The sequence below is a fragment of the Psittacula echo genome (genome assembly GCF_963264785.1).
Source record: "Psittacula echo genome assembly, chromosome: 4".
Lineage (NCBI taxonomy): Eukaryota > Metazoa > Chordata > Aves > Psittaciformes > Psittacidae > Psittacula > Psittacula echo.
This window is the reverse complement of record NC_137738.1, coordinates 112464681-112608859: the sequence shown is the minus strand read 5'-3', so window position 1 is coordinate 112608859 and position 144179 is coordinate 112464681. Positions and strand designations below refer to the sequence as shown.

At 43.7% G+C, this 144179-nt stretch overlaps 1 protein-coding gene across 7 annotated transcripts; it reads right to left on the bottom strand.

Moving 5' to 3' along the window:
* Positions 1-31542: 31542 nt before the first annotated feature.
* MEIS1 (Meis homeobox 1) lies at positions 31543-140686 on the bottom strand. Of its 7 annotated transcripts, XM_080616831.1 has the most exons (13): positions 139534-140686; positions 137630-137856; positions 135844-135985; positions 135287-135337; positions 134401-134451; positions 132834-132980; positions 112947-113058; positions 84984-85129; positions 56426-56502; positions 37210-37268; positions 35895-35984; positions 35529-35624; positions 32887-33023 (listed from the first exon to the last, which is right to left on the bottom strand). In XM_080616831.1, the coding sequence occupies exons 1-12, from the start codon at positions 139543-139545 to the stop codon at positions 35566-35568; spliced, it is 1173 nt and encodes a 390-aa protein (XP_080472957.1). In that variant the 5' UTR covers positions 139546-140686; the 3' UTR covers positions 32887-33023; positions 35529-35565. The 7 variants fall into 7 exon arrangements, 6 of the variants coding, with proteins under 6 accessions (XP_080472955.1, XP_080472959.1, XP_080472958.1 ...); XM_080616829.1 differs by lacking the exon at positions 35529-35624 and having other exon boundaries at positions 31543-33023; XM_080616833.1 differs by lacking the exons at positions 35529-35624; positions 139534-140686 and adding an exon at positions 139222-139493 and having other exon boundaries at positions 31543-33023.
* Positions 140687-144179: the final 3493 nt, after the last annotated feature.

The window sequence follows — 144179 nt, the reverse complement described above, 5'->3', positions numbered from 1 at the left end:
AGAGGCCAGCCCAAACCTCAGGGGCCAGTCCCTCAGCTGGTGTGAATTAGTCAAGCTCCTTCAATACAATTAGAGCCATTTACTCCCACTGAAAATCTACTTTAGAAAAATGGAAGACTAAAAAGAGAGTATCAGGGTCCAGATTACAAATTCTCTCCCTAGCCAGACTTCCAGATGGTATCAATATGCCTGGACAACCCAGAAAGCCTAACCAGATCTCAAGTCCCTCACTACAACGCTTTGGATGGTGGTGCAGCACAAGGGAGAGCCTGACCTCTCTTGTTTTAATCAGGTGGAGAAGAAAAAGACCAAGGCATTTTGCTATTGCTATGGCTTCAAGACAGTGACCAAAATTAAAACAGCATCTAATTTTAATTAATGGGCTCCTGTCAACAGCCCTTTCCTCTCTCCTCCTGTATGATAGTGGCATCAGAAGAAAATTGCCGAATCTAGTGCAAAGGCTGACAACCTTCACAAAAAGGTCTTTGTATGCAAAGCTTTAAGAGGAAGCACAACTCAAGACTCACCAAAAAAAAAAAATCAACTACCAAGAAAAAGACATCAGCATGTTTTTCCAAGTGTTTTGCTTGGTCTGAATGGGTTTATTTTTCCTGCAGTGCTGTGAGTGCAGCACTGACTGTCTCGCAGCAAGAGCCCAGCTAAGGCAACTGCCAGCATGTCATAAAGAAATCAGGTAACAGGAGGAACGGGTCCACAAAGCAGGAGAGCTCATCCATCTTCAGCTGAAAATTCCCTTCAAGACCAGCCCTTTCTGTGACTCCTAGCTACTTAACTTATTCAAGTACCTTTTCTTCCCAACAGACAAGACCACACAGGATCTAACCTGTGGATTGTGCTATCTCAACAAATGCCATAATGAGATGTTTTGGAAGATGATGCAGACAAACAAACAGGAAAAGCCCTATTATGGGCAGATAGGGGATAATCTAATCTCTCCCAAACAATTCTTCACCTTAACCCCAAAACTCACCTCCCAGCTTCAGCTGGTTTATTTCAGTTCAGTGATTACTTTCTAAGAAAAATGACCATGTAGACATCATGCAAAACATAGAAGTAGCACCTAGTAACTACCTGGGATAGACAGCACCTGAAGAGGTTTGATGCTTAACTTCCACTGACACGTGGACATTATTCCAAAGTCACTTGGACCGGTTTAAAATATGTGGTTTATTTCTACCAGCAAGGGAACTAATTTAATCAGCTGGGAGCTTTCTTTAGTCTCCTCCTTTAATAAGCCTGCAATTCCTCCTGAGTACCTCCTGTGTTTCCTGCCCTAAGTACCCATCAGAAAACTCAGGACAGTAGCTATCACATCCACTATTTAAGTTCCTGAAGTCAGGAGGACCAAAGCTACACCACACAGCTACCAGTCCCACTATTAAGTTATGCATAGTGCTACTCACTCCATCCCTTCCACAGAGGAGTCTTTCTTTAGATAAACCACACACAGATGCTTCATCATAGAGCACAAACCTATTTACATATTTTAAAGCACATTGGGAGGTCGTTTCCTGACAAAACAAAGACATTTTAAGGCATATTTGCTGTCTGTGTTTCCGCATGTTAAGAAAATTTTGATTACAAGCAGTAATTAATTGATCACATACAGCGCGCGTGCTTTGGAATTGCTGTGAATGAAATTGCATTGAAAACATCCTAACAAGGACATCCCCAAATATTTGAAAACAGACAGAGCTGCAAAATGAATGCTGAATGTCATTCAAAGCTGATAATAACCATCATTCAATGCCAGTAAACAAATAAACAAAACCTTTTGGGCTAACAATTATTGAAAGAGTTTTAAATTGCTGATTACTATCGTAATATGTGTAATGGAGAACAGCTGAATTTTTGAATGCTATGAAGAGCTTGCTCAAGTCGCAAGGAACATTTTGTATATGGGTGATTTACATTCCTTTGTGTACACTGGTACATATATCTGAGGAAAAAATCAGAATTATATGCCCATCCGTAATGGGAAACATAAAAGCAAAGGTCTATTAATGTTGTGAACTCTTTCTCTTTTCCAATAGACAAAGGATAAGCCCATATTTCTCCTTTTTCTGAAATTCTGATATTCCAGTTAACATTAACTTCATGGAAAATTCCCAAAGGTAAATGGAAACTCACTTTCTCCAAAACAAACAAAAACCCAAATACACCAAAACAAAGAAACCACCAGAGGTAACCACTGGAACAATGAGGGATGCTGTTGGGAAGCGTGCAACCAAAGCAACTACTTTAAACATCCGAAACTCACCCCCAAGAGCTGGAAGAAGGTTTATGCTCACATCATAGAGGAGAACCTGGTTCTCAGGCTTTCTGTGCCTCAGAGAGGCTTTTCTACCCTTGTGAAAGGGAGAGTAATTGGGAGAGCAGTCATGGGACATGTGAGGCATAGGCCATGTAGAGGTTTGTTTGGGACAACTGAGATGGCAGCAAAACCCCAGAGGTGGTGGAAATAGCTCTTAGATATTGGTCTTCCCCAGCAGCATAAAGCACCAAGACCCCATGTTCATTCTCCTGATAAACAGGAAGAGAAAGGCCATAAAAATAGTTTATTAGATTTGAAAAGAAGCAACAAGCCACAGGGAACAGAAGCTCCACTGTCCCTTACTGTTTAGGGGCAGCACTGCACTTAGGGTTGCATTTGCAAGCGCAGCTCCTGCAGGACTGCAAGATACGATACATATGGTAAGGATCAGGGTCAGAGCTGCAGGCAAAGGGATCATTTATTGCTGGAAACTGGGATCAGTCATTTCTTTTGGTTCCAGTGCCCAGCTATTCAGAGAGGAGGACTTAAACCTGCCCTACCACAGGCAACAAGTTGCATTTCATCTACACTGCTATCCAACATAACATTAAGATATTTAAGATTACAGTCTCTGGCAGAGAGTGATGGAGATTAAAGGATGCATAAAGTCACATCTTTACCTTCTTACGTGGAGCAATCCTGTCCAGCAGGATTTCTGCAGAGCCAGAAAAATAGTACCACACAAGAAGGAAAATAACTGATTAATCCTGTTTCCTCAAGTTTGTTTTGCTCTCACCCCTGCTTTGCATCAGTCCTTGTTGAGTTCAACCATAACTCAGTACCCCTTACAAATAATTCCAGAAACAAAGAGATGAACTCCTTAGCCTGAAGTCACAGTAGAACAAGCTCACAGAGAGATTAACTAGATGCTTCCAGCCCAGCTAGCCTTGATGAACATCACCTGATGGTAAGTAAGGAACTAGCCATGATCATCTCTCAAAGGTTAATCTGACACCTTATGGAGGAAAGCAGAAGGTCCTTGAGTGGTTTGTTTCTGCATGTATTTTTAATTTTTTTATTTTAATTATTTTTTTAAGAGCTGGGGTTCTCTAGACCAGTAATTTAACCTGCTAGGAAAAAAAAAAAGTCTGGAACAAGTAAATAATCTGAAAACAACCTAGAAGATAATGAGAAAATGTGGACTGGCCCGCACTGACTTTTTCCAAGAACAGATATTATCAGACTAATAGAATTTCCTCCTATGATAACATTACAGTCTGTACAGAAAGAACAGTAAGTATGGCATACCACAGCTTCAGTAAGCTATTTCTTATGACATTCTCATAAGCAAATTAGGAAAACATGGTCTTGATAGAACTATTTGAGATAAGTGTAAAACAATTTAATTTCTTAAAGCCATTCCCAGAAAGGTGTTCTCTACAATTCCCGGCTGCAATGGCAAAAGTCTTCTTCTGGGTCAGCCCCAGTCCTGGCCACTATTTCCATGAGTGCTGCAGCTAATAGGATAGAATACATTTATTAAGATTGCAGAGGGGATCAGGTTAGGAGGATCTGTAAGGATCGGAATAGAACTCAAAACTGGAGAAGCAACTTGAAGAAGATACCATGAAATTAAAGGCTCTGCACTTTGGCAGGATAACTAACTGGACTAAGAACAGGATAGAAAGACCCCAGGATCCCCTTCTTTCTGGAGACTCTCTGATTTTAGCCCTGCTGTCTCACAAGAAATCCCTTAAGCCCCTATGGATTAGGGCATCTTGAACAAGAGGCTCACCCTCCCACAGCAATAGTTTAGGGGCTACCTAGTAAGAAAAAAATACCCCTAAACAAAACCCTACTTTTCAGTCTCAGAGATGTGGAAGAAAGATGGGAAATGCTAGTGTACTTAGAGAAAAAAATAAGCTCCTAGTCTCTTCCCAGTGTTTTTGACCATCTGTTGTACACAAATACTCACTGAGCTGACTGGCCTCATGGACCTGCCATGGTCTCCCTGTGTCACAAAGGCTCCAAAAACTGCCTGGCAGCAATGTTTGGTGGGGTTGTCCTCCCTACCTCCCTGATGAGGGCTGGAGGAGCCTTGGTGCTCTCCAATAACTACATCTTATCACTGTTCCCTGGGATTTAAGCATGTTTATTATGTGTGTACGAAAGCTAAGCTCTGCTCGGTCGGGGCCCACAGGCTCAGTGCTTCCTGATAGATGGAGACATACCCCAGTCCCTTTGGGTAGGTTTCCTTTGTAGAGCACACAAGAGGTAGACTTGTGGCAAACAACATTACCCGTAAGTAATTTTCCCTTACTTTATATAAGCAAATGCCTTTGATATACAACAATCCCCGACATGTTCAGGTTACATGCTTATTTTAAGATCTTTTGTTTACTTTATGATCTTCATAGGTCATTGACATCCCATTTAGCTCTGGTGACCCTGTTTATACAATCGCAATATACATTAAAAAGCGTTCCTTTGGATAACATTAACATTCTTGATCTTAATCCATCACATGGGCTAACAATAGCTCTAGCTCAGATGTGTACGTAACTGTTAAAAGCTTTAATGTAGAATCCAATACACATATCGAGTGGGAGAGGCCTGATCAAACAGATTGGCTTTCTTTTTTCCATTCTAAGTGGTAGAGGATCCAGAACTATGTAAACTCTCACAAAATGCACTGCAGGACCTCTCCAGCCACCACTCAGTGCAATTAGATTCCCTGGAAAGCTCACTTTTTCCTCTCCCCCCATCCCAGCTCCAGTGCATGACGCTGTTGCTGAAGCACTCAACCACAACCACCTCCAGGAGCTCCAGTTCCTGCTGTTCTCCCACTTGCTGAAAACACAAATCAGTGCCAACCTGGCATTTAGCAACCTCTCCTGGCAGAGGAGCAAAACTTGCCTGTTATCACCCTAACGGCTGCAATTTCCTGCTCCTGATGGGCCAGGAGCACCTACCAGCACGTTCATCAAGAAGATATGTAGCTTGCTATGTATTTACTAACTCATCTGACATTTCTTCACTACTGATTGCTATACTGCAAATATATGCACTGGGGACATGGGGAAGGCCACTGTGGGATCTGAGATTTGAGCAAACTCTGGGCTTCCCCTAAGGCTGTTACGTCCAAAAGACCAAAACATCCCCAAAATGTACCCCCTTGCCCTCTGCAAAACTCTGGTCACCTCCAATGAATCAGTGCTTAGTGATGGGAGGTCGTTGGTATGTGCTGAGTAGCTCCTGCAGAAACGAGCAAGTCCATAGGAAAATCAGCCAAGATGGCTTGAAACCATCAAGAAAACAAACATAGTCTTCTTGAATGGTGAAGCAGTGGTAGGCCTTTGGTGGTGTCATGGCAGCAGTGTTCAGCTGTGAAACCGAAAAAGACCGTGACAAAGGAGAGTTAGACTTTTTTTGATGTTACTGGGCCTGGTGATGATAATACCATATGTTAATACACAGTGGGAAGACATAAAAAATTCTTTGGTTTTTTTCTGTGTTTGGGTCTGACTCAGTTTAGAGGGATGGAATCCAAACAGGACCATACAAACCAGCCTTCAGCCCTCTGTTTTTTTGGTCTAGTCCAGGAATGGCTATTTCTGTGTACATGAAAAATGGGACCTGATGACCTCTCAAGCTCTCCTCCAGCACCACTTACCATGACCCCTGCAACATAGCTTCTGCAGTAGCTCCTGTCATTTGAGAAATATCCGCCTTATAAACATGATAGAATTCACAAAATGTGACCGTACCTAGAGCGAGAAGACCATTCTTTTTATCTTTCTTCTTTTTTTTCCTTCCCTTTTCCATAGGTTCCAAAAATGACATTTTGGCAAACACATTAACATCTTTGGGGCTCAGCCCATATTTCCCAGGAGACTGGGTTCAGTTGCAGGGTAAAAGAAAAAAAGTGCTAATAAAACATCAGACATAGTTGCCATGACACACCAAAGGCAGGATGAATACGCTGAAGAAGACATGCCACATGAGGAGAAAGGAGAGCTGGAGGCCATGAGAGAGGTGGAGAGAGCCAAGCGGCATGTCCTTGGGTCAGATGGTCCCTGCAACAGCTCCAGCACCTTTGAGCTTTGCCAGCTGTCTCACTGCCAGACCCTCTGTCATGTCACTGATTCCTGGGGAAATAGGACCAAGATCTGGGAAATTCAGGGTTAGGGCTGACTGCAGGAGCTGGGCTGCAGAGGGAGACTGCCAGCACCCTGGCACCTTTGCAACTCCTATGTAGCAACGAGCAGCATCCTTAAAAACGAGATCCTGGGACAGGAAGGCAAAACGGTGCATGATATCACTGCTGACCAGTAGTGATATCATCTAGTTTGCTTAAATATAGGTAGTTTTGATTCCTGGTTATGGGTGACTGGCACATCAGCACTTGAGTCAGACAGAGCCACACAAACTCCAGCACTGTGACGCACTTTGAGCACAAAGGTTTCCCTCCTTATAAGTGACCAGTTGTTTTCTTTCTATCTTATTTGTTGATTTTATAGGTCTGCTGTTCTTCTGGATGCAAACTAAAGTTTGTTCAAGTTGCACAACAGTGAAGTCTTAATTAAAATAAGACACTTAATTTAAAAAAGACAAAAAAATACCCATAAAAATTCTACATGAACAAAATGTGAGTAAAGCAAATTCTTCCACCCCTGAATTTAAAAATTAAACTTGCATCTAGTCAAAACCATAGACTTCAAACCATAACTGAACAAACAACTGCAAAAGGGTAAATTTATAAAATTAGGCAAGATGCAGCTTTGCTCAGTGATGCAGTGCTGAGGGACAAGGACCCAGGATGTCTGTGTACACGATACCCAAGGGTCAGCTCCGCATGTGCTACAAGTGCAGAGATAGCAGTGCTGGTCCCTGGGATGTGCTTCAGCAATGCCACCTTATTCCCAGATGCCAATGCCCCAATACTTACCAAGCCATTTAGAACCAGAAGTAATTAGTTAATTGTTCATTTCTTATAATGGACACTTATAGGATGCATGTCATCTGTCCCAGAGCAAGCTGAGATCCAAATTTGCAAAGGGCAAACTGCCCTGAATTGAGGCACAGGATTTTTTGCAGCTGATGGTGCATCAAGTAGCAACAGAGCTAAAACCCTAGCTCCTCCCTGGCAGGACCAGGTTGCCAATAGGGTTAAGCATGGCATAGGCATCCCTTTCTAGCACAAGTGCAGAGGCAGTTTTCAGGGCACATTTCAAGAGCTACACTGGTATGCTCATGGAAGTCAGGAATGGGGGTGAAGTTAAAGGACAACTGTCCAGTCCCCCACTTTCCTTCCAGAAATGACAAGGCTTCATTGATGTCCACAGAGAAGTTCAGGTTTTGGGCAAACCCAGAACTCAAAGGCAATGTCTGTGGGGTAGGAAATGAACCTGCCAGTTTGGCTTTGCCAAAACCACAATTTAAAATGCTATAAACTGATTTCACACAGCTCTCTTCAACACCTTCGAGCTGACTGAACCACAATATTATTTAAGATCCCCTCTGCCCTTTGTGGGCAAGTGCCACCAAACAAAATAAACAACCCAATGTTGAAAGGTTTCCCCTGCTTCACAGGAGAAAAGAGCAGCAAATCACAACAGCGTCTGGCTCATACTCTCTGGTAAGCTCTGGGGCAGTTTTATTGACAGCATTTTTCCCAAGGAAGGTGTGAGCAGTGGTGGAAGAGCTCTTTATAAATGTGGAGAGCTGTTCCCCCCCAGGTCCTACCCCTCAGTGAGCAGAGCTCTCCAAAATACCAGTTTCTATTTCCAGATACGTAGCTCAGCAACTATGGAGGAACTAAGCTGCACCTTGAGAAAGGAGGACAGTTTTGAAACAAATGAATGCTCTTCAGGATGTTTTCAGCTGATGAAACAAAGCTACAAGAAAAGCCAGAGAGCAGCACAGCAGGTTTTGGCTATCGTTTCAAATATTTATACTGGAATACAATCATTATCACTTCTACCATCCTCCCTCTGCTTGCTCCTACAGGGAATAGCATTAGGATGGCACTGCACTCTACTGCCATAATAAACAAGATGTCACTAATTTACCATTTAGACTTGACTGCCTATAAAACAGGAGGAGGAAATGGGCTGAGATCATGATAAGGAGCAAACCTTGGTTTGAACACAAATATGTTTGAAGCTGGGAAAGGCAATATTAAAGACAACGAGCTGAGAGCAGCTTTCCAGCCATCGGACATTGTGGTGAACATGTGGGATTGTCCCAGGACCACCAGCTGCAGGTGGTCATACATAGTATGACACATAGTGTCATACACTGTCTGTGATATTTCAGTGCTTAGCAAGCAGTTCCTAGCAGTACTCAGCCACTGTGTTTCTTCACAGATCTGTTGCCCAGGGAAGTTGTGAATGCTCCATCTCTGGCGGTGTTCAAGGCCAGGCTGGACAGAGCTTTGGGTGGCATGGTTTAGTGTGAGGTGTCCCTGCCCATGGCAGGGGAGTTGGAACTGGATGATCTTAAGGTCCTTTCCAACCCAAACTATTCTATGATTCTATGATTCTATGATCTGTCCATTTTTGCTACTAAGGGACTCTAATGCTTCTGGAGTCCCATTTAAGTAAATTATTGTAGGAAGTATTTAAACCTTAGGATGTGCTTAAAGCCCTGTTTGAGCAGAAAATTCATCCTAAAATTAGATTTTTCGAGGGATGCTGATACCCCTGTTAAGGGAAAGAGAGAGATGCATGAGAAATAGGATTCACACCAGTTCAGCCCTATCTCCTGATGAGAGAAAGGGAGGAAGGAAGGAAGAGAGAAAGGGAGGGAGGAAGGAAAAGAGAAAGGGAGGGAGGGAGGAAAAGAGAAAAGGAGGGAGAGAGAACCTAACCCTCAAGTCTCACTCAGGTCAAGCCTCATGGTCAAATCTAGGAGATGTCAAAGAATTGTTTTGGGGTCTCTGTTGCAAATGATACTAAACTGCCTGGCCTGTACAAGAAGAAACAATTGCACCAGTAAAGACCAAGAGCCACATCTCTGAATATTCAGCAGCCTCCGAGTTAGGATATTCACCTGGAAAGTAGGAGACGTGAATTGAAACTGTTGCTCTCAATGAAAAAGGAGGTCTGAGAAGAACTCTGACTGTGAGATTGATGAAGCTGAGCCAAAGACCCCAACATCCACCCACCTTGGATTCCACAAGTAAAGCTAGACATGACTTTTGAGAGCTGGCCAGCACCCCAGGGTGCTCAGAGTAGGAGGCACTACCCTCTACCTCAGCTTGGAGGTGTGCCCCAAGAATAAAACACCTTCACAAAAACCTCCTGAGTATTTCCTTGAACTTGCCAAGTTTCCTCAAGATTTTCCGGGGATCCTGAATTCACCCAGGCTGTTTGAGCCTAGGAGTGTGAAATCTTATTTTCCAGTTCTTTGCTCAAATTTAATGAACCATCCCCTGTGTAACCTCCCTTGGAGAACATTTTGAAGCCCCATGTACTTCCCTCCCCCTCCACAGCCAACACAGCCAGCATCTGGCAAGAACCCCAGTGCTTATCTTTCCAAACTGGGTTGCAAGTACTTCGTAAAACTACCCAAACACAAGTTACACTGAACCCTTCTTCTAGAGGAAAAGCCACCAAGAAATGACAAAAGTACAGCAAGGGCATCTATCCTGCTGTTTCTTCAGCAAGAAATTGCTAGAAAGCAATTTGAGCTCAATCTGAGCTACTACTCAGACTGAAGAGCCTCCGGGAAACCTTGACGAATCTGCCCCTAAAATAATGCTCCATTTTCCACCTAACTACTACTGACTGATTAAATGAACCTCAGCATACAGCAGATCTTTGCTGCTGTTGTTATTTTCTGCATTACTGTTTTTTTGGATAAGATATACTTAGGGAAAACACTAGAGATCTCAATTAAGCAGCTGGGTGACTTATAAATATATATTTATGTTTGAAGCCTAAGTGGCCATTGGCTTCCCTACTGTTTTACTTAGCTAACAAAACAACTCTATCAAAGTAAGTATTATTCCAAAACCCAACTTCCTGTGCAGAATGCTCCCATGTGCTCCATCAGTCTGCTTCTCTGATGAACTACATCGTTTCTTATAAACTGTCCATGGCCCATAAATTTCCAAGCATAAAGGCTATTACTGTGCTGTGCAAATCTGCTGAGAATTTTATCCTTATAACTTCATTTCATTTGGGTACAAATGAGTTTGGTAAGAAAGTTAATCTGCAAACTTTTTTTTCCTCTCCCCTGTCTTCTGCTTTTGGGCTTATTTTGATAGGTAGCACTTACTTGATTTAGTCTTGAGGTGGCCTTTGTTTTGAATGATTTCATTTGGACTGCCTCTGCCTTACATTGGCTTTCCTTAACTCAGAAAAAAACTCCTCAAATGTTCTTTTCCCCAAAAGCGTGAAAACAAAATTTGCAATAAATGATTGATGAAAATAGAGCCAATTGAGGTTTTGGCCACCAACTAAATAACTATTGCAAATGCACTCTGTTCTGTGATCCAAACAGAAGACCCCTGCCTATATTCAGGTATGGGAAGCGATAACTACTTTACAAAAATCTTTTTGCTTTCTGGCCCAAGCCACGGGGTGGTGGGAAACTGAGGATTTTGTGTGTGTGTGTATGCAAATGAAAACCTCTTATGAATGTTTTGCTCATTTTTAGCTCTCACAATTGCCTGTTTATGTTAGGACTCCTGTTGTCACATGGAGCGGACAGATCTTCAAACAAAGTGTAGTCTCCCTGTCCACCAAGTAGAAAAATGACTGGATTTTGCCATCGGGTGCAGTATGAGACTTGTGCTTCCCCTGGCTTAATTCCAATTTCCATAACAATACAAATTAGACTTGCTCAAGGCCATCAGAGAAGTGGGAGGGAATGGGGGGGGAGGGGGGAAGATGAAATAAGCCATAACTCTTATGGCTTTCTTCCTCCAAGCCCCAAAAGCAGTCAATCAAAAGCAATATGGAAAAAAATAATGGGAATAGGGACGTTTTGATATCTTGATTCTGGAGACTTCTTGACTACCTTGTGCTAATTTCATTATGCTCAATTTAAGGGGCTTTTTATTGGTAGATACCCCAGGAAATATGACTTAGAAACAGCGTGCTACCTTGGGATATCTCCAACCATTTGACATTGGGGAACTAAAACAAAAACAGATGTTTTAGGAAATAAGCAGCTTGAATATATCACTCATAAACCAATTAAAACTTTCTGTAGAAGTTGACATTTCCCATGAAGCAAGCAATGGGAGTAAACGCAAATCAGTTGGCTGCGAGCTACGGAGCAATTCCCAGACACAGATTCTCTTTTATTATTTTATTTCTTTTTTTACTGCTTTGGAAATGATGCTTGGGTTTAAAAAAAGAAAGGTGTGATAAAGAAGTAGTCTCACCTTGTCACTCTTGAACCCAGAATCTGTCTTTTCACCTTCACACTTCCATTCATTGCTCATTAAGCAAACAGCAAGATATTCCCACTATTGTTTGTCTTTTTGGCAGAGGAGTCTCCGCAATTTCAGGAGCAAGAATGCTCCAAAATAAGGCATGGGAATAATTACTCTTTGTTTCAGGTATTTAGTTAAAAATAGTTTGTGAGTTCCTGAGAGTACAGAGGAAAATGAACAGTTTGAGGGTACTTTGCTTATTTTAAGCTTTTAAAAATTTCATCTCTTCCTGCTTTCTTTTCCCAGAATACTTTTTTCTTTAATTTTATTTTGCAAAGCCAAGCAAAAACATCTAAGCACATGCTTAACTTTAAGCATTAAAAAGTCAATGGGATTTAAGCATGTGTTTAAAGGCAAACATATGCTTTAGAGCTCTGCTGAATAGGAATGGTTTATTGAATCAAGGCTATAGACAGGTTAATAAAGTGGGTTAATATATGCAATCTGGAAACAAAAATTAAACAACATGTTTCTGGAATATTAGCGTTATAAGCATTGCCTCGTTCTAGCCCAATTCCCTAAATTACTATTGGATTTGTAATGTCCTTGACACTGTCTCTCTCTCATTTCTTGAAGAAATGCAGATTATTGTACTAGATTATAATCAGCTAGCTAATGTACAGCTCAAAGCTTATGATTTTATCCAGAGCAATTCGGAACAATATGATCTTACTTCAAAAGGAGTTTATTCACCAAAATTCATTTTCAAAGAAAATCTGCCAAATCTTTTCCAGTGTCACATATCCATAATTCCCTCCGTATAAATATTCATGTGCTCTGAATAAGATGTAGAAAGTATTGTGTTATTTTTCAATATTTACTCTAGAATTAGTTCCACAATGGTGCTTATTGTATGACAAAAGGTAAGAGTTTACACTCCCATCAAAGGTTTCTTTTAAACAGATCATAAAATTCATTGTGAATATTTAAGCCAAGAGTAATAACATGGTGTCATATACTTGCACAGTATAATGCAGTAACACTCTGCATTTTGACATCTGCCCAGACAGATGTTTAGAACGAAGTTCCTCAAATTCTTTCTTCTTTTTTTCTTTTTTTTTTTTTTTTTTTTTTTTTTTTTAAGTTGCATGGGAAAAAATCTGGGAATCATCTTTTATATCGAAGCTACTTAGTACAATTTAACTGTCAACAGTTTAATTAGTTTGAATGTAGGCTTACTGTGGAAGCCAACGACTCACATAAGCCTTCCACCAAAAAACAGAAGAAAAAAAAGAAAAGCCTCACAAAATGTAGCCAGCAACATCCTGCCCTCAGGAAGCCTATACATTTACAGGATGCACACACAGAGCAAATATCTAAAATGCCACAAATTACTTGTATAACTTTCTGCTGTTAACTCATCATCTTTAAAACAGACAACCCCAGCACTAACAGTCAATAGATGCTTTCCCACTGTATTCCTTCAGAAGAACTATGCTAATTAGTAGTTACTAATTATTTTGCCCGTAGCAACACTGCTGATAAATATCAACACATATATCTACTTAAAGTAATTGCAGAGGGACCTTTTATTATAACTCCATGTCTTGTGATTTCTGGGGTTTAGATCCATGTTGAAACATGCACATGACCACATGCTGACTGCCAAATTCATTGTAATGTGGAGCATGTTTCAGTGATAGTCTTTTAAACATAGCTGGATTTTTTTTAAGGGCTTGCTGGTTAGTTTATTTATTATGAAGATTTGTCAGGCAGCACAGTTAAGTTAATCAGTAAGCAATAAAAGATTTAAGTTCAGAGATATAAACTGGTTGATTTATTGCTCACAAAGGTTTTGGCTTCTCAACGGGAACTCATGAAAACATGTTGCTATGGTTACTTTGGAAACCGATACCTTTTTATACCCTACTAATATATAGGAATTTGAGAGAGGAACCTATAGTTCCCAGGTACCTACACAGTATTTTCTTTTTTATTATTATTTTTAATTTTTTAATTTTTAAATTCAATTTTAATTTTTCAATTTTATTTTTTTTTATTTTTCATATTTTTCTGGGTTTTTTTTCTATGCAAATATGTAGACACCCAAAACTTGCTTTATTTTGAAATCCCTGCTCCAACTCCAAGTTTAGGGTTGCTGCTGCCACCAGGAGAGTAAGATCACTTTGCACGTGTCCTGCCTTGTTTAGGACTTCTGCAATCTTCAACAGAAATCAATCTGACCATATTGTTTTAAAAGCAAAGATGCCAGCCAAAGAGGTACTCACAGCAGCAATGTTGTTGCATTACAATCTTCTCCAGTATGCAAATCCAAAAGAAGAAAATTACAATGTCAAATATAGTTAAAATTGAATATAAACTGTTCTGCTCTCTTTCTTTTTTCTATCCTACTGAGCATATTACCCAGCCTCACTGGTAAATGTTCTGCAAGTTTTTTTTCCTCTAACTGTGGTAGTGATCACCTATCTGCTGAGCATGCAGTTTAATGTCAGCACAGGCTGGCTGGAATATGTATTGCATATGATTTTCCAAAAGGCCAATGGGATGGGGGTTCCCAGGGTCCAACAGAGGCACAGTCAGGTTTTCAAAAGCTACTATGGGCTCCATAGTCTTACTGCTGTATATTTAGGGGACATTTTTTAAAGGATGTGAAATTGCACTTATATTTTAAGACCTTGCTGGTTTTTAGGACCAGGACCAAAACCTGGTAAGAAGATAAGAGGCAAGAACCTCTGTCCATCTTGCATGCACCACTCATGCCATCAATATCTCAGTACCATCAAAAGTAACTCTACTTTCTGTCTGAAAAACATCTTCCAAGCCATTTAGACACATGTGAAGTTACATATCTTCCCAAACCATTAATTAAATTCACATTCAGGTTTGTACCAAAAATTCAGCCCCAGTCCTTGTGGAGGCAAAGGCAGCACTGGACCACAAGATCCGCTCTGAATTCATCCTACAAAAAGGGCAGAGGTGTCACCTGGCATATAGATTATCAAATAAATAATGGTCAAGTGTGAATTGTAAGGTCAAAGATACTCTCTATCAAGGTGTTCTGATGACATCATCATAAACCCAGAGGGCGAAGCTCAGCTGGTTTATGATGTCAGCAGAAGGCTTCTCTGGGTTGCTGCCATAGTTCATGGTCATTATTTTCTGTAATAGGTGGTGCACACACGCTTACATCCCCGCAGAGCTCTGATCCATATTAGCCTTCTTTTCATGTGTACATAGATATTTTATCTTGGATATATGTAGTATATGTATGTATAAACATCTATATGTATAGATATTTTATCTTACATATATATGTAGTGTACATATTTTGCACATCTATACATTAAATTTGCATCTATATTTCATATATACACATATAATTTTTGTGTGTGTATATAAAACCTATTCTCAGGTAGCAAAGTGAGCCTGGGAAGTGGGGCTGTTACCGCAGGCTGGAAAAAGCACAACAGGAGGGAAGAAGTTGTGGCCACCTCCCTGGGGAGCTGGAGCCCATACAGACTGGATACTTGCTCTTTTTATTTTTTTTTTATTATTTTTATTATTATTATTATTATGCAGAGGAGGCACAGCTACAAAGGATTTCTTAACCACTACAATCACTAAAGCTGGCAGCAGCCACGAGTCATTGATCTCTGAGGGATGCTGGATTTCCTCTACAAAGCAGCCGTGCGAAGGCTGGTGCCTACCTGACATGGGGCAAACAACTATGGGGTAGGAAATACAGCCAGAGCACAAAGCAGGCAGTAAAAAAGCTGGAAAATAAAACTTCTGCTCTGCTCTGTGGATCTAAAGATGGGGATCCCCAGCACCCAGCCCCTTCCTGGGGAATGCGGCTCACATTTATTTTAGAGGCAGGCAGGCAGGAAAGCTGCATCATCTGGTGGCTTTGGCAGAGCCAAAGCAGTACACCACAGCTGGATAGCTGATCTGTGTCTTTCGCCTCACTGAGAGGCCTACCACATGCTATGAAATGCTTTAATGTCCCCTTAACATGCTGTATAAATAATTTCCGTATCCATTCAGTGGTGCTCACATGTGGTCCTTTGAAAAAGTTAAGTAAAAATTACAGTACCAATATATCTTTGAGATGAAACAATGACGTTTATAGGTCACTGTAATCCACACATTAATTAATTTTATTCCCAGCCTTCCATATGATCCATATGATGCCTCCTTATTGCTAAATTTGGCCTATGGAGCTGTGTTTTAAGATAAGTTTTAAAACTGGGCTTGGAGGAAGTCTCTTAGTCACTAAATATTTGAGCTAGCTCAGGAAGGGCAGGTAAATAAACTCACACTCACATAGCAAGCTACAGAGTTCCTTTCTGAGGCAAACAAAGACTGAAAGCACACCTCGATGTCCAGCCACTACCACAAAACCCATCCATGCACCATGAGGGGTGGGAAATGCTCCTCCCATTTCTGCAGCTGGGGCTGGGATGCACCTGTACCTCCTCACTTGTGAATGGGGCTACCACGTGCTGTGCAGGAAGGCTTGGGATGAGGAGAGGGAGAGCAGAGCCATGTGCAACACTTCCCCTTGCTCCCTAGGAAGCGGAAAGTACCGAGCTGCTACTCCAGAAAAAAGGCAGCCTCTGCCCCAGAGCTGGTGGGATGCAGAGCCAGAACACGCTTTCTCACAAGGGGAATTATGTGGAAAAGGTAAAGGATGGATTCCACCACACTTACTTTTTTCCAGCTTCCTCCCTCCAATGTGTTGATAACATCCATGTCCAGCCACAACCCCTATTCCCATCGTACCTCAGTGTCAGTACTTGAGCCTGTTTACAGAGCTCCATAATGCAAGCACAAAGAGAAGGAGGCCTTCCAACTGCCTACAACTACATGCTTTGTGATTGAGGAGTTTGTTCTATTAGTGATGTGTGAGCCCTGATGTGATAATCTCCAATTAACAGCAACGCATGCATAAATCCCACTATGCAACAAAAGCAGTAAATTCATATGCTGCTTTTTTCCTTCATTAAAAAGTACATTACAAGCCCTATGCAGAGGGTGTAGGTTCTAAGAAGACATCTGATCAGCTAGCTCTATCACTTTAAAAAACATTTACCACTTCTTTACATGCTCTAAGTAGAGTCTCATAAGCCAAAGGTCATTACTCTTATAAAACTGATAGGAAAGCTGCGAACCCCCTTACATGCTAAGGTGCCAGCAAGCCAAATGACATCCTAAAGAAGAGGCTTCAGTGCAGCCCTTCCCTTTCAAACTGTGCAGTTCCTTGTTTCTGCATCTTGTAGAAAATCCATTTGTTTATCAGCTTGAAGCGCAAAGCCTGGATTACAGGCTAGAGCGTAGCCTGTGAGTAAAGCAACGTAAGGGTATTTCTTTGCCCTCATGTGAAAGCCGCTCTTGGGTAATCTGTTAATAATAATCCTCATGGAATTCCTTAAATTCTTGTGTCCAGATACAGAAAGAAATGTAGGTAGAGCTTCCTGAAGCAGCACATCAAGAAATGTGATAAATAGGGCTGCATCACTCAAATGTAGGATGAAGGAGAATTGCTGTTAAGTAGTCTAAATCCATCAAAACCCAATCATGGTATAAATTTCATGGTTTTCTGTTGAACCATGTGAACAGCACTGGTGGTTTTAATGAGCACCTTAGTGGGACTTTCGATCGATGGGAAACAGACACAGGTTGTACACTGCCGCCCAAGTAAATGCTCCATTAATAGTAAGAGAACAGCTCAGTTGGAACACAGTCCCAATATTTTCCATATGTTTAAAGATTTTTCTTGTCATTTTACACCACCCATTCAACCCAGCGTATTTCATGATCAGTTTAGTGTGTGTGCACTGCACACAGGTACGCAGGGAAAAAACTATGAAGTTTACCTATCTATAGACATATACAACTGAATGCTACAAGTAAGAGAATGAAAAGTTGGGTGATTTGGAGGCTATTTAATTTGCCATGCAAAAAGTATGAAGGGCCATATCTTCAGTTAATATAAACTGGCTCTGAAGCAAATAAAACTGCCCTGATTTAGACCAGTTGAAATATCTGTCCCGGAGATTTGGAATAGTGCAGCATGTAATGAGATTGCTGGGAAAGATTGTTGAGCACTGACAGGAGATCAGGATACCTCAATTTCATTGAAAATTGACTGGAAAGTGGGTATCCAAGAATGCACCACAAGTAGAAAGAAATCTCTCATTCTGCTCTCCAACCTGAATGACCATCTGTGCCATGGATGTCTTGCTTCATCAGGAGGGAAGTAAAGCGGTGGTGTCGCTTAAATAACTCAAAGAACAAAATAATATTTGAATCATAATTTCAAAAGCAGAAATTTGACAAAACCATGCTCTGAAGTGGCTACCTCTGGGAGAGGCAATGTCATATTAGGTAAGAAGATAACAAGTATCTGCAAAATACGGGGTTAGTCTGTGCTCCTTCTTGGTTTCAGAATTATTGCTTTATATTTCTACTTTCTTAACAAATTATTCCATTGACACTACAAAGCAAAGGACTGAGAGTGAAGGATAATACACAAGAGAGCCCCTAGGCTGTTACTTTGGATTATAAGTATCTAATTTCAGTCATTTAAAGTAAATTCAGTTTTGTCAAAGGCTCCAGTCCAACCTATAAAACTCAGGTCCAGTGACATGCCTTGGAGGAACAGGGCTCCAAAAGGGAAAACAAACAGCTCCATTCAACTCCTTCAAAGGCCTTTTTTTATCTAACCATAAAGTTAAAACCAACCTTCTTTGATTATGTGTACTATAAGAGAATGAGTAGTTTCAGTTGCAAGGTGTTTTTTACACATGTCCTCTTTTTGTGTGGGTTTTTACACCCCCAGTAGAGAAACTTTCATAACTGAGCCCAAAAGGCAGCCAATGATGAGAAAAAAGAGGGATGACAAGTTTTAAGAAAGCAATGTTTGTAAATGATGATTAATATCTTATTGCAACTACATGCCATTTATACTTGCACTTACCTATCACACAGCCACCATGCCTATGTGAAAATAGAAAGAACAAATCATGTCCAGCTCCCCTCTGCACTGGGGTAATTTGGGGTTACCCCTATATTTCAGGGGACAACTTGAAATTTTCTGCTGAATTTTCCTCTGAACAGCAATAAACAACCATCCATAGGCCCTTGATAGCAACCAACATACAAATTCCCTGATATTCAGCTGCAGAAAGTGCAGCCTTGATTGAGCCCCCTTTTATTAAGGATTGGCCTTGGAGAGCTTTAATAAATCCGAGATTTCTGTACTCTGAATTGCACAGTTGACCCTCCCATACACTTGTAAGGTCAATTCTATTTTAGAAAGCAAATTTTTCACTAAGTTCCTCTTTGCTCTGGTCTGGGAGGAATTCCCCACGCCAAAATTTGAAGTGTGATATTTCAACCTGGATACATACATTGAAAACACTTAGGCTACATATTAATTGCTTCTAGGACCTGAGCTAACTGAAGGGTTTCTCCACTTGGAGGATATAAGAGCAAGGTCAGAGCCCTTCCATGGTAAGCTCTGCTTACATCCTCTGTATTCCAGCATTTCCAGTTTTGCAAGGGAGAATATATTGCTTATTGACACTGGATAAGCTTACTACCTGCATAGAATTTAGTTCATAAAGATAGTTTCAAGAAATAAAAAGCAAGGAATTGTAATGTCATTATTATTATTATTATTGTGTAAGGGCTTTTCTAATTATAACAACTAAATGGTATTTAATCCTAAAGGCTGGCTAAGAATGACCAGCTGCTCAAGCAACAACTCCTGTGTGCTAAAAGCTTACACTTCTCTTGATCAGATGGTAGCACAGTTCAGCAACATCAATATGAAGTCCAAATTGGAGCAGACATTTAAATAAGTAATGGAAATTTCCATGGTTATATGGACTAAAACATAGCTAAATATATATAATATATATAAATATATATCCCTGTACATCAGTGAGTGGTTAAGGTTTTATAAAGCATAAGCCATGGTGGTTTTAATCAAGAAATACACTAAAAATAATTGATTATTAGCCTCACAATTTGCCTACCTATGGGCTAATGTTGCTTAAAGGAGGGAGGCAAGTGGGGCAGGCTGCAGTGAGGTAAGGCCATAAAAAGTCCATTTGAAGCAGACTGGGGTCACATCCATTGCAAGGCTGCAGCCCATGCCGCCAAGGAGGTGGTTTTATGGCACGTTCCTCTGTCTCGCCTGCCTGGCCAGGGCTTTTCTGAGGCAGACATTCATTAGTGATGATGGGGTTGTGTCTAGTCCTCTTTGGTCAGAGGTGAGCAGATACATCGCTTGGCTGGTGACGAGGGCCAAGCACCTTGCTCTGCTCTAATACAGAAGGTCCTTTGGCTGACTACCTGTCTCCTTGCTTGGATGCTGAGAATGGCCTGCTAAAAATAAAAAGCCTGAGCCATTTCTCACTCTCTCCATCTTCAGTTTCTTCATTACAAGAGTTTCCTATTCCTCATGCTGGGGAAAAAACAGGGTGCCTCTCCCAAAAGAAGGCAAAAGCCCCCAGCTTCAGAGTGCTGCCGAGCTGCCCAGGCACAGATAGACTTCCTGGTTATATAGTCAAGTGTCCAAGAGCTGCAACTCTGCTTAACCTGTTTTATTCTGTGTCAATTTTCTCCCATGGAGCACACCCCACCCTCCCAAAAAAAACAGGCCAGCCTGAGCTGTAACTGTCATAACTGCTCTGCCTCTCACAGAGGAGGTATGCCCCCAGCGTGAGAACATTTTGCCTCCAGCACTCACATTATATAAACAAGATAAGATGTCCTTCCAACCCAGCCCCCAGGCCTTGTGGCTGGGCAGGGGGAAGGAAGCTGGGAGGGAAACCACAGCACAGCAGCCCCTGCCAGGCTTGGGAACAGGGAGGTTAAAAGGGTTCCTTCTTCCTTCCCAGAACAAAGATCTCCACCTTGGCTGTTCCCACCATGTCCAGCAACTTGCTTGGACAATGGCTCTCTGCAAAAAGCATGCTGCAGAACCTCAAGCTACCATCTCTATAGGTCTGGAGGGACTTTCCTCTGCTCCAAAATGAGCTATTCTTATCTGCTATTTCCTGGTGTAAACAATATGTTTCTTACTGAGCACCTGGTGTTTCCTGTACCAATAGATGCATACACCAGCCACGTGGCTCTGCATGGCATAAAGATTTGGTAAAGCACTATAGGTCTGTCCATGGGTGGACATCAAGTAAGAGATTACATGGCAATGATAGAAAAATCAGGTTCTCTTATCATAAGGAGAACTGAACTGCAGATTTTAGTCACTCTTGTCCACAATCCCGAAGCTGAGCTGAAGACTGACACCTGCTTGAGCTAGTGGTGTGGTAATGGCCAGCTGAGGAGAGGAAATCCCTTACATCCTCCAGCTGCCATGGGGTAGTGTCCTCCACCAGATGAGCATGGTGGCACCAAAAGGAGAGATCATCACCTCTCAAGCCACAGCTGCCAGGTTCAACAGAGATGCAAGAGCAGATGCTAAATGGAGCAGACATCTTACCTTTCAATTTTGGCTTGTACCCTTTCCTAGTATGGATGGGAACACTGATTCAGAAGAAGAGCTGGTCACATCTTAGCAGAAAATCCCACAACAGGCACTCACTGCCTTTCAGGATTGTCCTATTCAAATGCAAGTCCTGGCTCTGATTCAGTGGCCAAGCAACTCCTCAAACTCAACATAAAGTTAGATCTGGGTCCAAACCAGGGCTCTGCCTCCTCAGCATCTCCCTAATTACTGCCAAAGAGCATCAGTGCAAGTAACAAACTGCTAACAAGTTCCAATAAAGAAAACATTTTGTAAGAGAAGGAGGTTAGAGGGAGGACTAATTTGCCAGGCAGGAGGTTTTAATGCCATCAGGGAAGATGTTACTGATCCCTTCATTAAGAAGGCCTGTTGTTAATTCTGCTCTGGGCAAAGGGACTTAAGGCAAAAAAAGAAAGCGCAATCCCGCCAGAAAAGAGATTTTAGGTGACGATTTCCATTTCTGCTGAGGTCTGGGTTGGTATCATGGCAAAGAAATTCCAAGTTTCACTCCTATGCTGGGTGTGCCAGCCTCATTCCTATGCATCACAAAAAGAAATATACCCATGGAAATATAGGTATATATAGGCCATCCCATGGGACTTGGAAAGGAGGTGGAAATCCCGCTCACAGGAACTGTGCGAGCAGCATTTTAGAAGAAACTAGGCCAGCTTTTTCATCACCAACTTGATGGTCCCAGCAGCCAGTGGTGGCAACTCAAACCCTGGGCAGCAACTCACCTCAACAGCTCAGGGGACAGGAAAGAAAGCCACCAAGCATCTTCCATCTGTGGGAAACTGAGGCACCCCAAGGCCGTTTGCCCTTGCACGGGTCAGTCAATTCTATCCGATTGCCCACCCCGGCTCTGCATCTCCCCAAGGTGCCATTGGAAGCCAAAATCCCATTGACTTTTGGTTAGACTTGTGTCTGGATGCATTAGGTACACTGCAAGAGTAAGGTGGCTGCATCCGTCCGAGTGATTATTAGCACATCAAAAGGCATTGAAAAGGGAAGTACGCTGTTAATTTACTCTGGTAAAAGACAGTGACAAACTGCAGGGGGTTTTGTCCTTTATATCAATCTAGGACACCAGTGGGGGATGGGGGAAAAAGGGGTTATTTGAGCACAGGAGTCTTTGCAGGGAGCTTCCTAGCTTGGGAAAAAGCCTCTGGCTGAAGTTTATGTTTCTAGTGTGTGAGATATCAGGAACTAAGTAAGAGCCGGCTAAATCCACCAGTGCTAGATGCTGGTCAATGCCAGGCAGGGATCACTGCACCTGTCTGTACATGCTGCCCTTGTGCCATCATCATGGAATCATATAATCACAGAATCATAGAATAGTTAGGGTTGGAAAGGACCCCAAGATCATCCAGTTCCAACCCCCCTGCCATGGGCAGGGACACCTCACACTAAACCATGTCACCCAAGGCCTCATCCAACCTGGCCTTGAACACTGCCAGGGGTGGAGCATTCACAGCTTCCCTGGGCAAACAGCTGAGCACTTCAATAGCAAACTGATTTTACAGCTCTAAAAGACGCTATAGCTTCTATGAGTACATGGCTCAAATTGGGCCTTACAGTCGCTTTCATCCCCCAAAAGTAAGCTTCTGAGATTGCAATCTCCATCTGAGCCTTGTTCTCCTCCACCCCCTTCCCATATGTACGTTTGCCCAAGAACTCGCTTTGATCTCTGAGCAACATGGATGTGGTTCAGGAAAAGTTATTGGGTGAGTCACTGGGTTGGGATCTGCTGTCAGCTCATCCTCCTCCAGGTAGGCTGAGGAGCGAGCAACACAAAAGCTGCTCCAGAGGTTAAACAGATTAGCCCCTGAAAAGCGAACCCCTTTATTGCTTGAGGGTCTTCAGCATCTTCAGCTGGGTTTGCCAGAAATGCCAAGCTGAAACTCAGCTGCTTGGTCTCTGCAATAAAGAGCAGGGCTAGGAATTACTTTGAAGGGTTAATCTGTATATAAACCTCTGCAGTATGGTGGATTTCAAAAAGCACTCCTGTTGCTTACAAATTTGCTTCTCCAAGCTAGACGCAGTAATTGGAGAGTGGGAGTGACAACCTAAACCTTGTCTTGAACTGCCAGCTGGTGAATTCCCCATAAGAGGTATCTATCGTTCCCTCTTGGAGAAGAAAAACATCCCCCACGAACCTGAACAGCCAAGACTGCAGCAGAACCAGACCTGAAGTTAAGGACTGAGAGAAGCAGATTTATTTCTACCCTCTCAAGTGGATGCAAGAGTTAACAAAGCAGTTTAAGCCTCTACTTCTGCTAACTTTTCTTTTCCTTTCTATGCAAATGCATTTATTTTCTCTAGACACTATCCCTGCAAACTACCTTTCAAGCGACAGGTCCGTTGACACATAAGATTTAACAACTCTACCTTCACACCTTAGGAATTACTGTTACAGAAAAGGCACAGTCTCTGACAGAAGCTACAGCTCACACATCTCAACATCTATTAGTGTTGCTAAAGCTAGATCCACTCCTACCTTTGCAACTGTTGAACACACTGGGTTTACTTCCGTGAACTCAATCTGAGACAAGTAGGAAAAATACAGTTAAATATATAGTGGCTAGCATTGACTGTCACGTACAGATAAGTGGGACTTACATCTTCACAGTCTGGTACTACCCTCGCAAACATGTTGCTGGGGGAAAAAGATTGGCTCCAGTGATTATGCATTACCTAGAAATTGAAATAGATTGAGTAGACTACAATAAATACATGCCAGAAAAAATATAAGGAATGTGTGGGATTGCCTATACTTTATCTTCACATTTCTTGGTAAAATAACTTCCTTATGGTGTAATCAAAAATGGAAAGCCAGCACCTAACTAAATTAAGTGCCGCAAACATTAATAACGGTTAAAATTACCATTCAATTTATTTTTATACTGGATGATCTTCAAAGTTGTAGATTGAGAATTGTTGAAACCTTTTAGGGGTTTGTTTCTCAAATCAGAATTCTTCAGAGAAGCAAACGTTAGCTTGAACTTTTACATCTAAAAATCCTTAGTGAAAGGAAATTGACGTATTTAAAAAGAAAAAAAGAAAAAGAAGAAGAAAAACTTTAAAAGTTCCCCTGATAGTTACAGATGGTTTAATCTTTGGAACCTATTACATGTTCATTTTCCCTTCAGCATTAATTATACATAATTACCACCACTTTACCCATACCCTTTCAAAAACGAAATCTGTTTACATTTTTCGCCTACGTTATATCAATGAATGATTTTTAATGCAGTTTGTCGAGAAATGAGGCTCCTCTTCACCCTCCGAAGGAGAAGGGGAGCCCGTGCGCGGCAAACCAGTTTTATTTAAGTTCCTTTAATATAGCTTAATTACTTTTAAACTCTGGAAGCAATTAGGTTATCACCCTTTGAAGTGTGGCAGACAAGTGGCTGTGCCGGGAGGAGAAGGCACGGCTCTGCCCCGGTGCTTGCGCTGCGCGCAGGGGCAGGCGCAGCCGCGGAGCGGGCCCTGGGGGAGACACTGAAGGGCCGGGGCTGCCTTAGCCGGGAGCTCCCTGAGAGATGTCGGTCCTACGGGAAGAGCGGCTGGGGAAATCGTAACTCACGTTCGGCTGGGAAGAGGGATTCTGGTTAAGGCTGAGAGCTGCGCTGATGCTGGGAAAGATTGAGGAGGATTGTTCGCACTTTTCAACCTTATAATTTCACCCTGCGCACAAGCCACGAAATTGTATGGCTCTATTCGCCCTCTCTTTTATTTTTTTGCCCTTCTTTCTCTTTGTATTTCCCCTCTTTCCCGCGTCGTAGCTCGCTGTCAGGTGTTTTTATTCCCGGCCGTGCAGGGATCAAAGCTCTTGTGAGGCTGACACACGATCGCCCTGGGTAGGGGCGGTGGGCGGCGGGCGGCAGCGAGTGCGGGGCTGCTCCTCCGCGTCCCCTTTCACAAGGGGCATTTCCACAAGGGTTTGGGGGGGGGGGAGGCTTTATTATTTATTATCGCAAGGGGCTCTTCCCCCTGTTGTTTCATCTCGGTGCTCCCCTTTGAGGGTGCTATAGTCAGGGAGACAGCAAAAGGAGGGGGCACACACACATCCCGACCCCAAATCCTGCGTGCCCGGCAGCAGCTCCTCTTTTTGCATGTCATGTTTATAACCTGATGGAAACCAAGACTGATATTTGTGGTCGGGAGAAGATGACTTTCACCTCTCCAGATCACTCTCTTAAATAAAAAAGAATTGACCAGCTATGGGCGTAAGCATTTATCTTGAGTTTGTGGTCATTATCTTTATTATATAGCCTCGGCAATAAATAAATCTAGTAGTTACTACCCCACAATAAAACTGTAGTATATGGGACACCTTACTATTACTTTCTTAACAATCTGCCATCTCTTCACCTCTAAATCTTCCCTGTCTGCCCACCGGCCCGCACGGGTGGCTCCCCCTCCGCAGGTGCGGAGCCTCAGCGCCGTTGTCTCCACCCCGCCGGCCCTGCCCGCTCCTGTCCCTTTTTCGCACTGATTCCTTCCAAATGGCTGCCCCTTGGCCCCGCAGGTGCCAGCACTGCCCGCGGGCTGCCTTCAGCCCAGAACCCTGGGTCGGCACCCCCGAGGTGGGTGTCCCTCTGTGGTCATCCCCCGATGGCTATACCCTTATGAGCAATCCCCAGTTAAGTGTCCCCCTGTGGGTATTCCCCGGGTGGTTCTTCCCCGTAGGCAGCCCCCAGGTGAGTGATCCCCCATGGGCGCCCCCGCCTGAGCACCCATAGCCCAGTGGGGCGCGCGCCCCAGGTGGGACTCAACCCTTTTTGGGGATTACACACACCAGCTAATATACCTCCTCCCGGCTTTCTACCCCTCATTCCGGCCCGTGGGGTGCGAGGGAAGGGGGAACCTCTCTTCTCGGGGGCTGCGTCCTGAACACCCCCCCCCCCCTTTTTTTTTTTGGAGGAGGAGAAACTACCCCAAAGCTGAGGCTCAGCAGCGAAGGAAGCGCTGCCGCTGCGCCGGGGAGCCCTCACCTCGGCTGCTTGCTTCTCTGGGCTTTTATTTTTCCCTATTCCATAGGTAAATGTCCACGCAATAATATTTATTTACAGTCAGGATGCTGCGCGTATGTTTCTTTTAATTGTATTTTACCAGGGTGATTCCTTCTTGCCTTTAAAACAAGCGGCTTGGAAAAATATTCCCATTTGGGGCGAGGGGTAAAGGAGGGGGAAGGAGGGGGGCCATTTTTATTTATACCTTTGACATTTAAAAGAGCATAATTAATTTGTCCTGCTTGCATTAACATTGTTGAGGAAGGTTTCAGAAAGCTAACCAGCAAAGGGAAGGGGGGAGGAAAAATAGAAGCTCGCCTAGAAAGCTTAGTATTTTTTTTTTCTCTTTCAGATGTGTAATCAATCATTCGAGTAGGAGGCAGCAAAATTGTAAAGATTCGATAGATTAAAATGCAAATGAAAGGTAGAAAAAGAAACATTAACATGGCAATCAAAGATTTAATAATCGTAAATCACGGTGGGGTTTTTTTGTTGCAGCTGCAGTTTGTGTGTTTTTTATGTTTTAATCATGTTCGTTCTATAAATAAATAATTTCTGAAACGAGACTAATTTTTCACTATTTTAACCGTGGGCTATGGCACTAAATATATTTTTTTTTTTAAGTATGGAACTCCAGATTGCAAACTATCAGACCAGAAAAGGGGAAAAAACAGCTAAGTTGGATTAGTTCACATTTGAAATTTCAAGTGCAGTGTCTTCGCCCCATTGCTTCGCAGTGCCGACTGCTTTACTTTCCAATTGAAATCCTTATGAAGTTTATTTGGAAACGTGGATGTTTATGTAAAAGCAGACGAGCGGCGTTTCTTTACAAGGCTAACGGTAGCGCCAACCCTCATTCCTGGAGGAAATATAGAAAGATAAAATATATAGGTATACACACATATATATAGGGAAAAGAGCAATATCACTTAGGCTTCCAAACTAAAGTGTTACTAAATTTCCAAGGGAAGGATGAGGGGGGAAACCTGGGGAGAGAGCTGATAAATGAGGGAAGGACGAGCTGGAGAGGATTTGCTCTCTGCCCTCGGTTTAGAGCTGCGCGTTAAAATGAGGGAAGCATTGGGGCTGCCTGGGATGGCTGTGCCAACCTCAGCATACCCTTGCCCTGGCTCACATAGGCTCGCCTTTGATTCCCCCAAGCCCCGGGTTTAGGGGTGCACCAGCTTATCCTCTGGGAAAGTGGCTGGGAAATAATTCTATTAACTTTTGGACGCAGCAGATGGAGTTCATTTTGTGAGGCGAGGAGCGGGGAAAGGAGTTAATCTTTACTTCGTTGGTAATCTTTATAGATCTGCGGAGAGAGAAGGGAGAGGGGGAAAGAGCCCCGCTGGCTGCTCAGGTTCGGGGGGTTTCAGCAGCGCTGCCCTCGCTATAGAGCTCTCGGCGTCTCTTCGCTGCGGTGAAAATACGCTGGTGAAAAACAACTAAATGAGGGGAACGAGCAGCGTTTCTGCGCCCTCCTCCTCCTCCATGTCCCCCCATCACCCCCTTCAGGGGCTCCCACCACGTTCCCCCGCAGCTCTCCCGCCGCCGGGCCCTACGCGGGGCGGCCGCCGCGGGACCCCGCGCATCCTCCGCGGCCGAGTTCCGCGGGGATCAGACTGGGAAAGGGCCCTGCGGGGGCCCTGAGGAGCCCCAGATCAGCCTTCCCCGCTGCTCCTCCGGGCAGGTACCCGGCCAAACGCTTCGGGATGGGGGGGGGATAGGAGCATTGATGTACCAAGTGTTTTTTCCCACCCAAATAATATTAAACCCATTTGAATTTTTAATTCTCTTTTTCATCCCCTCCCCAGATGGGGTGTCCCACAAGGACGGCCCCGCCCGGGGGTGCCCTTGCCCCGCACGCCGGCTGCCGGGGCCGCGCTCCGGGCGCTGCCCGGGACTTGTTGTCTGCCAGGCGGGGAGCGGGGCCCTGGGGGGGGGTTGGTCCGGGGGGGCCGCCGCCTCCCGCAGCCCCTGACCCCGGCATGCACGGCGCGGCTCCATTGATCATCCTGGCCCGCCACCCCCTCCCTTTATGAGATAATGCAATTACAAACATCAATAAGGAGCTGCGAGGGGAATCATTATGCGGTGACAGTGATAAATGACGGTGCAGAAATAGCATGCTTTTTTTTTTTTCCTTTTTTTTTTTTTTTCTAACAATCCAGGGGCTTTGGGGGCTGAGCACAGTCACCAAGGTAACAGATGACATCCAAAATGGCACCAAAGGAAAAAAAATGAACAGTCTTTCTTTTGCCTTTCACTCTTTTCCCCCTGCTCTTCCAAAAGAGTTACTTGGGGCTTTAGAAGCAGCTGCCACACAGGCATGCGGTTATTTCCACACGCATTAAAGAGACGACGAAGGTTTGCTGGCTGTCACACACAAAGCGGCAGCCCGGCCCGGAGCTGAGCAGCCACCTCCAGGCGGCACCTCGGCGGCAGAGGTGGGGGGGTCCCCGCACCACGCACGATCGCTACGCGCCTCGCAAAGCACCGCACCGACTGGACCGGCCCGCGCCCAGGGTCCGCCGTCTGAACCCGCCACTCGGGGAGCGCCGCTTTGCTGTTATGTATATATAATATATATATACGTATTATCATCCTGGGCGGCACAACAAGGTCAGGGGAGAGGGTAAACAGAGTTTTCCAAGCGGGCTCAGGACGCGAGGAGAGCTGGGACTTTCCGCGCAACAGCGCAGAGGGTAGGAATATGCACCGCGTGTCCGAAAAGTGCCGCTTCTGAGCCCAAAAGTACCTGTGTCCGCGGCAGGCACCCCTCTCCCCAGCCTCTCTGCCCGCCCGCTTGATGCTCCCCCTAAAAACCCCAACCCTTGTGAGGTGCCGCGGTCTACTCCAGAGCAGGGCAGGCCCCGCGCAGCCATGCGCGCAAATACCGCGCTAACGCGTCTGCCTCCCCGTCCCTCCGTCCCCGCCCCTGTGAGGAGGGAGGAAAGCTTTGAGCCCGCCTTGCGCGGCACTGCGCGCACGCGGCTCCGCGGGAAGCTTTGCTGGGCGGGGGGGGTGGGGGGGACGACACAAAAAGAAAAGTGAGAGGGGAAAAATTAAGATTGTTCAAATAAAGAAAAAAAAAGGGGGGGGGGGAGCGGGGAGGAAACTGAACCCCCTCCGGGGGTCGCACAAACTTTGGGCTTGCGGCGCGCAATGTCCGCGGCGCTGCGCGGGCGACCGAGGAGCCCCCAACCCCCCCCCACCCCCCGCGGCACTCTCCCGAGCCCCCAAGAGATGGCAGTCGAAGCCGGCTTTCCTCCTCCTCCTCCTCTTCCTCCTCCGCCTGCTCCTCCTCGGCGGGCAGCGGCAGGACAGCGAGGCGACGAGCCCCCCCCGACACACATCCGCGCCCTCTCCCGAACTCCGCCGCTCTTCGCGCAGCGCCGCGCAGCGCGCACTCCCGCGGGGCGCGCAGTCCCAAGCGCCGGGGCGTTGAGGCGCAGCCGGGCGGCCTCCCCCGACCCCCACCCCCAGCCCTCCCCGGCGGCCTCCCCCGGTGCGGTGAAAGGAGGTAGCTAGGAAACAGCGAGCGGCCCGAAAAGGCGGAATTTCCAACGTGTAAAATGTTCTTAACGGAGCCATTGAGAGAGTGCAATAAGGCGTGAGGGGGAACTAATCTCCCCATTTAAATGTTTGTGGCAATTTTATCTAAATGAATTTTAATGCTAAACGAGGGATAATTCCCTATTTGTAACCCGTTTACTTCTCTTTCCTGTGCCTCTGAAGCTGTCTAACATCATGCGATGAACAATAACAATAAAAATACTGTCAAGGCATATTCTTCATTTTGAATGTGTTATAATTACAGCTGATTAAATGTCTTGGGATATAATAGTGGGCTCAATTTGAAATGTGGGTGTTTTGTCTTCCCCCCATAAAAAAAGTCCCATGGAGGAAGGTCTGTGCCCCACTTCTCTGTGGCTGAGAGGAGGAAAGGACGCGTGTGCCCTCACATGCAAGAGGGCGGTTTGTTTTTGTCTTTCAAGAAACATAAAAAACCCAAAACCCTAAAACTAAACACAACAACAGCAACCAGGAAAAAAAAAAAAAAAAGGAAAAGAGGAGAAAAAAGAAAAAAAAAAAAAAAGGCAAAAAGCAAGCCCCGTTCATTCACGTTTTGGCAGAAAAGTGTCATTATTCCGGGCTCACAAAGCGGGAGCAGGGATGTGCAGCCTTTTAGGAGGTAGAGTGGCCCTTTAAAAAATGGGAAAAAGGGAAAAAAAAGAAAACTCAGGAAAAAAGGAAAAAAAAAAAAAAGGAAGGGGAGGAGACCCAAGCTGCATGGGGAGAGGTGCCCACTTTGGTGGCTTGCTTCATTCAAGATCTGTGCTGCCTGCTGCCAGCCCTGCCTGTACTCCTGACTTACCCCCATCCAGCTTCAACCCTCCACCTCAGGAGGACAAGCAGGGTGGGCAAGAGGGTGCCCCCGGAGCACCCCCTGACAAAGGCCAGGAGGGGGGCGGCAGGTTTGGAAGGGGTGCAGGGGAGCTGTTGTTGATTTTGCTTGAAGAGATTTGCATAATTCTCCTATCCCCAGGAAACTCTGATTTTATTTATTAATTTATTTACATTTATTTATTTATTATTTATTTATTAGCAGCTGGGATTTTATTTAAGAAAACTCAAAGGTCTTGCAGCCGACCCAGGCTCTTTGGTGCTATTTAACTCGCTGGCTGCGATGCAGAAAGTACAGCTGTGTGAGGAAATTGGTTAATGAGGAGAGGACGGCCAGCACCAGCCTGCACTCACAAGAGGTCCAGCAGCCCCTCGCACCACCACATCATTTCACTTACAAATATGCATTGCCCAGGCAATGGTTTCCAAGTTTTATTTTCCTCCTTCCTTAATATGTTCAGGTCCAGAAAGAAACATAGTATGTGAGTGGCTCCAAGAATTTAGACTGTGCATCAGAACTTCATTTGGGGTGGGGGGCAATACTATTTACAAATTTCTGTCCACTAATTCCCTATAATACTACATTTATTAAAAGGCAACAGTTCCCATCCTGACTATTTACAGTGCAAGTTCCAAGCAGGTTTCCTTGTGCAGCACAGCATTACTTTTACATTCTTTAAACATGAAGCCAATATTTAAATAGCAAATGCGAGGTATGCCTCTGGAGCTAGCTGAATTTTGTAGCTGCTTGGATCCCAGTTTGGGATGGAATGGCTACAAATACTGAAGGGGGGCAGGAAACAAATTTTGCAAGCAGTGGAGTCACCATGACAAAAAATAATTTGTTTTTATTTTAGATTCAGATTTCATTACTGCACTCAAACTACTACAACTGGGCTTTGAGTTATTATACAATCCAAACTGTTTCAATCAGAAACTCTAAGACTCAGTGTGCAATGATTATTATTAATAATAATTAGCTCCTTGGTTTCTTGATAGAAAAAGGCTATCAACAAGCATTTGTTTAACCACAACAAAAGTATAATTAGCTTATCCCACTTAGTAAATCTGTATGCATGCCAACTCATACCAAACTGCTACTTTTACAAAAAATTGCAATAATACAGATCATTTTTCCAGTCCTTTTTGCACAAAATTTATTTACAATGTATACATAAATGCTCCATGATGGGACTATGGGGAAAAAAAAATGCACACATGACCGATGTCTTGCCCAGAAAGAAAGTCAACATATTAAAAATAAATCTTCAGTCCATGTTTCGAGCTGCATAAAACAGGAAGTGATGTACAAGGTGGTGGTTGCTGCATGGGGACAAGGATGCTCTGATGTGACAATTAGGCTTCAAATACACTGCCTTTCCGTTTCCATGCTTCCTCCTACCAGTCTCCTTAAGACACTGCCTGCAACAGCTGATTAATCATTGTTGATGACTGCAGTTTTTCCCATCCTTCCCGATTTACATCTGTTCAGGCCAATTCAAATATGGTGAGTAAATGAATTAGACATGCAAATTCACGCCCCAGGCTAGAAAGAGAGAGAGGGAGAGAGACAGGGAGAAAGGGAGAGAAAGGGAAGAAAGAGAGGAGACAGGGGGGAGAGAGAGAGTGTGCATGGCTGAAATCCTAGGATAGAAGAAAGATTCTTCTGCCTGACATAGTTATTTTAATGCTCTAAAAATCCTGCAAATAAGCCCTTTCTGTCATTTGCAGGATAAGTGTAAGGCTTCTTTTTCAATGTAAGGAGGCTTCTGGAGGAAGTGAAGAGCTATGGAAACAACACACATAGTGTGGAAAAATTTCACATTTTTTTTAAAAAATCTATAAGAAACAACGTAATATGGATAACAGTATAATAGCATTTTACAATATTTCACTCTTTGTTCTCTTAATGTCTCATATAGGTATTTAGCATGTCCCCAGAAGTTGACTTCAGTTGGTGTTTTCCTGCTTTTCAGGGTCCCTGTGAAGAATCGGAACGTCCCTTGGTCCAAAGTTGAAGCCAAGAACTCCATAGTCATTGCAGAAAGACAATGTTTGAAATCTACCGTTGCTGCAGACAACGCGTATTTCCCTTAAGCTACTGAGCATGAATGTCCATCACTTGTCCGCTCACTGCCGGCTCGCCGGTATGAAGCATTGTGGGGCTTGATGCTGACATGGGCATTCCAGGGTGGGGTGGTCCTCCATGCATCATCATCGCTGGGTGGTGAGGGTGTCCAGGAATGTAGGTATGCATGGGGGGGCCATGACGCAGCTGAGCGGGATGAGGGGGCATCTGGGGTGGGGTATAGCTTGGCTGTCCCATATTCATACCCATTGGACTACCCCGAGACACATAATCCCCTGGCATACTTTGCAGCCCTGTGGAGAGAAAGAAGTGGTGGTGAGTGCTGGGGATCAGCTATGGACATTGGGCCACAAAGCTCCTCGGTTTGGGCACGGGAAGGCTGGACTTGAGCCCAAGGTGGGATGCGGAGTCATGGATGTGTGAGTGCAGCTGCCTTTGTGGGATTGGAGTCTGTGTATGGACTCACAACAACGGCAACAGGAATGATTCTCAGGTCATAAAAACCCCCCAAGAACATCCTCCCCCCTCCAAATACAGAGTTCTGGGAGATAAAACCGCTTTCTGCTTTTATGGTTAGGAACGTACGCGATGGAGATATTTCCGATTTGGAAGCATGCCCAAGGCAGGGCCAGCCTGATGATGACTAACGTCACACAGGGTGGTGGCACCAAGCCGGGGAAGCCCTTATGAGGGCTCTTAGGTGGGCTTCATCCCCCATGGCCTTGTTCCAGCTACCCGCCTTCGTCTCCCCACTTGTAAAAGTGTGCTGGGAATACAAGGCAGGGAATCAGTAGTAGTTAATGAGGGGCTTGGGAGGAAAGATGAGTTAAATCAGTGTCAAGGTTTATCAACAGTTATTTATTTAGCTCTTGAGCCCCATCACTTGGAATCTGTCCCAAGTATTTGTGCCATTCAAACAGACGCTATACAGCAAGCACATACATCACTGAACAAAGGCTTCATATGAAGCCGAAATTGATAGGATTACTAAGGACGATTGTTAAATCAAACCTGTATTTTTAAATGCATTAAAAATATATCTATAATCAATAACAGTTATCAATTAATTCTTTCCCCTTGCTCACTTCTGTCTGAAAAAAATTCAGACACGTAACTCAGTCAACCTTGTAGTGGGTTTGGGAGAACAATAAGAAAAAAATTGGACCTAAAACAATAAAACCTCCTGCTTTCTGTGGGCCTCTGCCTTCTGCTTGGATTGCTGTAGCTGATGGGAACTGACAGGTGTATTGTTTCGGAGAGCTATAAGCTCCATAATCATCAAGGGTGAAAGGCATACGCTATTGCTAAGTAGGTTCAATTGGCTTTAGTTCTAAGTAAAAGCGCACTGTGAATGCGCCGAACACCTTGGAATCAGGTCTCAAGACTCTAGCAATGAATAGCTGCTTAATCTAGCCTAAAGGAACAGTTTTGAACTAATGAAAATTGCTTATAAAATATACTGTACTCACAGCTCTTTAATCAAAAAAGATGATAATATTTTTTGTAATAACCTATTAATTTAATTGGTCACGAAGCATAAAATACATCATTTAAATTTAATTGACCCAGAAACTAAGAAACAATATTTAAATTAACTAAGCTAGAAATTTCCATGATGAGGTAATAAGGCTGTTGCATTCCCAAGCTCAGAGGAATGTTTTCACAGCTAATTGTTAAAACTTAGTTTTGACTTGCACCCAGAGAAGGCAACTATGAAATACACTTGGCCTGGGTAACTTCAAACCCTGCGTTAATATTGGCTGGGGGTACAGCAAAGATGCCAAAATAACTGCTTGTAACTCTAGAAAGAGAGCGAAAGAGACAGAATCAGGCACCATTTAAACACGGTACTGGTGCCTCAGTGTTTCAAACTGCTTTGCTCTTTAAATAAAAATAAAAAAAAAAAAAAGAAAGAAAAAAAAAGGTGTATAATGTATTTTCCCTTATAAAAAGACAAAAGGGTGGGGGGAAACTGGGGCAGTTTTTCTAGGCTTTCTTTGCAAGGCCTGCCACTGAAGATTGCATTAATGATCTCTATTTTTGTATACTGAATAAGTCAAATCCATTTGTCACACTGCAAGTGATGGCATACTTAATTTGGATATAGTCAATTAGCCTGGGCTAAGCTCCATAGCCTGCTGCGCACACCTCTATTTTGTATTCTCTCTTTTTCCTTTGCCACACGTAATCCCATTATGATGGACAGACAAAGAGAAATAAACTTGGGGGGAAAAAAATTAAGAAAAAAAATCAAAGTTTGGTCCACTGCCTTCTAAAACGCAACTAAGTGAAGCCACAGCTTGTTTTTTTTTTCACCTATGAGAACTCTCTGTTTGGCTTTTTTGGTGTCTTGCAGGTTAGCAGGAGAAATGTAACTCATGCATCAACTGCGGTTAGACAGATTTATGACACTTTGGGGACATGCTCTTTCCTCTCCCTGCGCTGCTGCAGACCGCTTACATTTTGCAAATCAGTCTGTTGCCAAGACGACGGGCTCCCCCACCTCCCTGGCTGCTTCTTGTTTTGTCATGTGCTCAGGGATGGATAATAGCATCAATGTATGGCGGCGTCAATGTACGGCGGCGTCAGTGTACGGCGCGCGCGCGCACGGGGGGTTTGGGAGCTTGGAAAGCTTGAGCTGAACCAGAGGGACAGAAACCCAAAGGAGCCCAGGCGTAGGATGGATGGATGGAAAGGAAGGAACAAGCATGAGGCTATGGGCAGGGAGAACATAGGGAAATGTAAGGAGACAAATATCCCTCGGACAAAGTGAGAACAAAGACCCCGTTTGTACTTACTTCCCCCTGGCTTTGCCATTGGTTACCTAGGTGAAGGTTACATGTAGTGCCACTGCCCCTCCATGCCCATATTCATGCCCATTCCACTCATAGGTCCTAGAAGGAGATAAAAATCCAAGAAGATGCCAGAGAATGAGCAAAGTCAACAGATAGTGCCAAAAGCCCCTTTCCAAAACACAGCATGGAAGAGAGTCCAGGACCCCTCGAGCGAGAAGATGCCTGGTTTCCCTCAGTGGTTGAAAGCAGGCAGAAGACAGGCAAGGCAAGGCAGACAGTTGAGACGACGGTGAAGGGTGGAAGTGTGGTTACCTGTGGTGGCATGACTGAGATCACCCATCGGTGGGCAATGCTACCCCAAGGGCTTACCTGGCGCTCGGATGCCCATGTGCTGCTGGCCGTCCATCACAAAACCTCCCATCGGCTGCCCGTCGGGGTTATAGGGTGTGCCTTGACTTACTGGAAAAGTGTAGAACATTGCTTTTTAGCAACAGCCAAAAGGGTCATCTCTTGGTGTCAAGACACAACCTGCCTATCCATGGACTCTGTGAGACAGCTATAAATGCTGGCTCTAAACAGAATGAAAACCATCTACTGTTCAAATTGAGAGGCTGGGCTAACACACTTGCTTGGTTTTGGCTTAATTTCCTACTGCGAGTTTGGAAATGAAGTTAGCGATCCAAAATCGCGAGACACAAGGAGCCCCAGCTCCAGCTGCTGCCACTGCTGACGTCAATGCAAAGACCTGTATAGGAGCTGGATTTTATGGCTGGAATAGTCACACTGAAATTGCAGTGTGTTAAATTACGCCCGTGTGCCTTTCTAAGAGCAGGACCTGAACACATTCATGCCAGATATTTACCCCTAATGACAAAATAATCGAATGTACTCAAAGAGGAATTGTGGCCCAAAGGCATCTAGAACAACGATGGATTTGGATAGTCTGGCAGTGAGACTTGGGAAAGCAAAACCAACTGGGAGTAACTGGCTATTCCTCGATGGTAAATACCCACACAGAGATGCGAGCCAAGACCTCAGATAGAACCAGCATGTGAAAACTTAAGATTTTTTACAAAAATAAAAAGAAATTCCCCCAAAGTAAACACCAAATACTCATCAATCCCCAAAGACAGCTACTAAGAAGAGACAAGGGACAAAAGGATCCTATACAAGTACCACTACCTGAACTTGAGGTTTTAACTGTACATTAAAAGCCGGCTTCAGATGTAAGCTGCCTTGGGTTATTAAAGCACATAAAGCTCTACCTCACTGAATGTCTTTGAACTTTACTGAGTCCCACAAGCGATTCTGACCCCTTTGCCCTTTTGACAGGTAATAAAGTTTACAGCAATTCCACACCAAGCCATGCACCAGGGAGTGGTCATAGGAGCAGAAAGAGCCGTGAAGGAAAACTCAAAACAACTACTTGCATGTGTATGGGAAGTCCAGTCATGGAGTGGATCATTTTAGTTTCTTTTTCTGAATTTTCAATTTTTTTTCCCAAATGTTTTAATCATGGCAAAATTATTAGGGTAGTAATGAAAGAAAGCTGGTTGTATTTCAATTGTCAATCACTCCCAGCATTCATTTCTCATCTATTTACCAGGTAATGCACCTCCCGGTGAATGGCTTAAGCATGTTTTTTGCCTGCGTGTCTTGAATACAGCTACTATTGGGGACTTACCTGCTCGATTGGACTGGTCTATCATGGGCTGAACTATTCTTCTTCTAGCATTAATAAACCTGCAAGAAAAGAAAGCAAACGGTTAGGAAAGGGATGACTTCTACCCATCCCCAAGCCCTCTCGCCTCACTCTGTCGGGCTGCGACGGGATGCAAATACTGCAAAACCTCTAACCCTGATGACCTTTGAGAACACGAGCTTGGGGTTTCCAAGCTGATTTATGTTTGCCTGCTTTCTACCACAGTCAGACACTTCCATTTCATCTTTTCATGGGGGAATTAGCTGAGTTTTCAGGAAACAATACCAGCAACGCTCTTCTCAATTCAGCATGGGGCACAAAAAAAAGCCAAACAGGTGAAGCCGGCGAGATGCTTGTGAGGGCATCTGCTTCCTCCCCCTCATTAGTGCCATTTCTGCCTTATGTCCTCTGACTTCTTTTTCCATTCTTTTTTTTTTTTTATCAAAACCTGCCCCTACCTCTCGCAAACCTAATTCCCTTTTAATGCCCACTATTAAGATAATGAACTGTGATGGCAGAAGCCCATCAAATGAGGGAACGTCTGGAGTTTTATCACTGCTAACTCACACTGCTGGGGACTTCAGAGCCCTGCATTCCTCCTAGCCATTTCTTGGTGGGCTTTTCCCCCCCCTCTCTTTATGCAAAGTCTGAGGGGTCAAGGCGAGGTCATAGCTTTACAGTAATTGAATTTATAATCCTGTTTTCTCCAGCTAGGCCTGACCATTTACAGCAAACATCTTGTTAAACTGTAATTACTGGACTACTGAAAATTCCCCCCGAACAATGAAAAGCAGATCTTTGGAAATGAAAAAAAAAAAAAAGAAGGTAGAATAATTTTTTAAAAATAGTCATCTGCAACTGTACTCCTCGTCCTTCTGTAGCTCTCCGCCTCAGTGAGTCTTGCAATGCTTATTTGGGAAACGAATATTCAAAATACTTTGGAGCAAAACAGAAGAAGGAGGAGGATCACAACTGCCTCGGTCTCCTCTGTGGGTAGTCCTCATGGCGCTGAAATCAGGAGGCTCAAAACCATGGCTGGGAACCTGCCTGAAGAGCTTTAGAAGAACTTCCCTTGTGGTCTCACTCATCAGAAAGCTCAGTTAAAACCCATTTGGAAAAAATCTTCGCTGAGATTTAATCACAGCAAAGCCTCATAACCAGACTTTACATTCTTTGCAAGACAGAGAACAGGAATAATAAAAAAAGTGTATGCCACAATATCTACTAGTAAAAGAAGAAGCATGAGCCTGGGTAAAATGACACAACACTTGCAGAATGCAATAAGAACGTCCACAAAGGACTGCTTGCTGCTTGTTTTTGTTGCCTTTGCTTGGAGTGGCTTAGCAGGAGTTCTCCTACTGCAGAGATAAAGCCAATAGGACCTTCCTGCGGGAATCAGCTCTGTACACCCGTTCCCCAAAACCAGAGGGGAGAAGAATCACAAACCACCACCCCATGCTGTTTGTTTTGCCCTCATCAAAGACCATCACAGTGATTTTGGTCTCTTCCTATCTATCTCCTGTTCCCTACTGATGCCTGTTAACCAAACTCCAGCAAAAAATTAATCAAGATGTTGAATCCTGATCAAGTCTGTCTCAAGAAAATGGGCTCAAAGGCACAAATTCCGGGTGCCGATGTGGAAACCTTATACCTTAACTAGGTCATGGTTTGCCAGCAAGAGCATTGGATCAATTTTTCTACACATTTCCAATAAAGAAAAAAGAAAACTCAACTCCAGCAAACAGTGTTGCAAATCAGTTTATCATTATCTTGTACAAACCATGGAAATTAGAATCATGTGAGCAGAAGGTTAGACTAATTCTCCTTTCTCATTATAAGCACAGGTGTAGCACAAACACCATGTGAAATGAGCAATTAAAAAAAATCTGCCTTTTTTCCCCCATTAGCTGTCTTACCTCCATGACCAATTAGAAAATTGTTTAATATCTGTAATCTGCATTTGCAGAAAGCAATTTTCACAGTAACTCTCCTAAGTAAAACAACACCACACAACCCCAGTGCCTCAGCCATTTCTTTCTGCATGCCTGGCAGGCTCTTGCTGTGTTCACTCCATCCTTCTACTGCCCAATTGCCAGGACCTCTTACTGCGGCAGGAGGGGAAGGTTTTTGGTAGCTATGAGACTGGCTGGTCACTGAAACCTTCATTTGCCGAAAGCTTTTACCCCAAAGAAACCCTGAGCAACATTAAGCACACATACCCCCAATTTCACAACCTTTTCTTCCTTCTCCTCCAAACTATAAGTGCTTTTAATAAGAAGGGGGGCTCAAAATCATAAACTATTACAGCTAGACTTTACCAGTAAGTATCCAGAAAATGTGCCTACGGTAAAACATATTCTCACCTGTTTGCACTGTGCTACAGCTTGGGATATCTCTTTCAAGAACATTTTACGCACAGGTACTTAATAGTTATCTTCTTCCTATGCATTAATGGAAGTATTTTCTATAAGTAGCAGTTCTGCCAAACAGCCCAGTGTTTGGATGTCTTCAGGGGGAATTCAGACGCAAGAACATTTTCCTTCTGGGCAAAGTAATAAAATGACATTCTCGCTCCTCCCACTAGAAGTCAAACGGAGGTCAGCTCCCCATCCTTGTATCTGTTTAAATAAACTGGTCCAGCTGTTTGTTTCCAGGGTGCCCTTTAACCTTCTGTCCCATCCTCCCTGCCTTTGTAACAGGACGCTTTACTTTGCATTATAGAAGACTCCAAACCACTATGCATTAAAAAAAAAAAAAAAAGAAGAAGAAAGTATTCACTTTCAAGTTTCTTCCTGCATCCCAAACCTGGAATTCCTAAGAACCCATCAGATTAAAACTACTAATGTGGCTTGCCTTGCGAAAGCACAACGCAGCGCTCTTACATTTACAAATCACAGTTGAGAACTCCGCAAGCCAAACTGCAAATTAGCTGTTGCTTCAGAAATATGGGGGCATGAAGATAATTTCTTCGTAATGCTTTTTTTTGTTTGAGAGAAGGGCCAAGATCTTTTGATCACAGTCTTTGCATTTCCAAAGCATCAGGCTGACATAGCACCAGCAAAATGATGGAACAGAAAAGCTAGCAGGAAAAATCTCACTGCTCCTTTTCCTGCATGTTCACGCTCACCTAAGAGAAAGAAAACCTAAGTCACTCTAACTTTTAAAAGTTAAAAAAAATAGGACCTAAAAAACCTATTCCTGTATTAAGGATTACTCAAATGGAGTACTGTCAAAATACAACTCAGCATAAAACTTAAGTTAATCATTAAGACCGCTGCATAACCTTACTCATGTGAGTAAAGACCCACAGAGGCTCAAAGACTTGCGTATTTTTTCTCATACCAGTGCTCTAAGCACTGGCACTTTTGCTCTGATGTGGCAGGCTTTTTTTGTTTTTGGGTTTTTTCCCCCCCAAGGAACAGAATCAGCAGTGGAACAAACAACATGAGATCCCTTAGTGTACAAGTTGTACCCATTTAAAAGCCCAAGGAGGGCTGAGAACTCTGCAAAGTGATGACTTGGGTTACTTTTGCTTGCTTGCTTTTTTTCCTCCTTTTTTATTTTTCTTTTTTTTTTTTTTCCCAAAGGGAAGAATCTGGCATGGAGGGAACGTTTGAACAGTTGGGCAAACACAGAAGTTTAAAGTATTTATTACTTTTTTCAAGTTAACTTTTCTTTGCCCTTTTGGATACATGAGATTGCGCTTTCTGCTGTGTCCCCAAAAGCAAGAAAACCTCAGCTATTCCACCTGCATAGCCCTGAGAGGAGGAGGAAACCCTCTTTTCTCCAATTTGCACTTTACTAGGATGTTTTCTCTTATGCTTCTAGCCCAGGGTCTGTCTCCAGAGGTCACTGGCAGTCTCCCTGTTTGGTGCATCGTTGGTCCCACGGGTGAGATCCAGACCCAGCCCCGGGGATGCTGCAATCTGGCTCTGCACTCTGACCTTCAGCTTGGCCACCCTCACTGCCACGCACAAGTTTTGTTTCTTCTCAGCGAGAGGCAGCATGGCTGGTGACGACAAAAGACTTATTTTAGTTGGAAATTGGCTACAATAATAGCAGCTAGAGAGCAAGGATTTTCCGAGGGTCACCAAACCCTCCAAAAGGCACAGTTTGTGAAGGCTCAGGTTACAGCCCAAGTGACATTTTCCTCACAGATCTGTTCTTTCTCCCTTCCCCTTATATTTCACTTCTGCTGAGTGAATAAAACAAGACCTTCCTCCGCTGTCACCAATTTCCAAAGCCACCTTTGCTCAAGAATCGACAGAGTGATTTGGGGACTTCCAATTTGCAGTCTTTGAATGAAATTCTCCAGGACCAGCTGTCTGAAAGGAGATGCTGAGACTTAGCAGTATATTGAATTTTCCTCTCCCCCCAGCCCTTCCAAATGAGGAGAGTTTCACACAATTACTGACTTTTGATACTTGGAGTTCCCAATATTGTCCTAAAGCACTGCACGCCAGAAGGCTGTGTATCACTAGCAGTGCCAAGAAATGCCCGAAAATCTCTCTGCCTCATTTTCTCCTTCAGCTCTTTCTAGTAAACCAAGCATAAGGACGATGAGAAAGCCCACAGTAGCTACAAACCCCAGTGCTAAAAATCTCTATTGCCCCTCTGAAAAAAATAGTATCCCTCTTGACAACAAGCAAACCATCATGTTTCTAACAGATGCCAAAGTAACCAGAGCCCTGCAAATTGGCAAGGAATTCACTTGTAAAACCAGCCATACTCTTTTCTGCATACTGGGATCCTTCACTTATACAGCAGCGAAAAATCCTTCTTTATTCAGCACTTAATTCCTCAACACTTAACAGGTTTATCTCTAATAAAAACAATTTAAATGGAAAGTGTGCTATAAAGCAGGATTATTACACTTCAGTAACTGCTTTATTCCTTATTTTAACATATTTTCATTTTTTTTTCCTGCGTATTTGTTTTCTGGAGCTTTTTTAAAGTAGTCAGTTAAAGAAAAATAAAAAAAAAAACCAAAGAAATTATTTCACCAAATACTTCCAAGTGTTTTAAAAACAGCCTTAAAAAAGCTCCCTCTGTAATTGTGAACAGAAAAAAATAACTGCAGACTTTGAATGGTAATCACATCTCCCCATCCCTAAAATGAGAAATAAATGTTAAAAGAGTGCTTACTGCCGTTATTAGAAAGTTCTGATCCTGAAGTCAGTGAGCTTAATGACCCGTAACTACCAGTCATTAGCAATCCATGCTCTCTGTACTCCCTTTATTTGTAAAGAGAAAAAAAGAGAAAAATCCAAGATACTCAAGAAACTTTGTTCAATTTAAAGTCAAACCTTATGAAGTCATGTTTGGCAACTTTTCTTGGTTTCTCCTCCACCTCCTCCGAACCGAAGACAGTTCAGGACTGCAATACATCATTTACAACACTAAATGGAGGTAGGGAGGGAAGAGAGTACATGGGCTGCTAACCGCCCACTCCAGACACGTAATATTGGAATATACTCCAAACACAGCAAGTCCATCCATCAGAAGGATCAGGAAGGTTTCCTGAAAGCTCTCCTCTCCCTCCCTCCTCCACTGCAGCACCAGCACAAGGGACTGTATATAAGGCTAAGGGTGTCACAAGACAATACTGAAGAGCGAACAAATAAAATACTATGCAAAACTAGTGATGAAAAACCACTAATTAGCTGACAAATTTGATGTAAAGCACTAATGAAAGCCATGTGTGGTTCTGCAATTTAGTTTTAAAAATAGCTTCTGACTTCAAGCATTACTATGTGACCCCACCGATGGATTCATGTTGTGCATTCAGAAAAGTTGCTTTAAAGCAGGAGAGTGCTATTGAATCTCTTGCAAGCCAACCCTGCTGATGTAGCGAGCATATTGAGTGCAAAAATAGAAAGCAGAGGGATGGGATCAGGTATATGCTTCTTGTAAGAAAGCAGCTACGCCCTACATTTTGGCCAGCCCAACATGCACCAGTTCTACCTTTGGCCACCTCCTGTATGCTTGCTCTTCTCCAAAGCCCCTAAACCCTGCTTCCCCTCCTGCTCCATGCTATGCTTTCTTCTCAGATCATGGCGGGATGCATCCTGCCTCCAAATAAGCAGACTGGATTTGGGGAAGCACCTTGCCACCAGCTCCAGGAGACACCATGCAGCCTCTGTGACCACCTTGGGGTGGCAGCAAACCTGGTAGTTGCTTATGCTCTGGGTGCAGAAGGGATGGGTGACAGCTTTCCATCAAGGCAGAAGACACAAGCTCCTGCATGGCCCAAACACTCTCCTAGCCCCATCTCTGTGCAGAGCTTACGGCTGGTGGCTGCTCAATGGGTCCTTCTAGAAGAAAACTGGGCAGGAAACATTTTCTCAATCTTGCAAAGTTTTACCTTTTCCCCAGTAGGATGAAGCTAAAGCCAATTTATAATTTATTTGTTAGCTCTGAATGAAAAACAAGGGAGGGACATACTAGGGAGGAGCGAAGAGCCAACATGCCCAGGGAAGGGCTCCCTGGAGATGCACCTCCCTGCTCTGCCCATCTGCAGTGCCCTCCCATATCACAGGCAAGCTGCTGTTGGCCTTTCCGGTATGCTCTCCTCCTTCTCCTCCTCTCCTCCCATCCAAAAATCCCTCTCAGAAAAGCTTAGCTGACATGGAAAGTTTCCGGTGAAAATCCAGGTCTGGCATCCAAGGTGCCTCCCCGCTGATGCCAAGGAACCGAAGCAGAGGCCATGCTGCAGGTCTTGGCTGCACAGGGCAGGGCTCACAGCAACCCCATTCCTGACACCGCAATTCCCTTGGGGTGCAAAGCAGATGTAAACTCGCCCTCGGCAGCCAGATGATGTAAGGGGAAATCTTTACATGGCAAAGCGCCAGCAGAGCTGACCTCCCGTCTCTTCCCTGCTCCCAAATCCCAGCGCAGCTGTACTCTGCTGATCTCCATGTGCCACAATTAGCCTTTAAGGAATATGGCAAGGATTCATCTAGTAGAGCAGCACTAAGGCTGCTCTAACTCCCGCCCGGGACAGCACTGGACCCCATACAGTGCTGCGGTTGAGTACACAACACGATACCAGCCAAAATCTTGTCTCCCACAAAAATGCTCTCCCTGCCCAAGAGCTAATGCTGTGTTAGCCACTTTTCCGCTGCAGATCTGGAAAGCGATTTATCTCAGCAGCATGCAGTGCACTGGCTTTGCTGGGAAAGAGATGTATGCACTTCAATAAGCAGACCATGCCACAAACAGCAAGACCTCCCAGACACTTGTGGTAGAGGGTGCGCAGGCTCTGGAAGCTCTGAGACCAGCCCACACTGTGATGCACATCTCCCAGCTCAATGTTTTCTCTCAGTTCTGAGGGGGTCTGAACCTCAACTTTCCATATGAACCTTCAGGAGATCATGTCTGGACTCTGTAACCGAGGTCCTGATCTAGTGCACATCAGGAGCGCAACCAGCAGCTTTTCTTCAGCAGATCATTTCAAACCAATAAACCCTGCCACTTGATGGCAGGGATTACACTGAGAATGGGTGAGAACTGACAGCAAAACACTCGTCATTTCTTTGAAAACACTCCTCTCTCTTGCAGCAATTTTCTTGTCCTCCGTTGATTCAGCATAACCTCTTATTTAAGGGAATGTAGTGCTTGTGAGAGGTGCCTGTATCATCTCCAAGCTTTCTCTTGCCACACAAGTGGTCTAAATGCAGGGGTCCTCCTTTGAGGTCTAAGGCATTTTCCATACATCATATTGGAAGCCTTGTCCAAGCAGCTTTTTACCTCTGTTCACTCCTTTCTATAAGGCATATGGCATGGGAGCTGGAAGCTGTGCCCAGCCTCCAGCCCAAGCAAAAGCAGAGAGGCTGCTCCCACATTTGGCTGATGGTGTGTTCCCACGCACAGAAGGACATGAGAAATTATTTGCCCGCACTCCTGGATGGATCTCCTCATCCTTCATCTCCAGAAGGCCACTTCAGGCGTATGGAGTAACTCCGTACACTGTCACAGTATCACAGTATCACAGTATGTTAGAGATTGGAAGGGACCTCAAAAGATCATCTAGTCCAATCCCCCTGCCAGAGCAGGAACACCTAAATAAGGTTACATAGGAATGTGTCCAGGCGGGTTTTGAATGTCTCCAGAGAAGGAGACTCCACAACCTCCCTGGGCAGCCTGTTCCAGTGTTCTGTCACCCTCACTGAGAAGAAATTTCTTCTCAAGTTTAAGTGGAACCTCTTCTGTTCCAGTTTATACCCATTATCCCTTGTCCTATCATTGTTTGCCACTGAGAAGAGCCTGGCTCCATCCTCGTGACCCTCCCCCTTTATATATTTATATACACTAATAAGGTCCCCCCGCAGTCTCTTCTTCTCCAAACTATAGAGACCCAGCTCCCTCAGCCCTTCCTCATAAGGGAGATGCTCCACTCCCTTAATCATCTTAGTTGCCCTGCGCTGGACTCTCTCCAGCAGGTCCCTGTCCTTCTTGAACTGAGGGGCCCAGAACTGGACACAATATTCCAGATGCGGTCTCACCAGGGCAGAGTAGAGGGGAAGGAGGACCTCTCTCGACCTACTGACCACCCCCTTTCTAATACACCCTAGGATGCCATTGGCCTTCTTGGCCACAAGGGCACAGTGTTGGCTCATGGTCATCCTGCCATCCACTAGGACCCTCAGGTCCCTCTCCCCTACACTACTCTCTAACAGGCCGTTCCCCAACCTATATTGGAATCTGGGGTTGTTCCTGCCCAGATGCAGGACTCTACACTTTCCCTTGTTATATTTCATCAAGTTACTCCCTGCCCAACCCTCCAGCCTGTCCAGGTCTCGCTGGATGGCAGCACAGCCTTCTGGCGTGTCAGCCACTCCTCCCAGCTTAGTGTCATCAGCAAACTTGCTGACAGTACACTCAATTCCCTCATCTAAATCATTGATGAATATATTAAATAATACTGGTCCCAATACTGACCCTTGAGGCACTCCACTAGATACAGGCCTCCAACTACACTCCGCCTCATAGACTACAACTCTCTGGCTTCTGTCCTTCAGCCAGTTTGCAGTCCACCTCACTACCTGATCATCCAGACCACACTTCCTCAATTTAGCTATGAGGATGCTGTGGGAGACTGTGTCAAATGCTTTGCTGAAGTCAAGGTAGACCACGTCCACCGCTCTGCCATCATCCATCCACCGTGTTATTTCCTCATAAAAGGCTATGAGGTTGGTCAAGCATGACTTCCCCTTGGTAAAGCCATGTTGACTGCCCCTTATAACCCTCTTATCCTTGATATGCCTTAAGATGGCATCAAGGATAAGGTGTTCCATCACTTTCCCAGGGATGGAGGTGAGGCTGACCGGTCTATAGTTACCCGGGTTCTCCTTCTTGCCCTTTTTGAAGACTGGAGTGACATTTGCTTTCCTCCAGTCCTCAGGCACCTCTCCCATTTCCCAAGACTTGGTAAAGATGATGGAGAGTGGTCTAGCAATGACTTCCGCCAGTTCCCTCAGCACCCGCGGGTGCATCCCATCTGGACCCATGGATTTATGGATGTCCAGATTGCTCAACTGGTCCCTAACCCATTCCTCGTCGTGTCATCCCACACCAGCTCCTCCAGCCTGAGGGACAAGGAGAAGCAAGCCCAGGGTGGCCAAACCAAAAGCCCTGTCAAGTATTTTTTGGGGGAAACACCCAGATCTCCCCAAAAGAAAACATAATGAACCCTTATATGGGACCTGTGATTCATACATGAAATAGGCTTTGACATCACTCTGGTCTATACCCCAAGACACCGGCTCAGGGCAGAGTGGGGAAGCTGTGATTCCTGTGGTTACATCCTTCCCACCACTAGTGAGACAACAAACATAAGCACGTTGGTGTATTTTGTGTGATGTGGGCACCTGCAAAACTGGTTTGATTTTTTTTTTCCTTTTTTTTTTTTCCCCCATAAACCACAGAAGATACAACTCTGAGTCACAGCCAACCTGAAAAACAACCCCACACTTCTGGACGAACTTCCCCCCAAGACATCCGACTTCAAAACATTGTTTTCTAACCACTACTAATAACCCACTTTGTAATCTACTTTATCTGAACATGATTTCTCATTAAGCGAAGTAATTCATTTTGCTTATAATCCTACTTCTGACAGCGTTTTAGTCAGGGCAGGAGAAAAGACATCCTCAGAAAACAACACAAACAAAACACACGGGGAGGTCAGAGGAATGTCAATGATAAAAAGAATTTGTGAGACCATGGAACACAGAAAGCTTAGGGATCATCCTCCAGATGGTATAAAACACCTCTACAAACCAGGTGAGAAGTCACACATCTGGGATAAATCTGAATTGAAAAGGAGCTACTGCTATTGCACTTCACCATTAGCCAAAAAAGACACAAGGACTACAGTGGGCAAGGGAAAAAAATAATAACCCATGAAACTGTTATGTGACCTAGATTTCACTGAAGAACTGCAGAAGTAATATTTTTTCAGCAGCATCTGCTGCCTTTTCCTTTTGTAAAAACAAGTAAAATAAAAGGCAGCAGCCTCATTAGTGCTAACGCTGGTGTAGCAGCCACACATCATTTACACCAAAATCATTTCAGGGCAGGCAGGGCAAAACACACGCCCTCGAAAGCACGTCCTCGCCCTGCGCCTCTGGCTGTGTTTCATTTTGGAGATGAGAAATTGGTTTAGCCAAGAAGGAGGCAACATTTGCCCCGTTTTTAATATTCTAGGCTGACTTTTTAACCACGCAGTTTGCTTTATGCAGGTGCAGCTCGGAGCAAGTGCCTGATGTAAGCGCGAGAGAGGGTCTCTGAGGGCACCTTTCTCTGCGTTTTGGCGTTTCAGTTTGCAATGGTTAATCACTCTACACCAATCTCAGCAACTGTTGACACAAAATAGGTGGAGATCAGGTCTGTGCAAGCACAAAATACCAGAAAGGCAAACTATATGTAAACACACTTCAGATAGCTATGACAAGAATAGACCAAAACCTGACTTGCAAAGCAATGACAAACCATTACTCTCCCCCCCCTTTCTTTTTTTTTAACATATTGAAGGTATTTTTTGTGACAGAAGCATCTCTCTCACTGAAAAGAAACCAAGTCCTAAGAACTGTATTTATAGAAGATGGTGCAGTATCGCAGCATTTGCAACACAGCAATTCCACGATAAAGTGGAATAATGCCAAACTCTTGTTTTGAGACAGAACACACCTGAATCTCAGCCTTTTTAAGTAAAAAGTACCAAACAAAGCTTTCTGACCCTGATCCTGCAGAGCAAAGCTAGGGCTGGAGCAGGGAAAAGAGCAAGCGGCAAATGTTTGCAAGGCACCGTTTCATCTTATTTCCTTGACACCTGACAGTACATTTGTTACAGAATATTAATGCGCTGACTAAAAACGTTTGACAGGTAGAAAACCAGCCCAGAAGAGGATGGAAGGCCCAAGGGAAAACAGGGTTGGCTTTTTATCCTGCTTATTGACTTCTCAATTGCTGAGCACCTTTTGTTAGTCAAGACTATTGGAAGGTAAACCCCATCTGCACCATGCAATGCTCTGCAGTGGGAACCAACCTTCCTCTCAAAAAAGCAACTGTGTGAATAAAATAACACCAGTTATTTTATTTGCTGAAAGCTCAGGGCACCACTAACCAGTCTTAGTTTGTGCAAAATGATTCCACGTTCGCTCTTGAAATAAATGATGTTTCCTCTGATGGCTTTCCCCAGCATGAATCCAGGGCCCGTCAGAGCAATGTTTAGGGGAAACATCCTCCCCTGGTGCTCCTGGACAGGGTGACCCCTGTTTCAGGGTAGTTTAGGGTGCATGGAGACTGCCAAGACTGGACTGAGCAAGAAACCCAAGGTCTATCACCTCTCCAGGATTAAAGCTCTTTCCCTGCTCCACCTGAAGTCCTGGATCATTTCTGCCAAAAAACTCTTTATCCACCTCCTCCAAGCACCTGCCCCCTTTGGAAAAACACCTGTGTTTCATGCCAAAACTGTACCACTACTCCTTAAACCCACAGGCTGAAACCAAACCCCACATGTTTAAACCACTGCGCTGTATTTTTAAACAGCTTCACTGAACTAAACAAAAATACCAGCCTAATCCTGTGACACAACGGTACCTGATGGCTCTAAATTCACAACTCTTCCCCCTGTAAGCTATTTGCTCAGCTTTTCTAATAATACCTTGGTTGCCTGGCAGTTCTCCAGGCCTAAGGCATTATGCAAGCTAAACATTTTTTCGTCTGATTTCAATATTTTCTTATGAGTAACTATACAGGATTTTACCTAGTGAGTATTCCTGATTGCTGTAATTTAAGAACAGAGAAATAGACTACAGATGTAATATTATTATTACAATTGGCATTCAAGGTGAAATGCATAACAATTAGCTAAGACTTAGTGAAAACATAAATGTAAAAATCTGCTTGAAAAGCCCAGCATACGGTATGTTTAGAACAGCTAATTTACCGCACATATTCGAATTGCTCAAACGGTATAACAATTCACCCAGCAAGATCCTTTTTATAATAGTTTTCTTGGGGTTTTTTGCTTTTTTGGGGAGAGCAGGATGATTTTCACATTGCAAACACCTACTGTCTTACTTTGGAATAACAAACAATATGTATTCGTTAAACCTGAAACATTTATTCTTTCTCATTTCTGTTTTTCCGTGCTTTCAGGTGTGTTCCCATTAACAAATCGGTGTCTAAATAACATCTGTATACGTATTCTTGAATCACACAAAGGAGAAAAGTAAATGGTTTCCAAAATCTGATGGTTAAGTTCGTATTGCTGAAGTTGAGAGGATAATTTGTGAATGTTTTAACATTTACAAGTAAATAAGTACTTGTATTTACTGTATCTGATTACTGAGAAAAGTATTTGTTATGTTCTTACACAGATTCAAATTGCATCTTGACCTTTTCTCGTTTAATCTGTTTACTGCAACAAAGCCGTAATAGATACATCTGAAAACAAGCAGGTATTTTATTTGCCTACAACTAAAAATGTGATATGCTCTGCAAAGTGGCAAACTGAGTATCTTGCCTATTTGTTGTAGCCTGTGATTTGGAAGGCAAGTGGGGGTGAAAGTCCACCCCTGTGCGTAGGACTGGCACCTGCTTTTGCTATGCTACCTCCCTGCTCGCCTCCTCCCCCGCTTACACCCTAAAAATAGTGCTTAAGTGGGACTAAAGTGGTGCACTGGTCATGTGCTGGCCTTTCGCTCAGGCGGGTATCACCCTCAGCAAAGGAATTGGGCGAAGATGATGTCTATGTTAAACACTAGCCCAGTGAAGGGGCTGGCATGGGGCTTAACACACGGGAATTGCTGGACAACAGTATCACTTGTATTTGGGAGTGTTTTGGAGTGTGCTTTAGATGTACCAAATCCCAAGAATGCTATGATTAAAAAAAACCAACACAGTGGGAAAACAAGGGCCTGGGACCAATTTCCAAAAGGTGGCAGGGTGGAGAGCCATGCAGCCGCTCCTCTTTCCTCTTCACTTCTGTGGAGGGGTGGGCAGGGGCTTTTCTGACCCATTTGCATCTGGCCCCATCAGCATCCCCCTATTAGCCCTATCTGCATCCCATCATCTGCCCCATCAGCATCTGTCCCCATCTGCATCTTCCCCATCCACTGCATCAGCATTCCCCCATCTGCACCTCCCATCTGCCCCATCAGCACCTTCTCCCATGCCCCCCACCCACATCTCCCAATCTGCACCTGCCCCATCTGCCCCATTTGCATCCCCCCATCTGCTCCATCCATAAGCCTGCCATCTGCAAGCCAGGCTGGGCATGACCGGTGAGCAGATGGGAAGGACACCCCTTGTAGTAGTGCTCCCAATTCAGCACTGGATGCTGGGGAGCAACCCCATGTGAGAAGTTAAGAATCCTCCCATCCCCATCATGCCACCCTGCCTGCTGTGCCACAGCAAAGCTCTTCATCCCCTGCCCCATGCAACTACCACAGCAAAGATCTACCACTATGTTTACTCATGAGCAAAGAAATGGACGGATGAGAAAATTTCCTGCTGGAGGGGACTTGTGACCGGACTAAAAGAGTAATAAGGTATTTCGGGGTGTCCATAGCCTGAGCTGGCTGTGCTAAACACAATAAGGTGGTCTGGTCTTCCTATCACAAACCCATCTCAGATCTTTCAAACTCACCTTCAGGCAGGTCTTGAAGCATTTAAAAATTTCTTCCTTATAAAGTTTCAGCAGAAATAACTTCTGCTGTCTCCAAGAATGAGATTAGGGAAATTTACATTATTTGACCATTTTTTCCAGTGTGTTTGATTGGAGTTTGGTGGGGGTTTATTGCAGGCATAGGAAATTATACACAAAATTGACATTTAAAGAAGCTAAGGTCATAAAATCAAGAAGTCAAGAGTTAGGAAATCGTATTAGTAGAGCTGCTTGCACCCTATTCTTTAATCTACTTTATATGCAAACAGTTGAATTACCTGCTCATAGTACAATTTTTGATAGGGCCTAATGCCTCAGCTACCCTAATGATGATTATGTTTATTATAAGAACAGGCCAAGGCACCATAATGTAGAAAAGTTGATTTCAACAAGAAATAAACTTTGTCAAAGTTGGATGAATAAGGCAGCAATCGGCAAGAAAAGTAAAGCAGTCCTGGCTGAAGCAGCTGAACACTGCACTGGAGAAGAGGATTCAGCTCTACTGCTGCCTTGGACTGCTCAGGAGCTACCAAGTACATTATCAAACCCAAACTCTTCATCAGCAGTTACTGATTTTTTGCATCTCTCCTCCATACCCAACACTGGAGGCTGGCAATGGAAAATGCCAAGGTGCTCAAAACATGGAGTTTTGGTGGTTGTTGGACCTTAAACGAGGATAACTTGCTGTCATTTTGAGTCATAGCACAGTCCCAGACCCACCCAAAACTGGCAGCTGTGCTGGACCTGGACCTCCCTGAGCCTCACTTCTTCACATGTGAACTGGGACAACTGCATTTTCTCTTTGCAGGGGAACTGCAAAAATACTATACAGACCCACAACCTTTTATGCATGTTTAGGCAAGTGGAGGTCAGGGGAGGACTTGGGTATTACAGCAGTAAGCGCCACAGGAAAGCCCAGCAGTAATTATTAATTCCATCTTCAAGCATGGTTTGAATACAGCTCAACAAACGAAGCACTGAAGAATGAGGGTAAGATAAAATATTGACTAGCTGCTCCATCATTGTCTGGTCTGTGCCCTAGATAGCACAAGGGTATTTCAGAAAAAGCATAATGGAAGCACTTAATTAAAGACTGAAGCTTTAAGGATTTGAATTTTCTAACTTCATCTTTTTTTTTTTCTTAAGGTTATTTTAATGTAGTTGTATGCAGCTCTATTTAGACAGGTAGTCACATACAGATATGTATGTATTGAGAGGTTATATAGGCACATTATTCTACAAATATGCAGACATTTATCTGTGTGTACCTAGACTTTCCTAAAACATAAACAAGCATGCGACACCTAATGCAGCCCTTGATGAGAATTGCTCTCTCTTCTCCGTAGAGTACCAGCAGTAATTATTTACCATTAATTCTTAACGGGAAGAGATTCAGCTGGGATGTAGTAAACAAGAAAACTGTATAGATTGTTCAATATAGCCTGGCTGGCTCTCAGCTGAGGTACAAAGTGATTGGATCACACCTCCAGGATATTTCAATCACAGTTTTTATCACCGGGGAAAAGCACTTTATTAACCTGTACTTGGTCAGGTCCCTTCCATGTCCATATACACAACACTGTCAAGATCATGCAAGTGCCCCTTCTAGTTCACATTACCATACTTCAAACCCTAAAATGCTGTGGGGTTAAAAGCTAACAAGACAGAGACCTGAAGGGTTCATTTAGACTAACGACATCTTGACCTCTGCTACCTTCCTACCTTCCATAGATTCTGGTTTTGTTGGGGTTTTTTTGTAATAGGGTAAGGGCTCCCTCTTTCCAACAACAGGAACACCCAACTGCGGCAAAAAGATGGTCCTAAAAGGCAACAGTGGTGATTCACAAGCAAAATCATCACATGTGCAAAAAAATGAAAGAAAGAATCCTCCAAGTGGATTATTTCATTGCTTTTAAAAACCAAAAAAACCCAAGGAAAAGGGGCAAGTTAAAACTGTGGTATTTTTAAAGACGTGTCCTACCACTGATACATTTCCTGGCACGTCTCACATCATCATCCCTTTCCTGTGACTTCTCCAGCATCAATAGGAGTTGTGTGCATCAACCCGGGCAGCCTGAACACCAGGCAGAAATGTGTATGTATGTGAAAAGCACTGTTTTTTTTCCTTATGGCAGAGAACTGAAGTATGCAACTAGCACATACTGTAAAGGCATTCAAAATATGACAAAAAAAAAATTATTCAAATGCTTTCAATCTACAGAAAACAAATGCTCTCTTCACTGGCTGCTCTGTGGCAAACTTCTAATTCTATCCAGAAAATACAGCATTCCCAGTCTGGGCTAACGACCATGCTACCAGACATGAGTTTATGTTTTTCATGCACATTTCATGTATTCCCACATGCTGTGTTGCTGCCAATAATTTATGACTGATCTGCACCCAGCCTGCCCTTCAGCATTTTATTTAATCTCTGCAACAGTGATTTACAATGACTCATCATTAATACAAAAATGTACATGTGTGTTAACAAGTTTGGAAGAGTCTAAGGAGGAAGGCAAAATTTTTTGCAGGTCGTGGCTGAATGACTTATGAGCCCACTGAAGAAAAGCAAAGCTAACCAGAAATGATACACTAGCTCTCCCCTGTAGAAAACAATTTAGGCAAGAAGAGTTTTTTTCTCCTGCATACCACCTTAAAAGGAAAAAGATTCATCAAAAGGTTGGGAAAGGGCTGCCCCATACCCCCATGGATTTGGGAGGGGATGAGTAGCTCATTGGTCAACCCATGGATGGATGTTTCCTGAGGATGTAAGTATATGTGCAATCTGCACGTTCAGCCATGGCCTCACAGCCTCCTTGTTCCTTAGCATCCACTACAAAAAGCAGGGGCTGGATTTCTGCGTTTTGGCATTTCTGCCCACCACTTGTGATTTAAGAAAGCCCCGACTGTCTCTATAGTGTTAAATCTTTGTGCAACTGGGGAGAGAAGGGGAATTGTCTCAATAATTTATACAATTGTAACACCACTGCAGAATTACAAAACCAGCTGAAGCAGAGGAAGCCTGCCCTACATCCACAAGCCTTCAGTTATAATGCATTTTGACCTCTTTTTTTTTTTTTTTTTCTTTCTACATGCACAGAAGGAACTTATAAAACCACATCTGACACAAAGTCGGAGTAAAAACTCCTCAAATCTGAGCCAAGACGGGTACCGAGAAGCACCCTGGAAAGTTACTCGAGAGAATTACCACCAGCTTCAGTTCAAAGCATCTTACATTCATAAGTCAAAAAGATTTTTTGATGGACCATTCTAAACAGACACACTTGCCCACACCAAACCCTAAGTTCCCAGACCCCTCCAAAGCAGCACACGCTTGCTCCACCCCATTGTTAAATAAAACCCCTGATGAACATACACAGCTTCTCAACTGGCCAAAGTGCCTATCATTAAACTGAAGGACAACCATAACAATTAAAGTATCACCTGGATGAAGGCTCGAAGATGTAAAGTTGAAGCAAACACTAATCTTCTCTAGCTGAGCCAAAATACTGTGGGTCACGCTTCCTTATAGCACACATTTCATGTATAGTGCCTGTTATTCCTCCATCTTAAAGTAAGTATCTTGGAAGCATACTTCACGTACACTAAGTATTTGGTATTTTCTTTTATTCAGTGTCTTAAAGGGCTTCAAAAAATTGATCTCCCAGGGCTGCTGTGGGGTCATAGAAATTGATAACCCTTACAAGCTATGCTTATGTGAGCCTGCCTGCGTCTCCCAGATAGTGCACTTTGTAAATTAATCCTCCAAAGGCAAATATATTGTAAGTAGCTTGTTATCTCTAAAGTACTAAATTGAAGAATACACAGGATTATATTGACAGAAATTACATTTTCTGTAATGGGGTTTAATATATCTGAAATCTCTCCCACAGGCTCCTACTCTCTCTAAGAGAGGAGGGTTTGTTAATGTAGGTGCAATGGACATCAAGACCAAATTTATTCACTAAAATGGATTAGGCCATGTAATCAGAGCTTCAGTAATATTAATCTCTGACACTTATTGAACGGAAAAAAAACCCCAACTTTTGTCTGCAAACTGGCATTCCTCCCTCCCTTTTCCCCAGCAGGCTCGCTGTTTGCCTTGGCCATTTTCTGGGTATTACTTCAAAGAGGATAAGGTTTCCCATCATAAACACTAATCTAAAAATATTAGGACAATTAATTAGATACACTTAGTTTTACAAGGTATTAGATTGCAAAACACTTCAAATATGACACTTACTCTGGGATAGTGGGAGAAACCTGCATTTGAATGCAGTAACAAAGGGTAATAAATCAAACTTCTTTTTTTTTAAGGGTTCACTGTTGTGTTTTTATACTTAAATCACAAGTAATTTTCACTGGTTGCCTTCACCACATCCTGGACAGTTAGCAACCCAAAATCCACTGTAGAAAACAGCACAGATCCCAATTTCCTTCAAAGAAATCACTTCTACAACAGATCAGGGGCTCCAGCAACTCTTAGCAATAAAATTGCCCCACACTGTACTTCAGCAACAGAAAGCCAGATTGTCCTCAAAGTTTATTCAAGCTTTCAAAAAAATGGACTTTCAAAGCAAACCAGTAAAGAGATAGAAGGATGTCAGTTTAAAAGGAAAACCTTACTACAAGCAAAAAAAAGAAAGCATGACAGCACCCCAATACGTTCTGCAGAAATGGGGCCAACTGCCCCTTCTTTTCACCCAACATCTCAACCTCTTCCAAGACCAAAGCTCTCAAAATGAACGAGGCTTCCTATTAAAGAAGACACATCCTCAGCCAGAAGGAGTGGTACTCAAATGCAAATACACTGAAATCTGCCCAAGAGATGGGAAAATAAATACGGTTTGTTTTATGCAGTAGCAAACCTCTTAGTTCCCATAACTGAAACAACTCACCCATATTCCCTATGCATCAGTAAACTGCTAGGGGGGAGCAGGCAGGGCAACGTGTGTCCTCAAAAATGCAAAGCGTTAGCCAGAGGGAGCCAGCAGCCATATAGAAACACCAAGGAAAATTACTTACCAATTGTTCACTTGAAGTATAGTGAGCCCTGTGTCTTGTGCCAACTGCTTTTTCTGTTCTTCTGAAGGGTAAGGGTGCTATAAGACACCAAAATAAATATACACATTTAAAACAATGCGCTTTTTTTGCCTGCTTTTTATTTTAAACTAAAAAACAACCCCCCAAACCAAACCAGGAGTGTGACATCTATTGAAAGGTGAAAAAGCTGAGGTGTGTCACTCTTTTATAATTATTAATGGGCTACTACATCACTTAATTAATGGCAGTAAAAGACAAGCCAATTATAAAGATTAGTGAAGTGGAGAAATAACTGCTTAGGATACTGGCAGTACCTTGATACTCAAGAAGGGTATTTGTTGCATTAGCTGAAAGTTTTTGCACTTGTCTCAAATGACCTATTAGAGTCAAATCACCTCTTTCCCCCCACCCACCCCTGTATTTCACAGAACAATAAAGACTGTGATAAAGCACTTCTCTGTAAAACTAAAACATGCTGATGTTGTCTGAGACAGTGAAGGCAAATCTTGCCAGTGCCCCAAAATAATTTGCAAATAAGATCAGCAACCTGAACATAAACAAACGCCTGGGTTTTGAACACAGGCCAACACAAGGTCAATGATCAGCACATTTTTGCCTGACATTAACATAGCTGGGCTGCACTAATCCTAAGAGACAGAAAATAAATACTGGTTTAATTGAAGATAATGTTAAAATTCAATCATAAGTTAAGTTTCTTGTGAGAACTTGATTGCTTTCTCAGAAAATTTGCTTCTGCATGAATACAGATTGCTTAATAAATCAACAGCAAAAAGCACATCCAAGTTTGAAATTTAGAAACATCATTTCTGTCCTTTCCCTCCATGTAAAATTGTCACTCTCCAAAAATTAAAAGGACAAATATTGCAAATGTAACAGCACCCAGGAAAACCCCCGTTTTAAGGATCTGGCTTAGCTTCTAACCTGAACACCCAAGTCTCAGGACACACCAGATTCAGACCTCGTCTGCTGCAAGGTACTTAATATTTCAATAAAGATAATTGGATATAACAGGTTAGACCTTATCCCACCATCCCATTTAGCAGTTGGTTGTCACAAAGTATTTGCTGTTATACACACATCCCTTTTCCCCCAAAACAGTCCCATATTATTTGGATGCATTCTTCTGCATAACATTACACAAGATGTAAACTGAAACCTTGTAAAGCATAAGAATTTAAAACATCGTAAAATTCTGCAATCTTATTGGTATCGTAACTATTTATCAGATTTTATATATTCTTGTAAACAGCATATCTGGCATCTAACAGCTATCTTACATGACTGCATCACCTCAACTTTACCAAACAGGAATTTTTGTAGTAACTATGGCAACTTCCCTGTGCCCAACATGCCCATTTCAAAGCCCACCACTGTGGCCATTGGCTCCAAAAGATAGGTTTTTTCACCCCAAAACACTGGGGAATTTTCCATTATTTAAAAAATACTATTTTGCTTACAGTAAGCCTACAGATAACCAGTATACCTGTAAAATACCCCCTATATTTTCTGCATGAACCTGAAACAGCTTCCCTGTAGTTGACATGGGGAAAGGGATTTTACTTCTTTCTTATGGGTAATTTGCATTTTACACATGCAAAAATATAACATGAATTTTATCATCTGCCTTATATACACGTTCATCCACAACAAACACTTGTACTTGACTTAATGTACATCTATCTGAACATAATATTTTGCTCCTCTTAAAAAACCCCAACTGTATAGAGATGATTTGCAACATTTTCATCTTTATAGCTTACTTCCCATTTCATCACTTTGCTATCAAGTGCTGACAAAATTATTCCTTTTTTGTTCTTATTTTGCTTTGCCACCTTACGTGTGATCTAATTTTAAGTAATTGAACAAACTGTGTCTAATTTCATGCAGCAAGCAATAATTACTAGACAGCCTCTAGCTATTGGAATTGAGAACTCTGTCTCCATTAAGCAATTTTCAATTGTTCTGGACTTTTTTCCAAATAGACAAGACTGGATAAAATTAGCCATCAGAATAATACAGTCACTGTAAAAATAATTGCTTTAAAAGTCCCAAACCCCAAATTCCTCAAATTGCAGTAAGTTTAAGGTCATCCTATTATTCTTTTTTTCATACCCTAGCATAGCATAAACTTTTAATTTAAAGATAAATCTATAATTGCCATAATCACATGACAGACTGGGACTTCACATAGCTAATCCCTCTTAGCTAAAGGTTCACAATGCGGCAGGCTTTTTAACTATGATTTGGTGGGGTTTAAAATAATCTTAAACACTGGGCATCCTTATTATATAAGCTTTCTGTGGATCGTACGAGTTGTTCCTTTGTAGGCTAAAAAAAAAACCCATAATAAAAATGACTTGACAAAGAATCAGCATGCCACAGGCTAGGTTGCTATAAAAACATTCAAAGCCTTGTTGCATTCCCACCCACAGGGCTAGGAAGGCCTGTGCTACAGGCACAGGCAGACATCACATTGCAATGGACAGAAAGGGGGAAACCCTGAGAACTGCCATTTTATAAAGAAATAGGAAATTCAGTGGAATCTTGTTGTTGGTCTTTATTTCACCTGTGCAAGACCAGCAGGTGCCTTCCAAAACCTTTCTAATGGTTGTTCAAAGGGGTAAAGACACATGCACAGAGTTATATATGTTTGCATATATATGTATATTGTACTTGTGTGTGTATAAATTATATAGCTAAATATTTATATAAAATATGTATCTTAGTGAAATAGTTTAGTTTTAAGTAGTCCTGTGACAAGCAGGGAGTTGGACTTGATGATATTTCTGGGACCCTTCCAACTTGAGATATTCTATGACTCCATGAAATATATAACCATATAAAATATATATATATAAAAATATATATGGACGTGTGTGTCTAAAAATACTACATTGATTTCAGTTGTCAAGTCCACCTATCACTCTGGATCACTTTGGGATATCAAAGCAAATTGTGCCACTGTTCAATAAACAGTGACTTGAGACCTTTACTTTGTTGTGTACATTAGCTCCTACCATTATCTCTTAAAAGCTTAATTATTTGCAAACAATTGATCAAGATGGGAATTGAAGAAAAGAGACGCGGGACCACCGGGAGAGCCGCAATGCATTAGGAGAGCAAACAGAATTACCTTTAGGTCTTATAATCAGAATTAACGATTGGGACCATACGCGGGGCAGCGCGAGAAGCTGTAACGCTCTTACTGGAGTGTTTTCCATTTGATCTGCATTAACACCTCGAGTGAAAGCCATAAAACGGTGATTACAGATGGGAAGGCTGACCCTCCTTCCCAGAACCTGCCCAGCTTGTGTATACTGGAAGGCTGCAGACAGGCTTCCTTGCCAAGGCCAGAGGAAAAGGGCATATCCAAGGGGAAAAAAATAAAAAGTAGGAAGCAAGCAGGTCGAAAAAAAAAAAAGGGCATTTGAAAGAATAAGGCTGACAGCAGATAAGGACTCTGAATATGGCTCTGGTATTTTCTGATCGTGCCTGCTGCTGCTACAGCGCCACAGAGCAGCATCCACCGAATGGTATGAGACCTAGTGCTTTTCCCTTCCCATAAATCTAGCGCTGAAATGCGGATTGTTTGGCACCATTAATGTGTTTTTGAGGCTCTGTGGTATTACTTTTAATAATGACTTAGTACAGAAAGTGATTGCTTAATAACACCATCAAAGTCTGCATGCAAATGAAAATTATCCCTGGGGGATTTGCCCAGGGTAATATGAACAGTTAAGGAACATTTGAAAAGGTAAAAATAACTATGCAAAATATGAGTCAGAGCAGTCATTTTAGCAGTAACAAAGAAATCAAAGTGACAGAGAGAAAAATGCAACTTTCCATCATATTCTCTTGTCACTGTTTTATGAATGGTATTTAGAGAGCAGCAGTCTTAATAAAAGCCCCTTTTCAATGCAGCCGAGGTCATTTTTAGCAAAACAAACAATAAGACTTTTTTTTTTTTTTTACCACCTTTAACTACAGCCATTGGGTAAAGTCTCCAGCGGATACAGATGGAAAGCGTCCAAGTTTGTCTCTTAATGATACCCCTTGTCCAAATGTACTCCTTTCCTCAAATTTTCCACCCCAGGCTGCAAATGCTCGATGCCAGGACAGCAAAAGGCTTTATCTTATCTGTAAGACGGTATCAATAACACTGGTTCCTCTCTGCCTTGCCCACCGTAACAGCACATTGCAATGGTGGCAGAAAAATATGAAAATAATCCTGCCCAGAGTTTACTGCTGAGATAACAGGAGGCAAAACCAACCCTTTCACCCCAGATTACTAATTCTTTGTGGCACCAAACTGCCTTGACAGCACTGCCAACCAGCCCTACCATAGCACAGAGGCAGAAGCAGCCCCCAAGCAAAAGGTTGCATGTTACATTATAAGGGTGTTGTGGCAACTATCCAGCATCGCCCTTATCACAGCAGCGCCGTCGCTTGGCTGACCACACCGGGAGAACCATTTCGGAAGTCCTTTTATCCCCTTCTTCCAGCCCTCTGCCTTCTCCAGAGCACAGTGTAATGCACCAAAGCAAAATGACCTTGAGCTAAACTCTGGTAGGTGATGGGGAGAAACTACCCCCCCCCCCCCCCCCAATTTATGCCCTCAGGAGTGTTTATTAACTGTTTTCTAACCTCAAAATAAAAAGAAAATACCCAACACTAAGATTTTCTTGTTTCTGAAGAGTAACCTAGCTTACACCTAAGCCAACCCTTCAGTGACAAACTGCACATAGATTTTATGCTGAACTCTCAGTCCCTGCTTTACCCAAACTTGTTGAGGGTTAGCTAAGGCACCAGCACAGCCATTTGGGTCTCTACCCTTTCCCTGCCTCCTCCTGGTTTGTATTTGAACTGTTTACATTAGTGATCAAGTTGATCTACGAGAAATTACTTATTTTTTTAATATCCATAATGATTTCCTATTGTCTCTTAGCTTTATGAATTAGTTTTACTGTTGCAGTGAATGCTTTTTTTGTTTCCTGACCGCACATTATCAAAGGGACACTTTGTGCCTTCCATTTGCATTACAAAAGCAGTGCATGGTGTAGTCTAAGAACAGAGCTTGAATTTATAGCAGTCGAGTCCTGGATCCTCACACATGCTGGCCTCTGAAAGAATAACGGGGGTTCCTGCATTTGCAAAGTAGCCAAAAAATGGTTGGATCGATATCCGTAAAGTCACAAGATTGTAACCTGCTTTCTTCATCGGCCACCAGCGTATTTAGAGGGAGCGATAAAGAGAAGGCGCTGAGCCCCCTTGCCTATTTTGCAGGCTGTGTGAATTGGTTTATAGAGCATCCCTGCGACCTGCTTTATATTCAGGCAAGGCTGTAAAAAGTTGCCAAGTTGAGGTGACCTGCTAGGGAGGGGGAGGAAATCAACTCGGAAGCTGCAAACTCGATCCTGTTTATCCCATGGGACTGGCTTGCACAGTGGAGGAAATACTAAACACCAAGAAGGAAGTTGTTTTATTAGAAATGCATCCATGAGGCTGGGAGGAAAAAAGCCTGTGCAAAGTTTGCACAGTCTTTTCCTTGGCTGAGAGCAGTGAGTCAGCCTGATAATGCTGTTGAAGTGTGAGCTGGCTTTGGCATTTAAAACTCCTCGTTGCTTTTTCAGCGCAGCAAGAAAATGCAGTCCATATGACATGGTCATGCTGCAGACAAAGCCAGCCTTTTCCTCTTTTAAAAGAAAATATTTCCTCAACTTATTGTAATAGTTTAATATCCCTGCAGTAAGACTTTTTTCATAGCATTACTGTTAATAAATCCTGGAGCTGCCAGAGCTATTGAACTGCAAACTATGAATGTAAAATCAACAGGCATGCTTGGTCTTGTAAAGTCAAAAATGCATCAAAATATGCAATGTGACAAGATGCTGCATCCCTGTATTGCTACAGCACGGCCATATGCTGTTGCTCAACTTCTGCATTAGCTCATTCCTATGAGGTGCATCACTCTCCTTGGAAAAGGCTTTGCAGCCTGCTTTGGCAACCCTGCCAAAATATAGATGGTGAGGAAAGGAGGCAGAATCTGACTGTCTTAATGCAAACACGGGATATAAAATACAGGGATAACATCCCAGAAGTTTTAACATCTGAACATGTGTTCACAGAGCAATCTGATTAAACAGGGGTTGGGTTAGTTTTGCAGGCGGGGGGGTGGAAGAGAATTTTTGTGAGGGTTTATAAGGAGAGGAAGAGGTACTGGCATCAGCAACACTTTTTAATGAAGAAGTTATGCTGGGGGGGGAGGGAGGGAATGCTCTGTGCTGCTTTTTTTTTCATTTGCCCTTTTGTAAATAATTTTCTTGCAAGAGTTGTCTGTGAACAAGTTTTGGCACTCACTAACATAAATATCCTTTCCAAGGCTGATGGAGAGACATGGTATGGCTTGAGATGCACTGCCAATACTTCTCTGGTGGCCCCATCATATTACTCATAAAGTGAGCGCTCATTAAGGAAAAGAAGTTCAGATCATCCCTTGCACAGCATATTACAGAAGTCAGAAAATGGAAAAACCTTTTAACTCATCTAATCCATCCCCTGGCTGCTACAATATTATTCCTTCCATACCATATATTATCACCCGCTGCCTTTTCCAGTTGAGATTTAGCTAGTCCAAGCAATGGTGCTTCTGCTATTTCCTTTTGGAGACATGCTGATAGACCTCAGTGTTTGGAGCTTACTCTGGCTCCTACCAGTTTTCAGTTTAAGCCGAGTCTATGCAGACACTCCCACGCCATACCCGGGTAATTGAGTGGAGGTTTTCCCATGTTAAACATTCCTTTAGTGCCTGTATGCATGTGCACGCAGAAACACACACAGAGTGCTTGCAGACACACGTTAACTTCTCTTAGTACATTTAAGAAGTGATGTTTTGCACTAATGCCATGATTATTTGTGCTAATGTAACATGCAGTACCCATTCTCTGCCCTGTTTATCTTTGTTAGTATTATTTTTTTGCTCTATCACAGCTGAAAAATAACCAAGGATAGGGTAATTAAAAGAAAAATTGCATCCAGAAAATCAGCAAAATTCTCTTCAGCATAGCACACAGCTGAAAACAATGAAATATTACATCCAAGTGACACCAAAGGAATCAAGGAAATGCATCATCCAACTTCCAACCATGTTAGAGGTAAAATTCATATCCTTGAAATCTGGCTTTTCAGTTAAGCTGGTATCTTCATCAGGGGGCTGTGGAAAGGCAGGAAGGTGAACCCCAGCCTTTCCTAGGTGAGCAGGTTTGGGGAAGGAGATAAAAAAATCCCCATCCCTGGCAGGCTAAAGGAAATCCTGACTACCTGATAACACTGTAAAAGTGCTGCTGTTGTTTTTAGAGCTGGCCTAAGACAGATTAGCTCAGGTAAATATCTCTTAACCAGAAGCTTTTTCTCAGCAATAAGTCACTGTCCTTATCTACCTCAAATGACTTTCTAAACAGGTGGGCTCAGAAATAACACTGCAAGCTCTGGGAAATGCCAGTGCCGGCTGTTGTAATCCCACGAAACTAAGCCAAAAGCTTTTATTTGTGCTTTTTGCTCTTTTTCTCAGGCTGCTTTCAGTACATCAGGAGCTCCCTCTGTAAGCAGCCAATAAAAATGCTCCACTACATCTACCTCCACTACCCTACCCACCGTAGCTACCAGGGTCATGGAGGGTTGCTATATTCAGCGAGATCCCTAATACCAACCAGGTATACCAAAACAGGCTTTAAGGACAGAGCAGGAGCTTTAGGCAGGTTCCCTGGGGTAGTAGCACACTTGGGAGCAGCCACCAAGCAGTTTGGTAAGCTTCCTGCCATGAGCTCGGCTGCCTTTTTTCTTGGAGGAACCAAGCAGTCATGTGAAGAGAGTTCAAGGCAACTACCACGTTGCAGCCAAGACTGGAGGGGTGGTTTCCAATTAAACATTTTCTATTGGAAAAAAACCTCAAAACAACAAAAAAACCCAAATCCTGTAAAAAAAAAAAAAAAACCAAAAAAAAAAAACCCAGCAAAAATCCCGAAACAAAAAAAAAAAAACCCTACCACTGAGGAAGGAAATGGGAAGATAAAGCTGCTATTTTGCAAAATCGCTTTGTTGGCACAAAAAGTCCTTGAACAGATGCCCCGTCCACCATTAAATATTCACAACATATCCTTGTAAAAGAATAAAGCCCACTCAACTTATAAGGAAAATCACAATGTGTTCTTCATAAAAAAAAAAGATGCATTTAAAGATCTGGGAGGAAGGAAAAAAAAAAGAGGAGGGAAAAGAAAAAAAACCCAAGCCAGCAAAACGGTGCCGTTCTCCGAAGGAAGCAGAGACTCTTGGAAGTAGCACACATTCTCCGGCGTTAATTTCCCCACTTAAATTACAGTGATGCTGTAGCCTCATCTCATTAGAGATCATTGTCCCCAGTAGACAGTTGTGTTTATGGGGGATTCTTGCTGTTCCACACCTGCTGCTCAGGTTGCTACGTGATAAAGCCTGCATACAAACAGCAGTCTTGAGGTTGCTGGACTGCAACTGATGAGCCCAGGCTAATTCAGGGGTGATTATGTAGTTTACTGGACCACTAAACCTCTTTAAGCTTGTAATTACTGCCTATTTGAGTAAAGAACATTCAAAAGCAATTCACTGCATCATGCCTGCCACAGCTGGAAGCAGGCTGCCAGCAGTCTGTAGGGACATTAAAAATCTACAGGGACAGGGATTCGAGCACAGCTCATAGGCACTGACGGCGATGGCAGCCAAGTGCGTTCACATTCCAGCTCACCTTTCCTGACCAGGCGCACTATTAAAGGTGCAATGAAAACTATAGAAAAGCAATAAAGATGACAAATAATGGGACGTAATTGAAAGAACTGCATTTTAATGACTCTTCCCCTCTTCCCTCTTCCCTTATAGTGGCTAAAAGAAAAAAAAATTAAGACTTTTTGTCATGACAAGGGAAGGGAAAGAAAAGGCCTTTTGCAAAAGGGGAAATGCACTGCATCAATGTGAATGTTTCTCTTTTGAAGTCGGGGCCTTTCCTCAGGTTTTGAAGTTTCAGAAAGAATAAGTTTACTTTTAAAGTGAATGCACAGTAAGCCTTATTACATATTGGCAGCAATGATGATGCAGAGCATCTTAATCACTAAATCTTCATTAAATGCTCCTCACCAAATCTTCATGAAACCATTCAAGCGTGTGTCCAGACCTGGAACATGTACAAACCCCCTCTGATTTCTGCATCACTTGAAAGCACTGAGAAATGCCCCAAACCACCACTCTACAGAACAACTCCACCTTGTATAGCAACACAAAAGTCACGCATGGGCCCCTACTATTGAGACCAAGTTGTTTGGGGTTTTTTTAAATATTAAACAAACATCCCTCTGATCCTATTTGCCTTTTGAGTTTTAACCCCCTCCTTTTCAAGTCTGCCCCTGCAGCTCTCAATGAGCAGGAAGTTATTAAAAAAGATGCCTTGTTTTTTTGCATAATTAGCAGCCTTTGAGAGTGGGGTCTGGGGGAAGAAGAGCAGATCAAATGGGACCTATGACACCGGCAGAAAGGTTGATAATGGGGATTTTTACAAGTGAGTAAACAAAGGTCTGGAGAGGATTGCTCCAGCAGAGCCAAAGAACAGAGGGAAGTTGCCAACATCATCACAGAGCCCCAGCATTGCGTTGGCTTCACAGGAGCTCTGACCAGACGGCAGCGCCTGCTCGTGTGGCTCTGGTTGAAGAGCCAGGTCCTCAGAGCCCTCCCTTCCTCCAGCCACTCCACACCACCATCTCCCTGCTATTATACTGCCATGTGTGAGGCCCATGTCAACGGGCCTAACGAGCCACCCTATTGCCTAACTGCTTGAAATGTACTTTAAAGCCTCGCAGGACATTTGGAGATCCAGAATTCATCAGTGTAATTTCCCTGCCCCACTAACAACTGCCACAGCTGCCTGGGAGAATGGGGTGTGGGAAAAAGCAAAAATAAACAAGGAAAATAAAATAAACTGTTGCTATTGATACAACTAACCCTGGACTGAAGTAAATTTAAGAGATGGGGCCTCTTTCTCTCCTCATCTAATAAATTGCCTTGTTTTAAAAACCATGGACATCTCATCCGCAGTATTAATTTCACTACGTATCTAGACAAATGAAAAAAACCCTATGCACGCATAAGTATGCCACTGTTAACAAACATCATGTTTTAAAAGAGAATATAAAAGCATTCCGGAAGTTTGTTCTTAAAAAGCATGTAAATTCCCAGCCGCAACAATCCTCCAACTAACCCCATCCGAGCTCCAAAGAGCCACAGGCTTATATGTTATCCAGCCATCACTCTTATTAATATTCATTAGGCAGGTCTACTTGCATTTTCATAAGCTGTGAAGGTGGCAAAAGAAACAATCAGAATTCTTTAACACACAGGCATTATCAATTCAACATCTGCCAAAGAGAAGTGCATACAGATCTGAGGTTGAAATTCAAATGCAATTTACCTGGTCTGAAGCTGGGCTTCACTTCCCAACACCCAGCAAGGTATTTCAGGTGCTCTCATTCTATCTATCCCAGCTTTTACATCCACAAAAGTTCACTCTCCATTATTTTTACCTTTAAAATGTGGGTCCCTCATAAGTTCAATCCTTCGTTCCTTTAGCTCTGAGTTCCCTCCTGCTAAAATAGCCCAAGTTCAGTAAGATCGGATGTATGAATAATAGAGTCAATTTTTAATGCAGTAAACTTGACTAAGCAATTCCGCTTTCTGACTAGAGAATTCATTTATCTACACTCATTTAGTGTGTGAAATCCCTTTGACCAGCTTCAGGGAGCAGACCTGTACAGAAATACAGACTTTCTGAGCAGCCTGGGCTAAAATTTAACTCCAAGGGATGAAATAAGAAGTCTCCAAAAGAAAACAACTGCTGTAACTGATTATGTACCCTACTTAGCAAAGAAACCTGGCTGATAATGCTAATGAATTTAAGAATAAACTAGACTTGCATTTCCAGGATGATATTTATATGCGCAAGGACATGCACCAAAAAAAAGTGTGATTTAGATCATCTGAGAGTCAGGAAAAAGCACACCCCAATTCTCCTCCAAATCTCCAGATTCAACCATAAATTAAAATGCATTTGCCCACAAATTCACTACATATTAATTGCTACCCTTATAAAAAAAACTCATTAAAAAGGCTTAGATCATCTCCAGGATTTGACACTTTTCCCTCTCAGCAACTTGCTTGGACAGAGAGGGCTCCCCCATGAAAAAAATAACCTTTCCCTCCTCAAAGTCAATGCAGTTCTCCACTGATTTCTCCTGGCTTCCAAAAACCTCTAAAGACCAAACTATACCCTCCCTCATGGAGGGTTGGCAGGAACAAACTTTGCATTTCAGTGGGAATATTCATGGAGAAAGGCCCTTCTCAGGGCTTGGCACTGGCTGATGCTGGGGGGGTAAAAACCATGCTGAAATGGCAAACTTGTCTGTGTAACTTCAGATACAGTGACTAGCTACAGCAACTTCAGCCAAAGAATGGGGTACCTGAAGGATATGTCTTCATCTTTGTAAGGTGAGACCCTCAGTGGGTGTCTTCCTGTTGAAGATGAAGGATGATGGATAGATAAGGCCAGGACAGGGTTTTTTTAGAAGGGGATCTTCAAAAACCCAGATTCAGTGAGCTACAAGAAGGCAGCACCCACCTCAATCCCAACCTGAACATCTTCTCCAGCCTCTGGTTCAACCTCTTTCTAGGTCTGAACACATCAAACACCACACACATGTGATGCCTCCACAGATACTTCCATAATAAAAGAGACAATCAATGTAAAAGAGACAATCAACAATCAAGCAAAAGCCTTGAGGTGGCATGTAGCTTTCAGCCATTTATGGTGTGATGGCCGTTAATAATTTGCAAGGATAATAGGATATAATAAATTAATTTTTTTCAATATTGAGCCCAAAACGCCCCTCTCTGCTTCCCCCTCCTTTCTGTACAAAACTCTACATTTCTTTTAGAAAGACCTAAAAGAAATAGCTAAAGACCAAAAAAAATGTCACCACTAACAACTTACAAAGTAAGAAAGAGCAACTAGGCACATCTGATCTTGTTCTATACATGAACCTTTCTAAGATGACTGCTCCAATTAAAAAAAAGTCAAATTTATCATTTTGATGATACGAAATTATGAACTTGACTATTATATGCATATATTTTGTTTAATGGCTTCATTTATTTTAATAACAAAGAGAAACTAGATCTTTACAGATGAAAGCTTTATTTCATGGCTTCGGTGCAACTGGGATTTTTAAAATCTGTGATGTTAACCAAAATGTGATAATGGATGTTCTCAAGGGTCCTATTTTATAGCATTTTATGCAGAGCCAAACTATACACGAGACATTACAAACATCATGTTTAGCCCTATTTTAAGAAAGTAGAACTGACTCCGGCGTCAGAGGCCCCTGTAATTGTTTTCCGTCTGCTTCTCGTTCCTCTGAACAGTTACTTGTGCAGTAAAGTCTGGCTGTAGAAATACTGTGACAAAGGCATTAGCTCTCCAAAGACTTGTTATAAAATGATATTGAAAGGCACCACTTGTGGGATTTTGGCTGGGAGGGGACAAGAGTGACCACAATGTAACTACTTTATCTACAGCAGGCTGCCTTGAAGGGTCTGTTGACATCCAGAAGAAGACAGACACAAAAAAGATGCTAAAAAAAAAATAGATTAAAAATGCTAACTCTGCTACTGTTTTTATGTCAGTTGATTCCTAGGGTAGAGATAATCAGAAACACCTCATCAAACTTGATCATTCTCTCAATCCTTCTGAAGAACTATTCATCCACTCCACTTTCTTTTATTTTTATGTTAGTAGATTGAAAACAGTTGTTTCAGACAACGGCAGCACTCATGTGTATACAGCCTTGAGGATTCTCCTGTTTAATACATTTTATATGTGTATATACGTTTTTATGCAGAGGTGTGCGTGCACACATGGGGATTGATGCAGTTCTGCAGACTATGTCTCTGCCCCCAAAACCAGGGACCTGACCACTGGTTTTGGGAAGGGAGCCCAAGATGGCAGCTCATGACTAATGGCTGTATCATCCCTGGCTCGGTGGCAGTGAAGCCCCAGGTCTGATCTGCCAAACATTCCCTTCGTTTGCAGCCGATCAGCAGATGTAAGCACATAGGCCCTGTCAGCTTGACATATCATTCCTACGACAATGTCAACGAGTATTAATGTTCAATTATCTGTCCTAGAAATAACCCTCGCCTTTACGCACTGTGTAACTGGGCGCGTGGCACCGCGGTAATCCAAACGACAAGGGCAGAGATGCCCGCACTCACCCACTCGCTGTGAGTTGGCTTCCCAACATCATGATGACATTGCCTTGCGGTAGCGCATGGATGCCTTCCCCCTCCCTGCTCTCCCTGGTTGTAGGGGTTTTTTTTTTTGGAAGGCATGTTGCAAGGACCCTGAAGACCTTTCTCCTCCTCTTCACATGTTGTATGTCACCCATCAGCATGTTGAGACATGCTCAGAAAAGATGTATTTTGATTTCACGCCCATGCAGAATCACAAGTTTTTTGCCTTTACAGAGGGCCATAAGCTGCCCATTACCTGTCAGACTCTCTCTATCTGCTGTGCTCAAGTATACATATACATATATATCATTCACCATCAGAGCAAACGCCAACAGCAGCTTCTTCCAGGGCTGCCTCAAGATTAACTCAATCCCCAACTGCATGGCTTGAGCAATGTGTTCAAATGGAACATCACAGCTTCTCTTTGTTAAAGCAAGTTTAAAGTAAAACCCCTAGTAAAGAAATGATTTGAAGAACAAACACGAGTTCGTTCCTGGCATCTTTTACTACTGTTCAAATATTAAAATTATTGATCAGGCTAAATTCAAATAGGACTCTTGGAGCAAAAACCTTACCAAGTGTTTCTTCTTTTAAATCAGCATTACAGTCAAATTACTGCTAGTTTGAACAGGCTGTAATGGAGTTTGCATGATTGTGTGTGTGTGCGTATGTGTGTGTGTGTGTGTGTTACTATGGCACAGCTTCCTTGAACTAACATTCAAAGGTTATCGGCTCTAAGTTATGCTTGCTAAGTCTTCTTATACAACTCACAATCAGAGGGAGGGAGTGGGAGGAAGCAGTGTGATAACCAGTGCCAGCTTTGAGATAAAGCCCTCTGCCTAATCTCTGTTTATTTAGACAACCATCTAACTGCAGCACCGGGCATAAAAACAAGCCAGGTGTAGGGCTGAGGGAATTTCTCCTGCCTTATCGTGACTGCACGATATTTTGGGGCAAAAGGAAGCAGAACCTTTCTTATTTTCTTCCCCAAGATAACTTTGAAAATTTAAATAATCCTGAAGTTTGAGGTTTTGATGTTTGGATTCTATCAGCTCAATGGGCTTTTTTGCTTTGTTTTGTTGGGAGCGGAAGTGATGGTAACAAAGCACATTTTATTCCACGCTTTTGTATTTCCGGAGGTTTTGTAGAAAAAGTTTTTGCCATATCATAGTTAATAATGAAGAGCCTGCTCTGAAGCATTTCCCACTAGAGGGGATTCAAGGTGTTTGGAGCAAATATACATATCACGGGACCAAACTGGAGTAAACAGAATAGCCTTTTAAATGTATTTCACCCTAAAGAGCTGACAGAGGGGCAGGCGCCCGGCACACCTCTGCAGCAGCAGTGCTGAAGCTGCTTTGCCAACGCTGAAGCTGCTTTTCCAGTGCTGGTGCCAAAATAGAAAAGCTCTTGCAGGTCAGGCCATAAGAAGCAGCACCGTAAGGCGTCTGGCTGAAGGATAACTGATCCTTCCTCCAGCTTCAGCAGCAATATTAAACTGTGCTGGGAAGCTTGCATGTCAGCTGATGGCTCTATTCCTCTCGCCGTATGAGTCCAAAGTTGCCTTTGACATACTCAAACATATTTTCCCCCTTTCTTTTCCCCCCTCTGATAATTCTCCCCACTGTTTACTCAATCATTTTAGGTAGGGGGAAGTGATGAATGTTGCTGAGTGCCAATTTTTTTGGTGTGAGACGAATAACCCCAAGGAGCAACTTACACCAAGTCCCAGGCTCCTGTCAGCCTTATAATTGATGATGTTTTCACTGTAAGGGGTGGGGACTGGGACACATTAGGGCTCAATAGGGGAAGTAAATGGAGTAAATTGACTCAGCAACTATGCCTTTTGCCATGGCTTCTAATAAGGATAAACTGATTACTGCCAAATGTACTTTAACACCACAGGGAGGGGGGAAAAAATAAATCGATCTGCTCAAAGGAAATAAATGCCATACCAGAAGTTTTTTTAAGAGTGAACTTCTATATTCAGAAGTGTAGAAGCACGTTTCAGCAGCATGTTGCTGTTTCTTTCTGAGTTGCCATTTACCACTACACCAAAAATTAATTCGCAGCATTAAAAGGCATCCTAAAGATGAACACTGCAGAACATTTGCTACAAAGCCAATGTATCTTTTTCCTCATCTCACTCTCAAATGACCTTGATAACAAAGAGGTGCACAGCAATGCTCAGTCTGTATTTGAAATGCTGACTTTATGTCAGCATCTTTTTATGGCGACCAGGAGACCGGATGCTCTGCTTCTGCGCCAGGCGGTGGGGAAGGTGAGGAGGCGGCAGCCCAGGTTGCCAGGGGTGACTACAGAGCTGACAACCCTGGGATCCAGCAAAACCCGCCCTGACTGATGGCTTCTGGGTTCCTGCTGACCTTTGATCCCTTCTGGTTTGGCCGGGAACAAAAGAGCCTGTTCACTGGGGCCCCTCGCACGTATATTTAACATAAGCGGTCATCGCCTATACGCTGATTAATATGTTTGCTTTACATGCGGTGGGAGGAGGACCACAGCCATCCTGTGCTGCTGTGCAGGTAAGCGCCAGCTTACCTAGTTTGCATGTCACACAAAGGAAATCAAGAAAATCCACCATGAGGCACATAAAAATGACTAAAACAGGTAAGGACAAATTTGGCACTGACACAAGAAGTTGCAGAGGCTGGCGATGGCACCAGGAGCTATTTCCCCATATACCCGAAAACCTGTGTTGAGTTTCTGTCACTAGAGATTTGGTGCTGCTCTGACACCAAGGGCCATCAGCAGCTCAAACACACTGTCGCAAAGATGCTGCTGCCTACAGCAGCCATGGACGATGCTGTCCGACCCTCAGCAGCAACTTTCATTGCTGCATATTGTCACCATAGCAATGAGGCTGGATGTGGGCAAACGACAAGGGCCTGTCATCACTCAGCCTGCCCTGACAGCCCTCAGCACCAGCCACTCTCATCCAGTCTCAACAGACAAATACATCCTCAACAGGCCCAAAAGTAATAATCTGCTGTTCTGCAATGCTATCATTTTGCTGGCACTCCCAGTAGCCATGTGCAGCCCTTATACCCTGTGGAGATGCTTTGTTTTATTCCCCAGTGATTTTTCATGCTTCAGGGAAAAGGATGAGAAAAGCGAGGAAGAGGGGAGCCAGAAAGGAGGCAGCAGTACCCAAACCAAAGATCAGAGATGATCAGGAAACAAACAAACAAAAAAGGGAAAGAAAAGGAAAATATACGTTGCACAAATGGCAGTGAAACATGAGAATTAATGTTTGAAAGGAACATAATGACACTTTCCATGCAATGGCTTCAGTGAGGAATAGGAATGTTACTGTGAAAGTCAAAAGCTCCCTTTTAATATTAAACACATTAGTTGTATATAAAATGCATCATCCCTTCACAGAAACAGGTGTTTGGGGTGAAGTCAGGACAACTGGCAAGGTAGCCAGGCTGTCACCGACAGCAAATGCGGCCAACACACTGCTCTGCCTTCACGTCAACACCAAGATCGGGGGTCCTAGCTATCTTCACAGTCCTCCTGCCAGAGATGCCACAAAGAGACATTCAACTTGGTCTACTTCCCCACTGCCTTGGTGGAAGTACAGTAAGAAGCGACAGAAATCAGAAACGGCAAACACTACCTCATCTAAAGCTCATCTGCCCGGTTGGATTAATCATAATGTCTCTATTTTGAGAGAATTCCCGCAAGGGGTCAGTTTTTACTCATCCCACCCATGCAAACTCGCCCCTTCCAATCCCAGTGCGTGCAGAAATTGGTGAAAAAGATTCAACTTGGCGGTTACCTTAACTTAGCTCATCACAACCACGCACTTCGTATTTTACTTTGCGTTTAGTCACACAGAATAACCCAATTTAGCAGCAATCCTATGTATCGCATAAGCCCTCTCACCATTTAGAAAGCCGCCTTTTAATGATATTTAATTTAGACTCTCTATATGCTACATTTGCTAGTGAACACATTGGCTGCATGGCTCTTATTTAACACGTTCACCGCACCCCCACAGCGTGCAACACGCTCGCCAGTCCATGGCAGCCCTGGAAAAGACAATTCTCTGCTTGAACATTTTTAAACCTGATTTACCGTTCCAGAGAAACAACTACGCAACTAATCTTCCAGGACAAATGTAACACCCAAAGAGCAACTAAACTGAAACATATAAATTCCATATATACTTAAAAATATTATTGTCTGTAATTTAATATAACAATATTTCTAGGCCTATAACCTTGCACGCAGAGGCAATTTCCCAAGCATTAATACTTAAATGGGTCATATGCACCACATCTGTCATTCTGTCCTGAAGTCTATGAGGCACAACCAAGACTCTGCAAGCCTATTGATTTTTCTAGCATTTGCTTTAATTTACTTAACCATTGAGAAATCCATCAGTACATAAAGGGCAACTGTCCATTACTGCCTCATTTGCAGACATTCTTTCCCCTCATTTTTTTTGGTAAATATTTCCCCTTAAATCGCTGTGTGTTTACAGTGTAAAAATGAATCCAGAAAGTGCTCACACCTGTTTCTGTTCAGTAACTGCTGCACTGAGGTATATGTAATGTGCTTAAAGATAGAATAAATATCTAGACATTATTACATCTGTGTGCAAAAGGTGGTAAATTAGATCCTAATTACATTAACAGGGATTCTGCCTCCCAGCTTAAATTTTACATGAGCACTCCGTAAAAATCCAAAAGCTCTGCTGTGGTTTCTTTACGAGCTGGTGATTACAGCTACTTCCTATGCGGTCACTAAATATTCTGTTTACAAATAAATGAAGAAGCTTTGAGCCAACTTGCCAGGGTAATAATCCGTGTGTGTGTTTTTTTTAATTCCTCAGCAAACCTTTACCACATAAGCATGGCAACAATCAGAAGCCCTGGCTTCATCTAATTACTCTATCACATAATTTCACAAATTGCCTTTTCACTGGGGAGCCAAGTGCAAAACACGCTCACAGTGGGACTTCAGGCAGCAGCTTTCATTTACTACTCATTTCTTGTTAAATTAAACACAAAAACACCAGTTGTGTGAAAGAAGTCAAAAAGAATGCTTGCAAATGAGCCAGGCGAGTGTATCTTATATTTATACCATTTGCACAAAATAGCTCATTGGCAAGCTGGATTTCTAATGGCACCATTATCGCCTTTAACCCTTTTAAAGCCCAGCGCGAGGCTGGTAAACAGATCATCCCGACCAAACTCAACCTGGTGCAACAACATCAGGCACCACATCAGCCTTACTAGCCAACATGGCATCTTTCAGTTAATAACCGGAGAGAAGAGCAGCGTGCCCTGACTTTGCCTCCACATAACCCCTCCAGCTTCCCAAGGGTTTAACGGGGAATGGCTCAGGGCAGAATTTGCCCCATAAATTCCTGGCTATTACAACCACGTAATACGATGGAGGAACAGAACTACAAATAAACCGAGTGGGATTTCTAAGTGCAATTCCTATTTCACCCTGGTACTGCGGGGGAACCAGCGGGACTCGGGGGCAGAGGGACCCAGAGGGCCAGACCCCTGCTAATTATGCGAGCACTAACAAGGCAGGATTGCAAGCTGCCACTGAGGAACACAAATTATTGTGAAAATAATTGCAGCCAGTGTACCATCGCCGGTGGAAGTGAACCAGGGGTTACGCAGCTCTAAGATGACATTTTTTACATCAACAAGTACAAAACTAAAACACGGCCATTAGTAATTAAAGCTGTTCCTTTTGTAGCACCAGAGCCACTAGGTCAGGTACCATTTTACATCAGAAACCAGGCCTTGATGGCTGTAGATTTGCCAGCATTATCTGCACAGGGAGGAAAAAAAAAACATAAGCAGCAGCTGTCTGTGTGCCTTGACATTGAAAATCCTATTCATACAGACAGGTGGAGTAATTTAAAAGCCAATGTGGTGCAATTTTGATGCAACTAATGCCACTGTTTACTAAAACGCCACTATTACTGCTGTTTATGAAAACATTAGTAAAATTGCATTTTATTCATAAGAATCCTAAGATTTGGGTTATTAACAGCTTCAGAACTATTCTGCTAGGAACTGCAGCTTACAACCCCTCCAGGGTTTACAACCTGCTGCACTGATGGACCCATGCTCGAGTTTCAACAACAAAATCAAGGGTTTATCCTTTGCCACTCCACAGTGCAACTCCTGGATCAGGAGAAAGTCCATGGCAAATAACCAGACTTCTGCCAATGAATCTATCTATTAGCCAGATTCATCTAATATGGCTATTACCTTCCCAAAAATATCACTAGGAACCCCAAAAGCTCTAGCTGACATAAATAAGGGCAGTCTAGGAAAGACATTCACTTCAAAGCTGACTTCTGGTAATGAATAGAGCAAGCCACCAAATGCAGAGTTCTACCATTTCCCTTCTGAGTTCAAAGAAAGTCTTCAGAAAACATATTAATACCATGAACTGACCCTTGGTTTTACTAGTGACTCAAGACCACTTTAATGCCACTAACACGACAACCTCACTTTTTGCATCACTAGCACAAAGCATCATAGTGGGAATAAGGTTATTTTGTATATTTGTTGGTGTTGAGGTTTGGATTTTGGGGTTTGGGGGTTTTGGACTTTGGGTTGGACTAGAAAAGGTCAACTAGTAGCCAAGAAAAGAGTATTCATGCTATACCTAAAGTCTGAGAAGTATTTTCTGGGCAGAAGTTTCTGGTTCATAAAGCAGAAGATGCAGTGGTAAGTCTCCTAGACCTTGCATTATTAAAATGATGGCCCACCACTGAAGTGAAACGAGTACTGTACTAAATACTATGGGTCTAAATCAGGCAATGATGCAAAAGGCGAGGCAAATTAGATAACTACATATTAACTTAAACTCTTTTCTGCCTACTTACCTTCTTTCTACACATCTATTTAGCACTGCTGTAGCTTACAGGGTGAGGAGCTGGAAGCGCAAAGATGAGTCTGATCAATACATTTGTTCATATATTGAAACCTGGATTTTCAGCTGAGTATTTTGAGGGAAAGGGTGGCATCACCCTTGGAAAATTTTAATTTTCCATCAACAACAAAAAAATTCTCTTCCACAAGAAAAGTTTTCTGTGGGTAATTTTGATAGGCAGACAGCAAATATTGGGAATTAGAGCTTCTTGAATATAGACAATGAGAACAAAATGTGTAAGCTATAGCAGTGCAGATTCTGTGTAGCTGAAGGCAAATGCAGGAAAAAGGAAACAAAATGAGTAAAAAACCAACTTGCTTCTAATGCGTCTCCCGGAGCAACAAACAGACTATATTCACCTCAATATCGCTGTTTTGGTTCATTCAGACAAGGGTTAAGTTCATGCAAACAGATGTAGGACACTCTATGCCAGAGCAGGGGAATGCATCTTACACAACTTGATGTACCACTTCCAAATGTGACCCTATTTGAAAGGCAGCTTATCTTACACCACAGATTAACACATCTCATCAGATATGCGCCCAACTGGTTTGGTGCCTCATATTTTGGCACTTTACCTGATCTGATTAAGTCATTTGCTAGCTTACACTGGTGCGCTGTGAAACTCCTTCAAGGGTGAGGGGATTTGCAATAAAAAATTATCACTGGCACTTATATACATAAGCATATCTGAGAATCAACATATTCTCTTTTGTATCAACTGTGTTAGAGGACAAGCTAAACAAACAACTAATAATGAACAACCAAGCCCATGAATTTACCCTAATTTCCTGCTCACCCACTGTTTGGCAAGACACTGTTGTTACCTTTGGTGTACTCCATACTGCAAATTATTTGCCAAAATATTTGAGTGGATACTTCCAGATTTACAAAATGGTGGTCAGACATTTTCCCTCCCCCTCTGCGCCTTCAAAATGTGATACTTGAATTTCGTACGTCTGCTTTGACTGCAGAAAGACTACATCACATCACACATTTCTGTGCCTTGACTGGAGGAGGCTAATTTCCAAAATGAAGTTGCACATGCAAAACGTCACAGCTGCAAATATCAAAATCAAGTAGAGGGTGGAGAAGAAAGAAAAGCATCTACTGTTGACTTAAATATTCTTATTGCTGCAAACATTCTTGCTGGTACTCATTTCCTAGAATATTGATGCAAACAAAAGGAGATCTAGTACAACCAGAGCAAGTGTAATTTAACATCTGAATTAATGTTTATCATGTTTCAACTTTTCAGTATTCCCTCGCTTCTACTCAGATGTGAAATTCTTCTGGTGTATAAATACTAATGTGTTTCAGCAGCTTTCAAATAATTCAAATTCTTTATTGTGCCAGTGGCTTCCACATTGCTACAACAGTGCCTCTAAGGTAGAAACTGGGGGAAACTGGGAAAAAGATATAACAGCCCTTTGGGAACAGACACTCTCCATCTGAAATCTAGCCCAGGCTGTTGGCTACCTTCTGATTTCAACCAAAATACTTCCCTAGACCACTGTTGTTTCTAAGACCTGCAAGGAGCCCAAGATGAGTTGTCTCATACCATGTAGTTTAAAACAACATGATGGTTGTCTTCATCAGAAATGAGACTGAGTAACAGATATGGAAAAAAACACCATATTTTGAAACTACACCACACTTCTGAATGTGAGAAGAGCCTAAGTGAGGAATCTGGTTTCCTTAACCAACTGACTAAAGCACCCTATATTTTTCCTCTCTGGTCTAAACCCAAAGGTTTGTTAGCATAGCTCAGCGCTGACAACTTAAATAATCCTAAAGACAGCATGTGATTTCAGTACATGAGACGTGCTTTCCAAGCAATCATGAAGCAACAGCAGCACTGCCAAGAGTATCCCCAAAAAAACCAACAATTTTCTTTAAAAATGGCAAAATTCACCCACACTAGAAAATGAACCAATCCTTGGAGGTTGGACAGGAGGACAAAGCAACAAATTTGAGGAAGCTTAAAAAAATGCTGCAGGTTCTTTTTTGAAGTATCTATCTTCCATCAAACTTTGAGAGGGCTGAAGGGTTAAGAAGTTAATTCAAACCAAGTTACCTAAATCCTGTTTGTTCTCCTTGCTGGAGCTCTCAATTCAATTCTGACAAAGCCTCAGAATAATTATCTTCTCCTACAACAGCCTTTCTCACTTTCTCCTGTTGAAGATGACTGCCACAGCACCTCCACCAGCAGAAGGGAGCTGAGGACCTTCATCATAGGCTACCTGCACCAACCTGTGATGGATACTTTGCTCATTGCTCTGGTAAGTCTTCCTTTGCTGGGAGCAGGAGAAGCTCTGGCTCCCACCTTCCCAGCCGAGGGGATGGTGGTGCATGGGTGACCAAAGGCAAGCTCAAAATGCCTGGCTTTTCCCAGGAATTTGGGACAGCTGGCACTAAGAAGTCTTGCAGATGTGGAAGAAAGATTTTTACAGTTTTGCCCACAATAAAATCAAGTGAAAGAGGAGACGTGTATTTGGGACAAAGGGGGGACAACCCTTCCCCCCATTCTGAGTCCAATATATGGAAATATGACTCCTGTTACACAGATGAGCTTCAGGAGCCCTCTGGCATTTTGCAGAGCAAGTATCAGTTGGTGCAGGACGGAGACTCATTTAAGTAATATTTTCAGAGGTGAGATGGTGGTGTTTCGTTTTAATGCTTCCAAACCCTCTCCAGAGAAAAGCAAAGAAAATCCTCGCTGGTTTTAGCCAATTATTTCCCCTTTTATGTTTTCAGCAGCCTAGTTTTGTACCCATCTGCCCTCTTGCTATACTCCCTTCCAAAATCAGACAAGCATCCTGCATGGGAGTAGGGGCAGGGAGCCAAATTAACCCCACGCTCCTCCCAAGGCAAAAATCTCATGATAAGAAAAGACATGAAATCCACTGGCTTTAACCTTAGAAATTTGCTAGCCTGTAAAATATTCATACATAAACAAACCTTATAGAATTAAGCGGTGTAATAGTATTTTTCTATCACAATAACACCCTTGGAGCAATGGAGACTATTTTTCTCAGCTAGATTTGGATATAAAGTTCCTTCTTAAAATACCTGCTTCCAATAAATTCTTTTATACAAATAACAGCTTTGCTAAACAGATTGCATATTGCTTATTATAAGTTTTATTCTTTAACAGCATGGCGTTGAGCGATCAATAAAGATTCAAAATCCAGATACATAATAGAAAATAACCTTTCATTTTCACTTTAAAGTCAACGTCTTTCAGCCACGTCTTTTACTTTCTGCTCAGTCTCCCATTTCAGTAAGATTTAACCTCTTAAAGAAATCGTTTTAAAAGCAGTTAAAAATAATGATTAAATTATGGGATTTACATGAAAGAAATCCTTGGCCCATTCATTTTTTTAAATCATGGCAATTTGTTTTTTAAAAGGTGTTTGAAGTCCTTGAATCTACCTCTTGGCACCATTAAAAAAAAAGTAGCTTATAATCCCCTAATGTGCTTAAATAAAGCCTTCAATAGTTTAAATTGTTATTAAACATCTTTTGGGATTATAATTTTATGGCTTTTTTTGCCTGATTAGATGATGAACACAAAGATCATCAAATACTCATCATATAACAAACCAATTACATCGTATAATCCCCAAAATGAGGTTTGAATCCCAACATTTCAAATTAAGCTGGATTTAAAGGATGCAGAGAATTCACAATGAGTGAACAAAACACTTGGAAAAACACCCCTGAAACTCCCTTCTTTGAGTTTTGAACAAAAAGGTACCACAGCTGGGACAGAAGCACAGTATGGGGTGAAGCAGAAATGAACCCTGTTGCCACAATTAAATTTACACTGATCTGGTTGTAAGCAAGATTATTTTTGTGTCCTCTTCCCTTCCTCCAAGCTTTTCCCTTATTTTACAATCCCTGCTGAGGGCTATACATTACAGTGAGGAGATCTGCTTGAAAAATGGTGGTGAGATATGATCCCTGAATGCTAAGTGATCCAAGAAATAATAAAAAAGAAAATAATAATAATAAAAAAGAGAGTCTGTAAAATGTTGCTGGGCTGCAGCACCCCCTGAAATTATCCTTAGGGCAACTTCTGGAACCCAGCTCCAGCACAGCACTGGTTTGCCCGAGTCTCTTCTCAAGACCCTGCCATGGCATTTGATGTTCATCTGATGCCACCCCACAAGGTCCCCTCATTTCTGACTCAACTTTCATAGTTTGGGGATGTTATCACTTTTTCACTAAATAATAGCTTTCTTCTCTCTCTCTTTCTTCTTAATCCAAATTGTAACAGGCCATTCTTTCCATCTCAAATTTACAGCAAAATCGAAAAAAAAAAAGATTTCACAAACTCAATATTTACACGCTGGTGTCATTTTTTCCCATCAAAAATTCCAGCAAGCTCCACTGCTACATTTTGCCTAATATCGGCCAACCTGGGCAGCTCTTTCAACCCAGAAAATTGAGTCAGAATAGCGAACAGTTGAAACTAAATCCTGCAAAGTCTTAAGTGTAACTCTGGTTGCCACTTTTGCTATTGTTTTACAGGCTTTTTTGCTGTTGTTGTTATTATTCCAAAGGGAAGAAGAAAAAAGGACAATTTGGATTAATTCATCCCCTGAAGTGTTTCGGAGTGTACTGCCTCCATTCACAGAGGACAGCGCCTGCCTGCCCTTTGGGCGCATGTCAACTCAGTTCTGCACATCAGTCAAAATAACAGGGGGGGCTGCAGCCTGACACTGAGTGGGAACTATTGCCCAAACACTTCAGCAACCAGAGAGGCTATGGCCTTACATTTGACTTCTTTCCTTCAGTAAGGAAAAAAAGAACTTCCTCCTACGTGGGAAACGAGAACTAAGGGACAAGCCTTAGGAAATTAAGGCAGTACACAGAGGAAAACTTAATACTCTTGAAGATGGAATAACTTCATAAAAGGAATTTAATCAGCCTATAGGCTTTTGAAAGATTGTATTCGTCCAACATTTATTTTAAGTCTTTCCAACCATTAATCATTAGTATGACATACACAGCAATTACTGTCTATTTTGCTTAATTCCATGCCACTGATGTGTATTAATATTACAATTGTGAGGAAAAAACTATTTGCCTTTGAAAAGGAGGGCTCTCAACTAACACCCCAATTAGGAAGCACCAGCGGTCAAGGGGATGCTGAATTTTGTGCTTAACTGCTGTTCATTTCTTCCCTGCCATTTTCCAGATGGGAAAGTGAAGGCAGGTTAAGCACTGGGGGCAAAAAGGAGGTGTTGCCTGCCCTGACACGTCCCATGCCTGAGCAGAACCACCTCCCTATTTCTCCCCACCTCCTGCTGTAGGGAAGACCAAATTCACTAATAATAAACAAATAAAGATATAAATGATGTGATATCTCTCCACTCTGACCATTCCTCAGTGAGAAGCTTAGCTGGGGACACTGTAATGCCACCATGTAGCACTTTAAGAGCAGTCATGAGGCCCAGACACCCTCATAAATTAACTGGAGTTTCAATTCCTTCAGCCTCTCAGCCCCTTACTCCTCAGCTCTGATTGCAGACTTGGGCCTGTGGGGTTATTTTGCAGAGTACAGCACCCCAAGCAGCTTGTCAACATGTTATATTGCTCTAGCACTAACTATAGTGTTGACTCTTCCCAGGTTATCAATGTGCTTGCCTGGAAGATATCTTCCTCCACACGTAAGATTCACTGCTATTCTGGATGCAAGAGTTTCCTGGTGTCTTCTGACTCCAGCAAGAGCACTACCAGCTGAAACACGTGCTTGGAAGAGCCTACAATGTCATCCAGACATGTTTTAATTTGGGGAAGCTATCCACAACCCCACCTAGAGTGAACTGGAAAGGTCTGTCTCAAGGTCTGAGCTAGAGAAGGCTGGACTGGGTAAAACAATTCTTCTTTACTGAATTGATCAGACAAGCCTGGAGCTACCATGAAGGTGCCAGAAGAAGAGAAGGCTGCCTTGAAATAAACCTGCATGCTTCATCTCTCTGGGCTGGATATGCACAGAGAGTGGCGGATTTTTAAAGCAAGCCTTTAGCTCAGTGCTGCAAGGTAGAAAATGCAGCAGTTTCATTGCATAGGTCCTGGTTGAGTATTTGAGCCTTCCAGAAGAGACCATCTTACAGGCAGATGTCCAGATGTTGCCTCCAAAGGGCAGCTACCAGCACTGCAGCAAGCTCTGTGGGCACCATCCTCTTCTCTTTCCCATACCATTACTGCACAGCAGAAGAATGAAAAGCCACTTGTACTCTACACCTAATCTAGACAAAACAGTGATAGGGTCTTGAGGCTGTGCATGGGTCAGGTCAAGCCCATGTAATTAAACACTCAACACAGGGTGGCTCCTGCCATGAGGTCTTTCAGGAGTTGCCCTTGTTTCTTCTGCCGTGTTCCCACGAATGGGTTTGGAGGGTGTTAGCTGGCCCAGGCTAAGAGAGTGCTGGAGACTGCTCAAGCAGTTTAACAGGGTAGACCATCACATTCCTGTGCCTGGGCCAGAGTGATGTTTAAATTACTAGCACAATCAAAGCAACAGGCCACTTTCAGGAAATAATACTAATATATACTACTTAACTCATAATTCCTCAGCTGGGAATTATGAGGACTGACACACAGTTGCTCTGTGTTCCCTGGTGTGCCCTGACCTGAGAGCCTCCAGGGCATCTCCTCAAACCAGAACCCAGACCAGCTGCATCAGATTGGTCTGAGCATCGCTGCAAGGACAGCATCCCTGGACTCTTTTGGAGGCTGATGTCCTTAAATTCACATCTACCTGGAAAAAGACATCAGGTGTCAGCTCACTTTGGGTGAGGACCTAGAACTGGGGAGCCACCAAATCCAGAAGGGACCTCAGCCTTTGGAACTGATGCACTGAATGCACCAGGGACAGGGCTAAGGACCTGGCAAAGCTGGGGCACGGCTGACGTAGTCTGCCAAAGAGAGGGATTAGCTTGGAGATATCTGAGGCCCTCTCTGGCCTTGGAGGAGTAGTGCTCCAGCATGAAGGTTCATTCATAGCAACCGAAGACCACGCGGGGCAGGATTCCCCACCTGATCCCTGTGCTGACAAGAGTCATGGCAGATATCTGGTTTCTTGGCTCAGCAGGGGATGGAGAGAAGATGTGCATGAGCACTTCCTCCAGTTTACGAGTATACCCTTGGCAAGGCTCCCACCGGGGCTGGGCAAGCTGGCCAGCTTCTGGTTTCATCCTGACCCTAACTACAGGCAGGGGAGAGAGTCAACCACTGCGATTAGAGGCAAGAGCCGCTCTTCACTAACACCTGCAGATCCTCAGTGCCCCTCACCTGGCCATTATCCTCCCAGCACAGAAAAGCTCAGACATAAAACCTGGGGCCAAAGGCCCACACCCCTGCAGTGGATGAAAACACAGTGACAGATCACCACAGTGTGATGACAAAGGAGAATGGCATTAGAAACACTTTTCTAAATGCTAACGTTAGAAGGTGTGGTACACAATATAAAGCCTTGCAAGAAGCTCCAGCACCCAGCTTAACCCCACACACCTGCCCAGAGCTTTGATTTCCAATCCCAGGAATAAAAAAACCCCACAGGTAGCTGTGGTAACAGCTGTGCATCCCCCCACCCCTTTATAGCATTAAATACAGGGGTAACTTACACTCTGGGAATGAGAGTGTCTCAAAGAAAAAAATTATTCTTTGCTATTAAACCAGATACATTCAGACCTTTCATCATGAAGCTTCTGATGATCCCTGACAAACATCTGAATAAGGTCTTTGTTTGCTTTTTGCTTTGTTTTTGATCTCCCCAATTGTTTTCTGCAGTTCTCCAGAGCACAGAACCAGGAGCCGAACACTGTTTCTCTGCTCCGAAGCAGCGATTCCCACGTCAGCTACGGGGAGCTGCAGCTGTGCGAGCAGTGGGGCAGGACAGGTCGCCAAGGTTATTAGTGTAAGCTTAGTCACATTTTGTGGTGACGTCCTGTTAACAACTGCGACTCCAACCCAAAAAAATATCTAAAATCAACACACACACACACAAAACCCCCAAAATCATAAAAACATACGCTCCACGCTCTTCCCCTGGCATCTAGCAAACGAGGCAACAACAACAACTCTGCTCAAAAAAGTTCCCTGAGCTGCCTATCAGCAACATCATATGTATTTTTTTTTTTTTGCTTTCTACAACTACTACAACTATGACATTTTCCATGTTTTATTTTGCATATGTGATCTAGAGTTCACTTACTGTTAGATGCTGGAACAGCCATGCCCTCATGATATTTGTGGCTACTTTGGGAAAGATGCCACGCTTTTTATGTCGCTTTTTGTCCTTATCTGGATCATCATCATCACCTGTGCTGGGGGAAGCTACACTGTTGTCCAAGCCGTCACCTGTAAATATAGTGAATCAAATTTTGACTTATGCTACCTTCATATACTTCAGCCGAAGCCTGGCTTTGGGTATAAACTGCATGAATATTTAAATGATGTATAAATTCTTTAACACCGCAATTCACCAGGGATTAAGGGGTTGGGGGGGAAGAAACATGGGGAGAGGGAGAGTCTCAGAACTGTGTTAGCCCCATTCTGATTTATCCTGAAGGACAGTGTGGCCATTTCTGCCACTATAACCCAAAAAGTGCTTAAAAAGATATAATGAAAGAAAAATCACAAGCTGTCAGCTTGCAAAGGTGGAAACAGTGGCTTTTGTTCACACTAGGTCACTTCCTAAAAATTCATTCCAATCAGCTACTTTAGCTGAGATGGCAATTAGGAAAGCATTGATGGTGTCCCATCCCCATGACGTGTGTGAAGCTGGGTGCCCCGTCCCACTCTAGCATGTGAAAAGTGGGGTGAATGCAGCTCTGTTTCAACATTATATTCTCTCCCCAAATTCAGAAATAACCAGAAGGTTGTGGCATCACTTATGTTAAGTCTTTTATAGATGTTTGACTTCCCCGGACTTTTTGATGGGAGGTGGGTAGCTAACTGGCCTCCCCTCTTCCCAGCCAAAAGAAATTCATAGTGGGATAAGTAGGTACCAATTTGACATACACTGTAGGAATTAACACCCTGCTTTGTGCTGGTGTGCCATATTCATAACAGGAATCTGCTCCTATTAAACAACAACTGATCCAGAATGAATTTCCTTAATGCAGAGAAAATCTCAGACAGTTCTCAACACATTAGCAACACATCTATGGGAGGATGTAACTGCGCAGCAGCCAACTTGGGTCTGTGCTGATGGGTTAGCAGTCAAAGGAAAACAAAAGTTGCAGTGTCCAGTCAGTTGGCATGCAATTTTTGTTTCAAACCCTGAAAGCAGTTTAGAAACAAGTCCACAGGGCGAATCAGTCTTTACATTCTCTGCATGTGCATTAAACGGTATACCCTGGCTTCCAAGGACACTGTATTTGTAGCAACATGGAGTTGCGATTAGGCAAGTGTTTTTCACACCTCCAGGCAAGAATGATCAAGAAAGTCATCAGAATTGGGCTGAATCAAAACTATCTCTGTTAGGAATAAAAATAAAAAATAAATTAAAAAAAGAAAAAAGGATGTGACTGTCAAAACTATGATTTGTTAAAAAGGTTTTCCGCACCAAAAAGAAAAAAAGAAAGTTATTATTAGTATTGTATTTTTAGTATCTTACTGACCATGGCAAATTTATAATTGTCCTTATGACTTGGCCTGTGTCTTTAATGAAATGGTAACCGTGGGTAGTTACAGAAGAAAACAAGATTTTTATGAAGAAATCAGATATCCGACAAATTCTTTGAAAGCCCAGTATGTAAAAAGGGCTTTTATAGAGAGAAGCAATTCACCGTATAAAATAATAATTCATAAAAGAAACATGAGCAAAGAAAACAACTCAACAGCATTTAAAATTCCATGGACTAATCCACTTTCTGTCTGCAAGAGGCAAACAAGGAAAAGAAAAGTATTACGCATTTATTGATTAAAAATGAAAAGCTTCTAACCTAATGACACTGCCTTTCACCACCTCCCTGCATTCGTCCACCCACCCCCTTCCCCCCCCCCTTTTTTAAAATACACTCTCTCCTCATTTCAAACCCCCTTCAGATTAATTTAGCAGGCATCGCCTCGTGCCTGACGGGAGGAGGACTCATTGATAATTTATGGAAATATCTACTATAATCCAAGGGAGATGACTTTTTTTCCAGCTTTGTGCATCAATAGATAATCAAGGCCTTCAAGCAGCCTCAGCTTCCCATTACCTCGGGCAAGAGAATTCCTGAAAGCATGCCTCCGGGGCACCTGAATTATATCCTCCATTAGGGGAGGAAAAGCTTTCTGCATTCCACCTATAACACTCCCCAGAACCTTTCCTGTTTATTTCTGCTGTATGAAAGCAGAAGCATTAGGAACAGGATTTTTTAAGTGAAGACTTATGTAGATACAATGGAGAAACCTTTCAAGCGCGAGCCAGATCACCTCCTTCAATCCCTGGCGGTGACCTATCCCAAATAAAAGGTTTCTGTTACATCATTAGCTCAAGCCAAAAACAGCCTTGGCTTAATGCACAGTTTGTTCTTCCTACTGTTTTTAGGCAAATACTGCTACTTTACTCCCATCTGGGAGGGAAATTACACTGCTGGGCTGTAATCTAAGACAAGATTTTCATTGGAAGCAAATGCTTTCAATCCAGTGTAAATACTGGTGCATGTTCAGAAAAGCCTAAAACAATAAACCCTGGCCCCGTCCGACACAAGTTAGAGAAAGTGAAAGGCAGGGAGAGGATAAGAAAGCACCGGCTATCCTAAGAGCAAATGCTTCAGTAGACTTTTATAAATTGTTTAACCTCTTCCACTTGTTTAAATGGAAAATTGATCCCGTAAAGACTGAAACCACAGAGAGAAGTCTAAATGGTCAACTGTGGATTTTAGTATTTCCATCTACTTTGCAACTCAATACACTCACCTCTGTGAGGTCTCCAGAGATTCCCTCCCCCCGTCCCTTCTTTTCCCCCCTCTTTTCCTCTTTTTAAAGATCTCTAAACAAACTTGAAGCACCACTGACCAGCCACACGGTAGCAGCTACGAACTACATTTGTAAAATGTCAGCGGCGGTTCCGTTCCTGAAGTTGACTTCTCCTGCTGCCAAATGAAGGCGAACTGAAAAGGTGGAAATAATCATAGAAATGATGCTAGTCCATAAACAAGCTTACAGCCTCATTAGTATAGCGGGAGGCTCCACTGGGTGATTTATGCTTGTTTTGCTGATGCCATGAGGAAATGCCATAGGGCAACTTTAGCCAGCTGCTAATGGTTTCTGACAGCTTCTTAGCAACTAGTGCAAGCAACGCCATGGCGTTTGCTAGTGACAGAAACCGAAAATGTCATATTATCTGCCCATGTGTCACAAAGTCCGTGTGGCAATTAACTAGTAGGCCAGTGACTGAGGGGCCACAGGCTCTTCAAAATGGCCTGTGGCTATTCAGGGGGCAGAGCAGGCACAGCGCTCGCATTTATGCCACACATATGCACGGATGTGTGCACGATCTGCATCATGCTTCCTCCGCCTTGGTAGCCGACGACTTTGGTCCACACAGATCCTTTGTCCATGGAGAAACTCCAGCTCGCTTTCTCTTTAGGCACAGTGTGACATTATTAGAGGAATTGCAATTAATCCATCTTGATATGATGGTTGGAAATGGCACTTTAATTGGCAATACCTGATACTCTGGTTTGGAGCGCTGGATCCGAAGGTGCTAGCTGTTTTTCTGCTCGCTCGCAAATTAGTCTAAAAGGATTTAAGATCACTGAAGCAGACTCGTTGCCTGTCAAATTGCTGGGAGCACAGCGACTCTGCACAGCAACTAGAAGCTATTTAAAAGAAAAAACCCAGAGCCTGTAAGGAGCAGGAGAAGAGCCCGGGTTCCGCACGCCCGCTCCCCAGCGAGCAAAACCAGGCGCTATATGTCAAACTGTCAAACCTTTCAGCGTGGCCGTTTGCCCTTTCAAATAATATTTAAGAATTGTTTTTACACAATTTTTTATAGGCCATGGTCTAGTGAGAGAGGCCATCCAACAAAGAAAGGAATTTGTACTACAATTCGTCCGTGGACGATTTCTTGCCAGACCTGGGCCAGTCCCCATGGAGCGAGGCAGGTGACCTGTGGCAGCTCCCTGGCTGTCAGGGAGCTCCGATTTCAAACGCCCTCGACTCCGGCGTCCCAGAGTTGCCTATTTAAGCACACCCAGGCATTTAGGCTGTGCTATCTTGTTCCTTTCAAGAAAGGATAAAGCGGCATTTATCGTATTCAGCCCTGCTGAATGGGTCAGGCCGGCCATGCCAGCGGGGGCTCTTCTTGCTGCATCCCCCTCTACACCACCATCACTTCCTACAACTTCCCTTCTCCTCCCACTGCCCCAAAAATCAGAGGAAGCAGCAGCAATGGGCAACTGAGTTTACAGCAGCTCCTCAAGTAGGTAATGCTCTTTTTGTCCTGGATGATCTGTTATAAACCTATGATGGCAAAATAAGTGCTTCTGGAGAGCAACTTGGTGCATGTACTCTCCTTCAGTGGCCATGGCTGTTGCAGGAGATAGGTGGTGATTCAGAGCCTCCTCCCTTGTTTCCATGCTGAACCGAAATTAAATGTCATCACCCTGCAGTGTTGGAAAGGCAGGCAGCGTGGCATAGCTCGGCAACTTTCAACCACTCCAGCACCCAAATCCATCCTCAGATCTCAGTCACAGAAGCTGCCCAGATACAACATAAATAGTCCCAATCCCAAATCAGGGACATTTCAGAAAGGTTAGAAATTCAGATGCCCTAAAATCCCCAGCCCATTGCTTGACTACAAAATCCATGCCTTTGCATGTAGCTCTTTAAACTAACACCCCGAAATGATTTTAAGCGACAAGAAAACTCAATAGCATAGTGCTAAATATAGCTTTACTACAAGGATCTTCACCAAATGTAACAGGATTTTTCTCACTGCACGTAGCCCTATCCTAGGATTAAATCTGTATTTGGAGTAGAAATATGCTTTATATCATAGAAAAACATGCTATTCTCAAAAAAACCCTGCTTCCCACACTTCTATCACGAGATTTGAGAGAGGTTTTGCGTCCACTACTCCATTTGCTGGGAGGGGGTAAGAGGAGGGCACCAGTTTTGCTGAGGTTCACCAAACCATGCAATGAACACTACCTTCCAGCTTTTACAGTCCACTTCTAGATAAGCACCTAAATCCACTGCTTTAAGGAGTTCACAGAAGGAAATGTGAAAGATGTGTAACCAGAAGCCCTTGGAAAGACCCAGAGCAACTTTTAAGTGGACTGACTAAATCAGTGTCCTCTAAAAGCTCCCTGTGTTGAACTTAATTGTACGTTTCCAAATCTCTCCTGTTAAAAGCAGCTTCTATGTCCTAGAAGAAGTCCAGGGTTTGCACTTACTTTTGCATTTCATAAGCTAATATAAGTTAACTATGCGCTGTGTTTGGACAAAACCTGACTTCTGTACCAGACTTTCAATGTTTTTTGTGCTATGAACTGAAAAACCTAATATGATGCCCCAAAGTTTGTGGGCTTTTCAGTAGTGTGTTTTGGTTTTTTTAATTCCATCATAATTTTTTTAAAATAGCATTTACATGCAAGTTCCTCAAATTCCTGCTGTGCTAGCATGAGAAATCCTACATTATCTAAGCCAAATATTTAACTATTCAATGCCCATGCACAGCTCTGTTGGTTCCTTTCTCTTTTAAACCTTCCAATAACCCACATCTCTTTAGTAACCTGTCCAGGTAACTGGAAAGCAGGATTCATTAGTAACTTTAAGCAACACAATGTACTAGAGAGATTTGAAAATGAAAAATTACTTTCCTTCACTTTTTTCAGTGCTGTGTGATAATTTAGGGTAACTATTATGATTTTTGCACTTTTACCTATGTTATCCCTTACAGAAACTCATGTCCAGTTTGCTGGATACCCACACATCCACTCTGCTGACTTTTTTGCAAAACAAGATATATGAGTGAAATTTAATTTTTGTACAAGTTACAAAATTAAGAACTCCCAAAAATCAGCTCCAAGGATGCAACAAGTCTTTCCGTAAAACAAGAGCAAAAGACAAAGAATCTGCCACAACCTACTGTGCACAGGACTTAAAACAAGTATTGCCATTTTAGACCACCAGTGTTGAAAGGAACTGGCAATCAAAGAAGAATATGGAGGTTTTGGGTTGTTTTGTTTTGTTTTTCAATTTGTTTCTGACACAACTAGCTCCAACTTGGCAAAGGAATGTGGTGAGCAAAAGTCACACCCAAATGACTCTGATGTGAGTCAGGGTGGTTAATATTCATTTCCACAAGGATAGGAGGACAAGTTCACTACTCAGAATTGATCATTGCTCCTTACAAGCCATGTGGAGAACGAGGCAAGCTGAGCAGCCCAGGGGGCTGAGTGCTTAAGTGTGCCAGGAGAGAGATGGGGGACACTAGCATAATCTGGGGATGCATGCCCAGCTGGTAATCCAAGTTATACCTGTTTGTTGAGGAGAACTAGAAGTTTTGACATGAAAAGGCCAGTGAGTTCAGAAGATTCCCCCAAAACACATTGTTTAAAAAATCTACACACACGCATGTATATATTGCATGTGTAACATTAACCCACTCTGACTACTCTCAATCTGCTAATGCCTGAGCAAGGCACATGAGCTGAGGATGTGGCTACCAGCAAAAAGGCACTTCAGAAAGCTTAAAATAACTGCATGATTTCTTCATTAGGAAAACCATTTTCTATTACTTGCGATCCACAATTAGTTAGATGTGATGGAAGCACCTAAGAGTTCCTGAGGTCAATGGCAATCATCTCAGCACATGAATGGCCAACAGAACAGCCCCTAAAATGATTTACAGAAATGACGTAGTTCTGCTTGTGAATTTGAAACACGATGTTGACAACAGGACTGATTTTTTTTCCCTTATTCCTTAAGGAAAAAGCCTTCTCAAATATACTTAATAAAAAGATAATGAGGAACAACAAGGTTGAAAATGAGCTTTAGCAAGGAACAAATACCACGCATTTGGGTTTGCATGCATCTCTTTAGGATACGCGGTGCATGTTTCATGCAATGACTCAGACCATGACATGAGCAGTAGGAGGTTGTCAGTCACAGATAGTATCCATATTTACAAGATACTAAAGGAAAGAGTTTCAAAAATAGTCTACACAAATATTTATAGATGGAATAACCTGGACAAATATAAATTACACTCTGGCATTTGACAAATTTTCAAAGTTCTTTTCTTGAATCATTATACTTTGTTCTTTAGAGACAGGAGCACCTTTTTCTAGTAACTCTACCCTCCTCTCTGACTTGAATTCCCTTTAGGCAAGCAATGAGCAAATTAGCTGTCTATGCAAAGAGTAAAACCAGCATTGATGAATAGGTGGGGTAGAACCCCCAGATTTTACTCATTTTCGTTTGTTCAGTAGCTTTTTACAGCTGAAAAGAAGGAAACCTCTTTTGCACAACAAAATGCAAACTTCTTCTTAACAGGGTTCAGAAAACTCCACTGCTATAGGTAAGTTGTGCGATATTTCTGGAGCCATGCATCTATGTGCCGAATGAAATACTGAAAAGAAAGCAATTCATTGTATGGGAAGCAAACAACTTTCTGCTGCCAGCAACAGAAGTTTACTTTTGAGCAGTTGGAAGCAAATACCCTACAGAAAAGTATCTGGTTAAACAGAAAAACATCCTGCTTTAACCAAGAATGGTAAAAAGCTTAAAAAGGTTTGGTTTTAGTTTGGGGTTATTTTTTTGGTTTTCTAATCTAAAAGGCAGCATGACGACCCTACCACCTACTGAGAAAAGCTGGGTTTCAGTCCTTCTCTCATTTTGTTCAAATATAGGTCTTTTTTTGAAACCTGTTCTTTCCAACCTCAGCAGGACAGCTGGCCCTCTCAGTTAAAGGTCCCAACAATTGCATTCTCCATGAAAAGTCAACTGTATACAGCCAAGACACAGTTAAATCTACTACCGGATTTGGCTGGACTTACTCCCTTGCAAAGCAGGAGCACAAGAAGCAGCAAGAGGAGCACAGGACAGCTCTGCCATGGGAGAAATATGCCCAACTAATACGTCAAATGGCCATGAGGTCAACTTCTGTAAATCTCTACAGCTCCTTAACAACTGGCTCTATCTTTGTGTTTATCCAGCTCCTAAGACACTTGACTCTTGGACTGAGCACAAGCAGCTATAAGAGGCTCAAAGCAAAGATCAGAAGCATATTGCGTATAAACTAATATCTGTAGGAACAGTTTATTACAGTGGAGCATTTAAGTAGGCCTCCTTCCCTAAACTGGCCTAGGTGCTACCTGCATGCCTGCCCCAGAGGAGATGCTGCTGTAGATTTCATGTTTTACAACAGAAAATATGCGCCAGAACCTTGACATTGTCTAAACCATTCCAAATTAAGTTCTTTTATTGACAAAAGTTTTTTAAAAATTATTTGTCAGGCAAGACAGACCAAAATGCTTGGGATTGTTGAATGAAACTAAAGCATTTTATTTTGGACCAATTCAAGACCAATCAATGCTGGCCCAAGCTTCAGTGTGCCCTGCAGGAAATACAGTTCAGATGTTGCTTGCCTCAAATTCTCTTTTGCAGGGCTGGATCTCACATGTCACAAAAGTCACATAACCACAAGGAACAGGAGAGAATTAGTCTAGTTGCAGCTCAGGAATGTCAGGATTCATGACCTACCAAGCCCACATGAGACATTTCCAATTGGAAGTTCCCATATGTCAAGTAAAAAAGTTCTTGCTGACATGCAGTATATTTTATCTACTCCTGTCAAAGTAGCATCAAAGCCAATAGATTATTATTTTTCTTGTCCCTAGTCCAGCAGAGACATCTGACAATGAAAACCAAAACACAATTGAAGGAAAACTAACATTAAACTTCACTTTGTATGCCATACTGGCACCACGTATTCTGTTTCCCCACATACAGTGGTCACTTTGCAACTGCAAAAGGCAGAATTAAAAGGGATGAGAATAAAATCCCCCCATCTCATCTACCTTTACTCTTTTGACAACAACAGCATCTCAGATGCCATTGTTGATGCTTCAGAAAACACCCAAGCCACCAGGCTGAGCACTGAAGGGTGAGCTCCCTCCCCAGGGACATGCAGGCACTGACAGCCCTTTCAGACACTTCAGACCTGCTAAGTTAGCACATCCCCTTTGGCTCCAGCTTAATGTATTCATCATGTCACTGCCGTGTTTTTGGTTTCCTACAGCTTTCTATCACAGCTTCTGGTGTTTTGCTGTTTGTTTTACAGTGCAGTTGTAAGTTGGGGTGTGGGTTTTTTCCAAACTAAAACAAATAAACAACAAACCCAAAAGCAAATCCTCCAGGAGCAAAGAGATGTCAGAGTCCAAAACATGTAACGAAGGTGAAAGCAAAGGCAGATTGGTGCTAGACACTTAAAAACTTCCCCTGAATATTACCTACAAGTGCATGCACCCCTTATTTTTATCTCTCATCTTCATTCATTACATATTCCTAGACATCAGCTACCTAGGATTACCTTGAATAGGCAAACTGGTGGCAGGAGACGGAAAAGCCTTCTACTACACTCCAGAATTTGAGTATTACTTATGTTACTACCTCTAGTGGCATCAAAGCCCAAATTGCGAGAGAGATAAAGTATGGGAAGGAGACAACTCAGCCATTTCCACTTCAACTCTCTTTGACTCCATTCCTTTGCAATAGGAGTGTTTAACCAAAATCCCACAGAAATCTCAAAGCAAAGCTGGGTCCTAGCAAAGAGCAATCCAGTGTCTTAAAAAAAAAATATACATATATAAACAAAATGTAAACATCCTTCAAAAAACAAGCTAAAAAGATTTCGGGTGTTTCTTTTTCAATTTATAGCACTCATCATTATCTCTAATAGCAACAGTAGTAGAAATGGATAGAAAGCAAAATCTGCCTGCTTTTAGTAACTTGATGTACTTTAAATGGCATGAATGAGTAACCAAGGAAGTTAAAGAAAACCTCAGGTTCTGGCAGGCGAAAAACCACAGGCATCAGCTTCCTCATGACAGGTATACACCACATGGAAGAATAATCTTGCTTTCTTGCTGAAGCAATCTCATCCTTGTTGAAAGGGCTGAGGACCTTGTCTCACCCCTTCTACCAGTGATGGATGAGTGATGGATGAGAACTCTCATCTGTCCAGCTCACCACTTGATCTGTCTGCTCCTGGGACAACCTGGCAGTGCCTACAGAGTCACCAGCTTCACCTTTAAAATGGTTCAGCCAAATAACCTGTACCCTTCCACTGGAGGTTACCATGGAATACATTTCTGCTGCGTACCCCATCTTTCTTGCCCCAGCTTTCAAGGCATGCTTCTTAACTGATATGCAAGGACACACCACACACACACACAGCCAGTGCTGCTCCTGGTTAAACACCAGCGATGTCCACATGCCTTTCCTGTGCATGCAGTTATCAGGAAGGCTTTTATAGGCACTTGTTGCCACACAAAGGAAAAGATGGACATTTCTGAGCATCCTGTAAATGCTGGGAAAAGAGAAGAATGGAAAGGAAATGGAAGGAGCAACCTGGAAAGGAGAAGAGAAAAACAGACCTTGACTCAAAGGAGAGAGTTGACCACACTCTTAACCCTGCCTTCATCTATAGAAGATGTTTGCTTTTATAATCTTGGAAAAAATGTGCTGTGTGAGCTAAGTCAGCCCCTAGGCAGATTTAACTTGGGTGACCTGAACTTACTCTGCAGATAACCATAGGTCTCTCTGACCTTGGCAGTGACACAAGGTTCATATTTTCTCATGGATGAATTGCTCTGGAATAATTTTGCCAATGTATTAGGCATAAATAGCCTTTTATTTAGAATTGGGCAAATACATTCTCCCTTGCTGCCTCTCACCTCCCCAGACAAAACCTATTTATTAGGATAAGGAAAATCCCACCCTTCATTAAGGTCTGGGTGATGAATCATCTTGAGGGCCAAACAAGCTTGGCTGCTGCATGCTAATGGCAATGTATTTTCAGACATTGCCTTCAGCAAGATGCATTTTGGATCTGGTCAAATTTGTCACTTCTGATTGGAGTGGCCAGCCTGCACATTTGCAGATGAATATACAAATATCTTCAGACACAAGGGAGGGGGAATATATAGGTCAATAGGGGGAATGTTGGGCTTCAATTGTCAAAACAGAAAACATGATCCTCATTGTATGTCTACATGTAAGTGAAGAGCAACTCCACTAAAACCAGCCAAGTTGCACTGAGATAAGAGAGAAAAGAAAAGGGAAAAAAAAAAAAGTATTAAAAAAAATCACATTTTGGCCTTGCAGAAAATTGACCAATTTGGAACGAACAGGTAAACAGTGTGTTCTTGGACAAGAGTCAGCACAGTTTGGATGATGCAGACCTTTCCATTCAAGAGTCGCACTGTTTTTTGCACCTGGTCAATTGAGGTCACATTGCAGAGCTCCAAGGCTCTGCAGAAGCCCTGCACGCTTCCTCCCCATGACGGAGGTGGCTAAAGTGGCTATTAAAATCAGTTGTTTTTCTGATGCCACCTGATTCTTAATTGCTGAAGAAATGGGGACTGAAACCACAGAAAGGGCTTTCTGGCACTGGCTAAGGAAGTATCAGTTTTTGAGGTCAGAATAACATCCCTTAAAAACACGAATCAGAGTGGTCCTTTCATGCTGCATCTTGATAAACGCAGGCAAAACATTAGCAGACTGTTTTGGTGGAGACCAGTATAGTTTTGTAATATATGTATAAAAAGACATGCACTCAGATGCATAAAAAGAATAGAAAATACTCGCAAACCTGTATTCAAATTATCCTGCAACAGTTGAATAAATCTTAGTAAATACTATCTCCCTTTTTCATCATCACTCTGAATGAGTCTTTTCTAATAAACTCATCACATGTTAAGCGAATGGAAACACAATTTTCCAACTGTTTGTGAATGGCTTGCTTCATACACAACTTTTACTCTACAGCTGATGACTTACAACCTCAATGCAAGCACTTCATCTTAACACTGGGCCACTAAGGCTTCTCAGTCAGAAAAGGAAGTCTCCAGCCACAGACTCACACTCTTTCCCATCACAGTCTCAGAGCAACAATCACTGATGCCAAAACTGGTGATTCTCTTGAGACTGGAATATGCTTTCACAAATATCTGCCAATTATCTAAACAGTTGCCAACAATACCACCCTCTGAACCATTGCTAATCATGCTGCCATCTTCTATGCAAATCAACTTTGAGATTTGTCATCTATTTTAACTGCCTGACCAGCTTCACCTGCAATTCCATGGTCTAAGCAGATGAGAAGGGAAGACAGAGATTTTCATCTATAATCACTGGATGAAATTCAAAGTTCAGCTGAAAAGCATTCTTACCTATATTTAATGGTTTCTATGGAAAAGACTTTGACATAACCACCATAGTTGCAACGAATATGATCTATGCAGTGACCTGAGCAAGGAAAGATACACCTGGAGAAGGCAATATATTCTTGCCTGCAAGACCATATGGAGAATCTCCCTTAGGCTACACATGAACCCCATGCAAGGAAATGCTCAGGACAGTGGGAGCTGTACATATTAACTAAAAGACAACACGAGTTGTACATAAGAAGGTTGAAGTCTCCAAGCAGTCAAAGATGCCAGAAAGTCCAGCTTTCCAAGGCAGGGATCTGTGCAGGCTATGACTCCTATGGGGCAAGCAGAACAGCTCACAAGGAAGCCTCTGCTGGGACATCCCTGGAAGCACCTTGCTCAGTTCCCTTCCCTGGGTTTACCCTGGAAAGCCGTTCATTCCTCAAGATCCCAGATAAGGCACACTGACAAGGCGCTGAATGAAAGCCCACACTGCCGCTGCCGGTAATGTGCTCTGCATCTACGCCTGCAAACCTCCAGCACTCAAAACCCAGCACCATCCCCATGCTTTGCACTCACAGCCTCCCAAGCAACCAAGCCCTGAATTTAATGCTCCTGTGGCACAGGAGCGTCACAGTGCACAATCCAGAGATGTTTTTCAGGATAGCATCCATAGTGGACTTCAGAATGGGAATAAGAGCTCAGTTATTCTGTATAAAAGTTTTTAACCCCTCTCCCTCCACCTCATCTGCTAACGAGGATTGCTACAAATACAACTACAAAACAAAGTGGACAAATTAGCTTTTTTGAATACATATTAGCATGCTTAAATGGACCAAATATGCATTTTGTTAGTTTGGAGTGGAAGTAGGTTTAGCTCTGGTTTTACATTTAAAAGCAGATAAGGATTGTGTGAGGAGAGAAGTCCCAACAGCTGCAGTGCCAGCAGCCAAAGGACCCCGTGCCCAAACAGCACAACAAAGCAAAGCCTTGAATTGTTTTGAGTATGGCTATTCCTACCACATCAACTCAGCAACAGGTCTCCTTTCAAGGCTTTACTCATGGAGCCTTTCATCTCATGGAAGACCCCAATGCTGTTTACTTGGAAGCTGAGCAATGCCTTGCTCCAAGGTTTCACAAGCCCCACCTGTCAGATTTTATATGTAAGTCTCCAGCTCCTAGAGTCATGTGAAAACCTTCCACCAAGACCACACACACACTGATGATGCAAGCATCCTCCTGATGGCAGAGAAAGCTTGAAACCTAGCCTCACAAGAATTAGGCATGGTAATACAGACACTGCCCCCCATGAGTAATATTAAATATATACATATATACACATGCACATATATATCCTTTTCTATGAATGCCAAGATTTTTAACAGTTCAGATTACCAATACAGGTCAGCAAAGACAGTGAGTGTTATGAGATGCTCAGGCCCGCATACTCAGGAGCTGCAGAGGACACAGCCTCACCCACTCACACAACACCCCAACCCTTTCATCTCATTTTCATCAGTACAAAACACTTCATTCAGCTTCTCCACAAATGCAAACATTTCCTTCCCAAAGAAACAACAAATTTTAGCACAGATTCATCCCTTTTTACTCTAAGCATTTAAGTCAGACTGCCAAGCTAAGTGTCTGAGCAAGGTGAGTAGTCCTCCCTGGGTCCCTCCACAGTCAATGGAGAGAAACAGAAACTCTCTGGAGGGAAATTCAGGATTGAGATGCCTACAAGAACAAGCACGTTACTAGCTTTGAATACTGCACAGAACAGTAAAAACTCACAAGCAGTGAGGCTATCACAAGGAAACCATGGCTAATGAAAGCTGACTATGCCCATCTCTGCTTCTAAACAAGATCTGGACTTCAGGGCCCCTGCTAAAATTACTCAGGATGGAAAGGCTGAATTTAGCTCCCATCCATCACCTTATCATGAGGATACAACCTTATGCTTCCTGCCACTGAGAATCTGGGAAAATGCAAAATTCTACCTCTTATCATCAAATCAGAATTAATTTCTTCTTCCTATTTTGCCTTACTTGAGGGTTAAAAAAAAGCCCTCCTTGATAGATAGCTAAATTTATGTCTTGCCAAACTGAATGTAAATGCAAGAAACAGGAAGCTTTTACTTGGAAACTGGAATTTCAAGCACTCAGTGGCAAACAATGAACCAGAGAGATAAAGATGCAATGGCAATGGTAAGGGACAGACCTGCCAAGCTTCCTGCCCACACTGACTCAAGAGCATGTGTCCTACCATGATACGGACCAGCCACACCACTTGCTTTTATTTTGGTAATTGGTATTTGTTCCTGTGAAAACCCCTATAAAAACAAGTCGGAAGACTGGACAATGGTAGACCTGCCATCTCTTATAGCCAGATCTTTTACTTAACACTTTAGCAAAAGATGTAATCAGTGCATCTTTGTCCATTTATACAATTCTCTCTGCTGCAAGGAGGATTGTATTACACTCTCCAGCAGCTGCCAGATCAGAGCATCCAACCTTCCCCATCACTTCAAGAGATTGATCTGATACTTGAAAGCACATTTGCTATTATCTACTCCAGCCCTTTGGAAATGACATTACACAGATACGGGGGGCAGGCAAATATTGCCACTCTTTTATTATTCCTGCCGATCACTTGCTTATAATATCTGAGAAGTTCCCAGGTCAATGGGATTACTTTATCTTCCTCCCCCTGCCTTTATCTCCTCCCTCACCCCCCAGGTATCCATGTCCAAATGGGACACTTCAGCAGGGGGTTTGCTTGACCCGGGTCACTCGAAGGTCAAGCTTTTCACCACTTGCTAATGCAAAGCTTCCCCCCAGCCCTCGGCAGCCTGGGGGTCCGGGGCACCCCCTCCCCATGCACCCCTCTCCTGGCTGCGGGTGCAGATGGAGGCAGCAAATGCTTCTCAGTGAAGCTACACAAGCAAAATTCGTTCCCATATGGAAACCGAAACATGTTTTATGTTTTTAAATAAACAAAGCAAAAGGAGGAGCTCCTGAAAAATCAGCTCAGCAGAGACTTTATTCCTGTACTAAACTTGAAGGATGGGAGGCTTAACTAGTTAGGAGCAAAGTGGATTATATTTTTGCCTACCAGAACGAAGATCAATTTTTATTTAGATTGATTTTAAGATTTACATGTGAGAAATTAATACAATTGGATCAAATATATACTAAAACAAATTGTTGACTCCCATGAAAGCCAATAAAACCAAAACAAATTTCACAGGTCTCACCCACTAGCATTCGAGATTTGGTTTATTTCATTATTTTTTATGTATTTATGGAGCAGAAATTTGCTTAACTCTTTTCCACTTTTCTTTTACTGAAACAATAAGACTCTGCAGAATATTTTCTGCTTGAATATTATCACCAGGATAGCATATGGCAAACTAGCAGCAGGCAGTTTATCTTCATCCTCTTTGTAAGCTAAAATTAGCACAATGCTTTTGCAACAGTGTATGATGTATTCAGACCAGTATGATATACCTAATGCTACTTCAGATTCATCCCTGGCTAACCTCCAATATCCAAGTAAATTGATTGCTAATTTTAACTGAGTATTAGTAAGTTTAGCATCAAGTTGGCATTTATCAACTTGGGAGGCACTTTTAAGTTTAATACTGTCATTTCACTTACACCAAATGCAACAGTAAATAAAATTTGTGTATTAGTAACACACTGAATTTCAATTCATCTGTATGAGGCAATTCTGATTTATATTAAAACATTACATATGGAAAGCCATGCTGCAAAATTGAATGTGCATACCCTGCTTTTCAGTGATACGATACAATTAATCATGGTGAAGAGCTGATAAACCCATGTTATGACTAACATGCTTCTCCTGCTGCAGCCTGCATTCCTGCAGACTGTTAGCTGATTACTTTATGGAGATCAGATTCAACCAAATCACCAACTTCATTTGGAGCAAATCAAACCAAGTCACCAACTTTACATTTCCTGACAATGTGGCTATAGCAGTTTTCTCTGCTTGCCAGTCTGCTCTTCAACCTGGTAAAGTATGGCCTCCTCAGGGGTATTTTAGCTGGGTTAAATATGTGGTGAGACACTAATGTTAGCACTGCTTGCTAATTTGTTTCTTGTGGCTGTAATGCCTAATGTAATGTAATAAGGAACTTAGCACAACACTCTTCCTACAGGAAGCACAGGAAAAAGGCCCTGTACTTCACAAGCATGTTTGGTTTGCCAAATTTCTTGCCAGGTTCACAGAATAAAAAAATGTATAATTGTGGGAAGCAGTCACATCCAAGCATGTGTATGAACAAACACACACAAACTTTAAATATTTATACACTGACATTCAAAGATTTGTGTGGCTCAGTCTGCTTAAAGCAGCCTTCTGCTTTACCTACAGCCCATCACAAAACTGCAACATAGCACCAAGTTACACCGAATGAATATTACCACTATTCTTGCTTTTACACAGCTGGCAGAATTTGCATGGGTTACTCCAGACACATACAGAAAAAAGAAAATGGGTGGAATTCTGCACCAAAGCCTCTCTTAGGGCATCCTCACTGCCACAGCCAGAGACAAGAGAGGATAAATAGGAGATGCTTTAGTAAGTAAAGGGAGAAGTAGTACGGCATGAACACGTTTCAACCCTATTTTATTGCCTCTTTTCCAGCCTATGGAATTTGCCAGCATGTTACCCCCTACTCTTTAGGAAGAGGCCACTACGCTCTGATGTTACAGTGCCCTGAAAGAAACTTAAATACAATTTTAAATTATGACACTCTACTTCAAGCAGTTCGGTTAATACTGACCACATTATCTTTTCCTCTGGCTCTACAAAGGCAGTTGATACAGAAGTGCATGTGCTATAATCCAGGGCCCCAAGCAGAAAGCACCAAGGTTGGGTTTCTCCCTCAGCGCTGTGCCAGGGAGGGCGGAGATGCCTTTGGCACAGCAATGAGAACAACAAAAGGTTCTCCATCCTACAAGCCTTGCTTCCATGACCTTCACTTGCTGACCAGAGAGAACTAAGATATGCCTTCTTCAAAGTCCATTGGGACACTACAGACTCCAGAATATATTTAGCATGCATCCATGTGACACTAACTGTTATTCACAGCACTGGGGGAAGATTTAAGAACCAGTTAGGTTACATCTACCACCTTTACCTCTTTTCTGAGGACATTAACGGGTGCCTCCTAGTAGGTCTTCTCCTGCCTTCCTGCAAAAGATGCATTTACAGCCCTGAGATGATACACAGTACCAAGGCTGCAAGGGCCGTTGCTCTCCTGTGGCACAGGACCAGCCACATCAAAACAAAGGGCTAAGGGACAAGTACTTCAAAAAGGCTGCCCCCACTATAATCTTATTTTCTTCTATAATGTTTCTTCTTTCTGACACCTCCACATTAGCTTCTGCAAACAGCAACCACAAAAAACTGCCTGCAAAATCTATGTCAGCTTTTCAACGCTCATGAGGAAGAAAATAAATAATATATAAATAAATATATATATATCTATATATATCATCTGTGGCTATTAGACATCAGAGATACCACCTGGCGATGAGGAAGTTCCCAAGCCACAGAGTGCAGGAGGGTGGCAGAGGGCCCTGGGGAGATAGTGCTTGCCCTGATGTGACACTGCTCCCACAGCATGTCATGGGCACAGCCAGGCTCTCCAGTGCCCTTTCTCATCTCCCAAGCCCTAGCAGCAGAAGTTCAAGCATGCCAAACCCAAGATGCAAATGCTGCATGGAGAAGGCATCATGGCTAAAGAGACAAGTCAGAGAGATAGAAGGTTTTACCAACAACACCGTCTTTCAAAGACCTGCCAAAGCAGCGTCAGGCATTTGCTTAGTCACAGCCTTGCAATCCCATACCAGCTCAGGGAGAAGAGACATTGGGCCTCTCCCTCTGGTATTTCTCATGGCACTGACTTGTGGGTCACCAGGCCAGAGGGAAGCGGTCCCCGATGAATTATACAGTGGCCACCACTACAAGCCACAGGGGCTGCCCCCATTGCCCACAGAAGGTCCCATCTCATTCAAAAAGAGAATAAAAAAAAGCCTGTATGCATCAAAGTGCTTAGAAAAAATGATGTCAGCATCTTACAGCGTTGATCCTATTAATTAATCCCTGGAAGAATGCCCCCTCACCCACAAACATATAATGTAATGCTGGCTTAATCTTACCTAAAAAAAAAAATACAATGCAATAAGATTACTAGTCTGACTCTTCTAACTGTTACAGCACTGCTTAATCCTGCATTTCAGTGCTTTAACAAGCTCCTACAATACTGTAAGGAGTTTATCAGAGCAGTTGCCGAGACAAGGACTTATGTTTTAAACAATATAATTCCACTGCCTTTTGTGCTCTTCACATGTTATGTTTATACAATGACTTTCATCCTGCAAGATCTCAAAGCCTACTGCCTGTTCCTGTTTCCACTGAAGTCTTTCAGGTTTCATATTGGAGCAGGATTAGAAATGAAGAAGAAATATATAAATACATACATACATACATACATATACATATATATATGGGGAGTCATAGCAGCAAGATCTGCAGAGGCAGGGGCTCACCCCTCCCATCCCCAAATGCAGCTGGGACAGGCAACACCAAACTGGCCCCCTCCTCCCAAAACACTGCAAGAGAACCACCCTGCCCAAATAACCAGCTATGAATGTGACCTGTGAAAGTATTGTCCCCCCCATCCCTGCAATAACTTTGCCTTCATCCCCAGGTCCCTCTCCCACCAGTACGGGGTGCCATGCTCTGGCAACACGCACCGGCAGCCACACATTTCCCAGTCTTTGCTGGCTATAGACATATTAAGCTTCCCACGGAATAGGAGAAGAAAGCTCTGCTCCCTCCCTGTAATTATCAAATCAGCCCGAAAATGAGGAAGAATTGAGAATCCTCATTATAGCACATCATAAAACACAGCGAGGTCTCGCGCTCGCTGGATGTTACTGGCACAGTCTGCCAACAAAACTTTACAAAGAGCGCAGGATTTCATGTTTGCAGAGATATTAAAGTCATAAAAGGGGAAATTTGTATTTTATTTTCCCACAGCCTAAATGAAGGTGAACCAAGCAAATTTGGCAAAGAGCGCTAGTCAGATGCCATTTCCCACAGCAGCATGGTATTTTCCTCTGGGAATAAAACATTCTCCTTCAACTACTGTTTATAACTCTTATCAGTTCAACAGCAATAGAGCCATCAAGTCCAATATCTTGTGGAAAAAAGTCAAGGTCAACAAGTACTTGCATTTTCGTTTATCTTTAGCTGCAATTGCTACTGACATTCAATTGGGTAATAAACATGAGGACTGTCAAATGCTCTCAGCAAACAGGTGATCCAAAAGCTATCAGAGAGGAAGAGGCTACCGCCAGGTAATCAAACAATTCTGTTGCAACAATTATGATTTGAGTGCATTCATTTACAGAAGCAATCACCTGTCAAATTTGAATGAATAGCGTCAAACCATTCCCACCACCAGGGTAATAAGGGCAAGAAAATACAAACTATGTCTACTTTATTCCCAACAAAAGCATGCCAGCATCAGCAAGAGCCATCAAAAAAACAAAAAGATAAATAAAAAAAAAATCCAGTTTCTTATTTCCTGAATTAAATTTTATAAAATTATTTTAACATAAAAACCGGGGGAGATCAGCCCAAGTAGCTCGATCTCATGTCAGTCTCTCCCAGGAGCAATAATGGGTGTTTAGGAAAACCATAAAGAAAGGGGGGGAAACACCAAAGTGGCTGTGCCACGGCTCTGACAATCAGCACTTGGGCAGCTTCCTGAGCCAGCAGCTGCATCTGGACCAGGGTTTTTAATAGCTACAGAAGAACCTATTTTTCCACGAATTGGTCTAATCTCTTTTTGTCCCTTGCTGACCTCCGGAGCACACTTTAGCAATAAATTTAACCCACCATGTAAAACATTTTTGTTTGTTTTAAATCTGCTAATGCTCTAGAAAGCTCCTGTGCCATGAACATGCACCCTTAGTTCTTGCCTTATGGGACAAGCACCCAGTTTCTCCATATAAAACGCATTATTTTAAAGTCTTCTCTTCCAAACTCAGTCATATTTTCTTCCCCTCTCCCAACTTCACGTGAGAAGTAGGAAAATGCAGCCTGATGGCACACCTTGTTGCATCACTAATCCAAAACCACTGCATGTTTATGAGCTTACACTCACCATCACAAAATGTTTCTCAAAAGCAGGGGCTAGCTCAGGAGCATGACTTTGCTCTTTTAACTTCCAATTTAAAGAGGTCAATGACACACACCTGAAAGTCACACTCTGCCTGCATCAGACAGCAAAAGACTCAGCTGAAGCCACAAAGACCTGGAGAGGCAAATGGGGATAGGGTTGGTGCCTTCAAGGTGGGAAGCACATGGACCAGATGGGAAGCTCATTGGTTTCCATGAGCCACAGCAACCTGAAGGAGCATGACCAGGATGTGTAAGGGAAAAAAGAATCCAACAGAATTTTTCTAAGAAACAGTTGTCTCAAGCAACAATTTTTCTAATCAAATTGAATCAGTGATCTTCAGAACATAACTAAGGTCCTGTTAAAAAGGGGTATCTTGGACACTGGAAACTTCAAAACTGTTTGTACAGCTACTTGCAACCAAACCTCTCTCTACCTTATTCGAAGAAAAAAGCAAGATGCCCTTCAGTCCAACACCTGAGTTTTTAGGTAATGTCCTAAGAGGTGATTTAGCACTGTGGTATTTTCTATCTCTTTTCCCTGCTTGGCATATTCAGGATCTTGTCCTCAGTAACACATCCAGGGCTGTGCAGACATACTCTGCGGCCTGTAAAATCCCTGCACTGCTGGTATGATGCTCAGTTCAGGGTCAGCGCCGTGTTCTTCTTGTATACTTAGACTTGTGCACACAGCCACACAGATGTTTAATGGGTTAAACATGTTTAAATTTAGAAAAACCTGCCAAGAAAAAATAAAAAGGACTCCAGCACATGAATTTTGCTGCTTGATTACAGACCAGCTGAGAAGTCAGGAATATTTGTATTTCCATAGCCACTTTAAAGGTAAACACTTCCCAAAGTCTTTTTCCCTCCTTTTGCTCTGCCAGCAACCCCAGTGATCTCGCCTCTCTGCTCCCCTCCCAGCTGGAAGCTTTTCCTAAGCAAAGACTGAAAGTCGAATTAAATCGTGCTGAAATGGTTGTGCTGGTTTTGAACTGCTTATTATCTCGGGGGGCTGACCTGAAAAACAAGTTGGTACTTAGATGGAGAAATTCAGGTTTCCCCTGAAAGGCAAATGGGAGGAAGGAAGGTTTTTACAAGGAAAAGAATTAGTTTACGACTACGCTACCCACAATTTAGGCAAAACAAGCAACATTTATAAGTATTTAAGTTAGCTTTGCCAAAGTGAAAAGCAAAACGCTTGTTAATAACAGACGTTTGAAGCTAATGTGAACAATTAAAATAAATCCTGACACTGAGAATAGATTGATGCTCAAATCATGACAGACACCCGCTTCCAAGCAAGGACTCTCTCGCATGCACCATACTGGAAGTATAACCCTGCCTAGCTGAGGCTCGAAGGCTTAATGCTGCCGAAATCTAACTTTAACAGCTGAATCAGGCTGATGAGATCCAAAAGGAAAAAAAAAGAAAAGAAAAGAAAAACCAAACCAGAAGGAGGAAAAAACCAGTTTCACGCCCCCCGGCTTTAGAGCAGAATGATAAATTGACATCGTGTTGTTATGAGCATAATCCTCAACCACTCAATCACTGTTAAAAAATAAAACATGATTCTGGAGAGATAAAAATAATTAATGCTGGTGCTGCCGAAGAATATGCACCTACACGAAGAGTTCCAAATAAATATGGGGCTGTTTTAAATCTCGTATCTCACGTCAAAGGAAGAGGGCACAGGTGCTCACGCAGATTTAAAGCAAACCGAGCACTGCCCGCTTGATGGAAAGGCAAGAAAAGAAGAGGGGATGGCAGAGCCTCAGCAAGAAAACTGATACCACTCCATTGCCAAACAAGCCTATTACGCTTAATTCGGGATTCACAATACATAAAGCACCAGGAAAAATACCGGGAGCTGCCCCTGTTGACTAATGCCCTGTCTTTTCTAATCGAGGGTCACATCCAGTCTAACCGATCGCATGATAATGGCATCAGAAAAGGTCAATCAAAGACAAGCCGAAGCTTCCACTGCCTGGCTGACCTTCAGAGCTTGTGACAAATTGCTATCAGTCAATGTCAACTAATGACAGCGGCTCTTTGGCTAATCAATTGTTCTAAAAATGATCAAGAAAACTACTCGCAGGACAGCTCATTTTCACATCAATGCCTGTGAAGTATGAAAAGCTCATTTTTTTTGAGTTTTTAATAAGCTCATAAGTAAAGCAGTTACTTGGTAACAGGGGTCACCTTAGTGAAAAGACAGAACCTTTGTCTGCCTTTTACATATTCTTTTATTACCATATTATAGTAAAAATATGCCATGCCATTACTATGCCAGAGGGCTACATAATAAAGTAGGCAATACTTCATACTTTTTTTTTTTCTTTTTTGAGATAAATACTTCTGTGTTTTTGGGGCCTCTGTTTGGATGTAAATAATTGTTGATGTACTCTCCACGCATTTAAATGCAAAGCAATCACCACCAACACACAGGTGATGTGCCCACTTACTACTCACCCAAACCTCACGTCGATAGAGGGGGTAGCAAAAGCCACGCTGCAAAATCCAGCGGTGCTGCTGGGAAGCTAAGGTCTAACAGCAGAGATTTTGTTCTTAAACCCACCCATCCCATGCGAGCGCAACTTATTCCAACTATTTCCGACAGAATTCACATTTGGTAGGAAAACCGCATGCTCCAAAACCCCCAAAGCCCTGCAAAAGCAAACAGACATTTCCGCCCTGGAAGGATTCTGTGTATAAAAGCCACCATGGAAGTGCACAAAGACTTGGGCTGTGGGACATGTATCACGCTTCTCCGTGTATATCAAAGGTGTGGCTGTGGACTGGAGATTTGTCTATCCCTTCATCATACCTGCTTCTCCCAGCATCATCATCATCTACTTCTCAAAGCCCCACAACCAGGCCACACTTGAATCCACGTTCATGCAATAGATACTACCAAAACAACAAATCCACACCTTTGGTCTAAGGCTTGAGACGAGCAGGCACAATTACACTTTGCTTTTCCATAAGGAGAGCATTAGGCAAAGTACACCACAGGCCATCACATCACAAGAAGCCTCCTGAGAAGACACTATATTGAGAGGGAGCAAGGAGCTATTGCTTCAGCATGGCACTGCTTTTTACTTGGGTTTACATCATTACGTGAGTGACTCTCACCTACAGCACCTGTACTGCCAAAAAGGATTTACCTCGAGTAAAACACCTCTCGCCAACCCAACCACCCCCAAAGCAATCCCCCACCTCACCATTCAACATGGAGAACGGGGGGGGGTTAGAAGCACTAAACAAGAAACATTAAAACTTTTGTTTTCATCGGAGAAACTGCAAAGTGACAGCAGTTTCAGGTTACACCCTAAACCTGCCTCGCTATGGTAGTTTTTCAAATTAAAATATCTTCTGTGGCCTCAGCCACTCTCGAGCCGTCCATAGGCAAGAAAGAAAGGAGGCAGGGCAACACTTAAGCTCAGCCATAATTGGAAGTATGTGAAAAATGAAGTGTCAGTTCGGTCAATAAAGGGCAAAGGTGAAGGGGAACTGCAGCCCAAACTCGGTGCGAAATGTGCTCATTAAGACACCCAATCCGCGGGCTCCTGCCCACCTATCCCATTAGTCATCGGCCATCTGACCGCTTCAAATGCCTCCCCGCTCTTATTACTTTTCTTCTCCCATGTTAAAAAAAAAAAGGCGAGTTGGTATATAAATCCTTGCTCAGTCATCTGGAACATAATGTGGCCCTTCTCTCCCCCTCCACCCGGCTCTGTCGCCTGCCTTCGCAGCCTCCAAACAACCGCCTTGAGATTCCCGGCAATAATAAACGCGATTGCCTTTTTGCCTAAAGGTTGCCTGAACTCCTACAAAAGCCTGGAAAAAAACCCATTGCAGCCATTGATACATTTTTATAAAGAAATATCGCTGCTTTCTACTCCCGCCTTGAAAGAGCAACAATTATTTGGAGGTTAAAAAAATGTTTTGAACCCAGGCCGAGCCTTGCACAAAAAAAAACGGGAAAGAAACAATACGCACAAATAGGAGACACTGATGGATTATTTTTCTTTTGCTTTTAAGCCGTGTAGGAGAGCTAAACATGGGAATTAAAGAGCCTCACTCTGGATTAAAAGTCACTGTACCACAGCTTTGTTCAGTGTCCTCCTGGCCTCACTACTTGAAAAACAAACAAAATAGATCTGCTAATACCCCAAACTGGAATCTTTTAAAGTTAGAATATGCGGTAAATTAAAGCAGTGTTGCTGTGAGCATCACCCGCCTGCACCCAAGAACTTGCTTCTCTTTGGTTTTTAATAGAATTTAACAAGTTCTCTCTCCAATGTCTGAATTCAGACCTCTTTGCACCATTTGATGTCAGACCTCCGAAGGCCCTTCATGATAACTTCAGAGCAATGGGAAAATAGCCCATAAAACTTTTTCATAATATTATTCTGCATTCCTGTACTATAACCATCCCCTACGATGACACAATACCAGGCCTTTATAAGAGGTTGTGTCAACGTGCTATGCAATAACATATCCTGCTGTTCAGTGGCACGAGACCCCAGAACAGCTCCCTAGCAGTTAAATATGGATTTCTACAACAGATCGAAGCAGCTGGGATTCAGTACTATTTCCTAAGTAAATAAATTTACATGGTCAAAAAGACTTTAAAATGCGTACAGGAAAGAGCATCTCTCTCATGTTTTCAAAGGTAACGTGTTGTACATAGGGACATAAATAGGTTAAAAAATGCACTTTGTGAGGATTAAAAGCAGTAATGAATCAGGTAAAGAAGAAAAAATCCCCAAAAGTCCAAGAATAGACCTCGACACAGTCTGGGTTAAGGGCTGAGGAAGAAAACTTTTGTTAAGGGGCTTAAGCTTTCCAATCTGTGTGCCTCTCTAAAAATGCAAAGCTCACACTCGTATCCTTGTGATACCTGCAGCCAGGTTGGAAAAATGGCCCAGAAGGTGCTTCTAGCTACCCCAACAAGGGAAGTAGGTTGTGGGAACAACCTAAAAATAGACAGCTTTAGAGGGTGATATTTCTGGTGATTAGTTTTGTTTTTTTAAATGGCAAACGCACTCTTGACAGATGGAACCAAGAGGAACTTTTACAAACTCCTAAAAATAGGGAAGCCCATAATATACCAAATATATGTCACACAACTTATGCATCTCGAGTTAACGCCTGTGCTTGCAGGCATGAGCATGGGGGTCCCGAGCCTTTTGCTGCCACCCTTCCGTGGAACCTGGCTGCTGAGGCAGTGCCACGCTGGCCACTCCTGCTGCCAAGCAAAGCATCCAGCAGAGGTGAGTACGTGAGTTTACCCATAGTGTTGCCACTCCTCATATCAGGCCACAGAAGAAAAGCCTCCAAATCACGCATTGTGAACCTAAATGTAATTAGGGAGAGGCAGGATATTTGCTATCTTTTACTTCTCTTCCCCTTTGGTCTTTCAGGATGGTGGGTTTTGACTTCTTCCCCATGTGGGAAGGCTAAAACCACGCTTTTTTTACACAAGGTGTATATGCAGGCATGAGCGTGCTTTAACAAATGAGATTTCCTCATAATCTCAACCTTCAGAGAGCTTTGAGCAAACAAGACCTAAAGCAAGGCTCAGCGAGACCACCAACACCCTTCCTGCATCTCCATTCCTCAAAAAAAAAAGCCATTTCCATAGGTGGCACGTGGCCTGAAGGCAAGTCAGACCCCTGAAGACAGGGTTGCCTTTCCAAAACTCCTTTCCCAAACTTGACCTGAGAGCTCCAGTCAGCAAATTCCCACTATTGTTCACTCTTCGCTAAAGTTTGCCTTCTCCGTGAAACACATCTACCAAGTGCTGGCAGCCTCCGCAAACCATACTCAGCTATCTGAACCAACTAAAGCACCACTGACAAGTCTTTCTGCAGATAGATATTTAATAGGATTCAAGCTCTAAAGTCCCTTTAGAAAACCCTTCCTGACCGAAGTTTTATAGCATGCACCTTGCTAGGAGCCAACCAGGACAGTGATGATAAAACATCAGATACGACTGGCACTCACCACTAGAAAAATGCCACATTTAAGAGAAAATGAAGCCTGAAAAATCTTTTAAAAGTACATCAGGAATTGAGCAGCTCAATTTCCAAAGAGCCCAAGCGTTTTAGGAGCACGCTGGCAAGCCTACCCACAGATGTTTTGTCCACATACATATATACATAAACACATGCACATCCATCTGATGAACAGCCCTAACCGAGTACAAAGAAGTCCTCCAAATATTTAGTTCAAAGACTATTTTTGCAGCAGCTTTTTCACTCTTAAAAACCCCGTGGATTTAGTTTGTTCCGAAAGCAAGCGGCTCTAATGAACATGTTGACACCACTTCAACTATAGCATTGTGAACAGCACCACTAGAATATATACGTATACATACTTGAAAGAAAAAAGGCCCCCTGAATTTATGTTGCATATCATTTTCCAGTAAAAGTCAGAGGTCAGAAGGTTACCAGTTTCTGCCTCAGCTCTGAAACAGTTTACTATTCCAGGCCCCATTTTTACTAGGCTACACTTGCGACGAAATCAGCAACTTTTCTTTAAACAATAAAGTGTCTCAAATACTTAAAATTCTATAAAGAGATGTTATTCACCATGTACGTTAGGTCCATACATATAAAAAATTAAAATATACTGGTTTAGTTTAAAAACTAATCTTGTTAAATGCAGACTTTGCAATGCTAATCAGTACTGTTCAACCTTTTTTTGGAAACACAATTCCTTTGTTGTCTAACAGCACTCGAATGAAACATGATCATAAAACCAGATTTAAAAGTATATACCTATTGTGAGTTCAGAGCCAACTTCAATAAAGCACTCTCTTTTATATTCAGATTAAGGATCCTTTTTAAATTTTAATTGCATTAAATTAACACTAAATCCACTGCAGTTGGTCTCTTTAGAAAAAGTATGGAGTATTTAAACAGCTTCTCAGAAAAAGAAACCCCAAAATTTCAGCTTTTTAGACTTCAGAGCTTCTGTGTCAGTGCTAATCATTTGTGGTATGTCCCACTTCACTTGTACCAAGCTTGTTTCATACTTGTCCTGCTAAATCAGTTGCTCTGGCCTGGCACTCAAACAAAACATTTTTTGCATTCAAGTAAATTGGAATTGAGTAAAAACAGTAAATAAAAGCACTGCTCCAGATTTTGTAAAATGGGCCAGCTGACAACTGTACATACAGCAAAGTTTTGATGGCATCTTTGAAATATTAGTATGCATTTCTGCAATCTTAATTACATTTTCGTTTGAAGATTTCATCTTCTAACCCATTTGAATGAAGGGAAAAAAAAACCTCACCAACTTCTCATTGCTTATTTTTATTAAGCATACTGCAAATCTGGTACATATGTTGCTCTAACACGTGCCTGCTGGCAGGGTCGAAGAAATAAAGATGCCAATCCTTCTTATAGGAGGAGATGGTAAAAAAAGTGTCAAAAAAAAAAGGAAGATGGACCTTTCTCAGCACAAACCCCCTAATACCCAAGCACATTTCAACATTGGAAAGAGATTAACCAGTCCCTGAGTGCCTCAGTGAGCGCTTGCCAGCTAAGAAAGCATTAGGGCTCCATTCCTACCTTGCTCACTGCTGTTGTCCCCACTGTGCGATGTGTGTCCCCCGCTGGAAGGTCCGGGGGTTCCCCCCGAGCGCGTTGATGCCGTATCATCATGGTCTCTGTTCCAGGAGGGCTGCAGGGCCCAAAAAATAAGAAGTTAAAACCTAAGATGGGGAAGCAGTGCCCATTTCGCGTGTTCCTGGGAGAGCCATCCTCATGCCCAGACCCGCGGGAAAAGGCTGGCAAATACATCCCCCAAATTGCTCCTTTTCAAATGGCTGGATCGCCTCTCCCCAGCAAAAATAATATACTCTGGAATATGTTTACCATCTAAATAACCCCAAGCTTTATTACCATAGAAAACAGAAACATTCCTGGCAAGGCGGGGGGAGCAGGAGGAGAGCCAGAGAGCGAATCGCTGGCACTGGGCTCCAACTATATTTTTAGCATCCGCAAACCCTCTGGCGTAACAGCCTGCTAACTCCGCAAAGGCGGAATGAGAGTGATGGTCGAGAGCGGCGCCGTTTATATAGGCCTCCCATTCCTCATATGAGGCCAACGTGGAAGAGCTTAAAGACTTTGCTGGCAATTAGGCCTGGGTCCATAATAGCCGAGATGTGTCAGCTGTTTGCCGGATGGTATATGGCAAATGGACCAGGCATGGGGACAAAAAAGAAATGAGAATAACAATGGCTTCACATAGGCTGTGTACACTCAGCCCCATGCAGAGCCTCCTTGTACTATTGAACAGAAAACAGATGTTGCTTCTTATCACTGGGTGCATTTGAAAGTAACATTCAGATAGGAAAAATTGGCTGTAAATTAAATTCTTAGGGAAAACAATCGTGGCAACACTCCTCCCAAGTCTCCCTTTATCACCAGAGAAGATTTTAATTAGCTTTTAGTACTAGCTTTTAAAAACATCACAGAGACTCACTGGTCATCCTGCACGGCCTTCTGTGCATAATTGAATAGTTTCTTCTTTATCATGAAGCAATATTGCCCACTGGAAATTATTGCCAAAAAGAAAACCCTCTTGTTTACAATGCACACACATAAGTCTATTGGATTTAAATCATACCACAGTACAAGCCAAGTCTGTGTACTATTAAAGTTGACTGATACTTCCAGCTTTTTGATAAATCTACCAATAGGCTAAAACCTTGCCATTTAATACAGCATTCACACATAGCTGAATGAGATTTAAGGTGATGCAGATGAACTTTGCACACACATGCACAGACACGGAGAAGGAAAATTAAGACAAAAAAGTCTAATCTGAGACAGAAGATAAATAGGATTAGAAAAGCTCAACTTTTTTCCAGAAAAGAGAAATCTCTCTTCCATTTCTTTATAATCCTGGTTACAGCCATGATACATGATTACAATTAAAGAAAGCAAGGCCCAGAAAACACCGCATGAATATTTTAAACCAATTATTATGCATATTCCTTTAAGAAAAAATAAATAAAAAGTGCTAATTGATCTGGTGATTCTGTGATTGAAAGAATGATGTGTGAACTGTGAAAGAAATGCTTTTTTTTTTAACAAATACGCATTCTCAGGCATACCAAAAGAATGCTGTAAGAGGTAATCTGTAACACATGCTCAGAATGCAAACAGTTAATGCATAAATTTTCAGTTTGTACAACTGCAGCTTTAAAAGAGGGACTTGTTTATTCAGAGCTCTGCAGAAAGAATGGTACAGCACCCAGGGGACAGACAATGCCAAGCACAAAGCCCTGGTGCCTCAACATGTAAAAGGATGTTTCTCTATGTGCTACAAATCCCACTTGAAAATATAATTAGAAGGAGAAAATGGCAAACTATTGCATTAACTGTAATTGAACAAAAGACCAGCAAGGCATGTGGGAGGTTGCAGGAACCCGTGGGAGTTCCAGGATGCATCAGATCCTACGAGTGACATCTCCAGGGCACTCTCATTCTATTTATGTTGTCCCTCACTACTATTGTTGACTAGTGAGCTGACTTGTAATTAATAGAAAAGCTGCAGATAACAAGGTAAAATATAGAGCGCTGCACTAACCTCAGCAGAAATGTTTATTAATCTGATTAAGAATACAACTCCGAAGGCTGGGAGGGGAGGGGAAAAGAGTGGGGGGTGCAGAAAAGAAGAGGCTTCGGACTGAAGAATTATACCATGTTGTGCAGGAAACGGCCCTCCTTTATGCAACAACAGACCTGATATATTCACTATCTTTTAATGAGCTCCCCTGATTTATTCAGCTCTGTTCAGTTCCCTCCCCCACTTTTCTACTGTGCGGGATGTAGATTAATTCAATGCTTAATTGTTTAGTAAATTCAATTTTCCACATTCTATTCTGCATAGCTTTAGCTAAGGTTCTTAAATCTTCAGCGGCGAGCCCTGAGCCCAGTGTTTGTGATCTGTGCCTACCTTTTTTCATCACCATTTTTCTTCCTCCACCACTTAATTCACCATGAAAAGATTTTCCTTGCTGGAAAGTCTGATTCCGCTATGATCTGTGAGGCATTCCGATTCATTGCATTTTCATTGTGTTGAGTCTTAGATGCTGGGCTCCTCTTTTCTCACAGCTATCGCCACATTATACAGGCACTCATGCAAGAAATGTTGGATTCCACCTCAGTTTATCAAAATTTTGTGCATCCTAGATGTTTACATTTCTGTATTCAGAAGCAGGAGTTAATATTTTCCACCTAATCTCACTTTTATTAAGCTATTATTTTTATGGCCTGTTAAAAACGAATCTGCTCGGGATACTCCTAACTTCTTTTTTTTCCTGGCTGCCTCCATCTATTAGCATTTCAAAAGTATTTGTATTTAACTAAGCATCTCAAGTCTTAAGAGACTAGGAATTACATCTTTAGTCAGTTTATTAAACATGATGAAAGATTAGCTATCAAAGTTCGTATGCAAATTCTTCAGAGATAACTGTGTTGAAAGCTGCATTATTTTTTTAAACAGACGCTACTCAGCCCCAGTTCCAAAAACATCTCTCTCCACCAAGGGAAGATAGATCCAAAGCACAAAACCAAGTGCAATTTTTCTTCTCCTGACTATTCCAGCAAAGATCCCCCATCCACAAAAGCAGGGAGCCAAGTGCAACATTAATCTTATCCTTTTTTTATAATCTTCCAAAGAACTTTTAAGACAACAAAGCCTCTAAACCAACTTGCAAACTCCCGATCCTCCAAGTGCTTTTACATTAAATTGTTTCTGACAGGGACATGCCAAATATTATTATTTTTCACACTACGAACCACCTCCCTCTTTCGCAGAAATACTTCCAGCGCTAGTTAGAGAAAACTCTGACAGTAGTCATGACAATCTATTCCTACATAGAAATAGAAATGCCTCACTTATTTATTTCCCTTCTCCAAGAAGCTGCGGTTTAGCACTTGACAGGGCTCCTTAGCGATGATAGTGATGTTTTTAAAACTCACTGTACAAAGGCTGCCGTAAACAGGAATGAATCCCACGTCACTTTCTACGTGGAGATACCACATTCCCACTAATCATGGGCTCACAGAGAGAAACTAGAAGACTTGCTCCCCATTTCTGCAAATGAGCTATGCCCCTTGCAAAAGCCACCTGGCTCGCGGGTTAAAGCTGAGACCTGAGCTTGGCCAGAGCCGAACAACTTGGGATGAGCCAAGGGATCTCTGTGCCTCAGTTTCTACAGCAGGAACAACAAATAATCCTCAAAAGAAACAAAAGGGGGAAAAAAAGAAAGAAGGAAAAAAAAAAAGAGGGCTGCACTTATCTACAGCACGGATATTGTTGGGGGATTAAATTAATTAGCGACTGTAAAACAAGTTGAGTTCTTCCAAAGGGAGACTTTAGAGAAGTGCAAAGTAATATAAATTAATCACTCCATTACGTAGGCTGGCTCATTCCAGAGGAGGGTCTCAGCCACGTGGTCTTGACAATACTGTATAAATAAGGATAATGGCCCATTATGACTTAGGCTTATACATTAGTCACCATTTAGCCAAGAACAGACACCAAGGTATGGACTGGGACTCACTGATAATCCTTTTTTTAGTAGCTTTAATCTTTCTCTTCCAAGCTCTCCCCTGAAACTGAAAGTTCCAGCCCAAATCTTTGCAAAATCAAGAATACATGAGCAAAACTGAGAATATGCCAGCAAAATCATTATGGGATTTTGAGGCTGGGCTGTAAGTTCCCATGATTTAAACAGGTTTTGCACCACTGCTTTTCTCATTGGTCAATAGTTTCTAGTGCCAAAATCATGGTCCAGCTAGTGACTGATTGAGTCATGGTCGCGTGACTGATTTAAAATAAAAGAGGATTCAGGTGTCCTAATGCTGTACCACTTTAAGGGCAAAAGATCTTTTACAAGGGATGTTTTATCTTATCCCATGACATTCAAAATACATTTCCTGGCTTTTGTTTTGTTTCTGAAGCTTGTTGAGTACTCCGACACAAGCCAGGAAAAAAAAGGTAAGAAGAAGAAAAAGGAAAGAAAGAAGGAAAGGAAGCAACAAAAATATCTGTGTATTTAAGCGATCCCAGAAGCACCAATTGCCTCCCATGACCATTACCAGGTGCTTCATCCACTTGGGGGATATGCTGGGCTGAAAAGCGCAATCCCTAGCAGGTACCAGCACAACGGCCCCATCAAAAGGAGGACCACATTTGATGAGGCCTCTAGAGCAGTTATTGACTTGTGTCACAGTGAACATCAAGCCTTAATAAACAAAACAGCTACAGACAAAATTGTATGGTTAATGGCTAAATTGGACAGTCAATATAAATAACATTACATACACTTATTACGGCAATCCAACAACAGCTGGGCTTTGAGTCGAGTTAACACTGATACACAGTGGGGAAAACCACTGCTTTCTGTTTATATTAGAGAATAAAATGGATTTTTTTGAGCAGCAAGCATGTGGAAAGGCACAGAAAAGAGGTCCTGGTCAAGGAATAAAAGGCTTGACCGTAAGTACATAAATAAAAGAAATCACTTTCTATTACAGGTGATAAAAATTGTACTCAGCATCTTTTGATATATATCTTCTCAAAAGTTTTGTGAGCACAGCCCTCTTGTGGGCTCATTTGTGTTTGTGTAACAACTGGAGACAGGAACGGCTAATTCCTTTACCTGTTGGATGAACCTCCGCTCCTCAGGCTATGACAGAATTGGCTGCAGGTATAATCATTCATCCCCTCGCCCTGGAGGAACTAAGCTGCTGCCAGCAATTTGTCAACATAATTTGGGATTATTGTTTTCCTTCTGAAGTTTTATCTTATTTTCTTTTCCTAAATTAAATACTTATTCATTAGGAAAAAAAGTAACGCGCTTTGTTTGAAATGTTCTTCAGAGTTTTCTCAGCTCCTCCCTTTTAAAAACCTTCCCCCAAGCCTCTCGAGGATAGTGACCCACCATGTTAGGAAATACTTGTGCTCACTACAGGCAAGAACTTCAAATGAAAATGGGGTTGTTCCATAAAGGCATTGCATCCATCTCCTACAAACTTAACCCATCTATTTAGCAAGGATTTACTTTTTGCGTAGTTTATCCTCCTGGTTGTTGGCTATACTGATGTCCCAAACCTCGCTTGAGCAAAACATTCAAAACAGCTGCTCAATACCTTAAGTATATAATCCATAGTACCGCTGCTGAAGCTAGACCTACACAATAAACAGACCTGCTCTTGGCAATTCACAAGCTCTATCCCACTTTACTTCTGGAGCGCATGGCTAGGAATAATTCACAGGTAGTCTGCTTCCCACCCAGCATAAAAGAAAGTTTTTGAATGCTTTCCTAATTAGGAAGAAAACCTTGAAAAATACAAATTGGTAAGCAGGACTAAAAATATACTTTAATAATGTTAAAAATATAATGCCATGCATTTCCTAGATTCTATACACAAACATTGTTTATTACAATCTCTGTCAAGTGCAGACTTTTGAGGACCATGAAATCCGCAGTCATGACTACCTTGATTTTCTGACAGGATCCACTCATAGCTTTGCCATCTGAACATCTCCTTGTAGGGCTAACCGATGCTGCCAGCCAGAAGCCAGTAATCCCACCTCCCAGCCTGCCAAAGCCAAGCAGGGACATCATGTGCATACAACCAAAACTAAGGGAATCAGAGTAAATGATATGTGCAGGAACCTCAAAATACTGCAAAATAGTTGCCTTTTGGTGCAAATAACTCTTCCATGATCTGCCTCATGCAACATTGATTCAGAGGTGAATTATTTTTAATAGAACATCACCAAAGGCACAAATACCAGGTTTGGATGGGAAAGAAGTTCTCCAAGTCTACAGAAATAAGGTCGCTGAAATGACAGACAGGCAATAACTCCGCCTGCAACTAAGCAGCACAGCAAGGGTGACTTGTGCACAGATGGAAACCTTTGCAGCGTTAGAGGCAGCAGGGCCTGTTGGACCCAAAAGCAGAAGAAATTCTGCATGGAAGTCTCATCTCTGACCTGGATTCCCTTCCTAGCCCCAGAAAAGTCATAAGCTTTCTATCTTTAGTTTCCCCTTATTTCAAATGAGGGTAAAACTCTTCTCTGACTCTTTGCAGTCGCATAGGAAAAGTAATACTTAAGCTGTCTTTATGCATGCAACATAGGGACATTTCTGAGACAAACAGATAAAAGGAAATGAGAGCAGGTACCAATGCAAGTACCAGAGATGATGCAAAAGTGAAAATAAACAGGACTTCTACCACTTATTCTCGTAAGGCCAGGATTTCAGCTGAAGGGACCAGAGACATAACTAACATTGCACAGTGCAAAGACCATCAAGCCAACATCCGCCAAACAATGCTAGCTCTCTCCATTAGCCATGCTATTGCGATTCATTACTGAACCTACCCAAGTTCAGAGAACGAGCTAACATCTTTGTGCAGCATGAATGTATACCCACATAGATATCTCTAACACAGCAAAGCTTTCTAATCCCCTCTGTACCCTCAGAGCATGGAGGAGAAGAGGGTATGGCAGGGAAAGGAGAGGAAAGCGCCAGAAAGTCCTAAATTCTGGCTGAATGGAAAAAAAAACATGAGTGTAAAAGGACAGGGTGATAGTGCTTTCCAAAGGAAAAAGCATAACTAGAAGCAGCAAGCATAAACCACAAAAAACTAAAGGAGAATAAAACGGAGATCGTCAGACTGGGTGGGACGCATAGACAAAAAGGAAGCGGAAAAACCACAGTTCTTCTCTTCCAGGAGGCACCCCCATCAGTTCGGCAGAGGAAACACTTTCAGAAAGAAACTCCACTTGTGTGCATTTGCGTGCACACAGGGGTGTGCATGCTCACTGCTATGCAGAGACAGCCTGGAAGCTATGTCAGAAGCACAGTCCCACCACTGGCTGCCCATGATGAAATCCTGCTGAGCTTGGGGAACCATCTCCAAAGTCCCTCTACAGAAGACAGGATTTAGAACCACCCAAAACACCTCCACAACAACAAAAGCCAAATTCATTTGCTCAGTTACTCCTCTGGTTTTGCTTCTTGCATTGGTGGGTGCTGCATGGGGTAGCTGTGATGGACACCCATGAAGCCTGAGCAGCAACGGCCTCAATCACAGCGTGGCTTACATTTGATTGACCTTACTCCATTCCTCAATTTTTATCTCAGCTCAACAGTAAACACTGCATGCCCAGCCAGGTTAACTGAGCCAGCTGATGGTGATGCAGGGTTTTTGTCTCCCACATAACAAACATTGGCCAGTACTTTCTATTTAGAGCAACCCTGCATTGTAAACCTGTCTCCTCCCTTTGATAAGAGCCATATCGCTAGATAGCATTAATCCCCGTCCCTTTCTCAACACAAGGAAACACAGCTTCGCGGTCAGGGTAGATAAAATCACTGTTCCACGTAGATTTTTTTTTAAGCCTAATATCGTGCAGAAACATGCATAAAGTCAGCCCCAAATGACACCGCTACCTCCTGAAGGCTGGTGTGCAAGGCCTTGAGGTGTGTTAATCCTCCTTGGCTCCTACTGAATTTAATCGGAGTATTTTCCACATCTTTCTAGATCAGGAAAAAGGCCTTCAGAGACAAATAAGAGTTTCCTGTTCAATATTTCATGCAATGATTCCTCCAAAGGTGTAAACAGGAAAAATGCTTCACCACTTAGCCAGAAAATGAGCGTCTGCCGTCCCTTCCTTTTATTGCATTTACGTGTTAAAAGTCATTTAGAAGAGGATCTGCCAGACACCCAGGTCCGACTGAGACACCACAAGCTGTCAGATGGCTGGCTGGGGTCCTGAACCTGACCTGGACAGGCAGATTTGGGGTGAGAGGGAGCCCTCAGCTTCTCCCACCTCTCTCCCTTCTCCTCTACCAGGGGCCTAGCAGGCAGCCGTGGCAGCAGTTGGTGTTTCAGAGAGATCTGCATTTCGTCCTGAATATCAGAGTGCCGGCAAACAGCAAGTCTTTACTTACAGCAAGCCCCAGATCTTTAAGTGTTCCCCTTACAGATTTTGGGGGTAGCATCTTTTGGGAAGACAAAATTAACCCTTTGGGGCATCTGCTTCATATTTTTTTACATGCACTTAAACGCTGGCTCCAACTTCCAGCATCCCATCAGCCCAACCGGGGCTTCTTGGGGAGAGAAGGCACAAGCACAGCCCTCACTCTGCCACAGTCATACTTCATTTCAGCTCCATCACAAGCAAAAACACCCAGCGTATGTCACAACTATCAAATGGTCTTTTAAGCTAACTGACAACAGACGCCATTCAGAGTCAGCGTATTTTGATTACGGCACATTGTTAGCAGGATTCAAGAGCCCGCTCGCCTCGCAGTGTTGTTCAACACCAAAATTAAATTGCAGTATAATTAGCTAAGCTCCAGCTACACCTTTTCATCTGAATGGATGTGATACCTGTGCAGGCTGCGCTGGGCATAAAATATGTTCCTGATTATAAAACGTTTGCTTAATCTCAAGGGTGCCGCCTTGTTTTTTAAGGCTCTCTGCAAGTCACGCACTTCGGTACGTGCTGCCCGTTATCTCCAGAAGGCTTAAAACTGGAATCCCCATGAATCACATTTTCCAACATTCATGGCCAAACGCTTTCACAGATCAGCTCCTCCACATTCTACCCTTTCACAACAAGCCCAATCTACAGTGAGGCAGATGTGGCCGAGTGGCCTGGCTCTGCGAGCCACATGCCAGCGAGCCAGCGGCCACAAAACACAGCGAGCCTGGGCTGCGGAAGCCAGAGGACCGCGAGCTCCAGGGGTGGTTCACCAGGCTGAGGTGGCCGTGGCTCCCCAACGCCTCCACCCGCTCACTGAGGAATGCTCAGAAGCACAGCTGCTGCCAGCGTCACCCAAAAAAGTTGGACTGTGAGGTCTGTGTGGCCTCACTGGGCCTCCCAGGGAGGTCTCAGAGTGCCCAGTGAGGCTTGTAGCAGTGTAGGGCTCACAGCATGGCATGGCCCCACATGGACCCATGCGTTGGGATGGGCAGACCTTCGGACAGACAGACCAGCCACCACCCCACAAATGCTTCTAGTCAACTCCACAGCTCTGCTCCTTCTGCAGAAGTCACTGCGGGCACTGCCACTTATTCCATCCAGTGTTTAAGTTTATCCCCTCCCTCCTTTAAATACATTTTTAAAGTGGTAATTACTCAGAAGACAGCAGAAGTGGTTAAAAACAAAGCACAAAGCCACCAAAAGCAACCTTCAGCCTTTCGATTCAGCATAGTCCTTCCCCAACAAACATTTTGCTTTCCTAATTCTATTTCTTTAAACTATCCAAGAGTGAAATAATTAATTAACATATCACTTTTTATTCTTATCAATCTATTATACTCTGCTATCACTATATGACATAAGTCAGGGTATCAACCCTAGGTATCAACCCTACCTGATTATATGGGAGGAGGAGGAGTAGAAAATCCCAGCTCCTGAGCAACTAATCATCTCACCCCAAAATCTCAGCAACAGACCTGGGAAGAGCATCCGCATCTCCCTTCCAGTCTTGTGCCATTAGCAGAGTGGCATTCCCCACCCCTGCCCCTCCAGCATCGCTGTATCAGTTCTCACCCAAAGGATCTCTCAAACACTTGCTACTGTGGACCAAACCCCAGCTCAATGCACACACTTGCATTTAAGGACAAAATGAATCCTCCCTGCACATACTAGTCACGTGCATACCATCACTCTGGCCTTACGGAATAGTAATATATTACTATACTACAGAGATCCCTCACAGGGGTTATACAAATGTAGCAAGAGGCATTCGTACATACCACACTCCTTGTACAAAGCCATGCCACGAAGCGCTGCCACAGGCCTCAGGGACCTGAGCAAAGCACAACGACGCTCCCCTAGTAGGTGGACGCCACACTAGTAAAACTGGTTTGTGCAACAGGGAGGAGGGCCAGGAGTCTCCTGGGGTAACACAGCTGCGAAATCTTCCCGGCAGACAGCGGCAAAGGAGGGAATGAATGGCTCAAGCACTGCAGCCACACTGTGTATGGGCTGTGCAAAGCATCCATGCAAACACCAGACACCTCTTCCTGAGCATCCCTGCAAAGAGCAGGCAGTGCAGGGAAGCTGCCTGCCGCCAATGCGCCCATGTGCTTGAAAGGCTTCTCTCCCCCCCATTGTCATCCTCCTGCTGCAGTGATACCCAGTGGCATCACAGAGCCACAGAGCCACTGTTCATGTCAAGCACTGCCCAAAAAAGCCTGCATGAACACGAGTGAGTGAGAGCACCAAGTTGTGACTTCAAACAACCTCATGATGACACAGCTGTAGCCATCACTGAAACACCACTGTGTCCAGGATGCAGCAGACCTACTCTCCCATAACACTGCACAACAGTATGCAAGAGAACGTTTACAAATTGCAAGCCACAGGAACACTCCCCTCATAAAAAATCTGGCCAACTCTACCTACACAAGGTACCTCTGTGGCACAGGGGCAATTGGAGGAGCTCAGGGGCCAAGGCTACCATGGCACAGCACATCCCTGTGCCTGCACCCCATGGAGCGGAGGGGTCCTCTGCACTGGCTCAAGCCTAAAACCAAAGTGCCACCTACTGAGTCTCCAGCATTCATGCCCTCCCAGGAGGATTTCTAGCAAGGGGCTGGCCATGGTTAATCCTTAGCTTACTGAATGGAGTCAGGTCTCAGTGAGCACGCAAGAGCTGCACCTTGAGTTGCTGCCAAGCATCAGCAAGCAGGTGACATCCCACCTGAGACCTGGGACATCTCTGCACACCCCAACCCAACAGAAATGGTAGCACGTGGACAGCCAGGAGAGGGTTCAGGGCTTTTATGTCCACAGATAAACCACAGCTTGCGCTGATAAGACCAAACTCCTTGTGCACCAGGCTTCAGACATTCATTTCTACCATTTCTATTTGCACAGACGGCCATAGCCCTGCACCCTGGCAAACAGGACAGACAAAGCCGCGGAGTTTTTAATCTGCTCTTCCCCTCCCCTCCCTAGAGCTACACAGCCGTAAATGGAGCTATTTAAAGCCAGCGTTAAAAACACCAGCGATGATCTGACCTTCTTGATCACAACAAGACTGGACCAAAATCTTAAGATCAAATGAATGAAAAGAAAATTACAAAGTAAAGTTTGCCTGCCCTGACCGTGAGCCAGCTGCAAGAATCTTAGATTACATCGATGCAGCTTTCCAAATTTTAAATACAATAATTTTCTGTATTAAGGGCCCAGTAACTCTAATGGAGGCATAATTAGGTATTGATGCCATGCCCATATGAGAGAAGCTTGAAAAACTTAAATAAACGGTGAATGGCAGGCTTAATACCGCAGCTTTTCATTTTGTACAGCTGTTTGAATACAGTACACTGCCTGTGATGGTATCAACTGTAGCCTTACTCTTGGTCATGTATTTCTGAAGTTAAAACAGGCAGTTCTTTTAAGTAAATGAAGAATTACCCCTCTTATTGTTGGACAGTTTATTTCAGCAAAGAGTGTCTGGATATATATTTGCTTTATAATAAAAAAAAAAAAGAAAAAAGAAAAAAGCCAAAGCTGCAAACAAAATTAGCTGGCCAAATTCAAATCCCAGTGATGCTAATAAGAGAATTTTAATTTACTACAATGGCCCTTCAGAACAGAGGAGTAAGTAATGCAGTTTTGGAGATGATCTGCCCAAGTGGGAATATCATATAGATGCCTGGAGAGTCCTTGAGAAAATAGCTCACCTCGGCTCTGATTGAAGAGGAAAGACAATACTTTGGTGAAATAGAATTCTGTATTTCTAGGAAAGGCTCCAATATAAAACTGCTTACTAATGCAAGAAGCCTTGTAAATTTTACTGCAAATGGAAGGGGCAACAGCAAGCGTGTGACACGGCGCAGCATTTCCACATACGGCTTATCCAGTGAAAAGTAAATAAATGGGTTACTTATAAGCTCTAGAAGACACCCAAAAATACCTCTAACAAAAACTCTAGCTCAGTGAATGTCACGCAAGAATATAAAACAGCTTCCAAATATATCTTACCATGATTATTTTCACCAGATAAATTAGTTCTCCTACAAGTTAGTTTTCGATCTTGGCTTTACGGTTGGAAATCTCAGCAGAAAAAAGTTAATCCAGATTTTCTCACTGTCCTTAAAAGCTGGCTTATCAGTGGACATGAAAGAAATTATCCATGCAGGGAGCGCGTCAGGACAGCAAACCACCATCGCAAAACAAAACGCTCAGGTTACTGAGAGGAGGACAGATACCAGGAGAAGCCTAATGCCATATTCACCTGGGAAATGCAATGCCCAAACCGCAGCCTCCTTGGACAGGGTGCAGGCAGCCTCACAGCCCAGCTGAGCCTTTGCCTGTGCCACCTCGGCAGAATCCATCCCCATATCCCTGGCACCATAAAGCTTCCCATTTTTTTTCCCCAGGCAGCATTAAAAACAATAAAGAGCTCTTGAGCTATGGGAGTGAGAGGAGGGTGCGGAGCACCGGTCGGGGCAATGATGACCACCAGCGGTTAAGTGCTGCTGCGGAGGTGAATATGGTTAATGAAAAGCTTACCTAAAGCTCGCACGGAGCCAGCGCCCGGCTGGCCAGACCTTTCCATAGCGGCGGGCATGAGGCCACCAGGACGCTCGGGAAAGAAGAATTAACTAAAAGTTAATGTGGATGTTCTCATTCAAAAGAAAAGTGGCCTACTCCAAAGGGGATTAGGCTAAAGTGAACTAAGGCCACTTTACTTCTGAATGAGAGCATCCACACAATAGTGCAATGCACTTTAACTAATGCACTTTAATTTTACACCCAATCAATTTGTCTTACCTCTCCTGAGTGTCCTTGCGTGGACAAACCCAGAGATTCATCGAGTTTTTGAGGCCAGGCAGGAACCATTAGATCAGCCTATCTCACTCCCTGTGTGTTATGGGCCATTGCCTTTCACAGTTATCCCTTTATTGATCCCCAAAACTCATGGATGATTAACGTATAACCTCCCAACAGGGGAAAAAAACCCCATTTATTCAGCGGGGCACCTGGCCTGGATTTGAAGACACTTGCAAAAGAAGAAGTCACTTGCAAAACAAGAAGCCACCGTGACTTTCAGCAGCCTGTCCCGACGCCGGCAAAAGAATGGCCAAATTTGGGCATAAATCCACTTCTTTCCCTCCTACCTTCCTCGTGCCCCACAAGTTAGCAAGCAAATGGCAGTCTCTGTATTATAACTTCTAATTTTTATTTTTTAGCTAATTGCAAACAGGCTCTTCGCTTTCAGGACAAACTCAGAGGGGCTTTTAATTCACCTTGCCAACGTTTAGATTTTCAACATTTGCCCACACGTCTACAATGAATCTCAAACCACCTTCATCCAAAATTCAATAATCCCCAGAAACCACTCACTGCCTGCGCTATCGCCTTCTTACGCACAAGCCACGTAAGCCTGAAATCTCCACGTCGCTCTTCACCTCTTCGAGACATACACAAAAAATAAATACATGAAGCCACAATGGCAAAAACCAACAAGGCAACTCAATGAGCAAGCAGAGGCGATAGGGATCCCTCATGCCAGCACCCCCTTCACTAATAGAGACCAGACCCCCACCACCACCACCACCACAGAGGGGCTGAAGCTTTCCAGGGATCCCCAGCAGCCTGGACGACACTGGCCTGCAGAGATTCTGCTCTTGCCTATGCTCTGAGGATGCACCTCTCTTTTTTCCCTTTTCAAGGCAGTAAGAGGGAAAAGGCAACCACACTAAGCATGTAAAGGAGAGCTGAACCAACTGCTGGCAAGTTGCCTTTATGTCATGTTACAGAATATTAGCAGTGAATTAGACATGGGGCCATTAATCAGGGACAGAAACACTCAAGACAAAACACAAAATGTGCACTCTGGTAGAGATACCCTCTCCAAATATTGCTGTGATTGCAGGAAGAAAAACCCAAACATAAACACTGTTTTCCAAATTTGCCATGCGAGTCAAAGCCTGCTTGGAGCAACGGAGCATCAGGAGAGGCAGGCAACACGCCGAGGGCATGAGGTGACACTGCAGCGCACCCCAGTCTCTCCTCCCGTACAACCCCCACAAGCAAACAATTCCAGAAACCTTCAAAAATCTTCACGACCAGAAACAACCCTCCTCTTTCTTAAATTTGTTTAGATTACACAAGATAGCTCCTAACTGCACGCTCACATGACCAAAAAACCCCAACGCAGAAATGCAAAACAAAACAAAACAAAGATTCCCTAATTTAAAGAAGCTGTGCCAGATTTTCGCCACTTTTTAAAGCAGTATTTATCAGCACGACCTATGCCTACTTATTTTGATTGAGCACAATATAATCTGGGGGGGTTTAACTGCTAACATTGCCCATTCTGGGCTGCAGTAACCCTTCCACATGCAGAGCTGATCACCTTTACAGCTACCTGTGGACAAGCGGACAGGGAAGACCCAAACCATCAGCCATAAAGGTTCAGCTGAAGGTAAACCTCATTCTTCCATGCCTTCCTTGCAAACCTCCAAGCTGTCCCAAAATAACAACTCGCGGTCCCTAACGCAAAGATGCCACGAGCTCCCGCTTACAGGAACGCTTTGGGATACGCTCGCAAATGTTTAGAACGAGTTCCAGTGTTACCTGGGGTTTAAACTCAGCTCTGCTAGGTTTGATACTGAAACAGATGCAAAATATTAGGGAATTAAACTCTCCTTTACAACAAAACGTAACTTCCGCTTGAGAATCTTTACACGGAAGTTAGGCCTGAGCAGGCAGCTTAAGGAAGGCAGCGAATATTACACCCAGCTGTAAGGACGGCTGCATTCAGGCTGTTGAATGACTTGAATAAAAACAAAACCCGAAACAAACCGGCAAAGATTCTTGAACTGAAATTATAAATTAAAGCAAATCTATCCAATCTCATATCTATTTAACAACCAATTTACTTGCTTAAAGAAATGGAGAGCAAAGGAAACCTTATATACCATTTCAGCCATAGTGAACGGGTCCAGAATATAAATTAACGTGTCCTATCTTTACATTAAATAGCCTGCCAAACTTGGGCACATTAACAGCCCCTAAATATCGCAGGAAAAAAAATCACCCAAAACCAAACTAAAACAGGATTCACTGGCTCAAGGTGGCATGAAGTCAGAGGAAGAAAATGAAATTCTGAGTCTTTTAAATGTTATTTTACTGGTCCTCCTCAGAGCCCTGCTTCGCTGTAACTCTTTTATTATGCAGAAATAAATTCTACCTTACACCCTCTGCACCACATCTAATTTGATGCCTGTTCCTCCAATATGGGAGTACATATATGGAGGGCATCAATATTATTAGCTCCCCCCTTTAAAACCATACATGGCATTACCATGCAAAGAAGCCCCCCAGTAAGACAGTATTTCCCAGTAATTCTTTTCCCCCAAGGCATTACTTTTGTATTGGCTGCAAGTTATAGCTAATATATCTGAAGTATTCGGGAAAGTTAGCCCAGACATAGTAGGTCGATCCCCTAAACAACCCCTCCACCTTCAGATATGCTACATACTGCATTCCAGTTTATGATTCTTTCTTTATAAAGAATATATTTTAAGTAATTTTTTCCATTAATAAAATAAAAGCTGCTGTCTGCCTGCATTTTGTTCACAGAAACTCTGCAACTGCGTGCATAAAAAAAAATATCTATTGCAACATAAATAGAAGTGTTGCTTTATTATATACATATATATATTATATACTATCACCCACGAACGGCCATCTAAAATGCCACAGTTGCAAACATTTAAGACTGTAACAAAAATAACTGAGACTCTAGTATCAGTTTACTATCCTTCAACAATTTCCCTGACAGTGGAGTCAAATAATGTTGAATTATGGACCTTCTTACAGGAAGTCTTATTTCATGTTCATTTTTTGATCATTTCCCTTCTAGTCCCTATAGGAATTTGGCTCTTTGCCAGTTTGCCTTTAAAAGTTTTTGCACATGTAATTGGCTTGTGCATTATTAAATTACGATTTTTGTCAAGTAATACTACCATGGATTTGCTTAAAGAGCTTATTTACTGTAAGAAAATACTGTTTTGTCCCTATAAAATCTATCTTACGCTGCTAATGTACTTTATTTGGATGTGGTGGCTACTTTGTACTGTGCTTTCCTCAAAGGACTTTCTAAAGGCTTTCTGTAGACACGCTCTCATAGGGGAATTTTTAGTTGGGACTAGAGCACCTGGGTGCCAAGGTGATGTGGCTTCAATAAAACATCCCCATGGTAATAGTTCAGGGTTACCTAAGAAACTCAACTCTCACTATCTGACTACAGACAGTCTTTGGGGTTCTTTTCATGGGATGCAGTTTTCCCAGTCGCATCACCCAACAGCTGTGTTTAAAATCTTTCCAGGCTCCGCCAAACATTTGAAAAATAAAACATGCAAATGTTTGCAAAGCTAATGATTAAAAAAGGTTTATTTTGAAACTTTTGAAGATGGGTGCAATCCTTCAGCTAGGGGCTTTTAAAAGTCCCAGGGCCTGCTTGATCTTGAGTTCAATTATCCCCAGCAACCCCCTCCCCCCCCCCCCCCCGCCGAACCTCATCCTTGTACTTCTGGAGCCCTAATGGTAAACAACAACTCTGCAGGTCCCACCCTGGCAGGCCTCGGGGTCGTGCCCGTGGGAGAAGGATGCTATTTTAGTGACCTATTGCCACTGAGCTAGTTAAATCACGGAACAATGGTTAGTGTTATGGGGCTTTACTTTGCAAAATCTAGCATTAGTGTCATTGCTTTCCATTAACCGCGGGACTTAAAGGCACTGGCATTGAGGGGCCTATAAGGAAAGGATAAATAAGGGGAAACCAATAAATAACACCCTCCCCCCCAAACTGTTAACTGTAACCTTTACTGCCACAATATAAGAAAATGCAATTAAACCCATAATAAAAGCTTTTACATACTTACTCTTCCCCTACTCTCAGGAGCTGGAGAGCGGCAGCCCGCCCTGCCCCTCTCCCGCCGCCCGGCCCTGCGCGCCCGCGCTTCCATAAACGCGCACCGCGGAGCGACATCCTCATTACCCGCCCCACCGACAAGCACTCAACACCTTATTATTTAACCATTAGGGCCCAGATACTGCCGGCCTCGCCGGGGACAGGCTTGGCATCGGACTTTACCTGGGGAGCAGGCGGCCGCACAACCCCCGGTATAACTCCGCTTCCTCTACGCGCAACCTCCGCGGCTCCCCTTGCGCCGTCCGCCCTCCCTGCGCAGCCTCATCGACCAGGAGGCTGCGGGAAGCGGAAGGGAACAGGCGCATTTTTGCGCCTTTTCCCTCCGACGGGGAATGCAAAGCCCCGCTCCCCGCGCAGCTCCGTGGATGCTGACGGATAGCGGCGGCGGGGCTGCGCATCCCGCTGCCTGGCGAGGAGCCGGGGTCCCCGGGGACCCCGCAGGTCCCCGCGGCCGGCGCACCGCCCTTGCAAGCGGGCGGTGCTGGGGCTGAGCCCCGCGGCGATGCGCAGCCGGACCCGCGCAGCGGGAGAGGGGCCGGCGCCCGGCGCGCAACCTCCGCGTTCCAGGACAAAAGGGGGGGCGGGGAGGGGAAAGACGACACAACACCCCCCACCCCCGACAACCCCAAAACTATAGCTTCATTTCTTTAGCTTTCACTTTAATAAAATAATGATTCGTTGGGAAAATGGGGTATAAATCTTCATTTTGGAGGCAATTAAAGTGTTGATTTCATTCGTGCCCCTGAGCGATTCTTGTAATTTGCTCAAATAGCTTTATGTACCCAGCACTCCAGAGCTTTTAGAAACCCATTTTCTAGTTAGACTTGTTGGATTACAATTTTTATTCAACAGCAGCAAGCCGAGCGTCCCTCAGCTAGACCCCCGCTGCAGGGCTCCCCTCGCTCTAAGGCGCTGCGCGGGGATGCCGGTCTCCTGAGCATCTTCCGCGGCCCAGGAAGCATCACCCGCGGCCCCGGCCAGACGGGCACCTCCCTGCCGCGCCGCCCTCCGCAGCAAAATGAAAGGGGAGAAACCACCAAAACCTCCTTCCTATGTGCACATAACCCCCTTTGTAAAAGTTCATGCCTTTCCAAGCCTGCCTCCCCCTGTCACGACACTACCAGCAGCCCGATAGCCTTTGGCAGATAGGAGAAAATATTTAAGATAGTGCCCACACTGCAAAGGCAACGCACCTTTCTGTTGGTAATCTCAGAAAATAACTCCTGGCTGACAGTGCTGGCTGGCGATAACGGCTGAGGAAACTCCTGTCTGCTTGGCTGCGCCTCGCTTGAACAAAAGGAAACCTCCAGAGTCGGGAGCTAAGTCACTCCTAAGACTTATTTACGAAGCTGATCATCAAGAAGAAATAACTTGAGGGTGTTTTTCTCAGGGATTTATCTTTTTTTTTAGTGTATGTTCAGGTTCCCCTCTCTTGCAGCCAAAGCGTTGCTACCCCTCGGTTGAGAGAAAGGAAAGCGACAGTGAAAACACCGCAGTTTTACCCAACTCGGGGGAAAAAAAGCCAAATCTCGGCCACTTCCATCATGCAGGAGCTTAATTTAGCTCTGGGCACCTCCTGAATTAGCCCAAAACGCTGCCATTTAAAAGACAAGGATCCCAGCCTCAGCCCAGCGAGGAGACAGACACAGGAGAAGGACAGCCAGAGGTTCCCGAGCCATTCCCACTTCCCACATCAGCTACAGCCGGCATTAAAGGTTTGAACCATCCCAGGCAAAACCTGGACACCATCACAGCTATGCAAGGCTTTCCTGGCTTAGTTTTGGGGTTAAAATATTTTAATTTTTTTAAAAAAGAGGGTGTGAAAACTTGACTGATCAAGGAAAAGAATTTAAAACCTGGGTCCCGTTCGATTTTCTCCGGGTTTTGTTGGCTTTTGGGTTTTTTTTTTTTTCTATTAAGTAAAATAAAATGGGCGCGTTTGCAGCAGGCAGGCGTGCACAAAGCAATGTTCACTGAAGTCTAAAAGCGTTCGGCCAAGGAAAACTGACAAGACGGACTAATGAACCGTAGAGACGGGAAGAAAATAGCCAGTATTTGCTAGATTTCAAACCCTCTCTGTCTTCCCCAGACCACCTATCTCGGATTTTATTCTTATTTTGGGCAACGGCTCCAGCCCTTCCTCTCCTAAGCCACCAAGAAGCCAGCAATTCACAGATACCACTTCCATTATTGTAAAGGGTAAATAAAATAAAGACAAAAAAGCGACAAGAAACAGGTCGAGTTTGCAGGCGATGCTTTTACAAGCTCATCTCGCCAGGTCGAATCCGGGAGCAAGCCTTAATGAAGCAATAATAGCCACATTATTCAAAAATTTTCATTTCGATGGAAATTTATCTAAAAGGGACTTAATCATATGCAAATAATAAAAGGAGGCGTAGTGACCCAGCGAGCGATCTGCATACAAATTTCAGCGTGTGCGGCGTTGGGGAGATCATACCTGATCTGTTAGATTTGCTGATCTTGTTATGTCTTCACTGTCCGATTTTGATCCGCCCTCTCTATCGTCTATGACCAAATCGATAGGCATTTTTCCTTTCAAACAGCTAATATACCGGTGGCAGAAATTGTCACATAATTCGTGTACCTACATCATGACAAAGGTTAAAAAAAAAAGGGGGGGGGGGGGGAGGGAAAAAAGGAGGAAAAAGAAAAAAAAAGGAAAAAAAGAAGAAAATATAATCAGGAATACATAAGTAAAATTGACAAGTGCAACCAGTCTCCCCCCTTCACCCCTGTGACATCAAAAGTCCTAAATAGGGGAAACACACTGCAATTATCCCCCTGAGACCTCTAGACGCATCCAGAATTAGGAATAACTTTCTTTTCTCGCAAAATAGAGATATCCCAGAAAATTGACAGTGACAAGATGATTCACAGGCTACAACATATTCAACACCCGTGTTAAATTCATCTGCTCCCGGAGCTGTGGCCATTAGAGAGGTGACCTGCATGGGTGACATTTAAGGTAAACTATTTAATTTCATCCAGTTATTTCATCATAAACCCTTTCCAATGGGGTATGAGGACAGAAAAAAGGATTTAAAAAAAGGAAGAATAAAGAAAAAATTCCTGTGCACTGGGCTGAAATACATTACAGGCATTCATGCCCTGAAATCCCCAGCCGCTCTGATAGAATCGTACCTGAGCCACCTCTATTAATGGGCAGATTTGAACACATTTCAGGTAGAGGGAGAACAACCTGCCAGTTATGGTTAGATAAAGTGGCTGAGGCTCCCGAGAAACTTTTCAACTATTTAAAAACCTCTCAAAATGTTTATTTTTAGGAGAAAGGGAATTCTCTTCTAGGCCAGCTATCAATGACACGTAAAAAATCCTCAGGAAACCAGAGCACACTCCCAATTTAATGTGAGCTCGGATGACACCGCCTTCTTAGAAATTAGCATTCTCCCTCCTAAGATTTCTAAAATAGCCAGGAAAAAAACCCCTCTGCATTTAGGCTGCAATCTCTTTCTTCTGCTCGGAGGTGTACAATATTCCCAGGAACAAGAGACAGACACAACTATCAACCCTGCTTTGTCTCTGCAAAATGTTACAGGACAATCCGCGCCCTGAGCCTGACCTGCAGATGGCTCTTAAAAAAAAAAAAAAAAGAAATCATAAATTCTCCATTCCAAGTGACTGCAACCAAAGCCTCTTCCCCACCACCACCAATTAAATAAAATCATTTTATTATTGTTTTTTTAAATCACGATTTCAGGGGCTTGGCTGAACCAACCATTTCGAGTCTCATCTGCAGCACCACAGACCTGCAACTATTTATACAAAGCCAGTAAAGTATTACAATGAACACAAGGCCTGGGCGTTTGAGAGCCCGGTTTTAGAGGCTGAAATTGTAATTAAACTGCGAAGAGAAATGGACGCCAAGATTGGTCTTGACACTAATTACCAGAAAGAAAGACATTTATGCAAATTTACCAGAAGCCTGAACTTCAGCAGTACTGAAACGGAGGAGGAAGAAAGAGAGAGAGAAAGACAAAAATTACCTTCTCTAATTCCAACAGATGAAACCTTAATACTTGTATGGCTTGAATCATCTGCAAAGATACAAACAGCACGAGTATTTATCTCATTCCTGGATTTGGGGACATTCCCCACAGCCGCCCCTGCAGCACTTTGTAGCTTGACTTTTGTCTAGTAGTAAATAAAAAGTTGTTTTGATTTATGGCAATAACACTAAAACTTAATAGCGGTGGCTTTGTGCGCTGTTTAACGAGAAGCGATCTAGAGTTAACTTAAAATAGAGGGAAAAAGCCCCTATTGCAATGAAGCAACTAAATTATACGGATCATAAACATTTCTTTAAAAAAAAACCCCAACATCCTCTAAACACCATCTCTGGCTCCTCGCTCCGCTAAAGCGGGAGCAGGGCTCCTAAAGAGGAGGCACGATATTTGTTTATCCTTAAGGGAAATAAAGAAAGAGAGAAAAGACCTCATTTTCGGCGAGTTAGCCAACGGTGCATGTCCAGCCACAGCCGTCCCCTACGTTTCCCATCGAGCTGCCTAAAAGGTGCGTGGAGGGGCTGGCTACAGCGTGGATAAATCCACAGTCCTCTTGGGCAGGCGAGCTCGCCATCAAGCCCGCAAGCTCCCCTTCGGATGGGGCTTTCTTTATCTAGATCCTTATGGGTTTTTTTTTTTACTTCCATGCAATTACTGCACCGTATTTACTTGTAATTATAAAAATCACCATCATCATCATAATTAAAGGAAAAATAAAGATCCACGTGAGAAATTGTCAATTTAGCACCACCAAAACCACCTCTCCAGATGACACAGAAGTTTAAAAAAAAAATAAAAAATAAATGAGAAGGGAAGGGAGGGTGGTGGGGTGGGGGTGGGGAGAGGAAGAAGTAGCGTTAACTCTTACCAAGTTATCCAGTTCAGGATTAGAGGAAAAGAGGGGTTTCTCTGCTCGGATCTAAATATAAGAAAGGGGAGGAAAAGGGGGGGGGGAAATAATAATAAAAAAGATTTGAAATATGGAAGCAGAGAAAGCAGACGTTATTATTTCTTGCTTCATTACACTGTCGGGTCCATTATGTAACCTTCCGTGCAAAGCCCTGACTGCTGGGGTTTTAGTACATCAGCCAAACACTTGAGCAAGTGAATCAAATACACCGAAAAAGGACCTCCGGAGCTTCCCCGGCCGAGCCCCGGCCCGGCTGGAGCCGCGCAGCGGAGCTCCCGGCTGGGCACTGCCCGCTCCCACCAGCTCGTTTCGTTAGGGAAGGGGTAAATGCCGTGATTTCCCGGTATTTTTTTGGTTTGCTTGGGTTGTTTTCTTTCTGCCCCATGCAGTAAGAGAGGGGGGAGGGGGAAACGCGCATCTTTCTTTATCTCAACACAGACTTGTTTTTCTTGTTACGATTCCCTTTTTTTTTTTTTTTTCCCCCTCTTACACTGTTTCAACCCGTTTTTGCTGACCTGTTTGGCGAACACTGCTATGTCTTCATTGAAAGACTCAGAGGAGCAAACATCGCCTCCCGCTACCCCGGGCTCCCTGGGTGTGCATGTAGCTAATTCACATTTCTCAAAAATCAGTGCTAAAAGAGGGAACAGGGGGTGTCTGAAAGAAAATACAATAGTCACACACACAGAGGGGGGGACACAAAAAAAAGATAATAGCGAAACAAAAAAATAAGACCAAAGACAACAATAGTTAGTCCCGCAGCAGTGTGCGTAGGGAGGGGGGCACCCATCGAAGGGGCTCCGCTCCTCTCCGCCGCCGCCTCCCGGCCCCTTCCCGCAGCCACCCGGCCGGAGCCCTGCAGCTCCCCGGCCTGTCCGCGTTTCTCTGGCTGCAGATATTGTTAATAAAACCTTAGGACAAGCCAAGAATAAAACCCCAGCCGGTTCCAGCAGCCATTTTGAATTAACTTTCCTTGTCTTTAGGGGGAAAAAATAATATAATAATAATTTTAAGCCTCTGGACATACATTTCTGCCTTTCACGCTTTTAATTCCCATTTTCCTGCTGGAGGACTTGCTGGGAGTGAAGGGAGGGAAAAGACCCAGAAAACCAGAAAAAGAAACAACCCTCATTCAAACCACAAAATAAATAAGCCCCTACACCCATACACCCACCCCACTAACACCCAGCTCCACACAAGCCGACCCACCGGCAGGTGCTGGCCAGCCGGGCTGCCTGCTCCTCTGCCTGCTGCCTGTCCCTCTGCCTGCCTGTCCCTCTGCCTTGCCGGCCCCGCTGCCTGCCCCTCTGCCTGCTGCCTCCCGCGGGGAACCAGGTGCTTTTGGGCTCTCCCAGCTTTAAAAGCCTCCCCAGGAGAAAGGCTGCGTGTGCATCTGGTTCCCTCGGCCGTTTAATAATTTAAATAAATAAATAAGCGTGGCCGCACACACACACACATATATATGTACATTTATAACAGGGAGCTCAGTTTTTTGTCCCAGGGCTTCATACTTGTTTTTTGGGGGGTACCGTTTTAACCAACCCCACAGATTTCTGATATAAACTGGTAAAGAAACTGAACGATGTGATTTTTTTTTCCCCTCCCCTTTCTGCTCACTGTTTTGAGAGCGATTTTAAAAGGCTCTTAAACTTCCCTTCAAACTCAAGACGGGCAGATTCATTTTAAAGGCATCTGCCGCTCAGTGTAACCCATCAGCTCCCATCGCAACGGCCTAGAAACTGCTTTGCAAGTTGCCGCATTGAGAAGCATTCAATGCAGCCGAGTGGAAAAAAAAAAGTTTTAAAAAGAGAAAAATTAAAAGAAAAATTAAAAAGGCAAAAGTTTAGAGGAGCATCTCTGCAGTTTTCTCCTTCATAGCACAAGGAGAGACAAAGTGGAAACTTGGGCGAAGTGCTCCAAACTCTCCCTGCTCCCAAACTCCTTGCAGAGATTTAGCACCCGGTGCAGGTTGTGCCCTGGCAATACTATTTTCCTCCTCTTCCTTCTCTTCCTCCTCCCCGCGGTGAAGCTTGCTGCCCAACCAGCGAGATCCGGCTCCTAATTTAGGGATCCCCCCGCGGCTACCCATGCCAGGGGCACCCCAGCCCTTTCTCCCCTCTCTTAAATAACACTACTACTAATAAAGAATATGGGCCTTTTCAGCGCAGCGCTTCCTTCACCCTACAGCCCATCAACCCTATCATCCCCATCCCGCGCGGAGGCAGCCCGTCTCGCACCCCCCGTCCACGTTCTCCCCGGCCCATCCCGCGCAGGCTGCGCGGAGCCTTGCGCGGCACCTACCCGTAGATGGCATCTTTATCTCTCTTGAGGGCGTCGTTGACGGAGGCGCCCATGGCGGGGGGCATGGCGTTGGCGTGCGCGGCGTGCGGGTACTGGTGCGAGTGGAGCGGCGGCCCGTGGTTGAGGTGGTGGACGGGCTGCATGGGGCGGGCGCCGTGGGGGTCCCCGTACATGGTGGTGGGGATGCCCACCCCCTCCATGCCGCCGTAGTGGGGCAGCTCGTCGTACTGCGGGGCACAGAGAGCGGACAGGCATCAGGGGGGGCGGGCAGCACCCCCGGCAGCAGAACCGGCCCCCGTGTCCCCGTCCTCCTCCCCCCACCGGGAGAAGCCGCTTCCCCCAGGGGTGCGCTCGGGCTCCACGCCGCCGGTTCTTCCTTCCCCCCCGCTCCACCGCCCTGCTCCCTGTGCAACCGCTGGCCCCGGGGAGGGAAATGCCGCCCCGGGGAGCACCGGGGCCGGAGCAGCGCAGCCCAGCACGGCCCAAGCTCCTCCGAGCCTGGGGCGGAGGAGAGAGAATCATAATAAATAATAAATGACTTTTAAAAGGGGGGGGGGGGAATTCCCCATCCCCAAACTTCCCAAACCCTCCTCGTGAATAGAAACGGCTCAAGGAGCCCGAGCTTCCCTCCGCTAAACTTTTCCCGCTGATAAGAAGTCAGGTACCTAACCCGGCGAGGATGCGGAAAGTTCAGCAGCGGTAAAAAAAAGGGGGGGGGGAAATTAAAATAATAATTAAAAAATAAAAAAAAGTAGCTATTTTGGGATTTTTTTCAGCAATTCCACGCGAAGACACTTTTAAAGCCGAAAGGCTGGAAACGTTTGCCCGGGCTCTCGGGATTTTGGGAATGCCTTTTTTTTTTAAAAAAAAAAAAAAAAAAAAGTTTTCTTTGTTAAAGATTAAGGAGCGAAAGCGAACGCGGTTCCCAGGCAGCGGGGAAACGGCCACTTTTCATCTATTAAAAGCGAAGGTGTGAATAAACACTTTTAAAGATCCCTGACACTTGCTTGGACCGAGAGACTAAAAGGCAAGTTGTCAGTAGAGGAACTTTCTTTCCCAGCCAGCACTCGGAGGGGTGGCAGGCAAATGAGGCAAGAAAACTTCTTTGCAGGGCTTTTCCCCTTCCCCAAATCCCCGCTCACCCGGCTCCGGCTGATTTATTTTTTATACAAAACTTCAATTTAGGAGGTTGTTGGAAGCAAAAACCAGGAGATCGCACCCAAAATAGAAACAAGAATACACAGGGCAGTGCATGCTGCTAACCTCTAATTCAAATTAAAGTGACTTTCTTTTTTAAAACAGCTCTTTTCCTTTGCCCATTGCACTGCACCTTTTGTGACTGAATGTAAAAAAAAAAGGGGGGGGGAAGGGAAGAATAAAAGAAAAAAAAAAATAGAGAAAAAAAGTTGTGCTTACTCCTAGCTAGAAGTTCTGCTCCGAAAGTGCAGCGGTATTATCATCACCAACACAGAAAAATGCTCAGAGACATGCACACATTCAAATATTTCAAGCACTGGTGACTTTAAAAAAGACATTGGTAGGACTAGAGCTACAAAACCAACAAATACAGAGGCTCGGACATATTCACTTACATGCCTGCATGTCATTAATGTATAGAAAAGCTTGCCTTTTCCCTGAGAGATCCGGGGTGGGGAGTAAAAGAATCAAGAAAATATCAATATATACAGGTTTTAAGCCTACAAGTACAACTGATAAATCCTCCCGCTCCAGGACACCGCTTTGTGCCCCTACTCCAGAGGAGGGGGGGGTGTGTGTGGGGAAGTATAAAAGAAAAAAAGAAATTAAAAAAGAAAAAAAAAAAAGAAACTTTTCTCGCAGCGTCTCTGTCAGCCACGTTTCAATATTATTTCACATTTGAAATCCATTTTTTTGTTAATACGTACCCTTTGCGCCATCGGCCTGCTTGCTCCCTTCCTACTTCAACTTCTAATATATCCTCTTTAAGGCCAGTGTGAAAAGAAAGAAACGCGAAGTTCCCCCCCCCCTCACCCCCCCAAAAAATGCAAAAATCCCTTAGCGTCGCCAGCAATGGAAGCAATCGAGTAAAATCTTCGGCTTGCTGGATCTCAGCGAAGCGATACGGTAACTCAGCATTAAAAAAGGAGGCAAAAAAAAAAAAAAAAAAAAACTAGAAGAAGAAGGAAAAAAAAAAATCAACTCTCTCCCTCCTTCCTTCCTTCTTTTTTCTTTCTTTCTTTCCTCTCTCCCTGTCTCTCCCTCTTACTCTCCCTCTCGTTTCCAAGACAGCAGCGGGGCGAAAGCAAATATCCTTTCCCCAAATCAGTTTTTTTTTTTTCCTCTCTTTCCTTTTTTTTTTCTTTTTCTTTTTTTTTTTTTTTTAAAGTGCCCCTCAAACCCAACTACCAAGTCTCATGGCTTTTTGCCACTCCGGCTGTCAATCACAGGCGAGGTTGTCAAGGTGGTGAATGACTGATGATGATCCTCTGCGTGTGCTCCCACCGCGCAGGACACCTCAAATGTTAAATTTTCGAGCGCGCTCACCCAAAAGGAAAAAGAAAAAAAAAAAAAAAAAAGAAAAAATATATATATAAAAAAGAAAAATTTATAAAAAATAAAAAAAGATTAAAAATCGAGGAGGGAGGAAGAGAAGGAGGAAGAGGAGGGGGAAAAATTAAAAATTAAAAAGGCTCGCTAAACGCGCCGGCTCTCCTTTTATTATGGTTATTATGATGATGATGATGATGATGGGGGGGTTTTTTCGCTCCTCCTCGGATCGCTCCTAATTCCTCGCCGGCGCTGGCTCGCTCTGCCCCTGCGCGGCCGCCGGGCGCGGCTGGCGGAGGCGGGCCGGGTGCGGGCGCGGGTGCCGGGCGGAGCGCCGCGCCGTGCCGTGCCGTGCCGTGCCGTGCGGGGCGGGCGCGGGAGGAAGGGCAGCGGGGAGAGGAGGGGAAGGGGGGGAAAGGGGGAAGGGGGGAGGCGCGGCGCTGCCGCCGCGGGCCGCGCGCTGCCGGGCGTCCGCCGCCGCCGCCGCCACCGCCGCGGCGAGCGCAGCGCAGCGCCGGGCTGGAGCAGACTGCGGGAACCCGGAAGTAGTGGTGGCCATAACAGGTCGCGTCTTACACAATGCGCTGGGCGGCAGCAACTCCGCCACCGGCGCAGGGGGGCGCGCCGCCCGCCCCGCGCCCGCGCAGCGACGCGCCCCCGCCCCGACGGGGAGAGGGGTGGTGGTGGAGGATACACCGCCCCCTCCCGGCCCTGCCCTCCTCGCCCCCCCCCCTCCCCGCCCCAGCCGGTGTGTGCACCCCCCGCACGGGTGGGTGTAGGGGCTCTCCAAGCCCCTTTGTCTGACGGCGCCGCCGCCCCGCTCCGCGCCCGCGCAGCGCCCCGGGGCCGCGCCGCTGCCCGCCCCTCGCTCCCCCTCCTGCCTTCTCCCTCCTCTCCCCCCCCCCCTCCTCCCCGGCGGCTCCCCCCGCGGCCGCCGGCCGAGTGAGCTCACCCGGCCCCCGGCCGCCGCCGCCGCGCCGCCGCCGACCAATCAGCGCCGCGCCGCCCCGCGCCGCGCCCCCATTGGTCCGGGCGGGAAGCGGGGCTCGGACCGGCGCGCCGCGGGGAGGACGAAGGGGGGGTGGGGGGGGTGGGGGTGCCCTGGCTCGATCCCCCCCAAGCGCCCGTCCCCACCGGCTCCGCGGCCGCGCTGCCCTACGCGGGGAGCGCCCCCACCCCCCGGTGCTCTCTGTCCCCGTAGCCGCTGTCTGCTCCCGTCCGAAAGCACAGCCATCCCTCCCCGCCGTCCCGGAGCGGAGAGCTCGCCGTCTCCCTTCCTCCCTCTCTCCCTTCCCGTACCTGCTCGGAGCCCCGGTCGGGCGCTGAAGGGGAGCGCTGCCCTGGCCCCATCGCACCCCCTGCCCCAGGAGGGGAGGTGGGGAACAGGGATATAACCCGCGCCGCCCGATAGCTTGGCGCAGCGGTCCCAGAGTGAGCTCCTAGGGATGGGGGGGAGTGGCAGGGGGTTTACTCCGGTCAAATCCCCGAGGCAGGGGAAGCTGCTCCGCTGCCGGGGCGCCAGGGGTGGCGGGCAGCGGCTTGGCCCCCGCAGCCACGTCTCAAACTTCAGGGAAACCCGTTTTGATTCCCCCGTACTTCCCTACCGCCCCCTTTCCGCTAGGACCGGCCTTTTATCTCGGCGAGAGAAATAAAGACCTCTCAGGTAAGAGCCGATTTCACCCACTACCCTTCACCCGCCCCGCGCGTCCGTGGCGGGAGCCGAGCCACGGCCGCGGGGCTGATCTCTGCACTGATTCACCCGGGGACCAGCGCTCGGTCCCGGTTCCCATCTCACAGGTCCCTTGCGGGGACTCTGAGCTCCCGAAGACGCGCTGCTCTCTTCTCTCATCCCCTTCTCCCTTTTCCCATCACCTTCTCCTTTCCCCCCTAAGAAAAAATATCCAGCAAAACCCCTTAAAAATAAAAGATCAACCCCTTTCCCAGCGTCTCCAGCAGGCCTTTATAAGATTAATTCCGCGCAACCCAGCTTAAAACACTTTTACAATGCAATTACAGGCGTACAAATTGTTTGCCCAAACCTCATTCTGGATAAGGGTTTTACAATTAGCAAACAGTTATTGCTCTCGGGGCTGGCTGCGAAGAACCGCGCTGCGCTCCTCTCCGCTAGCGAGGTGCCGGCCATAAAGGAAGGGGAAAAAAAAAAAGGAAAAAAGGGGGGGAAATGGCCTAATTCGAGCAGCAATTAATCACCTATTAAAGGGGGGGAGAAAGTAAACGGACAGTTCCACGCTGTCTCGGTAGGCTCCGGCGGCGGCAGCACCCGCGCAGCATCTCGCCCGCTGCTGCGTCTTTATTTCTTTTATTTTTTTGGCCAAAACTTGCTGTTTTGCAGGGATCTATGGACGCTTCCCGCTGGAAAGGGAGAGGGAGGGAAAAAGCAAATTAGTGATAAGAGAAAAATCAAAAAGTCAAGAGCGAGGGGGGTTGGTGGTGCCCGGGCCGGGCAGCGGCCTCACTGCGGAGCGATGCGCGGTGATGCGCGGGCCCGGCTGTCCCCTCCTCTCCCCGACCCCCCGGGCCTTTTGCTAAGGGGTGCACTGAGTTGAGGCGAAAAAAAAAAAGGCGTCTGGAGAGCAAGGGAGCCTCCTCCGCGAGGTGGAATCTGGGTCCATTTGCTTATCGGATAATAAATGAGGCTTTTAATCAGGCTGAATTTCCCAGCTTAAGGAAAGAATTAGTCATACCTAGGAACAATCAAATGTTTTCTAGCTGGCTTCCCTGCCGCCTTCCTAGCAGGGATTTGTGGTGAGGAGGGGGGGTGTGTGTGGAATTAGCATCCAAGTGTGCTCTTTCACCATTAATATTGAAATTTGAAAACTGAAATAGGAACAACCAGAAGAGACAAACAAACAAGAAACCGCAGAAGAAAGCGTTTGAAAGGCGGCCGAGAGATAATCCAGGAATGCTTCAGATAAGGGAGGAGAGGGGAGGCGATACGTGCAGAGATACCCGAAAAGTCAGAGCCTGATGAAAAGCTTGGAAGAGGAATGGGGAAGAAAAGAAAGAAAACAAGCCCCAATCCTGTTTAAAGACCTATTAAAGGACAGACCCAAGTGGGGGAATTATAGTAAAAGGAGGGGGACTGCTGGGAATTTAGGGGAGCAGATGAAGCGCAGCGCCCGGACTGTTGACCCACTCCGGCTCCAGACAACCGGGCCGGGCGGGGGATGCGGCCCGGGGTCACCCACCGCCTGCAGCCAGCGCCGCTCGGTCCCGGAGGCCGCCGGCAGCCCGGGGCGGGCGATCCCGGACCGGCGGAGCGGCCCGCGAAGGAAAGGGGGGTGCTCCTCTCTTCTCCCCTACCTCCCCACTACCGGCCCTGGCGTTTGCAGAAGTTATGGGGGTCTTTGATTAATTAAATGGAGGGCTTCATAAAATATTCCCAATAAAATTTACGGTTGTCTTAAAACTTTCTAAACACCGCTATAAATTTCTTTAATAAAATTAACTGGGAAATGAGTTACTGGCCGGGATTTTTGTCACTTCGACTTCTCCGGCGGCGGTGCCGGCGGCGGGAGGGAAGGCACCCGCACACAAAAGGAGTCTTTCAGAGACAGCACCGCCGGCGGCTGCCGGGATGCCCCTGCGGTGGCACCTCAGCGGTAGCCCGAGCCAGGCAGCGCAGAGCCGGCCCCAGCCCCTGATTGCCGGCGCCTTCCTATTCCCCTCTATAGTTGGACCATTTCAGCCTAAACCCCCCGAACAACCCCTGAGCCCAGCAGCAAGATAGTGCTGGTGTGGGTTTTTTGTATTTAACTTCTGTATCCCACGATCTAAATTCATTCCGATTAATTTGGAAGCACTGCTCCACTCCGGTGTCCGCTGCGATACCTTCCCTTAGCCCAGTTGCCTGCCGCATTCCTTTACTCCCTGCCTATGCCTTATTCTCTCCCTTTGCTATTGATATTACTAGACTTCTCGTTGAATGAAATAATAGTAATAATAAAATTGCGGCGTAAAACTCTGCCTGATTAATTAAAAGGAAGAAAAAAAGCTACTCGGC

Bases quoted from the DNA above. Each gene is read 5' to 3' on its own strand.
- MEIS1 (XM_080616828.1), bottom strand. From the start codon at position 136,353: ATGTCCAGAGGCTTAAAATTATTATTATATTATTTTTTCCCCCTAAAG. The intron at 135,338-135,843 runs GTCAGCAAAAAC...TCTTATATTTAG, and splicing joins TAGCAGTGTTCGCCAAACAG to ATCCGAGCAGAGAAACCCCT. The intron at 134,452-135,286 runs GTAAGAGTTAAC...GTATCTTTGCAG, and splicing joins ATCCTGAACTGGATAACTTG to ATGATTCAAGCCATACAAGT.